This window comes from Canis lupus, chromosome 9, assembly GCF_011100685.1.
Source record: "Canis lupus familiaris isolate Mischka breed German Shepherd chromosome 9, alternate assembly UU_Cfam_GSD_1.0, whole genome shotgun sequence".
In the NCBI taxonomy this organism is placed as follows: domain Eukaryota; kingdom Metazoa; phylum Chordata; class Mammalia; order Carnivora; family Canidae; genus Canis; species Canis lupus.
The window spans coordinates 44342638-44448761 of NC_049230.1; the positions used below are offsets into that span (position 1 = coordinate 44342638).

The 106124-nt window shown below is 37.8% G+C and overlaps 1 protein-coding gene across 1 annotated transcript; it reads left to right on the forward strand.

Moving 5' to 3' along the window:
* Nucleotides 1–15705: 15705 nt before the first annotated feature.
* Nucleotides 15706–97617, forward strand: CPD (carboxypeptidase D). The gene is made up of 21 exons (XM_038548411.1): nt 15706–16533; nt 23095–23342; nt 49902–50044; nt 50627–50796; nt 52026–52375; nt 52827–53018; nt 55383–55550; nt 63383–63492; nt 72062–72164; nt 72653–72795; nt 74211–74380; nt 78943–79266; nt 81059–81254; nt 83753–83888; nt 84763–84894; nt 85880–85975; nt 86078–86142; nt 90206–90337; nt 91070–91255; nt 91542–91641; nt 93202–97617. Exons 1-21 carry the CDS (start codon nt 15785–15787, stop codon nt 93426–93428), a joined length of 4140 nt encoding a protein of 1379 aa, XP_038404339.1. The 5' UTR covers nt 15706–15784; the 3' UTR covers nt 93429–97617.
* Nucleotides 97618–106124: the final 8507 nt, after the last annotated feature.

Sequence of the window (106124 nt, forward strand, 5' to 3'; positions counted from 1 at the left end):
TATGTCCTTCTTACATTTCCTTTTTTTTTTTTTTTTAAGATTTGTTTATTCATGAAAGACAGAGAGAGGGACAGAGACGTAGGCAGAGGGAGAAGCAGGCTCCTCACAGGGAGCCCGAAGCAGGACTCGATCCCGGATCCCAGGATCAGGCCCTGAGCCGAGGGCAGGGGCCAAACCACTGAGCCACCCAGGAGTCCCAATCTTCTTACATTTCTTAACTGCAAAAATGTACCTCCTTTTAGGAAATGCAGGTGGTAATAGATGGCAGATTGTTGCTCATCAGTATGCTTACTTGGCAAAGCAAAAAGTAGACAACCTCATGTCAATCCCTGGGTAGGTAGTCTTTATTCTTTCCTTTTCTTTCTTTCTTTCTTTCTTTCTTTCTTTCTTTCTTTCTTTCTTTCTTTCTTTCTTTCTTTCTTTCTTTCTTTCTTTTTCTTTCTTTTTTTTTTAAAGATTTATTTATTTATTCATGAGAGACACACAGAGAGGCAGAGACATAAGCAGAGGGAGAAGCAGGCTCCCTATGGGGAGCCCGACATGAGACTCAATCTCAGGACCCCTGGATCATGACCTGAGCCAAAGGCAGACATTCAACCACAGAGCCACACAGGTGCCCCTAGTCTTTTTTCAATATGCTTTTTTTTTAAATGGTGGCAAAATACACATGACTTAAAATTCACTATCTTGACAATTTTTAAATATACAGTTCAGTGATATTAAAGGCATTCACATAGTTGTGCAGCCTTCACCACAGTACATCTTCAGAATTCTTTTTATTTTGCAAACTGAAATTTTGTCCCCATTAAATATTAACTCCTCATTTCCTCCTCCCCTCAGCCTTGGTAATCATCATTCTGCTTCCTGTCTCTTTGCCTTTGACTCTAGGTACCTCATATAAGTAGAAGCATATAGTGTTTGTTCTTTTGTGACTGGCTTGTTTAACTCCGTGTGATGTCCTCCAGGTTCATCCATGTTGTAGCACATGTCAGAATTCCTTTCCCTTTTAGGGCTAGATAATCTTCCATTTTATGTATCTGCCATATATTGTTTATCTGTCATTGGACACTTGGATTGCTTTCACCTTCTGGCTACTGTGAGTAATGCTGCTGTGTGAACAAGAGTATACAAATATTCTTTTTAAAAAAACTTTGATGAGTTTCGAAAAATACATTGATTAATGTAACTGCCACCCTAATCAAAATATGGAATATTTCTATTACCTCAGAAAGTTTCCTTGGGCCTCCTTGCAATCTCTCCTTCCAAACAGGCACTGTTCTGACTTTTATCACTATAAATTAGTTTTGCCTACTCTAGAACTTAAAATAACTGAAATTATACAGTATGTACTCCTTTGCGCCTAGCTTCTTTTGCTCAGTAAAATGTTTTGAAATTTAGGCGCATTGTAATTCATTCTCCTCTATTCCTAAGTGTTATGCCATTGTATGAATATATGCAGTTTGTTTATTCATTCTCATTTGGGTTGTTTCCAATTTGGGGCTAATCATAGAGCTGCTGTGAATTATCTTGTATATCTTTTTGTGGACATATATTTTCCATTTCTCTTGGATACATACCTAGAAGTAGATCAGCTCTCATCAGAGACGTCTATTATAACTTTATTAGAAAATGTCTAACAAAAGTGTTTTATTTCATTTATTTTTGCCATTTTACCTTGTACTTCCCAGTAATGTAGAAGAGTCCCAGTTTCTCTGCAGTTTTGCCTTTGGTCTTGTCAGTTTTAAAAAGTTTTAAACTGTCTAGTGAATGTGTGATGGTACTTATGCAACTTTTTATAAATTCCCCAGGTAATCAATTTCAGGGAATGTTTCAGATTAGCTTTGCTAGGATAGGACTCTTTGGATAAAAGTTAAAGAACACAACTTAAACTAGTCGAAATGGAAAACAGGGCAGCCTGGGTGGCTTAGCGGTTTAGTGCCACCTTTGGCTCAGGGCATGATCCTGGAGACCCGGGATCAAGTCCCACATCGGGCTTCCTGCATGGAGCCTGCTTCTCCTTCTCCCTGTGTCTCTGACTCTCTTTTTGTGTCTCTCATGAATAAATAAATAAAAATCTTAAAAGAAAAAAAAAAAAGGAAAACAGTCTTTATTGCCTCCTCAACCTATTCATGGAGGACAGAGATGAAGCGGCCCTCAGGAATTACTCTCAGATCACTCCTGTATAACCTGTTTGCTCTGCCTCTATTCACATGTTGGCTTCATTCTCAAAATTCATTTGTCCCTGGTAAATTGGAACTTTTTCTTCAGGCAAGTCTAGACTTTCATCCACATGGTCTTCTAACTGAACGGAGAAGAAATCACCTTTCTCGTTAGTTCCACTTAGAAACTGATCTTTGGGGGAGCCTGGGTGGCTCAGTCTGTTAAGTGTCTGACTTTTGCTCGGGTCATGATCTCAGAGTCCTGGGATGGAGCCCTGTGTCGGGCTCCGTGATCAGCAGGGAGACTGCTTCTCTTTCTAACCTCTTCTTCTGTGCTCTCTCTTGCTCTCACTCTCTCTCAAATAAATAAATAAGTAAAATATTTAAAAAAAGAAATTGATCATTCTAGCTTGGGGTACACATCATCCCTGAATCAATCACCATATTTATCGCAGAGACCAGCCTCGGTTGTATGCCAGGCCTGTAGTGGAGAATGGAGAAACTATGATTGGACTGCCCTACCATAACTGTGTTTGGAATGGGGAAGAAAATTTTCTTTTCTTTTTTTTTAAGATTTTTATTTATTTATCCATGAGAGACACAGAGAGAGGCAGAGACACAGGCAGAGGGAGAAGCAGGCTCCACGCAGGGAGCCAGACGTGGGACTCAATCCTGTGTCCCCAGGACCACACCCTGGGCTGAAGGCGGTGCTAAACTGCTGAGCCACCCGGGCTGCCCCGGGAAGAACAGTTTCTAAAGAAGTAGAGTACTCTTTGAGGCAGGTAAAACAATACACGTCTATATATTCATCTTAATTTTTAAGAATGTTTATATTGCTAGACGCCTGGGTGGCTCAGTCAGTTAAGCATCTGCCTTCTGCTCAAGTCATGATCTCAAGGATCCTGCCCTGCGATGGGCTCCCTGCTCAGCGGGGAGTCTGCTTCTCCCTCTCCCTCTGCTCCTTCCCCTGCTTGTGTGCACAGGCTGTCTCAAAAAGAAAAAAAAAAGTTTATATTTCCATGAGATCCAAAAGTCCTGGAACCCTTGTTCTTCACTTGACAACCACAAGTCAGATATCTTAGACACTTCTAATCTCACTTAACTGGTACATCTTTCAGCTCTGAGTTTTTCTGATCATGCATGGACAAATTCCTGTATGACCTCTCAGGCTTACTGAGGAACTGGGAGGGGACTTCCATTTGAACAACATTCTGTTGGGTCCAGTAGCCAAAATGCCATCTAGGTCTCTTAACAACCTACCCCACCTTGCTAACATGTCAACATTCTCTTCCTATATTTTTCTTTGGCTACTTCATCTTGCCTTTGGAGCCAACTCTCGTCAGTAAATCATTGACTTTTATTTCCTCTCCCATTGTCCAGCTTTTAGCATTGGAAACTTTCTTTTTCTGCAATTCCCAGGCTCCAAATCTAATTATTTTAGCTCTTAGAAGCTACCTCAGGAACTCTCTTTTCCTTCCTGGCCTTGACCCATTCCTATACTACTTTTTGCTGGGCCTGCTATCTACCAAGTTCTGCTTGGTTTAACATTATCCCCAAGCATTAGTCTCTGGGCTGCACTGGTGCCTGTGTTCAGCTTCAAGAAGTAACCTGTATTTCTAGCGCTCAAGGCTATGGTAAAGAAGGCCACATTTGCTGAAGCCATATCTTTATGATTGGGGTCATATAACCTTCCAGTTTCTATATTTCTAGATAGCGGTAAAAGTACAAAATGATTTAGAAGATGGAAGCCATTCTGTCTCCCTAATATGTTGTTGTTCTCAAAACCTCCTCCACACCTTGAAGTAACAACCACCAAAAGTTCGTTCAGCATCCTGATATGAGAGACAATGATTTTGTGGGATTTTGTCAACAAGCAGACTGGTTCTTTTTCCAGAATACCAATTCCTCCCTTGTTGCCATCCCCCTCTTCCTTTCACTCATTAACAACCATGATGACTACCAGAAATTGGGAACGAGAAAAGTAGTTGTAGCAGCCAGAAAAGCAAGAGGCGTCCTCCCATGAGTATTTATTTATTTATTTATTTATAAAGATTTTATTCATTTATTCATGAGAACACAGAGAGAGGGATTAGAGACATAGGCAGAGGGAAAAGCAGGCTCCCTCCAGGGAGCCTGATGCCTGACTCCATCCCAGGACCCCAGGATCATGACCTGAGTCAAGAAAGACGCTCAACTACTGAGCCATCCAGGTGCCCCCTCCCATGAGCTTTTAAAGGGCAGAGACAGGGCAGCCCGGGTGGCTCAGTGGTTTAGCATCACCTTCAGCCCAGGGCCTGATCCTGGAAACCCGGGATTGAGTCCCATGTCCGGCTCCCTGCGTGGAGCCTGCTTCTCCTTCTGCCTGTGTCTCTGCCTCTCTCTCTTTCTGTGTGTCTCTCATGAATAAATAAATAAAATCTTAAAAAAAAAAAAATAAAGGGAAGAGACAATGTCCAAAGCTGGGACCCCTTAAGACACCAGTGGGGGTAGGAACACCAAAGTGAAAGCAAGACAAATATCCATCTTTAATTAATGTAACCAGAATTTTGTAATCCTTAAATCTAGAAAGAAGCTTTTAATTTGAGCACATATGTAAGGTTTGTGGCATTCTGAAAAATAAAATTTTATTGTGAATTGTCTTTTGGGAAGGAGAAACCATAATCTCTTCGGCACTTAAGACCTCTGATGGTTTTCTTAATCTGGTTTTAACTGTGTTTTCTTCACTTCTGTATATCCAGAGCCTTGACTGAGTCTGGCAATAGAGACCGTGCTTAGTCAAGATATGTTAGATGAACTAATAAATGGATGGAATACCTGCAGAACACAACGAAGTACTGGAAGGAGGCAAAGATGAGAGTGAGAGGTGGGGTGGTGTTGGGAAGCAACATTTGAGAACCCGATGGGAGCATCTGCTCTGGTGCCCTTAGAGTTTTGCTATAATTTCCACTCATTCTGTTTTATCTTTGACTGCATCAGTTCACTCTTTTTTTATCTGTCTTCATTGTCTGGTCTTTCTTTGGGTGCTGTGAAAAGTGTTTCCCTTCTTTAGTAAGCAAATGAGCTAGTAATTACTTCTTACAAGGGTCATTTTGCAAACCCACTGCCTTGTTCTGTGTCCCTGGCACTCAGGCTATCCTGGGAGCTTTGGCTCCTTGTGTGGGCTTGCAGCATTTCAGTAGCTGCTTTCTCCTTATAGCTCCTATATTCCCTTGTACTATTTCCACCCAGACCTATAACGGAAAGATGACTGCAGATTGTTCCCATAAATAGCATCAATCTCTTCACCTTCTGGAGCTTTATCATGTACTCTTGAGATGGAGTCCAGCTGGCTGGGTGTGAATGTGCGTTGCTTATGCCAATTCAGTCTCGGCAAGTATTTTCATCAAAATTAGAGGCTGAAATTGCTGGCTGCCAGAGCACCCCTGGTAACTAAACTAATCTGGTTAGGGGGTGTGAATTGTACTCTGAGGTCTTTATGCAAGAGTGCACAATCTCAGTTACTTGCTCTTTTTTTGGAGAATGTCTTTGAATCTGGGCATTCCTTACCACATCTGGGCAAGAGAGCACTTGGTCCCATATGAATATGTGGCTGGAATCAAGGGCCAGCCTTGGGCAAACCTGTAAAATAGGTATAAGGTATAACCCAAATAAAACTAGGCTACCTTTGGTTCTGTCTCAGCACAGAATTGCATCAAAAAAAAAAAAAATCCAAATCCAACTCCCATAAAAGTCTTGAAAAGTTAAGTACTGTTAACTTTATATTTTGCTTTAGGATTTAACTTTCCATTATAGAACACACTTTCTCCTAAAGTCTCGCTTTTTAAGAGCTTCCTCCAATTTTCCTTTTTTCTCTGAGATTCTCCACCCTCATACATGCCCTTTATTACCCTCTCCCCTCTTAAGGGATGCAGAGTGCTAGTATCTTTTTAAAATTTTAACTGAGGCACAATTCATATAATCTAAAACTCACCATTTAGTTTATTTCTTTTTAAGTAGGCTCCCCGCCCAGCATAGAGCCCAATACAGGGCCTGAACTCACGACACTGAGATCAAGACCTGAGCTGAGATCAATAGTCGGATGCTTAATAGACTAAGCCACTAAAAAAAAAAAAAAAAAAATAGACTAAGCCATGCAGATGCCCCTAAAATTGATCATTTTAAAGTGCACAATTCTTTTTTTTTTTTTAAGATTTTATTTATTTGCTTGAGAGAGAAAGAAAGAACATGAGCAGAGAGAGGGGAAAGGAGAGGGAGAGGAGAAGGAAGAGCAAACTCCCTAATGAGTAGGGAGCTTGATGGGCCAATCCCAGGGCACTGAGGGCATGACCTGAGGTGAAATCAGAGGCTTAACTGACTGAGTCACCCAGGTCCCCTAAAGTGCACAATTCAATGCCATTTAGTACATTCGCAATGTTTGTGCTACCATCAGCTTTATCTAAGTCCACCATATTTTCATCACCCCAAAAAGAAACCCTGTCCCTGGCAAGCAGCCATTCCCCTTGCATTTGTGTTTTGTAAAAGTTCCCTCTGGGATTCTCAAGGGTAACCAGAGTTGAGAACCACGAGCATAGAACAATTCTGTCTTTCCTGGGGCTTCCTTTGCTGACATCTCCACTCTTTACCCTGGCAGACTAAGCAGCCAGCCAAGCCAAAGATCCTCTATAGAAATATGGGGGCAAAGTCTGTTTTTGGCTCCAGTCACATGGCAACCCTATTCTTTTTTGAGGATTTTTCTCGTTCTCCTGTTCCACCCACTTATATCCTACTCTCATGAGCCCAGCTCTCAAGCAGCTGTTAGTTAAGTCCTAAGAATCCCCACCATTCCCGCCCCATCCCTGGTCTCAGCTAAGATCACAAGATCCCTGACATGCATGCCTTTGAATTGAGGAAAAAATCCTTTAAGACTCTGAGGAACTCCTCTCTTAAAGGCATATTTCAGGCACTAGACATATGGGGGAAAGGGAAGGACTATTTGGGGAATGAAGGAGTCTTTCCCAGTTTCTCTCATTACCTATGAATGAGGCTTGTACTGAACAAACTAGCTGGAAGATAGGGTGATCCTCAGCACCAGTTACTGAACCTCTCAGAGCCTGTATTTTCACCCGAAAAATAAGGATGATAAAACTGACCCCAGGGCACCTGGGTGGCTCAATTGGCTAAGCATCTGCCTTGGGCTCAGGTCATGACCTCAAGGTCCCGAGATTGAGCCCCACATCATCAGGGTCTTTGCTCAGCGAGGAGCCTGCCTCTCCCTCTCCCTTTGCTCCTCCTCACTATTCATGCTGTCACTCTCTCAAATAAATACATAAAATATTAAAAAAAAAAAAAAAAAAACTGACCTCAAGGGCTGTATATCAGAAAGTTGCAGCCACACAAACAGATTCTGGTTTAAGATGAGTTTATTAAAAGGATATTGGTTGGTTCACGGAATTGTTAGGAGGACTGGAAAATCCAAGATGCTACCTGGAGAGTAACAATGCCCTAAGGCAAGTGGCAGAATTTAGGACATTGTTCCTACTGTCACCAAGTACCATCTGCAGCAGCTTATCCTGCCACTACCACTGGTGCTCAGAGTGGGGTGTCCTGTTTGCTCTGTCACATGGAAACTATAGGTTGTTACCACTCACACTCCACTACAATCAAAATGAATTTCCAACAGTCTCTGCCTCTTTGTGTCACAATTCAAAGTTGCTCTCAGGTCCATCTGCTTGGCCAAACCCAGGCTGTGTGCCCATGACCCGGGAAAGCAAGCACCTGGCATTTTTAGCCTGTATCGTGGGAGAAAGTCTCACATCCCACCAAGACTCATAAGGTGGAAGATTCCCTAAAAGAAGGGAGGGGGTCTGGATACTGGACAGTCAGAAATGTGGACAATTGTTTCTCTTCAAGTTGTGAGGAAGAGCAAGACAAACTGTATAAAGAGCATACTGTAAGCTCTAATGCCCACATGGGTGTTAGTTACCAGCACTGTGTACATACTTATTCACGTATTTCTTACTTATTCCTCTCTGTTCTTATTTCACTGCATTGCAGGACTTCCGCTTCCTTCTTCTTTTCTTCTTCCTTTTGTCTCATTCAAGGTTAGGTAACTCCCAGACCCCGGTACGGGGCACATGGATATATACCTTACAAATGTTGAATGGATAAAATGTTCTGTTGTTAGTATGGTGACACAGGTTGATATAGATTGGTTGTCTTCCCAGCTTCCATTCTCCACTTACTTTTTGCTAGAGGCTCTGACTTCCATCTGGGGATCCATGTAGTTCCTGGGATCAGATTCCATCCCGAGCCAAAGCCATGGAGTTCATAGTCTACACTAAGCCAATCAGTAGACTCCATCTCTCCAGCAGTGACTGGTTCAGGGGTGAGTATGTGACCTAAGCTGATCCAATCTAAGTGAAACTCAGCAATATTAATAGGACAAGGACATCCTTTGTTTCTTGCTGAGAATAAATGAGAAAGCATGTGGTTTTGGGAGCTTCAGGCAGCCCCCTTGGGACCTCAAAGGGAGACAAACTTAGAATAAAGTGAACATTACAGAAGACAGGTGCTTGGTGACCATTTAGTCATAAGGTAAAGCTATGCCTGAATCCAGGCTTCTCCTTTGGACTTCTTAGTTTTATGAGCCAACAAATTCCATTTATTATTCAAGTTAAACGAGTCAGGTTTTCTGATATGTATAACTGAAAGTATTTGATACTTGCTTACCTCCCTCTCTGCCTTGTGAGAATAGAACTGCTGTCCATTTGGTGCTGGTTGATAGGGAATTTTTTGGAAACGCAGATCAAAATCACTGTCAGCGGCACTGTGGTTGGGCAACAGTATATATATGCCCTAGAAACAGGCCTAACTAACTAAAATTTAAAGAACAGTCCTGCTTAACCAAGGGTAAATTTTGAAAGAGATTTCAATCAACATCTTTCATTTCTCTTTGCCCTGGAAAGAAACAGACTCCAAGAAAGTAAGAGCAAACTCTATAAAGACAAAAACAAAAAACAAACAACAACAAAAACATAAAACAAAATGTATCCTATCTAACCCATAGAGAGAAGTACTGTGGAGTTACACCCTATCTGGCTGTCTTAAAGCAGGTTTTCTAGAAGCACAGTCTGAGACATTCTTGGATGAATGATTCATTGAGGAAGTGCCCTCAGGAGAAACCTGTAAGGGATTAAAGGAAGCAAGATAGGGGAAGAAGCTAAGTAAAGATGAAAGGACTCTTACTTCAGCCTGATTCCACAGAAAGCTTTGGATCATAAATTGCTGCAAAGTTTGTCCCATCCAGAGGCAAGGGACCCTGCATCTGTCATGACCCTGGTTGGGGAGTGGAGTGAGGAGCAGGGAGGCACATACAGGCAGTGTGTGCAACTTGGCAGGGATTTCTGGATAAAGCATCTCCTGTCAGATAAGGAGAACCTTCCAGAAAAGGGTGTAGGTATAGCAGCTGTTAGGGGATGGGTAGGCTGGTTTGGTAAAGAGGATCTGGGCAAGGATCCAACAGCACCTACAAGATGTGGTCAGATCTTCTCTGGAAAATTTCCTTACTTCACCCATCTTGAGGCTTCATTTTATATTTAAGAATTCCTCTTCAGAAATCAAACTGTTTTTGTGTTGTGTTGCTTGGAACACATCAGCAAACTTATGAAAATTCTAATTGAATATTGCTTCATGTTTTCATCATTCTCATCTCCTATACACAACTTTTTGTCAGTTTCTCTAATTCTTCTTTAAGTTTCTATGGCCTTCAGTTTATTCTTCATTTTCTTTTCTTTTTTTTTTTTTTTTAAGATTTTATTTATTTATTCATGAGAGACACACAGAGAGAGACAGACACAGGCAGAGGGTGAAGCAGGCTCCATGCAGAGAGCCTGATGTGGGGGGGATTTGATCCTGGGACTCCAGGATCATGCCCTGGGCCGAAGGGAGGCACTAAACCTCTGAGCCACCCAGGCATCCCTACTCTTCAGTTTCTTCCTCTACAGGCACTAACCATGTGTCTGGTCACCTGAAAAAGCATTTCATTTCTTTGTTAACCCCTTAAAATTATTTCCATATTCTTTAAGGGGTGTTCACCAACATACACTTCTACTTCTGTTTTAGGCTTGGTTGCTTATTTCTTTCAGTCTTTTTCATTGCAAGTTAGATGTGCACACCATGTACTGACAGCTCAGTGTGAGTTAAGTGCAATGAGCCTCAGGGTGTGAGGGCAGGAGCTCTGGAAAGATTTTGCAGATTGGGCTGGAGTTCCCAGCTCTGCTGTGTGTCTAGCTACAGAACTTGTCTGAGCTGTTTAGTAGCAGCTGAAAACTAGAAACTTTTTAGGCTGCCCTGCTACCCATCAGAGTTGTTGTGAACATGAATAACATACATAAAAGCACATTATGTTATTAGTATGCAAACTGCATTGACATGATACCTTTCTTTCAAATCTCAAATTTGCTTTCAGATGGTTGCTTTTGGTCAGAATGAGATGATTTCATCTCTTACTAGTGTTTCCTGGGCTGCAAGCTGCTAGTATTTGACATTCTTTTGCAGAGGTAACCAAGAGCATGTGGTCACTTATCTGAGTGAGTCAACACTAGGGGGACCTGGGCATGGAGCAAAATTAAAGTGAAATGGAGAATTTAACTGTGATCCAACCTTTCCCTTGTCTATGTTTATCTTCTCAGGAGCCCTCCATCCCCTCAAGCTGGCTTTTCAGAACCCAATTCTTTGAACTCTAACTACACTTTTCAGGCTCCCAGATGATCTCATCAATCAATCAATCAAACAAACAAACAAACAGACCCTCTGTTCCATGTCACATTAGCTTTCAGGTATAAAGGACGTGATAAAAAAACAGCCAGTCCCTATTAAGTATCAATGATTGGAAACTATTATTATCCTCCATTTCTCCCTCCCAGTCTTTGAGATGATTATTTCACACCTTTCTTTTCTCAAACTTCTGACACCCACTATAGCATCCTTAGTCTCAGCTGATGGCCTTATTTTCCATTTCATTAAGAAAACAGAAGCAATCAGAGAATATCCACCAGCTCTCATCACCTTATCTACCCACTTACTTGTGCCTACGCCCATATATTCTGTGTTACTACAGATAAAGTGTCTGGCTCCTACCTAAGCCCTTCCACTGATGGATTAGATCCAATGGCTCCAGCAATTCTCCACCCTCTCTAATGCATTATCAGATTTTCCCTCTTTACTAGATCATTCCCATCAATACACAACCTATTATTTCTCCCATCTTAAAAACAAAAAACAAACCCAAACCCAAAAAACTCGTTGGCCTTGCACCCAACTCGTTTAGTCCCAATTTTCTACTCTTCTTCTTTTTTTTTTTTTTCTACTCTTCTTTATAACAGGACTCTTCAAAAGAATTATTTCACCAACTCCACTTCATTGTCTTCTAGTATCTCTTGAACCCAGTCCATCCCGGTTTTTCCTGCACAACTCTGCCATGACTGCTCTTACAAAGGTCACCAGGAACCTCTGCGCTGCTAAATCGAATGGTCAATTCAATTTAGTCCTCATCTCGAAGAGTTTGTCTTCTGCCTTCCTTGTCTTGGATAATGGCAAGGCTATCTATCTGGTCACTCTCACCAGCTTGTGAAGTCATCCCTCTCTTCTTCTTCCCTCTTACCCAAGCCGTTGGGAAATCTCACCAATCCAACAATCCAAACATCTTTCTAATTTATCTTCTCCTTTATGCCCTTGCAATGCTTGCCAGACAGCTTCTGTCTGGATGGTAACTGCTCTTTAGTGTACCCCACACTGTCCCTGCAATTCTCTTGCTAGAACAAAGATGTAATCCATACCACTCCATTCATAAGCAACTCCCTAAGTTTCCTATTTGCTGTGCAATTAAGCAAAACCCCCTCAACATAGTACTGAAGTCCTTTTACCATCCGGCACCATCCTGCCTTCACAGCTATGACTCCTGCTTCTGTCAACACATCTTATATTCTATCCACCATTCACAACCTGCCTCTGTCCTTTTATCCTTGCTGGTCCCACTGCCTGGAGTGCCTCTTCCTCCATTTTTTTTCCTGTTTGAGAATTATTATTATTATTTAAAAAAATGATTTCTGAAAGCTTGTAATATGCAAAGTATGACACAAATATTATACATGTATTATTTCATTTAATCATCAGAAAACTGAAATAACTTTCTCAAGTTAATACAGCTAGGAAATGGTTGATCTAGGATTTGAACTCTGTTCATGATCTGACAGCATTGGTAAAAATTTCTCTGACTCGTCACAATTAGTTGCCTTTTCCTGTGTTCCAGTAGCAGGTTTGTTGTTGTTGTTGTTGTTTTTAATTGACTACACAAAAGCAGTTTTGTTACAGATATTAAACAAATAGACTCTGAAGCTAAACTCCCTGGGTTTGAGTGCTAGATCTGTGGCTTGCCAGTTCTGAGATCTTGTGCCTCAGTCTTTTTATTTTTGAAATAGGAATGATAATAGTACCTACTTCAGGATGGTTGTGAGAATTAAATGCAGCAGCCAACAGAAAGGGTTTAGCACAGTGCCTTTGCATAGCTCTGGCCCTAGACACACCATGTCCTGTCTATGCTCTATCTCCCTCATTAGACTCTGGCCTCCTGGGAGGGGAGACTTTCCTATTCATCTTCCAGTTCTCCTGCCCCCAGCAAGGTAGGCCTTTCACTAGAGTGGGTGCTCCATAAACATTTATCAAACTGAATTTGTAAGTGTATGGGTGTTCATGCCAGACAATGTGACATTTACAAGTTCATGGTCTATGCTGTGCTTTAATTACCTTCAAGTCCTTTAAAGAAAGTGGTTACCAAAGTCAACAAGACCATCCAACAGCTCTGACTTGTTTTTGAAAGTCCAGGTCATTACTGTTCTGCTTCTGTGAACAGGAAGCCTTTTCACCTTCAAGTTTTTCCTGAGTTCCCTCATTTGTGAGAACAACACTCTCCTTATGGGGGAGAAGGAAAGGGATACCTGTCACAGGGTTCAAGACTTCTCTGGGACAGCTAGAGGTATATAGCTGGAGGTTTCCCCTCCAGTGAGCAGTAACCAGGGTCAGATTTCACTTCTAACCACTGGCGCAGTGTGCTTAGACCTGAAAGAGGTCAGAGGATTCCTGGGAGGGCCCTGGCTCAAGTTACATCACATTGTTTAACTGCCTTCAAGCTTGTTTATTTACATTTCAAGGATGCCTCACTAGGTGAGGTTGCAGGAGTGAGGTGGCAGGAAGAGGTTTCAAAGGAGTGTGAAAATAGTAGAAAAGGAAATATTTGATTAGAGGTTAACATGTCCCCTGGGGCTTCTTTGATTTGAATGATTAAGCACTCTCCAAGAGGAAGTGGTCTCTGTACAGAGTGGGGGCTTCTGTTCCCGATGAGTTGCAGCTGTGGTGTATGATGTGCACTAAACTAAGTGGGCCATGAAAGAGAAAGAGGCATTTACAGGACCAGCACAGTGACTGCTATACTCATCATCTTCACCTGAGCCTATGTTTTCTTCTGTCCTGTATCTCAGTGAACACCTGCAAGTTGGTTAGGCTGTAACTTGGGAGTCAGCCTATAATCCTCTTTCTCTGTCACCAGATTCTGTATACTTTCTCCCTTGAAAGTCTTTCAAACCCATTTCCTTCTCTCTGCTTCCACTGGCACCACCTTTGAAGGTTAAGAACTTCATCATGTCTTCTTGGATTGTATCTTCCTTATGGCTTTCTTGGTCTCAAATCTTAGACCTTCTGCTCTATTCTCTGTTACTGTCAAGGGAATTTTTCTTTTCTTTTTTAAAGATTCTATTTATTTATTCATGAGAGAGAGGCAGAGACATAGGCATAGGGAGAAGCAGGCTCCCTGTGGGGAGTCTGATGTAGGACTCGATTCCAGGACCCCAGAATCATGATGTGAGCGAAAAGCAGCTGCTCAACCACTGAGCCATCCAGGTGCTCCATATCAAGGGGATTTTTCAAATTTAAAATCCATCAGTGGCTCTCCATGGTCTTCTGTATTAAATGCTCCCCAGAGCCTAGTTTGTGAGGCTTTTCAGGTTCTGGTCTTGCTTCGCTGGCTTGTGTCCTATCAGGTCACCTCCAAACCTGTGAGTGTCTTCACATCAGTAATCTTGACCTGCATGCAGTCCTCAGTGCCTGCATTATTTGCTCTCAAGCCTTGCAGCTTTCTGTGTTTGCTCCTCCTTCTGCCCAGAATTCCTCTTTTCTCCTTCAGCTTCTCTTGTCCTTTTTTCCCCTTCAGGTTGACTGTCTCTATCATAGACTGTATCTGATCTCTATTTTGTCAGCATCTAGCTCTGGCAGACAGTAGTTGCTCAATAAATATTCGACAGAGAAATGAATTAACTCTGTACTAGTCATAGTAGGGTTCAATCCATAGTTCAGAGAAAGGGCCTTGAAATATCTGGCTCTGAAAGAAGGAAATATCACAGTTACTGCAATTATGTTATTAGATGGGTAAAATTTCACACTTGATAAAAGAATTCTGAGGTTTTGTGTTTCTTCAAGCTAAAGTGACTGAAGATTATTTTAAAAACCATTTTAAAAGGCCTCTTCTCTAGACGATGAAAACCTTATTTGCCAGCTTTGACAAAACATGGAGGAGTTCAGGAATTACAGTCACCAAGCAAGTGTTTCCAGAAATGTCATACCTGCTGCTTTAAGAATGCCGTTCTAGGGCCAAAGTTAAACAAATCTTTCAAGAGAGTTGTGAGAGGTGAGAAAGCGAACTATGAAATGAAATCTGCCTACATTGGGCTGAAGCCAGCACACACAAGAATTGGTGACAGTTAAATAACCTGGAGTGACATCAAAAGACAATATACATCATACATGATTCTACTAATGTATACACAAAGGGGATCTACTACACAGCACATTTCTGCTAAACATAAAGGAGACACCTTCTTTCAACACAGAAACTAAACTCTGGAATGGACTGCCTTGTGAGGTGAGCTTGAAGCGTCCCACTGTCTTCAATGGCTTGCACGGCGCTGGGCTCAAGCCAAGGCAGGGCGGCTCCAGGGGAAAGGGCTCAGGGTGGAAAGGGCTAAGGCATCCTTTGGCTCCTTAAACGTAGATTCTTTGGAACCTTTTGTTTTGTTTTGTTTTGTTTGTTTTGTTTTGTTTTTAGTCCTTTGATTCTTTGGAACCTTTGATTCTTCCGATTGATTGTCGGTTCTAAGCGTTAAAGCGCAGTGGGGAAAACTGCAACAAAGATGGGAAGGGAGCTAGTAAGAGTACTCAGAGAAAAGTGGGTGGGACTTTAACGAGTAAGCCATAACAGAGAGATTGGGCGAGTAGAGGACAAGCGGAGCAAACGCAGAAGAGGAAACGGGGAGGAGGGAAAAGAGCGCGAGAGGAAACTTAGCGAAGGAAGGAAGGAAGGAAGAGAGTGACCCAACTCGTCCGGGACAGGAGAAAGGCACGCCCAGAGGGACCTGCTTCTTTAAGGGAAAGCCCCGCCCCCCCACGTGACGCCTCAGCAGGCTCGTCCACGATTGGCTGCGGCTGGAGGGCGGGAGGGGGGTTGCTAGGCGCGGAGGGGATCCGGCGGGCCCCCGCCTCGCCGAGCACCGAGCACCGAGCCGCAGGAGCCCAGCTGGGTAGAGCCGAGCTGCTGGAACATGGCGAGAGGCTGGGACGCGGGGCCGCCCCGGCGGCCCGGGCGCCTCCCGCCTCTGCTGTTCCTGCTGCTGCTGCTGCTGCTGCTGCTGCTGCAGAACCCGGCCCGGGCAGCGCACATCAAGAAGGCGGAGGCGACGACAACGACGACGAGCGCAGGCGCCGAGGCGGACGAAGGCCAGTTCAGTCGCTACTACCACGAAGAGGAGCTGGGCTCGGCGCTGAGGGAGGCGGCGGCAGCTGGGCCCCCGGGCCTGGCCCGCCTCTTCAGCATCGGCAGCTCGGTGGAGGGCCGGCCGCTGTGGGTGCTGCGCCTCACGGCCGGCCTGGGGCCGCCGCCTCCTGACGGCAACGCGGGGCCCGACGCGGCGGGGCCGCTGCTGCCCGGCCGGCCGCAGGTGAAACTGGTGGGCAACATGCACGGCGACGAGACCGTGTCGCGCCAGGTGCTGATCTACCTGGCCCGCGAGCTGGCGGCTGGCTACCGCCGCGGGGACCCGCGCCTCGTCCGCCTGCTCAACACCACCGACGTGTACGTGCTGCCGAGCCTCAACCCCGACGGCTTTGAGCGCGCCCGAGAGGGCGACTGCGGCCTCAGCGATAGTGGCCCCCCCGGGGCCAGTGGTCGCGACAACAGCCGCGGCCGTGACCTCAACCGCAGCTTCCCCGACCAGTTCAGCACCGGCGAGCCCCCGGCCCTGGACGAGGTGCCCGAGGTGCGCGCCCTCATGGACTGGATCCGCAGGAACAAGTGAGTGTGGTAAACCTCCCCGCGCCGTGCCCATCCACGTGGGCCTGCAAGGGCAGAGGCTGGGTCGGGCACTCCGTAGGCATTCGGACTGTGCTTGCGGGCCTGAGGGGCGGGGTCGTGAAGGTGGAAGGCGACACCCCGCAACCGGGACAGGGCCCAGGCCGCTTAGCCTCCTGTCCCGCTAATAGTCCGGGAAGCGCTGCCTAGAGGCTGTCCTTTTTGTTCTACGGGTGCGAAGAGCTGTTGAGCTAGAAGGTAGACTCCTTTCCGGCATTCTGGTCCCTGTTGTCACAGGACCGTAGAATATGAGCAGTAGAAGAGAACTTAAGGATGACTTAGGTCAGCTCACTCATTTTATAGATAAGCTATCAATATTGCTCTTATTACCATAGGCAACGTGCTAAGGAAGCTCTTTCCCTGGACCGCGTGATCTCACTTTATGTTGGCCGCAACCTCATGAAATACACATCATTAATATCCCTGTTTTGCATATATGGGAAACGGAGGGTCAGATTGGTTAAATAATTTACACAGTAGGGAGTGTAGGTGGGATTTAGATTCAGGCAATCTGACTCTGTCCGTGCTCTTAGCCATAGAGGGAGACTGTAACCCATTAATGATCAATGATAAGTGACACTCCCTGGGTCCTCTTGGTTATTTGACAGACACTGGTTCACTCCCAGTCTTTACTTCTGACTCCGCTAGGGAAATATATGGCTATGGCTGGAGAACTTGCACAGAGCTGGTACTATCATCTGTGAGCTGCTTCATTTTTGATTCTCCAGAAGGTTTCTGATGCCATTTGTGCACTTTATTAGTGGGCTGAATGCCCAATTATCACATTTAACACACACCTTAAGTGTCATTAAGCATTATGTGGAATGTAAAAATTAAAAGCAATAGGACCTCAAGAAATTGTCATATAACAAGAGAATATTATAAATATCTATGAGGTGTGTTTATGTATCCAGTTAAACTTTACAGGAATTGTTCCTACTGGCAAAATGTGTGTGGGCTGCAATAATATGGATCATCTCTGTGCAAGAGGTGAACTTGAACCATGTCTCAAGAGATGTGTCTCAGGAGATGAATAGGATTTTCAGCAAAAAGGAGGAGGAGAGGAATAAAAGAACTTACTCCAAATGGAATAATGTCTGAAGTGAGCGTGTACTTCTACCCTTTTCAAGTATAAGCTTCGCTAGCATATCCCCAATTTTTGTGTTTCATAAGGCTTGCGAGGCAATAGTTAATCTTGCCATCTCAATTTGAAGATTTCTGAGTGACAGATACTATAAAAGTAATAATGAACAGAAAAGTTTCTCTATGAGACTTGGGATCATCTCTTTTGTAATATTTAAATACATAGAGCAGATCTAGAAAATTCGTAGGCATTATGACAACCCTAGATTTTTTTTTAATATTCTACCTTTCACTTTACTCCTCCTTTTGAGATCCCTTGTAGGTATTTAATTTCACATGCATCTCCTGGAGAAGATTTTTTTTTTTTCTTTTAAAGATAACCATGTCACGATCTCTGAACATTTGCCTAAGAAACATGACTTTAATGTGTATCTTGCTGTTAGAAGCTGTGATGGCCAGGGCTTTTCTGAGATGATATATCGAATGTACTGTTTGCATTGCTTAAATGAAAATGCCCTGTTGTGACCCTTGCAGAGATATAAATTCCATGACTAGATTTTTCTCTTCAGTATTAGTTTTGCGGTGAAAATGAAAATGAGCTTTGCCTTGGTGCAAGTCACCTTGAGGCTGTACCAAAAGCTTTAAATTTTAAATGTGGATCAAAAATTTGCTCTCTGGTTAACTTTTTCATATCACAGTATTTAAATAACATAAGTTTTGATTTGGGGCAGTTAGTTCAATGATAGGAGCTTGTACGAATTTAAAAGTTAATCTGTGTTTGCTGGCATCAGACAGAAAGTCATTTTGTTCCATAGCTATGGACCACCCGATGGTAACCAACTATGTTTCACACATGTAACTCTAATAAGAAGGGAAAGTGTGTGATTAGGGTGAAAAGTACATCCATCTATCCTCAGTTTTCACAAATTAACTTCACAATTTACCTCAAAATGGATAATCTTTTTTAAGATTTTATTTATTTATTCATGAGAGACACAGAGAGAAGGCAGAGACATAGGCAGAGGGAGAAGCAGACTCCTTGCAGGAGCCTGATGTCGGACTTGATCCCAGAACTCCAGGGTCACGCCCTGAGCCAGAGGCAGATGCTCAACCATTGAGCCACCCAGGCATCCCAAAATGGATAATCTTTAATGATAAATTAATAACAAAAGACACTGATATGTGAATAAAATTAAAAACACAAGCATACATGCAATTTGAGATTGATGCCTAGAGTGAGCTCTATGAATAGGAAATTTAAGAACTGAATGTATTAGTCTGTATGGGAAAATTATCTTTTTCAATGTATTTTCTGAAATCATTTGAATAATTTCTTGATATAGTATTTACCCAGCTATATTAGAAATAGATTTTTGTTGCTATTTCGGGTATGTAAGAATTTAAGACTTACTTCCTTCTGCTTCGGATAGTGAATTTTATTTTCTTTGTTTCACTTTATACATAATCCAATGGGTGTTTTTGTATTACTGATAATTGACACATGCACTTAGGAAAATATACAAGATTTTAACCCCATCATTAAAATAAAGATTTTATAGTTTTCTTGACCCCCATTTCTGGCACACTAGGCTTCTTTAATTAAATATACCTGTTTAGACTTTAATAGGAGATTGGCATGTAAATGATTTTTTGGTATGCTATTGAAAAGCATTATCATATTGCTGGGGGTGGGTATTTTTGAGGGGCTTGTGTTTTAACTATAGTGTCTTGAATCTTTAGAATTTAGTTTATCAGATTCAAGTTCTCATAATTTTTATTTATTTTTTATTTATTTTAAAATTTAGAGAGAGAGAGCATGGGAGGGGAGGGGCAGAGGGAGGGAAGAGAGAATCTCAGGCAGACTCTGTGCTGAGCTGAATGTGGGGCTCGATCCCCTATCCCTGAGATCATGACCTGAGCTGAAATCAAGAGTCCAACACTTAACTGACTGAGCAACCCAGATGCCACTCCAGTTCTCATAATTTTTAAAAGTTATTTGTAGGGTTATCCAAGACATAATAATGTTAACCTAGAGATTAACTTTTTAATATCTATAGAGTCTTGCTTACATACATTTATATTTAGCAGGTACTTTAAATCTTATGTAAGGAATAATATATGATACTGAAGTCAAGTATGAGGAACACTTCAAAGAATTGATTTGAATGGAAACCATAAAATATCTTTCAAATAAAATTGGATTGACATGCAAAGTTGGTTTGATAAAGACTAAAAGTGATAAGCTTCTAGCTACTGTAATAGGTATCCCTTTGTCTTGAAATCCTTATGAGTGGCATTCATACTTTTAAGACTACATAAGTAAAGGGAGGAAAATCTAACAATTGGATTTTATTACCTATATAGATTGCGTGTATTTTGTTGTTCTAAAAGCATTTGGTTAGGCCATTTTAATATTTCAGGAAAGCATTGCAAGAATTGCCATACAGGGGCACCTGAGTGGCTCAGTCGGGTAAGGGTCTGCCTTGGCTCAGGTCATAATCCCAGGATCCTGGGTTAGAGCCCTCCATCGGGCTCCCTGCTCAGCGGGGAGTCTGCTTCTCCCTCTCCCATTGCCTCTCCCCCTGGCTTGTGCTTTCTCACTCTCAAATAAATAAAATCTTTTAAAAAATGCCAAAGTGAAAACAGCATTTAGTAGGGATTCCTGGGTGACTCAGTGGTTGAGCATCTGCCTTCAGCTCACAGTGTGATCCGGGAGTCCTTGGATTGAGGTCCCCTCCATCCCCCTTCATCATGTCCCCGCATTGGGCTCTCCGTAGGGAGTCTGCTTCTCCCTCTGCCTGAGTCTCTGTCTCTCATGAATAAATAAAAATCTGTTTTTTTTAAAAACCACAGCATTTAGTAGAGAATCTCAGACTTTAATGTTTTATTTTTATTTTTTTTTTTTTTAATTTTTTTTTTAATTTTTATTTATTTATGATAGTCACAGAGAGAGAGAGGCAGAGACACAGGCAGAGGGAGAAGCAGGCTCCATGCACCGGGAGCCCGACGTGGGATTCGATCCCGGGTCTCCAGGATCATGCCCTGGGCCAAAGGCAGGCGCCAAACCACTGCGCCACCCAGGGATCCCAGACTTTAATGTTTTAATCGAAAATATACAATTAAAGTAGTATGCTTCACTTACTTAGAATATGCAGTTATCCATTTTATTTTTCTAGAATATGAGTGCCATGAGGGCATTTTTAATGTTTTTTTCCTGACATATTCCCTAGTGCCCAGAATGTTGACTCTTAAGAACATTTGTTGCTGAATGGATTACCTGAACTGGCCTAGCTTTCTTTAAACTTTCCCAAAATCAGAAGGGGAGAGAAAAGTACTCAAATTACTTTAGATATACAAATCAGAAGTAAATTGACAATACCTTAGCAGTATTAAAATGCCATTTTTTAGATAGGTAGAATGGAGTTAGAATGTTAGAACATACACTTAGGTTTTGTTTCTGTATCATTCTGTCACCCAAATGCTAGCACTGGTAGTGGGGAATAGAATGAAAGTCTGAAGGCAGTGATTCCCTAAGTAGGATGCTAGATATCTCCAAAGGAGTGAACATTAGTTGAGCAGAGGCTATAAAGCAGTTGTTATGCTAGAAGGTGTTTACGTGTATTAATTCTTAAAACAACCCTGGGAAGCAGGTAGCGTTAATCCTCATTTTACAAAAAAAAAAAAAATACAAAAAAAAATCCTCATTTTACAGATGAGAAAGAAACTGGGGTTCAATGAATTTAAAGGCAGTAACTTCTTTCTGATCATATTTTATTACTGGTGAGTGACAGCTCTGGGAGACTGAATGTTCTTCCCCATATTTGCGTGGCTCCAAAGCCCATGTTATTGCTGTTCTGCCAAATGGCATCCTCTGGTGTCTGGAATATTGCTAATTACAGTTATATATATATATATATATATATATATATATATTAGTTTTTAACTAGTCTCTTTTCATAGTCTATTCTAGTCTATAATCATTGTTTTTATTGATTAAATTCTGTCTTCTGATGAATATTCTGTGTTATATTTTCACTTTTTGATATTTTCTGGGATAACATTGATCATACTTAAAATAACCTTCCAAATTAGACATACTATAGGCCTAAGGTTCTTTGAAGCATATAGAAAGAAATGTTCTATATAACTCCCTTTAGAATTTCTGTAGGTCAGTTCATTTCAGCCACAGAGAGGTAGAAGCAAGAAAATCCAATTTAGAGTGCAAAGAGCAAAGTGTTCAATCTGTAGTCACAGCATTAGTTTGAACTGTTCCATGAGGGAAGGATGTATAAATAGGGCTTCAGCATGTTTTTGCCTTTAGCTTTCACCATAAAAGGAGTTCTTCAGTATTTCTGTATCTATAAATTTCACCAAATTATAAATTGGTTCACTTAGAAGTAGAAACATTAAAAAAAATGTTTCTTTTATGGGAGCAGCCTTGTCTCCATGTCAGTTTATTTTTTAATGGGCCAATCAGAAGTCTTGGGCTTAGAAAGAGAGCTGCTTCTATGGTGATGCACTGAAGGACTAATCTTCTCTGTGCTATATTGTTTTTCTCAGAAAGCAGCTCACTGTATCAGGTTCTCCCCACCCCCAGTCTTCTCAACTGTAGCTTCTCTCTTGACAATGTGAATTTACTATATTGTGAAACTGTATTTGTGGGGCAGAACACATCCTGTTTTAAATTAGACTCTGTGCCTTAAACATTTTGGGATAGTAAATATAAAAAATCATGAAAGTCATTAACCTAACTCACATGTTCAACAAATATTTAAACAAACCATGTTTTCTACAATGTTAACATGTTATGAAATACAAGTATCAGATTGAACTATATGAAACTGTCACTTTTGTAGATCAAAAAGTGACTGAACCCTGGCAGGTTCATATGACTCAACCTGATACATGCATTTGAATTCCCTGAATAAGATGTCTCCTAAAACGTTAACTTGTACTGTTTTTCAGCTATTTTTTCAATGATGGGGAAATTCTTTAAAGTTGCTTAAGGTTGGGGGGGAATCCCTGGGTAGCTCAGCAGTTTAGTGCCTGCCTTTGGCCCAGGGCGTGATTCTGGAGTTCCCGGATTGACTCCCACATTGGGCTCCCTGCATGGAGCCTGCTTCTCTCTCTGCCTGTCTCTGCCTCTTTCTCTGTGTATCTTTTATGAATAAATAAATAAAATCTTTTTAAATTATTAAAGTTGCTTAAGGTTAACTTAAATTGCAAAAACTGTTTGCCTGAGATTTGTTGAACTGATGAGACTTTCTTTCCTTTTCTTTTGTTGTTCTGCTTCCAATAGCTGATAGAGTTGTTTTCTAGGTCTCTAAGAGATACCTGAATTCATTTATGAAAGAGGATTTTTAAATACATGACATTTTCTGTGCCTTTTTTTACTGATACATGCTTTGGTTGTTTTCAAAGGTTCGTGCTTTCTGGAAATCTGCATGGTGGCTCAGTGGTAGCAAGCTATCCTTTTGATGACTCTCCAGAACATAAGGCCACTGGAATCTATAGCAAAACCTCAGATGATGAAGTCTTTAAATACTTGGCAAAAGCCTATGCATCAAACCATCCCATAATGAAAACGGGTGCCCCTCATTGTCCAGGAGATGAAGATGAGACTTTCAAAGATGGGATCACAAACGGCGCACATTGGTATGATGTGGAAGGTATGGAAAGTTATGAATTTGCTATGTTTTCCCCCTTGTTCATTTGGCCTTCCTTCCTTCCTTGCTTGCTTCCTTTCTTCTTTCCTTCCTTCCTATCCCCCTCCATCCCTTCTTTTCTTTTCTTTTCTTTTCTTTTCTTTTCTTTTCTTCTTTTCTTTTCTTTCTCTTTTTTTCTTTTCTTCTTTTCTTTGCTTTCATTAAGTAAGCTCTATGCCCAACATGGGGCTTGAACTCCCGATCCCCTGAAATCAAGATCACATGCTCTACTTGACTGAGTCAGCCCAGTTGCCCTCATTTAGCTTTCTTATGTATACTCTAAGTGGAAAAGAGGAAATTTTGAGGAATTCTAATTTTTAAAAAGCATTTCTTTTTTAAATTTTGAAAATTTCAGACCCACAGTACAATTGAAAGACTATATGAAGGCCTATATTATCCTTTATTTAAATTCACCAATATTAGGCAGCCCGGGTGGCTCAGCGGTTTGGCGCCACCTTCAGCCCAGGGCGGGATCCTGGGGTCCCGGGATCGAGTCCCGCATCGGGCTCCCTGCATGGAGCCTGCTTCTCCCTCTGCCTGTGTCTCTGCCTCTGTCTCTCATGAATAAATAAATAACAATTTAAAAAATAAAAATAAATAAATAAATTCACCACTATTATCTTACCCTGAATGCTACACCTCTCCTGTCCCTTCCCCTCACACATTCTCTTTTGCCAAACCATCCAAAAGTAGGTTGCAGTTTCCTTAATATTTCACCTGTAAGTACCTCAGCATGTATTTTCCAAGTATAAGAACATTTTTATGTACAACTATATACCATTATGTAACTGAGAGATCAACTGTAATTCAGTACTACCATCCTGTATTCAGTCCATAAGTCAAATTTCTTTATTATTCCTCAGTTCTCCTTTATAGCTCCTTTTCTTCCAGATCAGATCCAATCAAGGTTCGAGCATTTTATTTGGTTCTTGTGCTTTTGTAGTTTCCCCAATATAGAACCATCATATCAGTACTCTCTTTTCTTAATTGTGGTGAATCCTTTGAAGAGTTCAGGTCACTTGTCCTACAGAACATCCCATATTCTAAATCCTAGTCAAATTTTCCAGCAAGACTTACATAGATTACATCATACTACATCAGGACACACATAAAGTACATGTGCCATGTGGCCATGGAGGACATCTTAGTTAATGTGATGCTTACCAGTTCTTTCCCTTTTATATAAGGGCACATTTTCCTTTTATATTTTAATCTGTCGGGTTCATGTAATTTTTTAAAATTGTGGTTGAACACACACAGACATATAACATAAAACTTATTTTAACTATTTTTAAGTATAGAATTAAATGACATTAATTACATTCACAGTGTTGTACACCCATATCCCCACTGCCTACTTACAAACATTTTTCAACACTCCAAACAAACTTGGTAACCATTAAGCGATGATTCTCCATTCCCTTCTACTCTACTCTCTATCTCTGGATTTCCCTATTCTAGATATTTCATGTAACTGGAATCATGTGTTTGACCTGCATCTGGCTTATTTCTCTTAGCATGGTGTTTTCAAGGTTCATACATTCAGCACTTAATTGTTTTTTATGATGGAGAAATATTCCATTGTATGTATATACTCCATTTTGTTTATCTGTTCCCCTACTGACGGGCACTGGATTGTTTTCACCTTTTGGTTGTTGTGAGTAATGCTGCTATGAACATTGGTATATAAATATCTGTTTAAGTCCTGGTTTGGGGAGCATCTGGGTAGCATGTCGGTTAGCCTGCAACTCTTGGTTTGGCTCAGGTGGTGAGATTGAGCTCCCTGTCAGGCTCTGTGCTCAGTGTAGTCGGCCTGGGACTCTCTCTTCCTTTCCCTCTTTTCCTCCTGCTCATGCTCTCTTTCTCTCTCCCTAAAATAAATAAATCTTAAAAAAAAAAAAAAAAAAGTTCTTGCTTACAGATAGATCTTTTGGATATGTACTCAGGACTGGCATTGTTGGGTCATATGGTAATTTTCTGTTTAGTTTTAAGGAACCACCAAATTGTTTACCACAGTGGCTGTATACCATTTTACATTCTTATCAGTAATATACAAGGATTTTTCACTTTTCATGGAATATTGTTTTTAAAAAAGTTGTTAAATTAAGTTTTTTTACCTTTTCTTTTTAAGTGTTACATAGACCAGCTGTTGTGCTTTTTAAACTTTTGATGTCCTTTGAATAATAACCTATTTTTTAATGCAGTCTTAGACTATTAAGACTAAACAGAAGGAAAAAGGTAATTCATGGAAATGTCCTCTGTATAAACTTTTTCTCCTGGAATCTGCCCATGGTGAAATATCTTACCTCGTCCTTACTTTTTTTTTTTTATTGGCAGTTACATTATAAAGTGTCTTATTACTTTCTCTTTAATGTGCCTCTATTTAAACCTTTGAATTATTCTTTGACTTTATATGTGTGAAGCATTGTTTACCCAAACTGGATCCTAAATTTGAGGACTTGATAATTTTGAGTTTTTGATTCCCCTGTATTTCTACCAATATTTTTTGTATATAGCAAACATCCATAAGAGGTTTAAAATAATTAGAAGCCATTTCTGCCCGTAACAACTAGAAGTGATTTGAAAATCATTTAATTTTTTTATAGATAAGGGACAGACTTTGATGTTTAATCCCATTTCAATCTTCAGCAAACATACTTAATCAAATCTGACTTTATGAACTAATGGTTTTGTGATATAGTCAAGTTGCTTCATAATAATTAAAGATATTATTTAAAATAATGTGTTAACAATAATTTACTTTTCTTTTTTGGAGAAAATTGTAACCAGAAAGTAATTTCTGGTTGATGATTAAGGAAGGTAAATCTATGTTATATTATTAAAAAAAAGAGGGTGTTGCCTTCACAGTAAGATTATTCAGTTAAACCGGGATCCCTGGGTGGCGCAGCGGTTTGGCGCCTACCTTTGGCCCAGGGCGCGATCCTGGAGACCCGGGATCGAATCCCACATCGGGCTCCCGGTGCATGGAGCCTGCTTCTCCCTCTGCCTGTGTCTCTGCGCCTCTCTCTCTCTCTGTGACTATCATAAATAAATAAAAATTACAAAAAAAAAAAATATTTAAAAAAAAAAAAAGATTATTCAGTTAAACCAGATATCAGATTTTTCTGATTCTTCAAACATAGCTAAATTTTGCTGCTGCCATTATTATTGTTTTAATGAATGTCAACTTTTCTCCTTTCCTAGCTGGGTGGCCATTTACTGTTATTTCTACAACTAGCTTTTATCTCTTCCTGCCCCAGCAATATTGAGCAGTTTTAAGAGTTTCAACAGGGCAAATTCACTTTGTTTATCTTATGCAGGACTGCAGTGAGTAAGATATTGTGAAACCTGTGACTCGGCATGTATTCAGACCCGGATGTCCTGGAGTAATCTGACTGATGCCTTATGTGATGTATTTAGAAATTCTAGCTCAGGGGATCTCTGGGTGGCTCAGCAGTTTAGCGCCTGCCTTTGACCCAGGGCGTGGTCCTGGAGTCCCAGGATTGAGTCCCAGGATCGAGTCCCAGGATTGAGTCCCAGAGTGGAGTCCCACATCCAGCTCCCTGTATGGAGTCTGCTTCTCCCGCTGCCTGTGCCTCTCTCTCATTCTGTATCTCTCATGAATAAATAAATAAAATCTTAAAAAAAAAGAAAGAAAGAAATTCTAGCTCAAAGAAGTATATACTTTTAGAGCTAAAAGTGAATATATTTATCTACTCTAACTCTTTTTCTTTATAAGAAATCAAGACCCGGGATCCCTGGGTGGCGCAGCGGTTTAGCGCCTGCCTTTGGCCCAGGGCGCGATCCTGGAGATCGGGCTCTCGGTGCATGGAGCCTGCTTCTCCCTCTGCCTGTGTCTCTGCCTCTCTCTCTCTGTGTGTGACTATCATAAATAAATGAAAAAAAAAATAAAAAAAAAAAAAAGAAATCAAGACCCAAGAAAGGAAATAACTTGTACAGTATCATTTATTACTTTAGCAAATATTTACTGAGCCTCTGCCACATCCCATATACTGTATTAGGTGATGGGAGCAAAGCAGTAGGAGCAAAATAGGAACAATTCCTGCTGCCAAGGATCAGGAAGGATATTAGAAGCATGGGATATGGGGTCATCTGGCCTCACCATGTTCACGCTCGTTGCCAGGATTGACTCAGCATATCCAGCCTGCCTATGAGGGTGGGCCTTGCTTCTCTCAACATGTGTCTCAAACCTGCAGGATCCCTCTAGGGAGTAACTATCCTAATAAGGCCTCTGAATGAATAGTCATGCTCTGCTACTAAAGCCTCCTTATTGTAAGAACCTAAGCTGAACTTATTCATGGAGCAGACTCTTTTTTTTTTTCACCACAATGTGCTGATTTGTATGACTTTTGTCTATCATTCTTTTTTTCTTTCTTCACAGTTAAGAAGACCTAAAAATCATTTGATGGTTTATTCTAAACCAAATTTAATGAAACTGAACTGTAGTTTTAGGTCAACTTTAAAAAATTGCTTTCTTTCAACTTACAAAATTTTACAAAATGGCAAGTAATCCTAGACCACCTATAATTGAAATTATATGATCAAAAGTCACAATTAGATATGATTTTTAGAAGTTTACTTGGGCAAATGCTGTTATATTTCATTTCCTTGCAGGTAAAAGAACTTTGGAAGGCAGTGTAGTATAGGCAGTGTAGTATAGGGGCTAAGGACAGAGCTTTGAAATCTGACTGGCTTGAGTTTGAATCCCAGCTCTGCCACTGACTACCTGTGTGTGTGTGTGTGTGTGTGTGTGTGTGTGTGTGTGTGTATGAGAGAGAGGGAGAGAGAGAGAAAGTGAAAGAGATATCTTGGGCAAGTTAAGGAATTTCTCTGAGACTCATTTCCCACATATATAAAAGGATGACAAATACTATCTACCTTATAGGATTACGAGGCCCAAGTGAGAATGGATGTAAAACACTTAGCTTCGTTGCTGACTATGATTAGGTCAACTGCCATAGGCTTTATACTTATGTCTTTTTAAACCACTGCTAACTTTTCAAACTGGTAATTATGAATTTTTTTTTCCCCTTTTCCCCTTTGGAAGAAGAAAATGTTCTGTGGATTTATCAAACTTTATTCCCTCTCCTTTTATACTTTATTTCAACCTTTTCCCCCTTCACCTTTTATTGGGCAGAGAGTTATGAAATGTGACCAGATAGCATCTAATGTAACTAACTCAGTTTTTTGTGAGTATAAGCTTTTTGATCACGTGGGCAGCTATTCTCTGCATAAAGTGGAGGTCAGACTGAGCAGCACTAATGTGCTCTAAATTTTGAGGTATATTTGGCTTTAAATAGATTGCTGACAGAAAGGGAAAAACATGGGGGAGAATAATTACCAAATTGTTTTGAACAGCATGAAAGGTTATATTTGGTCCAAAAAGCAACTGAAAAGCTTATTCTGAAGTAGCATTTTCTGTGTCATTAAGCAGGATATTATGACGAGGATGTGCAGAAAAAGGAAGCCTGGTACACTATTGATGGGAATGTAAATTGGCATAGCCATTGTGGAAAACAGTATGGAGATTCCTCAAAAAATAGAAATACCATATGATCCAGTAATTCCATTATTAGATATTTACCCAAAGAAAATAAAAACACTAATTTGGAAAGATATATTCATCCCTATGTTTATTGCAGTATTATCATAGCCAAAAGATAGAAACAACCTAAGAGCCATCAGTAGACGAATGGACAGGGCACCTGGTGGCTCAATCAGTTAGTCATCTGCCTTCAGCTCAAGTCATGATCCCAGGGTCCTGGGATCAAGCCCTGGTTGGGCTCCCTGCTTCTCCTTTGCCTCTGCCCTTCCTCCTTGCTTTGTTCTCTCTCTCAAATAAATTAATAAAATCTTTTTAAAAAATAGACTAGTCTATAAGGAAGTGATGTATATATGTACACACACGTATATGCGCATATATACATATATATAAACACAATGGAATATTATACAGCCATAAAAAGAATTCAGTTGTGTCATTTGAAGCAACATGGATAGACCTAGAGGGTATTATACTCAGTGAAATAAGTCAGACTGAAAAAGAAAATACCATATGGTTTTATTCATAAGTAGATTCAAAACAAACAAACAAATGAATAAAAAAACAACCAAATCAAACCTATAGAGAACAAACTGATGTTTGCCATAGGGGTGGAGTGGAGGCTTGGGCAAAGTAGAGTGAAGGGGAGTAGGCTGTACAGGCTTCAAGTTATGGAATTAATGAGTCAGGAATAAAATGCACAGCATAAGGATTACAGTTGATATAATAGTGATGTATTGAGATAGGTGATGACTACACTTGCAGTGAACATAGCACAATGTATAAACTTGTTGAATTTTTACTATGTTGTACACCTGAAACTAGGTTAACATTGTATGTCAGCTATACTCAAATAAACAAAAAGCAAAAACAAAACAAAGCCCAGGACATTATGGATTAATCATAAGATGCCAGACAATTGGAATCTATTTAAAACAGACCAAAAATGAATCAAATAGTGTAGAATTGAAAAAATACAATATCTGATAGTAAGAATAGACCAATCCATTAATACAATAGATTTTAATTAAATATTTTATTTATTTATTTATTTATTTGACACAGAGAGAGCGCACAAGCAGGGGCAGTGGCAGACAGAGGGAGAGGGAGAAGCAGTGGGACTCAATCCCAGGATCCTAGAGTCATAACCCGAGCCGAAGGCAGATGCTTAACCGACTGAGCCACCCAGGCGCCCCAGTAGGAGATTTTGAACATGTCTCAGTATTTGTTAGATCACAAAGACAAAAATATCAATAAAGACACAGTAGATTTAAATAACATAAATAAACCAACCTGCCTTAATGAACATGAAGAGAATACTGTCATATCTAATTTTCCTGCAATCTTTACTAATCTGAAGTATAGAGGAAAGGTAATTTACCACTAGTTACACTTACAGAAGATGTGTCTGGTTCTCTTAGTGCTTATATTACTTTGTTTTTAAAATTATGTTATAAGCAAAGTAGCAAACCTACAAAAACCTAAAGCATTCTTATATCTTAGCTTGTTTCACATTTTAACGGGATCAGGTCCTAACTTACTAGCAGGACACTAAAGGTCCCAGACTCAAGCCTACATTTCTGGTCTTCTCTCTTACTTCTTCCCTGTCGTTGAACTGCTTGTCCTTTCCTCAAAACATGTACCTTGGCTATTTTCTGGAATGTTTTTCCCCAGTTCCATTCTAGTGGAACCTCTAGTGTAGTAGCTGTCACTCTTTTGCCTTCCTGGAGCTTTTTGTTGATACCATCAATACAACGCTTACCCATTTCTGTTGTTAGTAGCTTTTTGTGTCTCCTGCTAGGACAATGTGGTACTATTTGTTTAAAGTTATCTTTACACAAAATGTATTGGTGGGGAAAGAGTGCTAGAGTAGGAGGCACTAGGGAGGTGTTTACAGCTATTTGGAGCAAGGTCTTTTTTGGAAATAAGGGCTTTATCTAGAGGGATGCTGTGGGGATGAAGAGGGTGTGTGAAATATAAGAAATTGTGCAGAAAAAACTGTGGGATTGACTATCCGTTGTTAGATGGTAGAACAGAGTGTCAAAAAGAAGGACCCAAAGATATAATCGGAGGTTTTGAGCTTGGAAAAGTGAGAATGATAATGGAAATAGGAAAACTCATGGGAGGAGTGCTCATGTGTTCCTATTCTCTTCGGGTGAGAGAAGAGTGAAGATCAGGATGGTACTTGATGTTTTAGTTACAAGTATCCAATGGGCAGTTGGGAAATAGGCCCTGGAGATTGGGAGAGAAGTCAAGATGATAAAGAGATTTAGGAGTTTTGAGATGTGAAAGTGTATGGCAGCGTATATGATTTTGAAAATTAAATTGATATTGTTTCCTGGCATAATTTAATTGGCTAGAGCTAGAGCCAGAAATTCAACTAGAATATATTATATATATATATATATATATGTTATATATATTATTGTATATTATATATGTAATATATTCTATTTATGTAATATATATACACACATACACACAAACTATATATATATATATATATATATATATATATATATATAAGTAATACAAATACAAATAAACAGATGGCTGGTTTTTTGTTTTTGTTTTGTTTTTTACCTCTAAAGTGAATGTACTTTTGGCATTTTGCCCTGGGATGTTTTTTTTTTTTTAAGGAATGCTGGAAGTTCAGATATTAATTCTCAGTCCATTGTTCATGTTTTAAGATAAGCAAATGAGCATTAGTAAAGTGCTTTTGGTCTTCTCTGATTTGTTCATTAGGGAGGTGATTGGACCTCTTTCTTTTTTCTTTATTTTAATCTGAGTGCTGCCTAATTTGAAAGTAAAGCAAAAAGGTAAAACAGTTCTCAGAGTACTTGCTTCTACTTGAGTCATGAATTTGCTTTAGGAAACTGAAGTATAGCCTGATATTTTAAAATCTGACCTTTAGGAGCGGCACAGTTGTGTATTTTGTAATGTGATAATAGACTTATGTGACGGTTGAGAACCAAACATTAATTACTACTTTAGGATTGGTCCCTAAATCTTCAGATCTGATGTCTAGAAATTAGATGTGCTTTTTCTTTTTTTGTTTTTTTCTATTTAACTCAGGTGATAGAGAATTGGGATTCTACTTTAAAAAAAGGAAAATGCAGTTCAAAGACCTGTGTGAGAGATCATGTTGACCAAACTTAAACAGAACTGAAAACAGATGCAGAACTGTGTAATTTAGTTTAACTTTGTACAACCACATCATTAACAAATATATATTCAGTGGGAGTGGTGAGGGAAATAGATTTTTAAGATAAAGTTGCTGAGAATACAACGACCAAGTTAAGATTTGCTCAAAATGAACTTGAATTTAGAGACCAGGAATATGGGGATTTTTTTTCAAGGGCAACCTCTTTTTTTTTCCCCCATTCATTTTATCCAGATGTCCCACTTAAAATTTTTTATGAACACCATCCTCATTAGCTTTTAAAAATATCTCAGGGAGTGTAAAATTATCACTTTATATCTCATTCATTATCAGTAAAGAAATTATTCACATATGTCAAAATTGTGAGAACTTTTCATTATCCTTTGAAGTAGTTTTATTAAAGAAATAACAGTAAGCTCAAAATTTGAATATAGGATGGAAATTGCCAATCTATATTCAAGCACTCCGAAATGTTTTTCCTAATGAAATTTCTTTTTTTTTTCCTAATGAAATTTCTTAATACATTTGCAGTTTTTTTCTGTAAATGATTTATAGGATTCTTGTATAATACAGTTTCATACTTTATAATTTGGCCTACAAAGGCAAGTTAAAACAAACTTGCTATGTTCAAGTCTTAACACTGAAGAATTGATTATATTTTTTTCTATTGACTTTCTGCTTGAGGCAGAAGAGTGGGTCATTCCTTAGTTCTCTATTTTTGAATGAAGGGTTAAATTTATTAAAGTACTTCTCCCCCAACAAAGCTAGATCTCTCTGTAGTGAAAACAGTAATAAGGACTGGTTCCATCATAAAGATGAATTGAGTGTATTAAAGCATATGAAAATGTGTTATTAGACAAATGAAAGAGTTTAATGGATATGAATAGATTCTTTGATCAGAAGATTTAGCCACCCATTACAATTACTGTTGATCACAATTTGTTGTACTACTGGACAGATTTCTAATGGTTACACTTTCAGTCTTGTTTTTTGATACTAGAAAAGGAATTAAAGCATTATAGGTTTCATAGTATGTTACATCAGTTTTTTCTGAACATAGAAAACTTCGGATTGCTAGGTAGGTTTTGTTTGTTTTTTTTAAAGTTTTTTTTAATATATTTTTTTAAATTTTTATTTATTTATGATAGTCACAGAGAGAGAGAGAGAGAGGCAGAGACACAGGCAGAGGGAGAAGCAGGCTCCATGCACCGGGAGCCCGATGTGGGATTCGATCCTGGGTCTCCAGGATCGCGCCCTGGGCCAAAGGCAGGCGCCAAACCGCTGCACCACCCAGGGATCCCCCCCCCCCTTTTTTTTTTTAATATAAGTAATCTCTACACCCAACGTGGGGCTTGAACTCATGACCCAGAGATTAAGAGTTGCACACTCTTCTGACTGAGCCAGTGAGACACCCAGATAGGTAGGCTTCAAAACAAAATTCATACCTTTTTTCTTTCTTTGTTAATTCTCCTTGTGAGTAGAGGAAATAATCTAAATCACTGGTTTTCAAACTGAGGTATGTGTGGGGAGAAGGAAGAGACCTGTTAGTTTCAATAACTTTAAGAAAATAAATTTCCAGGGATCCCTGGGTGGCGCAGCGGTTTGGCGCCTGCCTTTGGCCAAGGGCGCGATCCTGGAGGCCGGGAATCGAATCCCACATTGGGCTCCCGGTGCATGGAGTCTGCTTCTCCCTCTGCCTATGTCTCTGCCTCTCTCTCTCTCTCTCTCTCTCTCTCTGTGACTATCATAAATAAATAAAAAAATTTAAAAAAAGAAAAGAAATTTCCAGATCTTCCATACCTACTCTTTCCTAAAATTGGTTTGCCTGAGAGAGGTGCTTACTGCGAAGATTCAATCACATGTCCTCTTTGACCACTTGACTGAATATAGGCATAGTTTTCTACACACCTGAAGCTCACTCTGGTATATTGACTCAGTTTTACAAACTCTCGGGGCAAAACAAAAGGGACAATTTGGTGATTACTTTAATGGTATCCTAAAAGCATCACGCCAAACTTCTCATTAAAAGATATTTTTGGAGTGCCTGGGTGGCTCAGTCAGTTGAGTGAGGGGCTCTTGATTCTGGCTGAGGTCATGATCTCAGAGTCCTGAGATCAAGCCCCACTTTGGTTCCATGCTCAGTGGGGAGTCTGGTATTCTCTCTTTCTCCCTCTGCCCCTCCCCTCTAAATAAATAAATACATCTTTAAAAAAAATATTTTCAAGAATTATTACCTGTTTATTGTTTATTAAAATTTATAATTTTGCCTTTCTGATAAATTTTATGCCAGTTGTTATTATAATAATTCAATCTGGAAGACAAAAATTAGTACTTAGGGCATTAAGGTAACTGAAAATTAAGGAAAATTTAAGTATATACACATACATATTATAGTTTAAAGTGTTATAGGATGATCAGTGAAAGACTTGGAACCGTACAAATATGTCACACTCAAATAACAATCTGTGGGGGCGCCTGGTGGCTCAGCCAGTTAAGCGTCTGCCTTTAGCTCAGGTCGTGATCCCAGCGTCCTAGGTTTAAGCCCTGCATCCGGCTCCCTGCTCAGAGGGGAGCCTGCTTCTCCCTTCTTTCTGCTCCTCCCCTCTGCTCATGCTCTCTCAAATAAATAAATATTAAAAAAAAATCTGTGGATGAAGCAGAACAGAAATATAAGTTCAAGTAGAAAAAGGGAAGATATAAAATTCTTATTGTTAAAGAAGAGTATATGTTCATACAAGTTTTAAATAGATGATTCCAGGAATTAAACCTCAATTTTTACTTATTTGGGGACATCTAAAATAATAATGTAAAAGTTTTATTTAAAAGTATAAAAATTTGTGCAGTCCCAGTGGCCCAGTGGTGTAGTGCCACCTTCAGCCCAGGGCGTGATCCTGGAGACCGGAGATCGAGTCCCACGTTGGGCTCCCTGCAAGGAGCCTGCTTCTCCCTCTGCCTATGTCTCTGCCTCTCTCTGTGTGTCTCTCATGAATAAATAAAACCTTTAAAAAATACAAATTAAATAAAAATATGTAAGCATTGCATAATTTTTCAAAATTATTTTAATATGAATAAACAAGTTTGAAGGTCATTGGTTTAGATAGCCCCCTGAGAGAGACTAATGGGTAATAGAGGCTTGCTTATTTATAATTGTTAATAAGTTAGATAAATAACAGATCATTTATGCTATTAGTAAAGTGCTTTATTGCTTTGAGGCATGCCTGTAATGAATGTTCCACTTCCCAAATTAAAATTTTCTTTGACTGGATAAATCTATAGTTCTGAAGTCTGATATTTAATCTTTTAGCCTGTGTTGAGCTGCATGACATCACCTTAAAAAAAGCAAATGTGTTAACTGAATCTGGAAGTAGGTGCAGCTGTCAGTAACATCAGACTTATCTACAGATTAATGGCTATTATCTGCTACAGGGAACTCTTTGTATAGGGAGGGTTTTTTGTTGTTGTTGAGGGAAAAATCAAGACAACAAGATCTAAATCAGTTACTTACTCAGAGTCTTTGACATTTAGTATTGGGAAAATAAATGTTAAGTTTAACACAGATAACAAATAATGCCTATTTGTAGCATCTCACAAAAAAAAATCCCAAGTTATTCATAATACTCAATTAACATCTTCATTTGCTTCCAGTTTTTTTTTAGATGATTTTAAAAATGTAATTTCTAAACTGAAGCGAAGTTGGTGAATAAAAATTTTGTGACATTCTAAACTTAGGGTAGCTTTATCTTTTTTTGTGTTGCAAATAAAGGTTAGTTTGCTACTATTCACATTGGTGGGTTCCTATGAGTTTAGAAATAGGTAGATTGGGTAGACACCACAACTTAACAGTTGCTTTCTGAGAATAGTTTATTATTATAGGCTTAGAGGAAATATGCTTTACTTTTATGAGATTTCATTAAGAAAAGGATATCCTGGGACGCCTGGGTGGTTCAGTGGTTGAGCGCTTGCCTTTGGCTCAGGTCATGATCCTATGGTCCTGGGACAGAGTTCTACTTCCAGCTCCCCGTGGGGAGCCTGTGTCTCCCTCTGCCTGTGTCTCTGCCTTTCTCTGTGTGTCTCTCATGAATAAATAAATAAAATCTTAAAAAAAAAAAAAAAAGGATTCTTGGGCACCTGGGTGGCTCAGTTGGTTGAGCGGCTGCCTTCAGCTCCTATCTTGATCCCGGGGATCTTGGGATTGAGTCCCACATTGGGCTTCCTGCTCAAGGAGGAGTCTGCTTCTCCTTCTCCCTTTGCCTGCCTGCCACTCCCCATGCTTGTGCACGGTCTCTCTCTCTCTCTCTCTCTCTCAAATAAATTTTTAAAAAGGATATCCTATATGTAGCCCTCTAATACTAATTTCTGTGTAATTCCATCATATCAAAGAATATACCTTGTATGATTTCAGTTCTTTTACATTTGTTAAGTCTGTTTTATAACCCAGGATATTGTCTGTCTTGATGAATATTACATTTATACTTGAAAAAGAATGTGTATGCTACTGTTGTTGGGTGGGATGTGCTATAAATGTCATTTAGATCTAGTTGATGGTGGAGTTGAATTGTAATGTTTTCTTGGTCAATTGATCCTTTTATCATTATGTAATATCCTCTTTATCTCTGGCACTGTTCCTTGTTCTGAAATCTACTTTAGCTGATACTACTATACTACTATAGCCCCTCCATTTTCCTTTTGTTCTATGTTTGCGTAGTATGTCTTTTTCCATTCTTTTACTTTTAACTTACCTATGCCATTACATTTTAAGTGAGTTTCTTATAGACAACATGGAATTGGCTCTTGTGGGGTTTTTTTGTGTGTGTTTTTAAAAAATATTTTATTTATTTTAATTTTTTAAAAAGATTTTATTTATTTATTCATGAGAGGCACAGAGAGAGGAAGAGACACAGGCAGAGGGAGAAGCAGGCTACCTGCAGGGAGCCCCATGCAGAACTTGATCCCAGGACTCCCGATTATGACCTGAGCTGAAGGCTGATGCTCAACCACTGAGTCACCCAGGTGTCCCTGGCTCTTGTTTTTAAATTCATTTGACAATTTGTCTTTTAGTCGGTATGTTTATACCATTTACACTGGATATAATTATTGATATGTTTGGATTTAAGTCTACTTTTTAAATTATTTTCCTCTTTATTCCCTCTGGTGTTTATTCTGCGGCTTCCTCTTTCTTGTCTTCTACAGGATTGTTTAAATGTTTCCTATTTTATCTCTGTGTTTTTTACTATATCTCCTTTGTATAGTTTATTTTGGTGGTTGCTCTAGGAGTTACAATTTACACACTTAACTTTTTTTCTTTTCCATTTGTTTTTATTGAAGTTCGATTTGCCAACATATAATATAAAATCCAGTGCTCTCCCATCAAGTGCCCTCCTCAGTGCCTGTCACCCAGTTACCCCAACCCCTCCGCCCACCTCCCCTTCCACAACCTTTGTTTGTTTCCCAGAGTTAGGAGTCTCTCATGGTTTGTTTCCTTCTCTAATTTTTCTCACTCAGTTCCCCTCCTTTCCCTTATAATCCCTTTCACTATTTCTTATATTCCCCATATGACTGAAACCATATGATGATTGTCCTTCTCTGACTTATTTCACTCAGCTAATACCCTCCAGTTCCATCCATGTCTATGTAAATGGTAGGTATTTATCCTTTCTGATGGCTAAGTAATATTCCAGTGTGTGTGTGTGTGTGTGTGTGTATCTATACACCGGTATATATACCGCATCTTCTTTATCCATTCATTTGTGGAAGGACATTGTGGCTCCTTCCATAGTTTGGTTATTGAGGATGTTGCTGCTATGAACATTGGGGTGCAGATGCCCCGGCGTTTCACTACATCTGTATCTTTGGGGTAAATACCCATTAGTGCAATTGCTGGGTCACACTTAACTTTTCATAGTTCTACATAGGGTTGATATTTTACGACTTCAGGAGGAATGCACAAATCTTAACCACCACATTGTACCCTCCACCACTTTATTTGGTTATGTGTATATTCATTGAAAACCTCACCAATGTTAGGATTTTTGTTTTCAATTGTCATACATATTTTAAAGAACTTAAGAGGAAAAAAATAGTTTATTATATTTACCTAGATATTTACCATTTCTGTTGTTCTTTCATTCTAGAGGTTCCAAGTTTCTCTCTGGTATCATTTCTTTTTTACCTGAATAAGTTTCTTTAGCATTTCTTTTTTTTTTTTTTTTTTTTTTTATTATTATTTTTTTTATTGGTGTTCAATTTACTAACATACAGAATAACACCCAGTGCCCGTCACCCATTCACTCCCACCCCCCGCCCTCCTCCCCTTCTACCACCCCTAGTTTGTTTCCCAGAGTTAGCAGTCTTTACGTTCTGTCTCCCTTTCTGATATTTCCCACACATTTCTTCCCCCTTCCCTTCTTTTCCCTTTCACTATTATTTATATTCCCCAAATGAATGAGAACATATAATGTTTGTCCTTCTCCGACTGACTTATTTCACTCAGCATAATACCCTCCAGTTCCATCCACGTTGAAGCAAATGGTGGGTATTTGTCATTTCTAATAGCTGAGTAATATTCCATTGTATACATAAACCACATCTTCTTTATCCATTCATCTTTCGTTGGACACCGAGGCTCCTTCCACAGTTTGGCTATCGTGGCCATTGCTGCTAGAAACATCGGGGTGCAGGTGTCCCGGCGTTTCATTGCATTTGTATCTTTGGGGTAAATCCCCAACAGTGCAATTGCTGGGTCGTAGGGCAGGTCTATTTTTAACTGTTTGAGGAACCTCCACACAGTTTTCCAGAGTGGCTGCACCAGTTCACATTCCCACCAACAGTGTAAGAGGGTTCCCTTTTCTCCGCATCCTCTCCAACATTTGTTGTTTCCTGCCTTGTTAATTTTCCCCATTCTCACTGGTGTGAGGTGGTATCTCATTGTAGTTTTGATTTGCATTTCCCTGATAGCAAGTGATGCAGAGCATTTTCTCATATGCATGTTGGCCATGTCTATGTCTTCCTCTGTGAGATTTCTGTTCATGTCTTTTGCCCATTTCATGATTGGATTGTTTGTTTCTTTGGTGTTGAGTTTAATAAGTTCTTTATAGATCTTGGAAACTAGCCCTTTATCTGATATGTCATTTGCCAATATCTTCTCCCATTCTGTAGGTTGTCTTTGAGTTTTGTTGACTGTATCCTTTGCTGTGCAAAAGCTTCTTATCTTGATGAAGTCCCAATAGTTCATTTTTGCTTTTGTTTCTTTTGCCTTCGTGGATGTATCTTGCAAGAAGTTACTATGGCCGAGTTCAAAAAGGGTGTTGCCTGTGTTCTTCTCTAGGATTTTGATGGAATCTTGTCTCACATTTAGATCTTTCATCCATTTTGAGTTTATCTTTGTGTATGGTGAAAGAGAGTGGTCTAGTTTCATTCTTCTGCATGTGGATGTCCAATTTTCCCAGCACTCTTTAGCATTTCTTTTAAAGCAAGTTGGTTTGTGATGGATTCTTTAGTTTTTCTTCACTGAGAATGTCCATTTTTGCCTTTTTCACTGGTTATAAAACTCTAGGTATTGGGTTGACAGGTTTTTTTCCTTTTAAATGTTCTGTGCTCTTGCCTTCGGGCCTCCATGGCTTTCAATGAAGAAATTCAGTCATTTGGACTGTTGTTCCCCATATGAGCATATCATTTTCCTCTTACTGCTTTCAAGACTTTTTCCTTTGTCTTTGGTTTTTAGAAGTTTGGTTATGAAGTATCTAGGCTTTCTTTTTTTTTCTTTTTTTTTTTTTTAATTTATCCTGTTTGGGATTTACTGAGTTTCTTGAAATCGAAGTTTATGTCTTTTGCCAAATTTGGGGAGTTAATAGCCATCATTACTACTACTACTACTACTTCTTCTTTCTCCTCCTCCTCCTCCTCCTCCTCTTCTTCTTCTTCTTCTTCCTCTTCTTCTTCTTCTCCTCCTCCTCCTCCTCCTTCTTCTTCCATTGTGCCCTTTTTCTGCCCTCAGATTCCAGTGACAAGAATGTCAGACCCATGGGTAGACCTTTGTCCCTAAAATTATTCTTTTTCTTCTCTGTTGTTCACATTAGGTAATTTCTACCTGTCTGTCTATAACTTAACTCATTCTTTCCCTTTGTCGATTCCATTCTTCTGTTGAATTCATCCAGTAAATTTTAAATTTTTGGTCATTATATTTTTCAGTTCTGAAATTTCCTCTTTGTTCTTCTTTATATCTTCTGTTTTTTATTTCAAGAATGGTTCATCCTACTTCCTTGTAGTACGGCTAAAATAACTGCTTTAAGGTTAGTGTGATAATTCCAACATCTAGGTCACCTTGGAGTTGGTATCTCATCATTATTTTTTCCTTTCAAGTGTTTGACATTTTCCTGGTTCTTTGAATGTAAAATAATGTTGAGTTATAGACTGGAAATTTTAGATCTTATGAGATCTGAGTCTTGTTTAAATTCTATAAAGATGATAATTTCTTTTTTTGTTTTAGCAATGAATGACCCAGTTAGGCTCCATTTTAAGTTTTGACTTGCCTCCTGTGGGCTGTGATTGCAATATCAATTTTCAAAACTTTTGTGATTCTGTTCAGATCTGTTCTATGTACTCATCTCCTAAGGACCAGTCTGGGAGCTAGGCGGTGATCTGTTTTGTAATTCAGTTCTCCGTGCTTTTGGTATGTTGTTTAGGATCATACCCACACATGTGCAGTTCAAGATTGAACCCAGGAGTTCATAGACAACTTTATGGGATCCCTTTCTTAAGGTCCTTCCTCTCTAAGATATCACCAATAGTCCCTAGTCTCCAAGGTCTCCTAATATAGATGATAAATAAAGACATGAAGGGATGTGCAGTATTATCTGTGGTCAGGGAAATACAAATTAAAACTACAGTGAGACCCCACTACACACCTACTAGAATACTTCCAGTTAAAAAGTCCGAACAGTTGCTTGAGCAGTTTGTTAGGTGAGGATGCAGGGCAACTGGGACATTCATGTACTGCTGGTAGGAATGTGAAATGGTAAGCCACTTTGGAAAGCAGTTTGACAGTTTCTTATAAAGTTAAACTTTTACTGTATGACTCAGCCATGCCACTCCTAGATATTTATCCAAAAAAAACCATGAAAATATATACCCACACTAAGATCTCTGTGCAGCTCTATTTATAATCACCAAACTGAAAACAACTCAAATACCCATCGAATGTGAATGGATAAATAAATTGTACTATATCCATGCGAGGGGATACATAGTAATAAAAAGTACAACTTAGGACAGCCCCAGTGGCTCAGCGTTTTAGCTCCGCCTTCAGCCCAGGGCGTGTCGGGTCCCATGTCAGGCTCCTTGCATGGAGCCTGCTTCTGCCTCTGCCTGTGTCTCTGCCTGTCTCCCCCCCGCCCCCCTGTGTCTGTCACGAATAAATAAATAAAATCTTTAAAAAAAAAAGTAGAATTTATATATGCAACAATATGAATGAACCTCAAAAGCATTGTGCTGAATGAAAGTAGCCTCATACAAAAGGCTTCACACTACATGATTTCATTTATATGACATTCTGGAGAAGGCAAAAATATAGGCAAAGAAATTAGATTAGTGGTTGCCCAGAGCCTGGGAGCTGGGGGGAAGGGAACTTCCTGGGATGTTATAAATGTTATGCATCTTGATTGTGGTGGGGCTTATATGAATGTACACATTGCACTATGTACTTAAAAGGGATGACTTTTACAGTATATAAACTATATGACTCAATAAACCTGATTAAAAAAAACACTATATAGCAGTATGTTGATTAGAGAGATTGTCAAAATTGTTTTGATTGATCAGTTAACTCATACTTGAGTATAGGGGAGTATTGTTTTGAGGATAATTTGAGTATAGTTTTTGAGAAACTGTATGTTTCAAAGAAGAATAAAATTTAAGTATCATGAAATAAGATTTATCTTTATATGCTGTTTTGTAATCTTGTTTGTTATATGGTAAATACCATGCCCATAAATATATGTCCACAACACCTTAAATAGTTGCATAGTAGCTTATTTTATATAATAATTTATATACTGACCCACCATTTTTGGACATTCAGGTTGTTTCCAGTTTTATTCTCTTTCAATTTAAACACTATAATTCTCATCCTTGTAGCTATTATCTTGGAATAAATTCCTGAAAAAGAAATTTCTATGTTAGGGTCATACCTGTTTTGAAGATTTCATACACATAGTTTTTGAATTATTACTCAGGAATGTTCTAAATTCCCTTATTTTATGAGGTTTTTTTTGTCTCTTTTTTAAAACTATTTTTAAGATTGTTTTTTGATTAACCAATATTTTGCAATTGTTACCAGTTAAATCCATCATTTTTTTCCTTTTATGCTTTTGTACTATTTTGTTGTCATACTCGGAAAGGTTCTCATCCTGAGACTATGAAAATATTTCTGTTGGCTTCCAGTTTTGTTTACGATCCCATTGTTACATCATTCCATATGGATTTAAGCACTTATTTGGTATGATATGAAATAAACCTCCCCTCTATTTTTTGTCACATGGTTAACCAGTTGTTCATGTAATAATTACTGACTAATTCATTACCCATCGGTTTTAAATGTATCTTTAATCATTTTGTTATTGCAAATGTTTTTGTTACTGTGCTTTCTGCTTTGTTCTATTGGTCTGTTTATTTTGATCTTAACTGTACTGCCTTAGTAAGTACAGTTTTAAGACATTTTAATATGTAGCAATGCAAGTCCCTATTGTCATTCTTATTTTTTAATGTTGTCTTGGATATTCTCATCCATTTGTTTTTCTAAATTTTAGATCATTTTGTCCACTTGGAATAAAAATCTATTTTTCTGTGTAGTATTTATAAATTAATTTCAAGGAAATTTGATATTTTTATAAGCCTCCTATCTAGAAGCATGAAATCTACATCCCTCATTAAAATTTTATGTTACTTAGTATTATACATTTTATTATATTTATTTTTATTTTATTTTATTTTATTTTATTTTATTTTATTTTATTTTATTTTATTTTATTTTATTTATTTTTTTTTTTTTTATGATAGTCACAGAGAGAGAGAGAGGCAGAGACACAGGCAGAGGGAGAAGCAGGCTCCATGCACCGGGAGCCCGATATGGGATTCGATCCCGGGTCTCCAGGATCGCGCCCTGGGCCAAAGGCAGGCGCCAAACCGCTGTGCCACCCAGGGATCCCCATTTTATTATATTTAATCTTATGTGTGTTGTGGGTTTTGTTGCTGAGATCTTTTTTTCTGTTATGCTTTCTGATTATTGCTGAAATATGGGAAAGGAATTAGTTTTTGTATTGTTTCTATGTAGTGTGATCATCCTTTTATTTCCAATATTTACATGGCTTTCTGTTAAATAGGGTCTTATCACAGGAAAACTTGGAGAGCGTATGCCAAGATTCAATTAATATTTTGTATTTCTCCTAGATTCTATACTGTGAGGCTACAATTGATTCCACAAAGATGTGTTACAGTTAGGTACACTATTCACTGTAATACTTCCTCAAATCTATAGGACCTACGAAAAGAGTTTTGTCTCCATGAATCTGACATTTAGTTTTAGATTGTCTGTAGTTATATGATAAAAAAAAAATTGCAACACTATGTGATCTATGGGACTAGAGGCCACTAAATGTAACTTCTCTCTTGGTCTTTTTAAAAATATTTTATTTATTTATTTGAGAGAGAAAGCATAAGCAGGGGGGAGGAGTAAAAGGAGAAGAAGAAGCAGACTTCCTGATGAGCAGGGAGCCTGATGTGGGGCTGGATCCCAGGACTCTGAGATCATGACCTGAGCTGAAGGCAGACCCTTCACCAATCGTGCCACCCAGGTGCCCCTGTAATTTCTTCTCTTGAAGTCTTCTTTTTCAAAGACTTCTATTCTTCCTCTCCACTCTTACCCTGGGAATATATTTCTGTGTGTCATTAATTGGCACTGACTAGTTACAGTACTATTAAAGCTAAGTCTAAAAAGCTGATTAGATAATACTTCAACATATTACTGTAAACTTGGTCTTCTTGTTGCTCTTGGCTAGCGTTTCTTAAATTGCTACTGAAGACAATTAAGGGACAGACAAAAGATGCCAAGACTCAAGCCAGGTGATTATAGTGTTGTAAGTAGTCTACTTCACTGCCTTCGGCATAATTAAAATATGAGTTGGCCATGTTTGCAATTTAAAACAGCTATTACATTTTACATATGCAAAAAACATATTAATCCACACTCGCATTGCTCTGAAATTGTAATTTTTATGTATTCTGTGTTCTGCTTCCTCACCAAAACTAGACTATGAGTGAAGGTATGTCTCTTATTTATAAATCTTATAATCTTAGTATAATATCTTAAACATAATGACCATTGTATTATGACCAATATAGTACAAAATTGGAAAAAGTTAATAAATATGTATGGGGTGTCTGGGTGGCTCTGTTGGTTAAGCATCTGCCTTCAACTCAGGTCATAATCTTAGGGTCCTGAGATGGAGCCCCACATCAGGCTCCCTGCTCATCAGGGAGTTGGCTTCTCCCTCTGTCCCTCCCCCTTACTCATGCTCTCTCTTTCTCCTTCCCTTTCTCAAATAAATAAAATCTTTAAAAGAAATAAAATATTATATATGATAACTACTATGTGTATTTCACATGTGTACATACAAGTGAGAGTTAACCAAAGATGATCATAGATACCAGACCCAAAGTGAGTGCCAAGATGCTGGACAATAAGAGAAAGCCAAAAGATGGATACCTTGCCTTCAAAAAAAAGGCTTAAGACCAAGTTACTGGGCTTGTAATGGTTATAAACTTGCATATATTCTGGAAGACAACCTCTATTTGACATCCTTACATAGATGTTCAAGGGGCATCTCAAATTTAATACATTCAAAACAAATTTTAATTGCCTAGTTTTTTTTTTTATTTGTTTTTTAAATTTATGATAGTCACACACACAGAGAGAGAGAGAGAGGCAGAGACACAGGCAGAGGGAGAAGCAGGCTCCATACACCGGGAGCCCGACATGGGACTCGATCCTGGGTCTCCAGGATTGCGCCCTGGGCCAAAGGCAGGCGCCAAACCGCTGTGCCACCCAGGGATCCCCTAATTGCCTAGTTTTATTCCTTCATCAAATATTTACTGAAGGACTACTGTGTGCCAGATACTGCTCTAGTGCTTGGAATATCCATCAGTGGGTGCAACAAATATTTCTGCTCTGTGTTGCTTATAATCTAGTAGAGAGAAATAGGCAGTAAATAATAAACTTAATAGGTAAATTGTTAAGTACTGTAGAAAAAAGAAAAAGTACAGAACGGTGAGCAGAATTATGAGTGTTGGTGGGATGGGCTTGGGGACAGTGCTGAGGAGAGGAGCAACTTAAATGGGGGAAGTCAAGTTGAAATTGGAACAAAAAGCTAGAGGTGAGGGAATGAATCAAGCAGGGATATCTGGAAGAAGAGCATACCAGGCAAAGGGAATAGCTAGAGCAAAGACCCAAAGTCAGGAGATAGCTAGTATATCCAGTGAACTGCAGGGAAGTCGTTGTGGCAGATGCAGAGCCAGTGATGGGAGAGTATGAAAGGACGTTAAAGGGCAAAGGAAAATGGTAGAAGACAAGTCATGTAAGGCCTTTGACGACTATAAAAACTGGCTTTTAGTCAGAATGAAAAAGGGAGTCATTGTACAGAAAAGTAACATCTGACTTACATTTTAACAGAATTAATCTGACATCTCTGTTGATAGAAGGGCTAGGGCAGGTACAGGGAGACCCATAAAGAGTGATTGAAGAAATCCAGGCAGAGAGGATGGTCGCTTGTACAAGGGCAGCAGCCATGGAGGTGAGCAGAAATCTTTGGTTTCTGGATTTTGAATTTAGAGCTAGAATGATTTTCTAATGCTTTAGATTGGAATGTGACTCCAAAGGCTTTTGGCCTGAGCAACTGGAGGGATGGAAGTGCCATTAGCCCTGATAGGAGAGACTGCAGGTAGAGCAGGTTTAGAGACGATGAATATATGTTAAGATTGTGATATCCAAGTAGAGATGTTGAATAGGCAATTGGTTGTACAAGTCTGGAGTCTGGGAAAGAGATATAGGCTAGAGATAGAAATTTGAGAGTTGTCAGCCTATAGATAATATTTAAACCATGGGACTACATGAGACATGAAGGGAATAAGTAAGAGAAGAGGACCAAGGACAGAGCTTAGAGATGTCATAGCTTTTTCCTTTGTTCTTATCCTTTCAGATAGTTATGGCACCACTATCTCCCTAGTTTCCTCTCACCAAAAATCTAGGAGTCATCCTTGATTCTGTATAAACAAGTCCTTTCTATATCCAAATCTGTCTGCTTCATGTCTACTACCAACCTAGTTACCATCCTTTTCTTCTCTAATTCTTCACTCTGCTTCCCCTTTGCTCCCTGACCCCAGTCATTTTCCACACAGCAGTCAAAATGATCTTTTTAAAAAGCAATTCATGGGGCACTTGAGTGGCTCAGTTGGTCGTGTCCAACTCTTGATCTCAGCTTAGGTCTTGATCCTCAGGGTCATGAGTTCAAGCCCTGCATTAGGCTCCACACTGAGTGGAGAGCCTACTTCAAAAAAAAAAAAAAGTGGCTTAGATCATATCATATCCCTGTTCAAAACCCTCCAATGTCCTGTGCAGCAAGGAAAGCGATCAACAGTATAAGAAAAAGCAGCCTATGGAAAATATTTGAGAACCATATATCTGATAATGGTTTAATATTTAGAATATATAAAGAACTGCAATTCAAAAAAGAAAACCCACAAATAATCTGATTAAAGAATGGGCAAAGGATATGAATAGGCATTTCTTCAAAGAAAATATACAAATGGCCAATAAGCATATGAAAAGATGCTCATTATCACTAATTGGGAAAAGCAGATCATAACCTCAATGACTCATCACCTTACACTCCTTTGAGATGGTCATTATAAAAAATAAATACCAAAAAAACAAAATAGTAAAGATGTGGAGAATTTGGAACCCTTTGCATGGTTGGCGGGAATATAAAAATAGTGCAGCCACTATAGAAAACAGTATGGAACTTCCTCAAAAAGTTAGAAATAGAATTATCGTATGATTCAGTAATCCTGCTTCTGAGTACCTATACAAAAAAATTGAAGCAGGATCTTGAAAAGATATTTGCACATCCATCTTCACTGCAGTATTATTTAACAATTGCCAAGAGACAACTTAAAGGTCCATTGACATTTGGATAAAGAAAACATGGTATACACATACAATGGAATATTATTCTGCCCCCAAAGGGAAGAAACCACATCTGATAAAGGACTGTTATCTAAAATACATGAAGAATTCTTAAAACTCAACAATAAGAAAAAAAAACTTGATTAAAAAGTGGGCAAAAAACAGACACCTTACCAAAGAAGTTAGATAGGTGGCAAGGATGCCTGGGTGTCTCAGTTAACTGTCTGACTTTTGATTTGGGCACACATCTTGATCTAAGAGTTGTGGGACTGAGCCCTGCATTGGGCTCTGTGCTCAGCACAGAGTCTACTTGTCCCTCTCCCTCTGCTTCTCCCCCTACCTGCTTGCTCGCTTATTCTATTTCTCTCAAATTAATAAAATCTTTAAATAAAAAGAGTTATACAGGTGGCAAATAAACATGAAAGGATGTGGGCGCTGTGATGGCTCAGTCAGTTAAGCAGCTGCCTTTGGCTCAGGTCATGATCCAGTGTCCTGTACTGAGCCCTGCAAAGGGCTCCCTACTCAGTGGGGAGTCTGCTATCCCTCTCCCTTTGCCTTTCCCCCTGCTCATGCACTCTCTCTCTCTTTTTCTCTCTTTGTCTCTCAATAAATAAAATCTTTAAAAAAAAACATGAAAAGATGGGGCATCTGGGTGGCTCAGTGGTTGTGTCTGCCTTTGGCTCAGATTGTGATCCCCAGGTCCTGGAATCAAGTCCTGCATTGGGCTCCCCTTGGCGAGCTTGCTTCTCCCTCTGCCCATGTCTCTGCCTCTCTCTGTGCGTCTCATATGAATAAATAAATAAAATCTTAAAAAACCAAAACATGAAAGATGTCCCATATTTCATGTCATCAGGAAAATGCAAATTAAAGCAACAAGTTACTACTACACTCGTACCAGAATGGCCAAAATCCAGAACACTGACAACAAATGCTGATGAAGATGTGAAGCAATAGAAACTCTTTCATTGGTGGTAGTGGAATGCAAAATGCTACAAACCACTTTGGAAAACAGTTTGGTGTTTTCTTTTTTCTTTTTTTTTTTTTTTACAGTTTGGTGTTTTCTAAAAAAACTGAACATATTCTTACTATATGATCTAGCAACTATGCTCGTTGGTGTTTACTCAAAGGAGTTGAAAACTTACGTTCACACAAAAATCTGCAAACGGATGTTTATGGTGACTTAATTCATAATTGTCAAAATTTGGAAGCAACCAACACATCCTTCAGTAGGTGAATGGGTAAAATAAACTGGTACATCCAGACAATGGCATATCATTTAGCACTAAAAAGAAAACTATCAAGTCATGAAAAGACATAGAGGAACTTTAAATACCTATTACTAAATGAAAGAAACCAATCTGAAAAGGTTATATACTGTATGATTCCAACTAAATGACATTCTGGAAAAGGCAAAGCCATATGGAAATAGTAAAAAGATAAATGGTTACCAAAGGTTAGGGAGTAGGAGGGGGTTAATAGGTGGGGCACAATGGATTTTTAGGGCAGTAAAACTACTCTAGATGATACAGTAATGGTAGAAACATGTCATTATACATGTGTCAAAACCCATAGAATATATAATAATAAGAGTGAATCCTAATGTAATTTATGAACTTTGGGTGGTAAGGATATGTCAACAATGTAGGATCATCAGTTTTAATAAATGTACCACTCTGTTGCAAATGTTGATGAGGTAGCTCATGCTTGTATAGGGGCAGGGGGTAAAGGAAAATCTTTGTACCTTCTGCTCAGTTTTGCTGTGAACCTAAAATTGCCCTAAAAAATAAAGTCTATTAAAAAAAATCAAGTGACAGAAACGATAAGGTTATAATAAACTTTCTACATAATGAGTGTGTAGGCTTCTATGTGTATAGAAGTGGTGAAGGTAGTTGGCTGTAGATATTCTTACTCCCCCTTTTACTTCTCTCTTCCACTGAACACATTTTGAAAGGATTTGTTGTGTTTTTCCACCTCCCTCCCTGATTTATGTAGCTGCATCACCCTAGATTTGGCCTTTCTTTTTTTCTTGCCACCTTCTTGATAAAGGGGAATACAGTTAGAAAAGTAGGCACTTAATAGTGCTTTGGCGTGAACATTCTTCACAACTTTAAGATCATGTGTACTTTTCATGCATGCTGTTAAAAATCTTAACCTCTCTGTATCCTACATCTTACATTTGTAAAATGGGTGAAATAATAATACCTACCTTATACACTTGTAAAGATTAAATGTTAATACTCTTAAAGCTCATAGAACAGGTCTGGCATATGGTAAACACCCAAATGTAGAGCTGTTATCATTATTACTGTTGTTATTAATTGATATGTTTGTGCTCTTCATAACTGTTCATCCTGTCAGTCAAATTTATTTCCTTTATGTATATTCCTTTTCAGTGTATATTCTTTTAACCTTCCTTAGTGTCCTCTATAATCTAAGAATATTCCCCAACTTCAAACAATTTTATGAAAAGAAAATTTATAGATGTAGAGGTGGCTGATTTAATTTTTTTGGTCTTTTTGAGGGTAGAATTCTGAGAGTAAACTTATTTTTTCCTTTATGTTACAGGTGGTATGCAAGATTACAATTATGTATGGGCCAACTGTTTTGAGATTACATTAGAACTGTCTTGTTGCAAGTACCCACCTGCTTCACAGCTTCGACAAGAATGGGAGAACAATCGTGAGTCTTTGATCACATTGATTGAAAAGGTAAAAGTAGCAGACTGGAAGGTTGGGGTATAGAAATAATGAATGACATAAGGGAGAAATTTATTTGCATATGAGTAGCAATCTTTAACAGTTCTTTTCCTCTGGAGGGCTTTCTCTGATTATCTTAGAACGCATTTATAGGCTAAAATAATTAGCCAAACCTTTACTGTCAGGTTCTTACAATGTCGTGTGATCATATTTGCTAGAGAGCCTTTACTACTATATCAGTCATGGACATCAGTTTAATTTAAATATTGAGCAGGGTAATATATTATTGAATATACCAGAAATTATTACTTAATGAAAAACTATTCCTTGTTGAAAAAATTAGAAGCCTACGTTGGAGGAGAAGGAATTTCAAAAGCATATTACTGGCCTAGATGTCAGACACATATGACTTAAATTTAAGAATTTCATATTGTCTATATTTTATTTTCACTTGGAGGCATTGAAAAATATTTCAGAGAAATAGAAAAGTAACCTTATTTTTTAAAGAAATTCTAGCATCAGTGCAGAGAGGTTGTTTTCTCTTGCCTTCCAAATTGTCTTTGAGCAGCCTACTTTGATTCTTGTTTTTTTTAGGTCCATATTGGAGTTAAAGGATTTGTTAAAGATTCAGTGACGGGATCTGGCTTAGAGAACGCAACCATCTCAGTGGCTGGTATTAATCATAATATCACAACAGGTAGATTTGGTGATTTCCACAGATTACTTGTTCCTGGAACTTACAACATTACAGCTGTTTTAACTGGGTAAGAATTTAGACTTTAAAAATATCAAGCTTCTGTTTATAGCTAAGAGAGAAATACAGTCTAAGAAATGTTATTTACTGTATCTGGCTTTTATTTTTCCTTGTTTTCTGATTTTTCCCTCCTTTATAGTGAGAAAATAGTATTGTGGAGTCTTTTGTCACATACTCTAACAGTATAACTGGATATGAAGCATAATTGTAAAAGTGTCAGGAAGGATAGTTTTAAAAGCTTAAAAAGACAATCAGCTGTGTAAAGCATTACCTTAAAGCTAATTGAGTACCAGAGTAGAAGAAACTTGGAGCTCTGGGAAAGACATTTTATTTTATTTATTTCATATTTTTAAAAATTTTATTTATTCACAAGAGACACAGAGAGAGAGAGGCAGAGACATAGGCAGAGGGAGAAGTGGGCTCCCAGGAGGGAGTCCAATGCAGGACTTAATCCCGGGACGGACTCCGGTATTACACCCCCTCAGCCGAAGGCAGACACTCATCCACTGAGCCACACAGGTGTCCCAGGGAAAGACATTTTAAGATCTTATTTATTCATGAGAGATACACACACACACACAGATGCAGAGACACAGGTAGAGGGAGAAGCAGACTCCATGCAGGGAGCTTGATGTGAGACTCCATCCTGGGTCTCCAGGATCACGCCCTGTGCTGAAGACGGCACTAAACCGCTGAGCCACCCGGGCTGCCCTGGGAAAGACATTTTAAAGAGCTGTATTATCATCAGCTTTCTAATATATGAAATGAATGGTTTCTTACCTCCCCTGGACACTTTTCTGGAAGCTCAGTTTGCTAAGGATTTAATTGAAAATGTTTCATTTAGTTTGAACTTTACTATTTGGGAAACTAGTTGGAATGTCAGTTTGATAAGGTATTGCAAAGAATTGGATGATTTATCCCTTCTTTGAGTAATGTAGTAATGGTTACAGTCTTTCATATTATTCTCTCCTTTGCATGTAATTTTTGGTAAGCATTCTAATGTGTGGAATTGAGAAGAGGGTAAGAGAAATAGTTCTTTAAAGACTTATTAACCTGGGATTCTCTGAGATCATATTCTAAAAGACTTGAATTTACCCATTTACCTTTTTTCAGTTTGAGTTTTGATAGACCACTAAGTATAAGAGAATGAAAAACCTGTTGTGCTTTTATAATGTTAAAGCATTGTGTGTTTGAATTTAACTCCAAGCCACCTACTTTTACAAAAAAAATTTTTTTCAGGTATATGCCACTGACTATTAATAATATAATAGTGAAAGAAGGACCAGCCACAAAGGTGAATTTTTCCCTTCGGCCGACTGTGGCTTCGGTAATCCCTGACACAACTGAGATGGTAGTAACTGCTAGCACAGTTGCTCTGCTTAGTAATCTTCCTGGAACACAACCCTTCCAACAACCAATTCAACCAAAGGACTTTCACCACCACCATTTCCCTGATATGGAAATATTCTTGAGAAGGTTTGCCAATGAATATCCCAACATCACCCGGCTTTATTCACTGGGAAAATCAGTAGAGTCAAGAGAACTTTATGTAATGGAGATATCTGATAATCCAGGTGTCCATGAACCAGGTAATTGGTGTGGTCTTATACATAATTTCAGTAATGCCTCTCAGAGCTATGTACCATAGTTCTGTGTTTCATCTAGAAGGATAACTTATAGTAGGTATAACTGGAACAAAGAAAATGTAACCAATCTTTTGCAAGAAAAGGAAAAAATCCATTTCATAATCCATATCTGGCACAGTATTTAATATACTGGATAGATTATATTTTTTTCTGCTGATAATATTTTTATTTTCATATTATATGGCATGTGCATGTGTGTATATGCTTTGAGCCTGCTCAGATGTATATCTTAGTAAGGAAGCTGCTTTATAAGATACTTTTTCCTGCTTCTTTTGCCAAAGTATGTCTTTTCTAAAATTTTTGGTTCAGGGCCTTACATATTTTGGGGAAAAAAATAGAGTCTGTGATAAAATAAAAAGGAAAAAACTCTTCTATGTAATTATCTTATTTTCAGGTGAACCAGAATTTAAGTACATTGGAAATATGCATGGAAATGAAGTGGTTGGACGAGAACTATTATTGAACCTCATTGAATACCTTTGTAAGAATTTTGGAACAGACCCTGAAGTAACAGATTTGGTTCGCAGCACTAGAATTCACCTTATGCCATCCATGAATCCTGATGGATATGAAAAGGCCCAGGAAGGTAAAGAATAGCTGTCTATTAATGCTTAACTTTTTTGATTATCATAAGGATTTTTTGGGAGTAGAATTTGAACTAGTTATTTCCTTGGAATTTCTTCTTATTTTGTCTTATAATTTATTTTGTTCTGGCTTTTGTATTCTTTTTTTTTTTTTTTTTAAGATTTTACTTATTTATTCATGATAGTCACACAGAGAGAGACAGAGAGGCAGAGACACAGGCAGAGGGAGAAGCAGGCTCCATGAACCGGGAGCCCGATGTGGGACTCGATCCCGGGTCTCCAGGTTCGTGCCCCGGGCCAAAGGCAGGCGCCAAACCGCTGCGCCACCCAGGGATCCCCGCTTTTGTATTCTTTTAAGATAGGCTAGTTCATTCAACAATTATGATATCAATTTTATATTTAATGGAGTTCTTCACTGTGGTAATGGCTCTTATTGCCTAAAATATAATACAAATTTTTGATACATTTTTCCATTTTAAGAATAATTATAGGGACGCCTGGGTGGCTCAGCGGTTGAGCGTCTGCCTTCGGCTTAGGGCATGATCCTGGAGTCCCAGTATTGAGTCCTGCATTGGGCTCCCTGCATGGAGCCTGCTTCTCCCTCTGCCTATGACTCTGCCCCTCTCTCTCTCTGTGTCTGTCATGAATAATTAAATAAAATCTTTTTTTAAAAAATGGAATAATTTTAGGTAACTTAATTCTTTGATTAATAATAACTTAATAAAATAAATTTATTTAATTATTTTTAAAAATTACAGTGTAACATAATTTTTGTATATGTGCTGCCGAAGCGAGCACTATAACATAATTTTTGTTAAATTATTGTATTGAGGGATCCCTGGGTGGCGCAGCGGTTTGGCGCCTGCCTTTGGCCCAGGGCGTGATCCTGGAGACCCGGGATCGAATCCCACGTCGGGCTCCCCGTGCATGGAGCCTGTTTCTCCCTCTGCCTGTGTCTCTGCCTCTCTCTCTCTCTCTCTGTGTGTGACTATCATAAAAAATAATAATAATTTAAAAAATAAAGGAACCTGGATCTTTAAAAAAAAAAAATTATTGTATTGGGAACACTATCCCATAGGTGAAAACTCAAACCAAATCTCTTTTGAAGCCAGTGACTCTATTTTGACTCCCAGTTGTATTCCCCATGCATATTCTAAACCTGCTGAGTTACTGACTTTCCATTCCTCTGGCTCATCTCTCCTGGGCGGTATAGTCAGAGCAGGGTGCATGGCCACTTGCTTACTGGGGCTACTTTATGCTTAACACTAGGAGTGTGAGAATCTCTCTTCCCAACCTGTGGTTCCTTCCAGGCAATCATACCAGTGAGTAGAGTAGGTACCAACCATGTGAACATGCAGCCACATGACTCTCACTGACTGAACACTGAGAAAACCAACCAATGAATGACCAGGTTAATCCATTTTTTTAATTCAGTTCATTTCGCTAAGGACTTTATTCTTTGTCAACCTCACAAATCCCTCCATATTCCTCTTTTGAGACCTTTCTGAGAGATAAAACTGTTCTAATAGTGAACCCTCCAGTAGATGTTTCTCATTCACTTGCAAATTTTTCTCATCATAGTGATATAATAGGATTCACATTACTTATTAAAAGGGAGTAAATTTAAATTCAACCCTTTCTTCTCCTTCAGGTTAAACTTCCAACCATGTCCTTGACTACCTTTTTGTGATTACTTTAATGTAAGCATGTCACAATTTTCTTCTTTTCATTTGGTCTATCTCTTTACAATATTTTAATTAACATGTATACCAGTTCAATAGAACCTCCCTCTGATCAGTCATGTCCACTGAACATAGTAATCACATCATTGTATATGAATTATTGACAATTGAGCAATACTTTTGTTTTGAGCAATGTTTTAGTATAATTTATGTAGTTGGATTTTTTTCCCCTCAAAGTCTGAACAGAGGACAGAAATGAAAGAATAATGGTTTTACCTTTCTGTTCAAAAGATCTGGAAGAGAAACACTTCTTTAATGTACAATACCAAAAAATGCATTTTTTTTAAAGATTTTATTTATTCATGAGAGACACACACACACAGAGAGAGAGAGAGAGAGAGAGAGAGAGAGAGGCAGAGACACAAGCAGAGGGAGAAGCAAGCTCAATGCAAGGAGCCCGACATGGGACTCGATCCCAGGCCTCCAGGATCAGGCCCTGGGCTGAAGGTGGTGCTAAACTGCCAAGCCACCCGGGCTGCCCCCAAAAATGTATGTTTTAATCATAGTGTGATAATTAATCATAGTGAAGACTGATGTGTTCACATTTACCTTTGAGTTAAGAGCAGTGTGTTTGATTAAAATGTAAGTGAAATATGGCTTAAATTTGAATACTTTCTCATACAGGAGATTCAGTGAGTGTAATTGGCAGAAACAACAGCAACAACTTTGACCTGAACCGAAATTTCCCAGACCAGTTCTTTCAGATCACAGATCCTACCCAACCAGAAACTATTGCTGTAATGAGCTGGATGAAGTCCTATCCATTTGTACTGTCAGCAAACCTGCATGGAGGTAATAGCAACTTGATATTCCAGAATTAATTCCTGTTGAGAGCATTTGAAAATCTTGGTGGAATGTTACCTGTTTATAGTCTTAGGTATTTTAAAACAGGTATCTATTACCGCTTTTAGGGCAGAAAATAATAAAGATCTTTTCTCATTGCTTTTTAAGCCAATTTCCTGGCTATTTCCCCCTTTTCTCTCCCACTCTTCCCCTCCCCCATACTCCTTCCCCACTGTCTTCTCTCTCCCTCCTCCCTATCTCTCTCTCCCCTTGTCCCTCTCGCCCTCCTCTCTCCTCTGCCTTCACTTAGTTCTTCAAGTGTTTTATATTTATCTCTCACATGTGTTTTATATTTATCCCTCTCACTGGGAGTTTGGTAACATACTCTTTGTCATTCAGAAAAATTAAACACTAACGAACTGGAAATTTTTAGTCCTGTTCTTCCCTAAAATTAAATAAACTCTTTCATGTACGTTTATAAGACATTCTCTTATCTTTTCCTTGCTATGTATTTAGCTGCAGCACAATAGCCTCATTCTCCTATAGTGTTTGGGCTTACACACCTTCATATAATTTAGCAGGAATTGATCAGATGAATAGGATGAGAGGTCAAGATTAAAAATAATCACAATGTCCAACTAGGGCAATGTGAGTAAGAGTGAAAGTGTAAATACCAAAAAGAACTGAAAACATATGTCTACGTGTAAACTTGTACATGAATATTCATAGTAGCATTATTCATAATAACTTAAAAATAGAAACAACCCAAATATCCATCGACTGATGATTGGATAAATAAAATGTAGTATACCCATACAATTGAATATTATTCAACATGAAAAGCAGTGAAGTCCTGATGAGTTTTACAACATAAATGAAACTTGGAAATATGCTAAGTAATAGAAGCCAGTCACCCAAAACCCTATTTTATGAAATGTTCAGAATATGTAAATTCATAGAAATAGATGATAGGTTAGTGGTTGGGGGGAAATGGAAGTGACTGCTAATGGGTACAAGGTTTTTTTTTGGCATGATGAAATTGTCTATAATTAGATAGTAATGATGGTTGTACAACCCTGTGAATGTATTAAATAACAGTGAATTATATACTTCAAATGGATGGGTTGTATGTTATGTAAATTACAGTTGACCCCTGAACAACATGACGGTTAGGGGGGCCAGCATCTGTGCAGTTGAAAATCCATGTATAACTTCTGACTCCCCCTAGACTTAACTACAAACAGCCCACTGTTAGCCAGAAGCCTTACCAATAACATCAATAGTTGATTAACACATATTTTGTATGCTGTATGTATTATATACTGTATTCTTAGAATAAAGTAAGCTTGGAAAAAATTTTATGTTATTAAGAAAATCATTTGTAGAAATACCTTTCTACAAAATCACTAAGAAATAAGTTTGTAGTACTGTATCGATAAAAATCTGCATGTAATGGATCCACACAATTCAAGTGCCTGTTGTGTGGGGGTCAACTGTTCATCTCAGTAAAGCTATTAAAAAAAAAAAAAAAAAAGAGTGAAGTTATTAGCACCAGGGGTAATAGGGAAGTAATCTAGTGTCAATGTATGTCAGGATATCTACTGAAGTTATCACAGTTGAGATTTAATGGCATATAGATTAACCTGCTATTTTATTTTTATTTTATTTTATTTTATTTTATTTTATTTTATTTTATTTTATTTTATTTTATTTTATTTTATTTTATTCTATTCTATTCTATTCTATTCTATTTATTTTAAATTTATTTTTAACCTGCCATTTTAGAACAGTACATACTTATGTTTATATTTAAAAAGTAAGTTGAAATTCTCCAAAAGTTGCTTTGAAAGCTTGCCAGAAGTAGGAAAAAAAATATTTTTACATTTGGTAATCATGAACAACTCTTAAAGACCCAAACAGGAATTATGAAGCCACAACCTGGTTGGCAAAATAATTTTTAATATATTTTATACCATGTTTGATAGAAAACAGTTTTTTGAGTTATAAAAAATATTCTCAGAATATATCACACATCGTGTTGGCTAAATCTGAAAACTTAATACTTATATTCCAATGAAAATAATTTACAGATTTACAAATGTATCAAGACCTTGTCACAGTAGGAGATACATCTCCAGTCATCTAGACTAGTTTCTTTCAGGACATATCTTGGTATAAACTTCCCTCTTAAAACCATTGTTGCTACGTTCTGAAGGTTTTAAATTATTGTATTTTCATTTTTATTTGTTTCAGTGTACTTTTTTATTTCTTCTTTTATTTTCTGATTGATCTATTAATTGTTTAGTAGCATGCTATTTAACCTTCAAGTATTTGTGTACTTTCTGGATTTTTTTTTGTGGTTAACTTCTAGTTTTATAGCATTATGGTCAGAAAAGATGTAGAGTGTGACTTTGATTTTTTTAAAATTTGTTGAGGCTTGCTTTGTGGCCCAAAATGTGATCTGTTCTGGAGAATGTAACATGTGCACTTGAAAAGAGTGTATATTTTGCTGTTTTAGGATGAATATATCTGTTAAATCTATCTGGTCCAGTATGTCATTCAAAGCCAGTGTTTCCTTATTGATTTTCTGTTTAGATGATCTGTTCATTGATGTAAATAGGGTGTTAAAGTCCCCTGTTATTGTATTATTATCTGTTAATTCCTTTATGTTTATTATTAATTGTTTTATGTATTTGAGTGTACATAAATATTGGGTACATAAATATTTACAATTGTTCTATCTTCTTGTTGGATTGTCCCCTTTATTACTATATAGTGTCTGTCTTTATCTCTTGTTACAATCTTTGTTTTAAAGTCTATTTTGTCCAATAAAAATATTGCTACTCTGGCTTTCTTTTGACACCCATTTGCATGATAGATATTTCACCATTCCCTCACTTTCAAACTGCAGCTGTCTTTAGGTTTCTTTTTTTTTTTTTTTTTTTTTTTTAAATTTTTTTTTTTTTTTTTTTTTTATTTATTTGTGACAGTCACAGAGAGAGAGAGAGAATGAGGCAGAGACACAGGCAGAGGGAGAAGCAGGCTCCATGCACCGGGAGCCTGACGTGGGATTCGATCCCGGGTCCCCAGGATCGCGCCCTGGGCCAAAGGCAGGCGCCAAACCGCTGCGCCACCCAGGGATCCCTGTCTTTAGGTTTCAAATGAGTCTCTTGTAAGCAGCATATTAGATGGGTCTTATTTTTTTATCCATTCTGTCATTCTGTGTCTTTTGATTAGAGTATTTAGTCCATTTATATGTAGAATAATTATTGATAGATATGTGTTTATTGCCATTTTATTACTTGTTTTGTGGTTGTTTCTAAGGATTTTCGCTCCTTTTCTCTCTTCCATGGTTTGCCTGGTTTCTTTAGTGATATATTCAGATTTCATTCTCTTTATTCTTGGCATATTTATTAGTGGTTTTTGATTTGTGATTACCATTAGGTTTGTATATAACATCTTCTGCATATAGCAGTCTATATTAAGTTGATGGTTGTTAAAAAATTTGAACCCATTTACTCCTCTCCTCCCTATGTTTTAGGCATATGGTGTCACATTTTACATCTTTTTATTTCATGAGTTCCTTGACAGATTTTTTTGCAGGAATATTTATTTTTACTGCTTTTATGTTAACTGCCTTCATACTGTCACTTTAATCTCTCCTTTTTTTTTACTCAAAGAGTCCCCTTTCATATTTCTTATAGGGCTGCTTTACTGGTCATGAACATTTTTAGTTTTTGTTAGTGTGGGAAACTCTTTATTTCTCCTATTCTGAATAATAGCTTTGCTGGGTAGAGTATTCTTGGCTGCAGGTTTTTCCCATTTAGCACTTTAAGTATCATGTCACTCCTTTCTAACTTGGAAGGTTCTGCTGGAAAATCTGCTGATAGCTTTATGAGGTTTCCTTTGTATATAACTGTCTTTTATCTTGTGGCCTTTAATATTTTTTTTCTTTATCAGTGTATTTTGCCACCTTAATTATAATATGTCTTGGTGTGGATCTGCTTTTGTTGATTTTGTTGGGGGTTTCCTGTGCCACCTAGATCTGGATATCTGTTTCCTTCCCCAGATTAGAACAGTTCTTAACTATTATTTCTTCAAATAAATTATCTCCCTCCCCCCCACCTTTCTCCCTTTTCTTGCTCTGGGAATCCTCTAATATAAATGTTATTATTTTTGATGGATTCACAGAGTTCCCTAAGTCTAGTCTCATTTTGCATAATTCTTTTTTCTCTCTTTTGTTCAGCTTTATTACTTTCCATTACTCTGTCTTCTAGATCTGTTCATTCCATCAAACATGTTCTCATTTCATTTATTGACCCCTTTAACTCGGCTGTTATTCCTTATCTCTATGTTAATGGTCCCACTGATGTCCTGCACTCTTTTCTCAAGTCCAGTGAGTATCCTTATGGTCATTGCTTTGAATTCTCTATCAGGCATGTTATTTATAGTTGTTTTACTTAGATCTCCAGCCATAGCCTTGTCCTGTTCTTTCATTTGGGACAGATTTCTCTGTCTTCTCATTTTGTCTAAGTTTCTGTGCCTGTTTTTCTGTGTTAGGAAAGTAAGCTGCATCTCCTATCTTGCGGATAATGGCCTTATGAGGAGGTCCTATATTGCCCTGCTCTCTCTGCAGCATCCCTTCTTCCCCTAGAAGCCTGGTATTCTAGGATTATCTTCAATGTGTGCTGTGTATGCTCTGCTGTTTTGTCCTGGCTGCTTTATCCTTCAGGCAAATTGCCTGCAGAGGCTCTTTGCCTATTGTGGGTAGTGTTGGGTCCCTAGCCTGAATGTGGTGAGTTTTAACTAGATATGTTCTGGTTTGCTTGTGAAATGAGACCTGTTGCCACCACTACCAGAACTGAGGCCCTGCAGAACTCCCAGTTCAGGAAACACACTGTGGGCAGGAGCTTGGGTCAATCTTCTGGGGCCCACTGGGTTGGAACTTAAGCAAGTGAGACTGGGAAAGGTGGTTCTTCCAGAGCATGGAGGTGGGAAAGTGTGGGATGTGGACGGATGGAGCTTGATATAAGCAAGTTAAGTAGTGAGTGTCAGCACGGCACTAGTTTCCACTGTTGGCCCTATGCTTATGCTGAGGGGTAGGAGAGGGAGATGGCTCTGGCCAGTTTCTTTGTTCCTAGAGGAGTATCTCCTTGAATGCTACTTCTCTGGGACACACTCTAAGATGAGCAAATAACCTCCTCACTGTGTGCCCCAGGTACTCTTCAGATTGCTGCTTCTACACTGTGTGTCCACTGGCTGTTCACTCTGCCTTCTCTTCAAGAGTAACCCCAATATCCTCCAAGCTCTCCCAGAGCCAAGCATGCTAACCTTTAAAACTCCAGGCTTTAAGCCCCTTTGGTTGCAAGGACTCACAAAATTCAGGCCTTTTCGCTTGCCAAAACAATTGCTCTGGGGATTCATTTTCCCCTGTGCATCCCTGTTTGTGTGCTAGTCTGTCTCTTGCCCTTCTCTGCAACCATGGTTCCCTCTCCACTACAAGGACCATGATCCATTTCTTTCCTAAACCGTGTCTCCACACTTCCTAGCTTCTTCCATGTGGCCTCTTCTCTATGTTTTATGGAGTTTGTTCTGCAGTCTTCAGATTGATTTCTGGGGTATTTAGGATGATTTGATAGTTACCTACCTGTATTCGTGGGATGTGGGTCCTTCTACTCCACTGCCATCTAACCCTTCCTCTCTATGACATTTTGTTTTCTCATCATAAAATCTTTAAATGGGTTTTGAAATCTTAGCAAAGAAATTTAAAAGAGGATTTCTTTGGTGTCAACAATTCAGAAGGATTTTGAAAGAAAAGTAAGATTCCTCTTTGTAAATTTTGATACTAATTTTTAAAGTTGAAATTAATAAAACATAAAATTAATCACGTTCAGGTGAACAATACAGTAACATTTAGTGCATTCACAATGTTGCACAACCACCATCTCTATTTAGCTCCAAAGCATTTTCATCTCCCCAAAAGGAAATTTCTTACTCATTGAGCAGTTGCTCCCTATTTTCCCCTCACCTCAAGCCCTGGTAACAACCAGTCTCTGTTATCTCTGTGGACTTGCCTGTTTTGTATATTTCTTTTTTTTTTCTTTTTTGTATATTTCATAGAATGGAACCAGAAATGGAGTCATGCAATATGTGATCTTTTGTGTCTTTCTTTTTTCGCTTAGCATAATGTTTTCAAGTTCATTCATATTGTGACATTTATTAGTACTTCATTCCTTTTTATGGCCAAATAATATTTCATTGTATGTATATATCACAATTTATCCATTTTTCCACTGAAGTATATCTGGGTTGTTTCTACTTGTTCACTCTGATAAATAATATTGCTGTAAATAATGATATACAATATCTGAGTCCCTGACTTCAATTTATTTGAGTAATTCCATGTTTTGTGCTTTTTTTATAAAAATTTAATTCCAGTGTAATTAACATACAGTGTTATATTAATTTCAGATGCACAATATAGTGATTCAACAATTCTGTACATTATTCAGTGCTTATCATGATAAGTGTACTCTTCATCCTCATCACCTATTTCCTCCATCTCTCCACTTCTCCCCTCACCTTACCCTCAGTTTGTTCTCTGTAGAGTCTATTTTTTGTCTGTCTCTTTTCTTTGTTCATTTGTTTTGTTTCTTCAATTCCACATATGAATGAAATCATATGGTATTTGTCTTTGACTGACTTATTTCATTTAGCCATGTTTAGCTTTTTGATGGAAATATCACCATATGATTATTGCATATTTAGCTTTCTAAGGAACTGCCAAACTGATTTCCACAGTAGTCATACAGTTTTACATTCCCAGCAACATATGAGGATTCCAGTTTTTCTACATCCTCATCAACACTTGTTATTTTCTGTTTTATATTATAGCCATTTTAGTGGGTAAAAAGTGGTATTTCCTTGTAGTTTTGATTTGCATTTCTCTGATGACTAGTAACAAGCATCTTTTCTTGTACTTGGCCGTTTGTGTATCTGCTTTGGAAAAATATCTGTTCAAGTCTTTTGCCAATTAAAATTTTTTTTTGTCTTTTTGTTGAGCTGTGGGAGGTCTTTATATAGTCTGGATACTAGGCCCTTATCAGATTGCTGATTTTGATATATTTTCTCCTGTTCTCTGTTCTATAGGTTGTATTTTAACTTTTTAAAAATATTTTAACTTTATTAATAAAGTCCTTGACACACAAGTTTTTAATCTTGATGAAGTCAAATATATCTATTTTTTTTCCTTTACTGATCCTGCTTTTTAGGTTGATACTAATTTTTTTAAAATAGACCATTTCATAGAAATAAGTCTTTTATGACTTTTTTTCTGTCCTTAGAAAATTAGCTGTACGAAAACAGTATTGAGTAGAAGTTGATGTTGGCTTTTTTCTGTTCTAATTTTTAGATATGGAGGTCATAATTCTGGGATGAAATGAACATTTTTTGGGACATTAAATTTGTCTAAGCAGTATTGAACTGGACTTTTTCTTCTTAGAACTATTTTGGGGCATAGAATGAGCATAGTTCTTCATACTTGCTTCATAAAAATTTTTTTTGCTCTATACAAATGTTGGCTGGTATTTGTTACTACAGGATTACCTCATCTGAATTCAAGTTGAATATGTTCTTTCACTTCCATTCCCATGAAGTGGCATGATAAAAAAGGCAAAGATATGTGGGTTAGTAGAGATAGAATACATGAACAGGTGAACAAATGAAAATTGTGGAAATTGTATTGGTTTCCAGTCTCTAAGCAGTATTATGAAAGTGCAATTTATGTTGATAATCCATCTTGAAGGAGATAACATGATACATTTTCCTCTTTTCCCTTGCAGGTTCTTTAGTAGTGAACTATCCTTTTGATGATGATGAACAAGGGCTTGCCACATATAGTAAATCACCAGATGATGCTGTGTTTCAACAAATAGCACTTTCTTATTCCAAGGTAGGCTTGTGTTTAAACATAAAATGCTATAAAGTTCTTTAATTAAGCAATGCATTAAAACAAAGTCCAGTAAGAATCTGGTCAGGTACCTTCTTCTTGGTTACGCTTTCTGTGATTCCTTTGCATGATTCCTTTCATGCTGTCTTACCATTTTTTCTCCTGTTTTCTACCTCACTTTGAATATATTGTGTATTTCCCCACTAACCTTTAAGCTCAAATAATGTCTTTTTGCCTGCAGTTTTTAGCATAGTACCTGAATCGTAATAAACTAATCATAATAAATATAAACTAGTGTGCTAGTTTATTTCATTTGACTAGTATTTTAATTATAAACCTACCTTTAGTCTGAGGTAGAGGTTGACAAGCTACAGCTTGAGAGCCAAATCCAGCCTACTGGATTTAGAGTTGAGTAGTTGCAACAGACACTTTCAAGCCTGTAAAGCTTAGAATTTTTGCTGTCTGGTCCTTTATAGAAGAAAATTGCCAACCACTAGTCTAAGCTATCAAAGAGCCTATATTAACATATACCAAGGGAAAACAGGTAGAAATTTATGTGTTTTCTAAACTTCTTGTAATGAACATACATTAGTTTTATAGTCAGAAATGGTATTTGTATGTATGTGTGTTTGTGTGAAATTTTAATGGAAAAATTATTCTTAGATAATGTGTTAAAAGTTGGGGCTTGGCAACCAGGCCTGTTAGTTTCAATTTTTGGTCTTATTACATACTCAGTCTGTGATTTTATTGGTTATAGGTAGAGAATATTAAGACTGCAACTCTGTGGTCTCTAATCACAGCCTTCTGTTATTTCATGTTGCCCATACCTTCATTCTGCACAAGTGGACCTTGTGAGTTTGTTGAGAGTTTCTAATGGGAATATGTCTATTTTAACTTTAAAGAATAGTTGTCTTCTGTTTGGGCACACCATTTTTGAGGGATGTTTGTGGCATATGAGAATATTATACCCTCTGAATAATCAAAATAAGTGATCAGATTTTGCTCATATCCCCATCACATTTGGTGCTACTTTTTACCTTCATTGTGACATTGAGTTCCTTGGCCTCTTTTTGTTTTCTTTGACCTTTAGTTCTTTTGATTTTACTTTCTACCCAGCTTAGACCCACAAGCATCCCTTTCAGTGATACTCTTACTCACACTTTGGGATACCCTTCTGACATACCTGCCTTGCCAATGTCCAATCTGCAGTATTTGTCACCACTGTCTCTCTTATACATCCCAGAAAAGCCACACAGTTGTGGAAATTGACCACACTCCGTCTATGCTCTCTAACCTCAACAGAGCCATCGGTTCTACTTGGCAATGCTTCATGTTTTGCTGCTTGACTCTTTGGCGTGTTTCCCACTTAGATGATTCTAAACCTTTATCCTCTACCTGAACCTCCTAATCCCAACTTTACTCCCCTTATTCTCAGTAGATCACTTTGCCTTGACTAAGTAGAACTTTGAATAATCTGATGTGAGTTCATTCAGATTCTGTCTTCTCCATTGTTATCAATTTGTGTCTTTCCCATGTTTTACTCCATTTCTTGATCTCACCACATCCTGCCTCCTCTGGAAGCTTATTCCTTTATTTCTTCTGTCGTAAATGGGAAAGATAATAATTAAAATCCTCAGTCTTTACTCATAGCCTCCTTTCTCTTAGCCGTGATCTATCGTGATCTATCATATATCCAAATCCCCCATGCTCTACAATAGCTTCATGGTGAAGAAAAGCAGACCAAGACAATCTGTGAAGACAGAAGTAGGGGACTAATGAAGGGCAGACCTGAAGGTGATGGAATGACTACCAAATATTAAGTGCACCCTAAATCTGAAATCTAAATAAAAAGGTAATTGGGCAGGTGAGAGCACTGGAATATTGGAAAGAAATTTCAAAGTATATACAACTTATAAGTCTGGTGCAATTTAAAGGGACAGACACAATTTAAAAGGATAGGTGGATTTAAAGGGAAATCTTCCAAACTTTTAACTTCTGGGGCAGAAAAAAAGGCAAAAAGAAATGAAGAAGAAGAGCCCTTTGGTAATTGGATAGTGAAGAGGAAAAGAAGAAAAGAGGGGAAATGTAGGATTGTACAAGACAGAAGAGAACCATAAATCCAGAGGACTCACAGCTCCACCCTTATTTCAAGACAAATAAAACAAAAACACACTAAAGTACTTTGCTAAACTGACAGAAAAGGGCACCATTAAATAAGAATCGTATATAACAGCCCAGTATCATAAAAATGAACAAGAGATAGGTTCATCCAGGACGCCTGGGTGGTTCAGCAGTTGAGCATCTGCCTTCTGCTCAGGGTGTGATCCTGGGGTCCTGGGATCGAGTCCCGTATCAGGTTTCCCTGAGCAGCCTGCTTCTCCCTCTGTCTATATCTCTGCCTCTCTCTGTATCTCTCATGAGTAAATAAATAAAATCTTTAAAAAAAAAAAAAAAGAGAGAGAGAGAGATAAGTAAAATCCAAGAAGAACTATTTGAGAAAATCAGGAAATGAAGTTTTACACATATTGCTTGAGGAAACCTTACTACCACCAAAAAATAATCAAGAAGCAGAAGAAAACTTTAAGTCAAATATTTAAAAAGTGAAAACAGAGAACAAAAAAGATAAGAAATGAAGGACAGTTGATAAAACTCAGGAAATACATGGAAGAAAAAGACAAAATTATCTCTAAAACAAAAAAATAAATTACAAGAGCTAAAGACCTCATACTTCCCAATTTCAAACTTACTGCAAAACTATAGTATACAGGACACCTGGGTGGCTCAGTGATTGGGTGCCTGCCTTCTGCTCAGGTCGTGATCCCGGGATCCAGGACCGAGTCCCGCATCGGACTCCCTGCAAGGAGACTGCTTCTCCCTCTGCCTGTGTCTCTGCCACTCTCTTTTTCTCTGTGTGTGTCTCCCATGAATGAATAGAAAAATCTTAAAAAACAAAAACAAGAACAAAAAAAAACTATAGTATACGACACTGAGATACTAACATAATAAGGATGGACATATAGATCAATGAATTAGAATTGAGTACAGAAATATGTACTTACATGTATGGTCAATTGATCTTTTGACAAGGGCACCAAGACAGCTTAAGGGAGAAAGAATAATCTTTCCAACAAATGGTGATAGGAAAACTGGATATGCACATGCAAAAGAATGAATTTGGGCCCCTTCCTCTACCATACCCCCAGAATTATCTCAAAATAAATCATAGTCCTAAATGTAGGAGCTAAAACTATAAAACTTTTAGGAAAAATATAGGAATAAATCTTTGTGACATTGAGTTAGACACTGATTTCCTAAACGTGATATCAAAAGCACAAAGTGACCCAAAAAGATACAGTGGGTATCATCAAAATTAAAACCTTTTTTTGCTACAAAGGATACTGTATTAGTTTCTTACAGCTTCTGTAATGAAGTTTCATAAATTGGGTAGCCTAAAACAGCAGATACTTCTTTTCTCATGGTTCTAGAGTCTAGAAGTCCAAAATGAAGGTCTTGGCAAGGCCAAGCTCTTTCTGGAGCCTGTAGGGGAATCTTTCCTTGTCTCTTCCTAGCTTCTGGTGTTTTGCTGGCAGTCTGTGGCATTCATTGGCTTCTAGGTGGATTAATTCAGTCCTTTGTCTTCACATGGCATCCTCCCTGTCTATATACAAATTTTCCCTTTTTATAAAGATATCAGACATATCGAATTAGGGCCTAGTCTAATTACCTCATTTTAACTTGATTACCTCTATAATCAAATACAGTCATATTCTGAGGTCTTTAGGGGTTCGGACTTCAACATATCTTTTTTAGGGGACCGAATTCAACACATAACAAAGTATCAAGGAAGTATAAAGGCAGTCTACAAAATAGGAGAAAATTACATATCTGATAAGAATCTTATATTTAGAATATACAAAGAACTCTTACTAAACTAACTCAACTAAATAATCAAAAGACAACCTAATTGAAAAATGAGTAAAGGATTTGAATATACATTTCTCCAAAAAGATATACAAATTACCAAGAAGTACACAAAAGATAATAACCTTAGCCATCAGGGAAATGCAAATCAAAACCACAGTGAGATACCATTTTGTACCCACTAGGACTGGCTATAGTAAAAAAATGGAAAACAAGTATTGGTAAAAATAGAGAAATTGGAACCCTGTGTATTGCTGGTAGGAATGTAAAATGGTGCAACTGTTTTGGAAAGCAGTTTTGCAGTTCCTAAGAATGTTAAGTATAGAATTATCATGTGATCTGACAATTCCACTCCTAGGTATATGCCCAAAATAAATGAAAACACATATCTACACAAAAGCTTATACAGTAGACACTTGAACCACAGGGGTTTTAACTGCATGGGTCCACTTGTATGTGGATTTTTTTCTATAAATATAGTCCCACAAATGTCTTTTCCTTATGAGTTTCTTTTTTCTTTTTTTAAAGATTTATTTATTTATTCATTCAGAGAGAGCGAGAGAGAGGCAGAGACACAGGCAGAGGGAGAAGCAGGCTCCATGCAGGAAGCCCGATGTGGGACTCGATCTCGGGTCCCCAGGATCACACTCCGGGCTGCAGGCGGCACTAAACCGCTGCGCCATCGGGGCTGCCCTCCTTATGAGTTTCTTAATAATGTTTCCTTTTCTCTAGCTTATTTTATTGTAAGAATACAGTATATAATATACAAAGCATGTGTTAACTCACTGTTTATGTTATTGGTTAACATTTCTGGTCAGAAAAAAAAGACTTCTGGTCAACAGTAGACTGTTAGTAGTTAGGTTTTGGGGGAGTCAAAAATTACACCTGGATTTTTTACTGTGTGGGGGCATTGGCACCACTAACCCCCATTTTGTTCAAGGGTCAACCAAACACAAATGATAGCAGCATTATCAGTAATAGCCAAAAATGAAAACAATACAAATGTCCATCAAATAATAAATGGATAAACAAAATATGATACATTCACACAGTGAGTATTATTCAGCCATAAAAAGGAATAGAGCACAACAAATTACAACTTGAATATCTCTTGAAAACATTATGCTAAGTGGAAGAAGTCAGTCACAAAAGACTATGTAATGTATGATTCCATTTATATGAAGTGTCCAGAACAGGCAAATCCATGGAGACAGAAAATAGATTGGTGGCTTCCTAGGGCTGAGGAAGCAAGGGGAGGCCAGGAGAAGGTTGGAAGAGAATGAAGAGTGCTAATGGGTGTGGATTTCTTCTGGGAAGATAAAACGGTCCTAAAATTTACTGTGGTGATTATCACACAACTCAGCGAATACACCAAAAACCATTGAGATGTGCACTTTAAACGGGTAAGCCGTGTTATATGTGAATTACATCTCAGTGAAGCAGATTTTGTGAACCTTGAGAAGACTAAGGGGTGGGGTACCCATTCCCATCCATCCCAGTTTGTGCAGAGGCCAAAAAGAGCTTAAAAGTTACATACCAAAATATTAAGTAATCTTTGGCTTACAATTTTCTTCTTTTTGTGCTTTTGCATTTTCTGATCTTTCTATAATAACTTTTATTATATTTTAAGTATAATGAAATTCAATGAATTCAATTAAGTGAAAGTAAAGAAACAGCTTTCTGCTATATGACGTGACAGACACCAAGTGACAAGAAAGTTTCAGGAAGGTATTAGTGGAAAAACTAGTGATTTCTGAGTAAAAATTAGTTTATTTTAGTTAACAGTATGACATCAGTGTTAATTTCCTTTTTTTGATAATTGTGCTTTGGTTACATAAGATGCTGACCTTAGGGAAAGCTGGCTCAAAGATATATAAAACCCTCTGTACCATTTTTACAACTTTTCTGCAAGTCTAAAATTAGTTCAGGAGGAATCAAAAGAAAAGAAAAAAACTAAGTAGTCTCTTGTGTCCACTTCCTTATTGTTGTTCTCTCATCTCAGTTTCTTTTTTTTTTTTTAAGATTTTATTTATTTATTCATGATAGTCACAGAGAGAGAGAGAGAGAGAGAGGCAGAGACACAGGCAGAGGGAGAAGCAGGCTCCATGCAGGGAGCCCGACATGGGATTCGATCCTGGGTCTCCAGGATCGCGCCCTGGGCCAAAGGCAGGCGCCAAACCGCTGCGCCACCCAGGGATCCCTCATCTCAGTTTCTTATCATCTTCTGCCTACATTGTTTTACCTGCAAGTGCCCCTTCAAAGATTACTAGAAATTTGTTGTTTTTCTTAATTTTCTTGACCTCTGACATCTGATACTGTTGTCTTCTCCACATGATCTCTTGCATTGTATAATAGAAAGCTCTGGTTTTTTTTCTTTTATTGGCTGGACATTGTCTTTTACTTTCTTTTTTTCCTCCATCTTCTATCCTCAACCATTTTTACCATCTTGTCACCAAGATGTCACCACTATGTCACCACTATGTAAGTGCCTCTTTAAAAAACTGTTTCATAGAATGGAAGTTACTGTAAAAAAAGATTAAAAGATCCAGGCAAGCAAACAAGAAGAAAATAAACCTAGTGAGCCCTCATCATTTAGTATCTTGGTATGTAACTTTTAGACTGTGTGTGGACTGAGACTGGCCGTCCTCACCCTCAGTCTTCTTTAAGTTGTCAAACTGCATGAAAAAATTTAATTAGGTTTTAAAAATTATCAGAGTAGCGAGAATTAAAGGAGATGGTAAATGCACACGGTAAAATCAAAAGCCACAACCTCCCGGCGTGGGGGGGGGCCACATGATGTTACATTTGGATTATTTCAGTAGTACTCTGATGGCTTTGGTTTATTTTTCATGTTATTAGGATAAACTTACCTAGAGCCATGAATATTTCACATATCACCCTTTCTTCAGAGATTTTTAGTGGCTCTTTATTGCTCTGAGATAAAGTTGAAATGTTAATAGCTACTTCCTAGAACTATGGTGTCTAGAGTAAGGTTTATACTAGATGATCTGTTAAGATGTAAGAAGAATATATTAGAAATTCTATTTATATTTAAAACAAAATTTTAAAGATATTTATTTATTTATTTATTTATTTATTTATTTATTTATTTATTTATCAGACCAGAGAGTACAAGCAGGGGGAGGAGCAGAGGGAGAAGGAGAAGCAGGCTCCCCACTGAGCCCATGGGGTTCAATCCCAGGACCCTGAGATCATGACCTGAGCCAAAGGCAGGTGCTTAAGCAACTGAGCCACCCACCTGCCCCTTGTTTATATTTTTTTTTCCTTGTTTATATTTTTAAATTTATTCCTAAAAAACTTTTATTTTTATGCAGATTTATATTATGTCTATTGTATTAGTATAGTAATACATCTGTATAACTTATAATTGAATGGATAGATACTGATGGAAATGGAGAGAGAGACATAAAGGTGTGTGCACATCTTCAATAGAAAAATCAGAAAGCAAAAGAGCATGTACATAATTATTACAGTAATCCAAAATAATTTTTGTTTGATATGAAAGCAGTGGGATCATAAACTTGTAATTGGTATGTTAAGTTTATGAAAGGGGGTTGTTATATATATATTTTAAATTTTAAATCAAGGGAAGTTGTTTTCATATATATATATACATATATATATATATATATACACACACATACACACACACACACGTTCATGTGTGTATGTGCATACACTTTTTTTTTTTTTTAAGTAGGCTCTATGCCTAACATGGGGCTTAAATTCATGACCCCAAGATCAGGAATCACATGCTTTACTGACTGAGTCAGCTAGGTGCCCTGCTTATATATTTTAAAGTTAAATGGTTAATTCTCAGTAGTGGGAAAATAGAGAATTGTTATTTTTCTCTTCGTGCTTTTTGTACAACTTGTTTTCTATTTCCACAAGAAAGAAATGAAGTTTTGACTATCTTTCAAAGCTTAGTTTCTTTGGGAAACCTCCACTGCTGCTCTGGTCAGTAATCTTTCTCTTCTCTGAATTCCAATAGCACTTACTTTTGTCTCCATGGCAGTTTGTTTCATTCTTCATTGGGCAAGCTATTGCACATGCACTATGCTAGATGCTGATAGATGCTGAGGACACAAAGACACAAATTGTTTCAGGGAACAGTGTCTTGTTTTTAGGGAAGAAAAAGGTACAACCAATTGTAACAGGGTACAGAATGCAGTCAAAGCACAGAGGGACCATCTAGAAGTAAGAGAAAGCTGCTTACTCCACATCGTATGTGAATTATCTTTCTGGGACTTCCAAGCTTCTTGAAAACATGAACAGTTTTTTGTGGGATTTTTTTGGAAGTGGATTGGGTTGGGTTTTATATTACTTGTAACTGCAAGTAATAAAGTATGTTTTTTTACAGAGCACATTTAATTTTGATTTTTAAGTGCTCGCTTCAGCAGCACATATACTAAAATTTTGATTTTTAAAAGTAGGTAATAAGTTCATATAGTAAATAGTCAAAATGGCATAGAAAGTTATATATGAAAAGTCTCAGTGCTTCCCATGACTCTGCTCACCCCATTCATTCCCACCCCCCCAACATACCCTATTGGTAACCACTTTTATTATTTTTCCTTATCTTTCCTGCAATGCAACCAAATGTAAGTAAAGATTCTTAATTTTTTTTCAGGAAAATTCCCAGATGTTTCAAGGTAGACCTTGCAAGAATATGTACCCTAATGAATATTTTCCTCATGGAATAACAAATGGAGCTAGTTGGTATAATGTCCCAGGTAAACATTATTTAATATCAAGGCCATATAACTTGATGGATTTTCTTCCCATTGGATGGTGCTGCTTCTTACTGATTTTTTTAATTTTGAGAAAATATCATTCTTTTAAAAATATTATTTAAATAATTTAAAATATTCAGATAACCTTTTCAATTATCTTTTAATTTGGTACATTTGGAGTTTCAGTAAAGATAGTGTACTAAAACTTTATGAAAGTGTTATATTTTACCTCTGGCTGTGACAAAAAACCTTTGGTGTGCTAATAAAAAGAGGGTAAGCTATACTTGATTTCTTCTTGGACATGAAACTATAGGTATCTTACCTATGCCATCCACATCAGGGAACTCTCAAATGAACATACTATTGTTTTTCAGCCAATGCTGAGAAAAGATGGATTTGGCTTTTTTACTAGGAGTGTTGCTTACTTTTTGGGATCTGATCTAGTTCTACTTCTTCAGAGTTACTGATTTTAATTTATTATCCTTTAGGTGGTATGCAGGACTGGAACTATTTACAAACAAATTGCTTTGAAGTGACTATTGAGCTAGGTTGTGTGAAATACCCATTTGAGAAAGATCTGCCAAAATTTTGGGAACAGAATCGAAGATCTCTAATCCAGTTTATGAAACAGGTAACTATTCAGGAGTGAAGTATGAAATTTCTCCTAAGAGCAAGAATACTTTTATGTGTACATGTAGTTTTCACACAGTGATTTTCAAATACACCCTTCTGAATTCAGCCTATTCATGTTTTGGTGTGTTTATCTAGAAAATTCATGGATGAAAATGAGTTCACTTGTATGCAGGAGGAGGAATTGAAAATGATTAAACAAGGTGGTGGTGGTGATTTGCCTTTTTTTTTTTTTTTTTTTTAAGATTTTATTTACTTATTCATGAAAGACACAGAGACAGAAGCAGAGGGAGAAGCAGACTCCCTGTAGGGAGCCGAATGGGAGACTTGATCCCAGGACTCCAGGATCATGACCTGAGCCAAAGGCAGACGCTCAACCACTGAGCCACCTAGGCGCACTGATTTGCGTTTTTTTTTTTTTTTTTTTAAAGATTTTATTTATTTATTTGAGAGAGAAAGCACATGCACAAGCAGGGGGAGGGGCAGAGGGACAAGCAGACTCACTGCTGAGCACAGAGCCTGATGCAGGGCTCTATGTCGGGCTCCATCCCAGGACCCTGAGATCATGATCTGAGCTGAAGACTGACACTTAATGGACTGAGCCACCTAGACGCCCCTGGAATGGATGTTTTAGAATAAGAATATTCTCCTATATGACATTTTCAAGTGCCATTATCTCACAAAAGAAAATTAATAGTATTCTCTAATATTACCTAGTACATAGTCCACATTCAAATTTCCCTCTCTTTTACCCCCAAATGTCTTTTCATAGCTATATTTTAGAGCTAGGATCTAGCCAAGGTTTATGTATTGCATTTGATTATTACATCTCTTTACTCACTTTAATCTAGAACAGTCCTTCTATTCCACCCCCTTTTTAAAAAAGATTTATCTATTTTTTTGAGAGAAAGGGAGTGAGCAAGTGGAGGGGACAGAAGGAAAGACTCCCTGTTCAGTGTAGAGCCCCAACATGGAGCTTGAAATGGAGCTTGACATGGAGCTTGATGCAGGGTTCAGTCTCTTGACTCTGAGATCATGACCTGAGCCAAAATCAAGAGTTGGAGGCTCAACTGACTGAACCACCCAGGCACCCCTGACATTTCCCTTTTAAAGAGGACTGGACAGTTTTCTTGTAGAATGTCCTATATGCTGAAATTGTCAGATGTGCTAAAGTTTAAACAGTGCTGTTTATATTCTTCGTGATAAAGACAAACCTAAGGCTATGAAAAATTAGCCCTTCAGAAATTAAAATACTTTGCTTAAATGGGTGTTTACGTTTAGCTTTGCTCTCAACTCCTAAATTCCTATTTGTTCCACATGTTACTTTATCAATCTATTATTTTGGATATGAGTTCCCCAAATAATTAGATGATGATCTTTACCATTCATATCTGGGTGTCCTTGTACTTTATCCAGGTTCATCAAGGTGTCAAAGGATTTGTCCTAGATGCCACAGATGGCAGGGGTATATTAAATGCCACCATTAGTGTTGCTGAAATTAATCATCCAGTGACTACCTACAAAACTGGAGATTACTGGCGTCTCTTGGTTCCAGGAACTTATAAAATCACAGCATCTGCTCGAGGGTGAGTGACTAAATACTTTGATATTAAGTGCTTGAGGAAAGACAAACATGATTCTGTCCTAGAAGATTATTGTCAGAAAGCCTTGGAGAAGTCAAGCAACCTTGAGTTTAATGCTGGAAAGTTTAGAGCTGGTTACACATTTGATCCTCCTCTAGTGATAAATGAGTACATAAGCTATCAGATTTAAGAAATCTATGAAATTCTGGACTTTAAACAGTAGACTCCTCCTCTCAGGTCCCCAGCCCCCTGTCCAGATGTAAGGCTATGGTGAATGATTCCTTCACTATTGGTAACAATTCTGGGAAATACCTGTTAGTTGGGAAAAAAGGGCTCCTGTTCTTTTTTTTTTTAAGATTTTTATTTATTTACTCATGAGAGAGGCAGAAACACAGGCAGAGGGAGAAGCAGACTTCCTGTAGGGAGTCCGATGTGGGGCTCAATCCCAGGACCCAGGGATCACCCCCTGAGCCAAAGGCAGATGCTCAACCACTGAGCCATCCAAGTGCCCCAAGGACTTCTGCTACATACATGTTTTCCAATAAATACCACCACTTTACATTTGTTTTCTTTTTAAAGCTCTTTCACGCTCTCTTTTTCTATCCTCACCTAAACCATTCTTTTATTTATTTATTTTTTTTTTTAGTTTGAGTATAGTTGACACACAATGTTAGTTTCAGAAGTACAACATAATGATTTAACAAGTCTATAGTTATGGTCTGCTCATCACAAGTACAGCTACCTTTGGTCACTGTACAACACTGTTAACACTGTTACAATACCATTGACTGCATTCCCTGTTCCGTACCTTTCATCCCTGTGACTTATGCATTCTGTAACTGGAAGTCTGTATCTCCCACTCCTCTTCACCCATTCTGCCCACCTGTCCCCTGCAACCATCAGACTGTTCTCTGTATTTATGAGCCTGTTTCTGCTTTTTTGTTTATTTGTTCATGCATTTGTTTTCTGAGATGCCATATCTGAGTGAAATCATATAGTATTTGCCTTTCTCAGCCTGATTTATTTCACTGAGTATAATACCCTCTAGGTCTATGGATGTTGTTGCAGGTGGCACAATCTCATTTTTTTTGGTTGCATAATATTCCATATATACCACATCTTCTCTTTTTAAAAAAAGGTTTTATTTATATATTCATGAGAGACACCGAGAGAGAGGCAGAGACATAGACAGCAGGAGAAGCAGGCTCCATGCAGGAAGCCTGCTGTGGGATTTTATCCAGGACTCCAGGATCATGCCCTGAGCCGAAGGCAGACGCTCTACCACTGAGCCACCCAGGCATCCCTATATACCTCATCTTCCTTATCCACTGGTCTATTGATGGATGCTTGGGTTGTTTCCATATCTTGGCCATTGTAAATAATGCTGCAATAAACATAGGGGTACATGTATCTTTTTTATTTATTGTTTTTGTTTCCTTTGGGTAAATACCCAATAATGGAATTATTAGATCATAGGGTATTTTTTAAAAATCTTTTGAGGAACTTCATACAGTTTTTCACAGTGGTTGTGCCCATTTACATCCCCATCAGCAGTGTAAAAGGGTTCCTTTTTCTCCACATCCTTGCCAACACTTGTTATTTCTTGTCTTCTTGATTTTAGCTATTCTGACAGGTTCGAGGTGGTATCTCATTGTGGTTTTGATTTACATTTCCCTGATGATTAGTGATGTTGAACATCGTTTCATGTGCCTGTTGACCTTCTGTATATCCTCTCTAGAAAAATGTCTATTCAGGTCCTATGGCAATTTTTAATTGGATTGATGGTTTTTTTGGTGTTAACTTATATAAGTTCTTTATATATTTGGGTATTAAACCCTTACTGGATATATCATTTTCAAATATCTTCTCTCATTCGATAGGTTGCCTTTTTGGTTTGTTGATGATTTCCTTCACTGTGCAAAAAGCATTTTACTTTGATGTAGTCCCAATAGTTTATTTTTGCTTTTATTTCCCTTGCCTTAGGAAATATAGCTAGAAAAATATTTCTATGGCCAATATAAGACAAATTACTACCTCTCTTCTAGGAATTTTTATGGTTTCAGGTCTCACATTTAGGTCTTTAATCCATTTTGAGTTTATTTATGTGTGTGGTGTTAGAAAGTAGTCCAGTTTCATTCATTTACATGTAGCTGTCCAGTTTTCCCAGCACCATTTATTGAAGAGACCACCTTTTCCTTATTGTATATTCTTGCCTTGTTTGTTATAGATTAATTGACAATGTATGTATGGATTTATTTCTAGGCTTTCTATTCTGTTCCATTGATCTATGTGTCTGCTTTCCGTGACCACCTTACTGTTTTAATTACTACAGCTTTGCAGTATACCTTGAAATCTAAGCTTGTGATACCTCAGGTTTATTTTTCTTTTTCAAGATTGCTTTGGCTATTTGAGGTCTTTTGTGGTTCCATACAAATTTCAATACTTTTTGTTCTAGTTCTATGAAAAATGCTGTTGGTGTTTTGACAGGGATTTCATTGAATTTGTAGATTGCTTTAGGTAGTATGGACATTTTAGCAATATTAATTATTCCAATCCATGAGCATGGAATATCTTTCCATTTGTTTGTATTATCTTCAATACCTTTCATCAGTGTTTTATAGTTCTAGGGTTATAGGTCTTTCACCTCTGGTTAAGTTTATTTCTAGGATTTTATTATTTTTAGTGCAATTGTAAATGGAATTGTTTTCTTAATTCCTCTTTCTACCTCTTTGTTATTAGTGTATAGAAATACTACTGATTTCTGGGTATTTTGTATCCTGCAACTTTACTGAATTTATTACTTCTAGTAGATTTTTGGGTAGCCTTTAGGATTTTCTATGTACAATATCATGTCATCTGCAAATAGTGACAGCTTAACTTCTTTACCAATATGAATGCCTCTTATTTCTTTTGTTTGATTACTGTGGCTAGGAATTCCAGTACCAGTGGCAAGAGTGGACATCGTTTTCTTATTCCTGATTTTAGAGGAAAAGTTCTCAGCTTTTCACCATTGAGTATGATGTTAGCTGTAAATTTTTCATATGTGGCCTTTATTATGTTGAAGTATTACTTTGGTGAATTTTTCTTATTTCCAATTCTCTAAGAAAGGCAATTTTCATCTTTTTTATAAGTTTTATTTTTACAAAGATATATTTACTTAAGAAAATGAGCTTGTGACTTTTTTCTTTGGAAAAAACTTAATTTTCTTTATCTTCCTCATCCTTTTTTTTTTTTTCTATTTATGATAGTCACAGAGAGAGAAAGAGAGAGAGGCAGAGACATAGGCAGAGGGAGAAGCAGGCTCCATGCACCAGAAGCCCGATGTGGGATTCGATCCCAGGTCTCCAGGATCACGCCCTGGGCCAAAGGCAGGCGCCAAACCGCTGCGCCACCCAGGGATCCCTATCTTCCTCATCCTTTATAAACAGCTTAGAATCGGAACTACTTGACTGTTTAATCTGAAACATCGTTTTTACTTTCTTAGTTTTCTTTTTTGTGTTTTAATAAGCGTAGGTATTACCAGTAGATATTTTTCTCTCCCCTTACTGGCTGTCTTATTTATGAAGAGTTAGTTTGAACATTACACTGAAGTAAGGATAAGTACATGAAAACATTTATAGTTACTGCTACCTTTTTTTAAAAAAGATTTTAAAAATCTAGTGGTTTGTAAAATGGATGGATTAGAACTTCACACTGATGAGAAATGAGATCTTTTCAGTTTTTCTTCCATTTTAGCATAGTATTAGAAAAACGAAAACAGCAAGATATCTGAAAAATAGGGCAGGAATGATGCAGTTGATAGAAAATGTCCTAATTAGTACCTCTCAAATTTTTCCAAACATATACCCTGATGACAGACAAGTGAACTCAGATTCCAGGAGACATGGGGTATTTATAACTTTCTTTTGACGTCATATGTTGTTTTTTTAAAATATTTTTATTTATTTATTCATAGAGAGAGAGAGAGAGAGGCAGAAGCACAGGCAGAGAGAGAAGCAGGCTCCACGCAAGGAGCCCGACGTAGGACTCGATCCAGTGTCCCCAGTATCACACCTCGGGCCGCAGGTGGCGCTAAACCGCTGCGCCACCGGGACTGCCCTGACGTCATATGTTTTTTTTCTTTTTTTAATATTTTTTAAAAATATTTATCTATTTATTTATTTATTCATTTATTTATTTATGATAGTCACAGAGAGAGAGAGAGAGAGGCAGAGACACAGGCAGAGGGAGAAGCAGGCTCCATGCACCGGGAGCCCGACGTGGGATTCGATTCCGGGTCTCCAGGATCGCGCCCTGGGCCAAAGGCAGGCGTCAAACCGCTGCGCCACCCGGGGATCCCTGACGTCATATGTTTAATCAAAAAACTCATTCACATTTTACAGCCTATCCATGACTCTTCTGTATTAATTAATATTTAAAACAAATAATAAATTATCACAAAGTTAAATATTTGACTCTTACAGGATTTATCTCAAGGATTCATGTCTCCTCTGAAGACTTCTATTTCCCTTAAAACTGGGTATTCCCACTGCAGAAGCATGGCTCTGATGTCTCCTTTATTCTAGGTATAATCCAGTTACCAAGAACGTGACGGTCAAGAGCGAAGGTGCTATTCAGGTCAACTTCACACTTGTCAGATCTTCAGCAGATTCAAACAACGAATCAAAGAAAGGAAAGGGGGATAGCACCAACACTGATGATGTCAGTGATCCAACTACTAAAGAGTTTGAGACTTTAATTAAAGACCTTTCAGCTGAGAACGGTTTAGAAGGCCTCATGTTACGATCTTCCTCAATTCTGGCTCTTTATCGATACCATTCATACAAAGACTTATCAGAGTTTCTGAGAGGACTAGTAATGAACTACCCACACATCACAAATCTCACCAAGTAAGTGCCACTCTCTTACTGCTTTTCTTTCTTTCCTTTTTTTAAAGAAGTTACATTCAACATAAGCCATGTTGAATGGTTCTTGTAATTTATTTGGGAGCCGCATATAGAGAGAATTGAAGTTTACTTATTTTGAAACAGATATTGCTTAGAGATCTTTCTAACACTGAAACTGGAAATTTTTGTGAGGAACATTGGAGGAGAATTACTTTTTAGATTAGCAATGGATGATCTGTGCCTCCTGGACATGTAAAATTACTCTTCCTAATGATTACTTTGACTGAATTAAAAACGTTCTCCACTTCTCAGCTATAGATTCATGTCCTGGCTGTAATTTAGTTTATTTTGGGGGGGGACAAGGGACAGATTTGGAGCTATGAGCTCGCCCATTAGGGATCATTCTTTTTTTTTTTTCCAAATAGAAAATTAAGCCTGGTTGCTGTCATTTTCTCTAGTCTTTATTTTTTTTTTTTTTTCTAGTCTTTATTAACAGTTGCTATTCCCTGAAAACTTAGGGACAATAGGTGATTGAGGGTCTTGGAAAAATATTCAATACTGGCTTAAGTAAAACTGATGCTGAGCCAGCCTTTAGCTTCACTTTCTGTGTCTTCTCTGCCTCACTTTCACTGTTTCATTATAAATTTTTTTTAGGTCTTGTTATAGCTACTCGAATATTTTCTTGATTTGTTGATACCTATCATTTGCCCATTGAGAGCTGTACTCTGCATTTTTCCCTGAGCTTATAGTTCTCTACTACATACCTAAGGAACATTCTCTAGCCTTTTACGTTTTTACTTTGTTTTTCTTTATTTGTCCTTCTAATTTTACCTAGACATTTAGCTTCTCAAATACTGGTTTATAATATTCCTAGATGCAAAGATTGTTATTTACATTGGCAATACCAATTACCTCTCTTCCTCAACTGATTCATAAATATTTCTGCCCAATTCAGGTTTTAATATTGTCCATTTTAGTGCCATTTAGAGCTTGTAGACTTTCTTATTTTAAAATAAACGAAAAATTTGACATAATTTTTTGTTCTTTTCATTTAAGTTCTAGTTCATTTAAGTTCTTTTTAACCTTCCAATTCAAGATGCACTTTTCAGTTAAATATTTTCCCCTGAATATGCAATACCTGCCAATGGTAAGACACAAGACAGTTTTAGGTGGTCCACCAATGGGCACTAAGCATCATTGAATAGAATTGTGGGAAACCAGTAATTTTTCTTTTCTATTAATCCTTCTCAATTTAATACTGATATTTTTTCCCTACATAACTCTTGTAAATCTCCCTTTGTATCAAAGAAACCAGGCCTTAAGTTCAGAGCTCTTGGGCAATCATAGCACTTTAAATGATTTTTCTTGCAATACTAGTATTGCATTTATAGTAAAGTATAAAGTGTCTTATTTATATAAATTAATTTACATTCAGAAGTAAGGTTCTGTACATTTGTATATATGTAAATTTTTTCATAAAAAATGTGAGTTAATTTAAAAAACATGTTAGCTAAATAGTAGTACAGTACTACAGTACAGTAGTACAGTATAGGAGGCAGGGTAAATACTGTGAAGATGGCATGAGAATGACTGAATTCCTAAATTTGATAATATCTTACTTGTATTTGATTTTCTTCGGTCAAGGAAAACTAATTTTCTTAGGGTTTTCTGATATAATGATTCATTCTTTAAAGATTTAAAGGCTTTTCATGTTTGTTTTCATGACTTTTTAAAATATCTGTATGTCAACATTAACATAATACCTGATTACTTCTGACTTTTTGATTTTTGAAAGTTTGGGACAGAGCTCTGAATATCGTCACATTTGGTCCCTTGAAATCTCCAATAAACCCAACATATCTGAGCCTGAAGAACCAAAGATTCGTTTTGTTGCTGGTATCCATGGAAATGCTCCAGTTGGAACTGAACTACTTTTGGCTTTGGCAGAATTTCTCTGCCTAAACTACAAAAAGAATCCAGCTGTTACTCAAGTAAGAGAATAACCTGTTTTGACATGCTTCAGAAGGGGAAAAACAGAGTCATGCATTGAGATTAAGGCACCATTAAAAATTTTTTAGGAGCACCTATCTGGCTTAGTTGGTAGATACCTGTGACTCTTGATCTCAGGGTTGTGAGTTCAAGCCCCACATTGGGCCTAGAACTTACTTAAAAAAATTTTTTTTTAATTTCCTGTTGAATTTTACACAGAGGCACTTTTAGTGTATTATAAATTTTTTTTAAATGGACCATCTTTGGGCAGCCCAGGTGGCTCAGCGGTTTAGTGCTGCATTGAGACCAGGGCATGATCCTGGAGTCCCAGGATCAAGTCCCACGTCAGGCTCCCTGCATGGAGCCTGCTTCTCCCTCTGTCTCTGTCTCTCTCTCTGTCTCTCTCCCTCTCTCTGTCTTTCATGAATAAATAAATTAAAAAAAAAAAGAAAAAAAAAACTATAAAAAAAAAGGACCATCTTTGTCTATACTCATTGTTAATAGTGTCTTTCTGTTATATTTCTTTGTGTGTAATTAAGAAGCATAGAAGAAAAAATGCTAAAGATTTACATTCAGTCCTTCACTCCTTTAATAGTCAAATTGCCCTTCTTTACTCACCATTCTGTACATTCTAACTTGAGAGACTTCCATTGCTAGGAATACAAGGAGGAAAAACAAATAGTTTTTCTTTTCATGTAAGAAGTTCAAAATTATTGGACATCTTGGCTACTAAGAGATTTTAGAAAAAGCAATATGGCTTTTTCTAAATATGGTTTTGTCTACTTTAGCCACCCGTGACTACAGAAAAGAACTTTGATCCAGAGAATTGGTCATATATGATTAAGGAACCTAATTCTGTGTTGTCTTAGAGACAGGAAGTGTGCTCCCTCTAGAGCACCCACTAACTGGCACTGCCTATACAGACTTTAGGAAAGGGGAAAGGAACTAATACTTGTTTAGTACCTGCATGTGTCAGGTGCTTACACCAAGTACTTTCCATGTATCATAATTTAATCCTCGATTTACGTTATCTCCATTTTATAGATGTGAAAACTGAGACAGAGATAGTTGATAACTTACACAGCTAGTATGTGGTAAAACTGGGATTTAAACCCAACTGTGTCTCACTCTAAAGTCTGTGCTGTTCCGTTTTACCATACTGCCTCCCCTAAAAGAAATTTGGGGAAAATTTATGTCATGGTTAGGACCAGAAAGTACCTATGGGATTAGGTGAGATGAACTTAAATCAGACTTGACCAAAAATTATTTTACCATTTTCAGCAAATTGTATTGATTTTTTAATGTGAGTTGTAAAGAGTATCCAAGGACATTTTTTTTTTGTTCTTTTCTTAAAAAATGGGAGAGTAGGATACTGGTTCTCAAGCCTGGCTACACATTAGAAACATTTGGGAAGTTTTTAAAAATACCAGTACCTGGGCCCCATCCCCGAGGACATCATTATTTCTTTAAAAGCTCCTTAAGTTATTCTAATGTATGGCCACATTGCTACCTATTGATACTGTGGTTATAAGACACTATATGTCCTAGGTAAAACACCTACCAGGAATTTCAAAACTTCTAATTTATGAGAATTTGCCTCACTGCTCTAATTAGGCTTGAACTACTAATCTTACTCTAGAGATTTGTTTTGAGATGAGGATCAGAATTATTTGGCAAGTTTAAGGAAATATACACATACCTCGAAACCTGTAATATCAGAGAAAAAAATATCTCTGCCAGGGGAGAAAGTTAAGAACCAATGAATTTAGGGTCTCCAATATTTTCAATCTATAGATTATTTTAACAGAATAAATAAGTCAGAGATCACTTATTCTGATTTACTATCATAAACATACAGGATAAAGTATATAACAAGTTAGTTCATGCCACATATGTAGATATTGATGCCTATGGACTATCTGGAGGAGAAATTATTATGAGTAAGACAAATATTCTACTCCACTTTGCTATGCTGATTTCAACTCTCCTGTCTCATTGTTTCCAGACATAGACTGCTGTTTGTTAGATTATGCATTCCAGTTTTTAATTTGGAAAATGTAGTCTAACTATTATTATTGGTTTCAGCCAGTGGTTGGCAAACGTTTTCTATAAAGGGACATATAGTATATAATTTAGGCTTTGTGGGACTGTTGTTCTGTGTTACAACTATTCAATTCTGCCATTGCAGCACAAAAATAGTCATATGAATGGGCATGGCTGTGTGCCAATAAAACTTTATTTACTATAGCAAGCAGCCAGCTGGATTTAGCCTGCAGACAGTGGTTTCGGACCCCTTTGTAAGTCACCAGGAGGTCTCTGGGAATATTTGTTATGCAGTAGTTCTTCATTTCTTTTTAAATTTATTTGGAACAAGAGCGAATTTTCTATTTGTTTTCCTACCTTTTAAGTCTGTTTAAAACAATAAAGACTTTCTGTTTGAGGCATGGGAGGGTATCTTATGATTCTACATAGGGCTAACTGATTTTTGTTTCTGTTTTAGCTGGTTGACAGGACTAGAATTGTGATTGTCCCTTCTCTAAATCCAGATGGGCGAGAGAGGGCACAAGAGAAAGACTGTACTTCAAAGAGAGGACAAACAAATGCTCATGGCAAAGACTTGGATACAGACTTCACAAGTAAGCCTAATTTGCAGCTAACTTTATTTTTCTTTACTAGGAGATTGGTAGATTGTGTAGATGAGTAATTGGTTTACTTTTACGTAATATGTATAACATATAAATGACAAGCTAGAAACTTGTCCAGTTTTTCTCCTTTATCATTTACAAAAGTAATTCAAGTTTTTTCTTAGAAATTCTATCAATAATATTGGAGGGGTTCCATTACTAGTCATATGGATATTTATATTTTCTCTCCCCCCCCATATATGTGTACACACACACACACGGTGTGTGTGTGTGTATTGATTTGAAGGAGCCTTTCTTACTGACTTAAATAGGATCATCAATTATACATATTATTCTGTGACATTTTTCATTGAGTACATCACTGATATCTTTCCATTTCCAATATTTATAGATCACTAACATATTCTTATTAATGGCATCTTAGTATGCTGTTAATATATGGCAATACTCTAGGTTCCTCAACAATTTTCCTACTAATGGACATTTAGTTTCTTTTTAATTTTTTGCTCTTGCAAACAGCACTACAGAAAACATTCTGATTTCGAAAAATTTTATTTTCTTTCAAAGACAATTATTTTTTAAAAGAGGTTATATCCATCCCTTTTTGTTTCCAGTAATAACATTCTTAGATTTGCTTAGATCATTAACCTTACACATCATCTGAAATATGTAAAACTCAAAATAATCTATCTTCTAGAGTGTATCCTTTGTGCTATTGAGATAATGGCTTATGGAATAATAAAGTGTTTATATACAGATTTTTTAAGTTAGCCTCTGATTGTGTTCTTGTAGAGAATATTTTCTTAGCTATTCATACTAAAATTTTAAAACTTAATATTTTATATTCAACTTTTGTATTTTTTAGATAATGCCTCCCAGCCTGAAACTAAAGCCATCATTGAAAATTTGATTCAAAAACAAGACTTCAGTCTTTCTGTTGCTTTAGATGGTGGTTCAGTGCTGGTCACATACCCATATGACAAACCAGTACAAACAGGTATGTAGAATGTTAGTTTATGTATATACTATTCAAGCTTAGGTAGGAAATTCCAATTAGGTAATGTCCCTTCTAAATTTTTTTTTTAAGATTTTATTTATTTATTCATGAGAGACACAGAGAGAGAGAGAGGCAGAGACACAGGCAGAGGGAGAAGCAGGCTCCATGCAGGAAGCCCTGTGGGACTTGATCCTGGGACTCCAGGATCACACCCTAAGCCAAAGGCAGATGCTCAATCACTGAGCCACCCAGGCATCCCCTAAATTTTTTAAAAATAGTGAGCATTTGAGCACACTCCATGAGCAAATAACCAACCTAGGAAGATTGTACATATAACTGAGTTACTTGGAGGGGAGAGGTCAGATCTAATGATAGGCTAGTTTTATTGAGTGTAGCCATCTTATCACATTTGTTCATTTTAGTTCAAAAACATTTTTTTGAACAACTATTATGTCTGTAGACATTGGGAATATGAAAATGAATAAGATACATTGCCTGCCTCAAGAAACTCATTATTATATGTAACCAAATATTAATAAAATAGAATTGCCCTCCCCTGGTTTAACCCTGACTGCCTAACTGGTTGCACTTAAGAGGAGATTAACAATTTCTTGTTGAATCTCTCTGGGACCATTGTATATGGAGGTAGTTTGTGTTGTTTTCAATGTAGCTTATAAAAATCTTGTTATTAGACCACAGTTGCCCTAAAATGTAGTAAAACATACCAAAACAAGTTTGTATTTTACTGAGGTAGCCTCTTGTATAAACTAAACATTTATACCTTTTAATATAAGGAAGATGCATGTCTTCTTTGTCTGATTATCTTGGGCTAAACAGAACCATGTGGTTAATTATAATAACTCCTTGATAAACCTCAGTGAGGCACAAGATTTACTAGGAGAGAAAGATGCCTTTGTATCCATGAAGTTGAGCTTAGAGTAAAATCTTATAGACTTCTCCAACTTCTGAATTTTTCTTTTTATAGTGGAAAACAAAGAAACTCTGAAGCATTTGGCATCTCTTTATGCAAATAACCATCCATCCATGCACATGGGGCAGCCCAGTTGCCCAAACAAATCAGGTGGGTATTTTCTGTGTCCTTTGTTATTGTTGCTGCTTTCTGGGATAGAGAGTGTCTGACCTTAAGGTCTTGCTGATCTTCTATCTCTCAATACTTTTATAGATGAAAATATTCCAGGAGGCGTAATGCGTGGAGCAGAATGGCATAGTCACCTGGGCAGCATGAAGGTATGCTCTGTAGAATACAGTGAAAATAGAACTATAATTATTGACCATTGAGTGACAGAATAGGCGACTTTTCTGATATAATTCAAGTGAATGGCATCTGTTTCATGGCTTTCTTGACAAGACAGCCCTCAACCTCTGACAGCATTTGTTTTTTGCCATTGTAATCATTTTTAATTGTACAGTTCAGTGACATTAATTACACTTCAGTGCTGTGCAACCATCACCATTCTAAACCATCTATTTCCAAAGCTTCTTTATCACCCCAAACAGAAATTCCACATCCACTAAGCAATTATTCCTGATTCCACTGGTAACCCCCAACTCCTGGTAACCTCTCTACTTTCTATCTCTATGTTTTTGCCTATTCTAGATACTTCTTGTAAGTGGAATCATACAATATTTAATATTTGTCCTTTTGTGCCTGGCTTCTTCACTTAGCATAATGTTTCCAGGGTTCATCTATTTTGTTAGCCTGTGCCAGTACTCCATTTCTTTTAAGGCTAAATAATGTTCTGTTGTATGTATAAACATTTTGTTTATCAGTTCATCTGTTGCTGGACACTGAAGTTGTTTCTACCCTTGGCTATTGAGAATAACATGCAATGAACATTTGTGTACAACTGTAAGTTTGAACCCTTGTTTTCAATTCTCTGGGATATGTATCTGGCTGTGGAATTGCTGGTCATGTCCTAATTCTGTTTAACTTTTTGAGGAAGCGCCAAACTGTTTTTCACAGCAGCTTAACTGCTTTACATTCACACCAACAATGTATGAGGGTTCCAATTTCGCCACATCTTCATCAACACTTGTTATTTTCCTTTTTCTAAAAAAAATTATTAGCTATCCGAGCAGGTGTGAAGTGGTACTTCATTGTAGTTTTGATTTGCGTTTCCCTGAACTAATAGGGTTGAGCATCTTTTCATATGCTTATTGACCATTTGTGTATGTTCTTTGGAGAAATGTCTGTTTCTCCATTGCCTGTTTTGTTATTTTTTTATTCCATTGCCTATTTTTATTTTTTATTTTTTAAAAAAGATTTTATTTATTTATTTATTTGAGAGAGAGAATGAACAGGGAGAGTGGCAAAGAGAGGAAGAAGCAGACTCCCAACTGAGCAGGAAGCCCAATGTGGGGCTTGATCCCAGGACACTGGGATCATGACCTGATCTGAAGGCAGTTGCTTAACCCACTGAGCCATCCAGACATCCTCTGTTGCCTATTTTTAAATTGGGTTGCTTGTCTTTTTGTTGTTGCTGGGTTATAAGAATTCTTTATATATTTTAGGTGCTATACTTGTCATTTACATATTTGGATCAAACACTTATCATTTTGTTTGATTTGCCAGTAGTTTCTCCCATTATGTAGGGTTGTCATTTCAGTTTCTTAGTGATGCCCTTTGATGCACAAAAGGTTTTAATTTTGATGAAGTCGGATTTATCTGTTTTTTCTTTTGCTGCTCATGCTCTTGTTGTCATATCTAAGGATTCATAGCCAAATTTAAGGTCATGATGATTTATCGCTATGTTTTCTTCTATGAGTTTTATGGATTTAGCTCTTGTATATAGGTCATTGATACATCTTAAGTTGATTTTTGTATGTAATGGGAAGTAGGAGTTCAACTTCATTTTTTTGCATATAGAAATCTAACTGTCCAAGTACCGTGTATTGAAAAGACTATTCTTTCCCCCATTGAATGGTCTTGGCACCCTTGTCAGAAATCAATTGATGTATGGGTTTATTTTTAGACTCTCATTCTATTTCATTGGCCTTTATGTCTATTCTTCTCCTAGCTTTTCTCACTGTTTTGATTGCTGCGGCTTTGTAGTAAATTTTGAAATTAGTAAATGTGATTACTCCAACCTTTTTATTTTTCAAGGATGTTTTTGTCTATTCAAGACTCCTTGCAATTCCATTTGAATTGAGGATTGGCTGGCTTGCTTGCTTGCTTTCTCTTCAAAAAATACTATTGGAATTTTGTTACGGGTTGTGTTAAGTGTGTAGATCACTTTGGGTTATATAGACATCTCATTAGTATTGTTTTCCTATTCATGAACACAGTTACATCTTTCTATTTACTTAGATCTTCTTTAAATTCTTTCTGATGTTATTTTAATTGGTTGTCCATACACTTCAAATTAGTAAGAAGTTGTTAGCAGGTAGGTGGTTGCTAATCATTTCATTAACATGTGCAACTAGAAATTTGGCCTCATCCTCATCTCTGCCTGCTTTCCGTCCTTTTTTTTTTTACTAAGAAGTTGCTATGTGTAAGGTACTTTGCTATGCTGTTGATAAATGAAACATATTTCCTATCCTATTGTACAAATAACTGTTACAGAATTAACTGATTTGATCTCAGAGAGAGCAACTCTCAGGTGCCATAAGAAATTAAAGACATAGACCTGCCCTACGACCCAGCAATTGCACTGCTGGGGATTTACCCCAAAGATGCAGATGCAATGAAACGCTGGGACACCTGCACCCCGATGTTTCTAGCAGCAATGTCCACAATAGCCAAACTGTGGAAGGAGCCTCGGTGTTCATCGAAAGATGAATGGATAAAGAAGATGTGGTTTATGTATACAATGGAATATTAGCCATTAGAAACGACAAATACCCACCATTTGCTTTCCACGTCGGTGGATGGAACTGGAGGTTATTATGCGGAGTGAACTAAGTCAATCGGAGAAGGACAAACATTATATGGTCTCATTCATTTGAGGAATATAAATAATAGTGAAAAGGAATAGAAGGGAAGGGAGAAGAAATGGGTAGGAAATATCAGAAAGGGAGACAGAACATGAAGACTCCTAACTCTGGGAAACGAACTAGGGGTGGTGGAATGGGAGGAGGGCGGGGGGTGGGTTTAAATGGGTGACGGGCACTGAGGGGGGCACTTGGCGGGGTGAGCACTGGGTGTTATTCTGTATGTTGGCAAATTGAACACCAGTAAAAAATAAATTTATTATTAAAAAAAAAAAAGAAAGTAAAGATTACACCTAGTCAGAGATGTGGTCTTCTCTTCATAGAATAAATGGTATTTGGGATGCAGAGATGGTGAAGCAGAACATTCCAGAAAGAGGAAGCAGTATGGACAGAGGTCAATAAGCAGTCTAGTTTAGTTAGAACAGGAGGTGTAATGGAGAGCAGCAGAAGACAAGAATGGAAAGAGAGTTTGAATCTCTGAACACTTTGTTTTAGTAAGGAATGGGAAGCCATTGAGAGTTTTGAGCAGGTATATAGTAACATGATAGGAACTGTGCTATGGAAACATTAATCTCTCGGCAATAGGAGATTATTTGGAGGGAGAGACCATGGCACAGGGACACTGGTGTAGAGTAGCCTAGACAATAAATAGTGAGGGCCTGGGCTAGGATGGTGACAGTGGGAGCAGAATCAACGGATGAAGTTTCAGAAATATTTGCAGATGTGGAATTGATAGGATTTAGCAAATTATGGATGATAGTGAGAAACTCAAGTCAAAAACAACAGATTTCATGTCTGCATGAGAACATGAGTTAATACCATTAACTGAATAAGGAAAAAGAACAGATTTGAGGGGGGAAAGGTGGTAAGTTCAGTTTTGGAACCTTTCCACACAAGCAGTTCCTGTGCTTGGAGAATTGCTTTATGGTAAGCAGTGGCTGCTGTCACCAGCAGGGTGAAGGTATCCGAGGGCAAGTACTTGTGCTTCTGCCTGCAGGCTCCAACAACAGCTGTGAAGTTATGGAGTTAAGAAGGAAGCTGGCCGTCTCCATGCACTTATTTATTCACTTCATTCAACAAACCCTAACAAGCCCCCTCTACCTTCCAGGTGCCATGGCAAGCACTGGAGATGCAGAAATGAATTAGACCTAGTCCCTAGTCTCAAGGACTCTATTCACAACAGCTATGGTTTTGACTGATTATAGTACTGAGTGGTTTATTCAGATTTGCTATTAAATGCTTTACAGACTCTTTGTTTATACCACCTAGGTTTTCTTTCTTTTCTGTTGGATCACAAAACCTCATTCTTACATTTATTTATTAATTTTTCTATATTTGTTTTTGAATTTTTATATTCTAGGATTATAGTGTTACCTATGGTCACTGTCCGGAAATCACAGTATACACAAGCTGCTGCTACTTCCCCAGTGCAGCACAACTGCCTTCCTTGTGGGCAGAAAACAAGAAGTCTCTTCTTAGCATGTTGGTTGAGGTGAGCCTTTTCCTTTTAGCTAAAAGCAGATTTCACTCCCAGGAATATGTTCAATAAAAAGCTTTATCAAAGCATTTTCTTAATGGTTTACTAATAACTTATTTATTTAATTTTTTTTAATTTTTTTTTATTTATGATAGTCACACAGAGAGAGAGAGAGAGAGAGAGAGAGGCAGAGACACAGGCAGAGGGAGAAGCAGGCTCCATGCACCGGGAGCCCGATGTGAGATTCGATCCCGGGTCTCCAGGATTGCACCCTGGGCCAAAGGCAGGCGCCAAACTGCTGCGCCACCCAGGGATCCCTATTTTAAACATATATAGAGAAAGAGTTTTGTTGAATTTATATCATCTAATAGGTGCCATGATTTCACATATCTGAAATCTGCTGTAATTGAGGTCATTTAACCCTGTGAGATGTTGCATATTTTTTCATTTGAATATCATGCAGAGATAGTGTACTGTGGTGGAAAGTAAATCTTCAGGACATTAGAAGTAGGTCCTAACACTTGAGGCTTTGACTGTGTCAGAGTTCTCTTTTCCCTATTTCATCTCTATGCTCTAAAGTAGGGAAGGAGTAGTGAATAAGGCCAGAGTCAGTGGGGAAGAACCCACAAGCCAGTTTTGTGGGGAGTTTTGTTGTTGCTCTGTTTGTGTATTGTTTTTGTTGTGCCACCAGCTATTGCCTTGAGGATATCTGGGAACATAAATTTATATTTTGAATATTTTTTTCAGGTTCACAAGGGAGTCCATGGTTTTGTTAAAGATAAGACTGGAAAACCGATTTCTAAAGCAGTCATTGTACTCAATGAAGGAATAAAGGTGCACACAAAAGAAGGAGGCTATTTCCACGTGCTGTTGGCCCCAGGCGTCCATAACATCAATGCCATTGCTGATGGGTATCAGCAACAACATTCCCAGGTCAGAAACTCAGATTTAGTAGTACCATATGAATTCTCATTCTTAATAGCACTTCTATTTTGAAACTTGTGAGGAAAAAAGAAATAAAATGTGTAACTAACTCTTGATTATGATACTTTTGTTATCATAATCTTCAGCAAGAACAGGGAAATTTTTACAGCATTTTGTATACTTCCAAGGACAGTGACTCATCTCCTTGGTGTGGTAGAAAGGCTTTAGGAATATTCCTGGGATATAATATACCTTAAGTAAACTTTGTCATAATTCTTGCACTTTATCTCTCTAGGTCTTTGTGCATCATGATGCAGCTAGTTCTGTGGTAATAGTCTTTGACACGGATAACCGGATATTTGGGTTGCCAAGGGAGCTTGTAGTAACTGTATCAGGTAAAGAAATTTAATTTTTTAGTAGTTGAAGCTAAAACCGGTTCTGTTCCTGAAACCAATATTATACTATATGTTAACTGACTAGAATTTAAAGAAAATTTTGAAAAAATAAACCAGTTCTGACATTTCTGACATTTGAGAGTAGATTGCCTCCCCAATCACCTGAAGCTAATCACTTTTCTTCTAATATCTCCTTATCTAAACACTTTTTGGATTTTCCTGGAACACTGGTCTCCCATACATTCTCATGGCTTGCTCCTTCATATTTTCAAGTCTGTACTCAAAATGTCATCTCCACAGAGAGGCTTTTCCTGATCACCCTAAGTAAAATAGCACCCCAGTCACTCCACTCCACTTTTTTTATTATAGCACTTATTATACCACTTGACATTGTATTATATATTTAGTCATTTACCTGTCTATATTTGATCTTTCCCACTAAAATATAAACACCCTGAGAGAACAGGGAGTTTATCTACATCTCTAGCATCTAGGACTATGGCTGGCATGTAGTGGGTCTTAATGAAGAGTTGTTGATTGAATGAATCATTTGCTTTACATTAAGATCATAAATCCTTTGGATTTCGACTTGTATTCTATTTTTTTAAGATCATGGAGGAAGTATTTGTTTTCTCCAGGATTAATATGTGCCATAGCTTGAATTACTGAAAGAAAGGAAAAAAGAAGTGTGGTAAAATAATAAATACTCTGCTGTGTGTATATATATATATATATATATATATATATATATATATATATATATTTTTTTTTTTTTTTTTTTTTTTTTTTTTGACAGAGAACCTTGGTTCCTTTCTAAGTGCAATTTAGACTTGACACAAAATAACCAAGTTTTACTATACGGTCTGTGGGGGAGGGATTTTCAGTTAATAAACAGTGGTGTATTGGAACTACGGTCAAATCATAGAGTCTATTGTGGAGCGTTTAAAGTAAAGAGTTATCAGCTTGAACTAGATAAAATGTGAATAACTTAGTCGTTAGAAGCATAGGAGCTAGGAGTCAGCAGTGGTTTAAGTCTGGCTTCCCATCTATTTGCTTCAATGAACTTAATTTTTATTATGAATTTATTACTATTTTCTTATATTAAGACTCTTATTTCAATAACCCATGTATAAATATGTTAAATAAATGAGGGGTTTGGGATGAGGTAAAATTTACTGGAAAAGATCAGTAGAAGTCAACTGATACAGAACCAGTGTAGAACAGTAGACAGTTTGATTTCATTGTGGTAAAAGAAAAATATGCATATACATACACTAAGAAAGCTCTGGAAAAATATTCATGAGAGCTATGAAAAATGATCTCTGGTTAATAGAGATATGATACGGAATTTTGGTTTGGGGTTTTAGTATTTTTGCTTATCTGTATTTTTCTAATTTTGCATAGTATGCATGTACTGCCTGTGTAATAATAAAATGTTGCTTCTAAGTGCATGAAATGAAGACAAAATAAATAAAAGGCATACATAAAAGGTGTCATTGTAAGCAGCGTATTCATATTCTGAAAGCGGGACACCACTTATATGGTGATTTTGTTTGGCAGGTGCCACCATGTCAGCATTGATACTAACAGCTTGCATTATTTGGTGCATCTGCTCAATCAAGTCTAACAGACACAAGGATGGCTTTCATCGGCTCAGGCAGCACCATGATGAGTATGAAGATGAAATTCGCATGATGTCAACAGGCTCCAAGAAGTCCCTCTTAAGCCATGAGTTCCAGGATGAAACGGACACTGAAGAGGAAACGTTATATTCTAGCAAACATTGAAACACAGACTTCACATATCTCCCAGCATAAATACCAAGCAAAATTACAGTTCCTTTTGGGAGACACACTGCATTAAGAAGAGACTCTCTTGCTTCTTCAAAGAGCTTTGGGAAGTTAACTTGCTAAATTTGTATTCTCTGTGAATTTGGCTGGCAGTTTTGAACTTCCCCTCCTTTAAGTACTCTTACCTTTAAAAAAAAAAAAAAAAAAAAAAAAAAGGTCTGCTTTCTATTTATGCAGCGATGGGACAGCCACTTTGTTTTTCTTTTTAATTTAAGATGAGCTGTTTGGAGCTTATGTTATAACTGCATAAAGCCAACTAGTGGATGTTATATATTGCACATCAAGTGTTTACTAGTGGCTTTAGTTTTTTTTTTCTTCTTCTTCTTTATTTTAAATGGCCAAAAGAATCCAGAAACATTTAGGCAGGGACAGCAGTCAGAATCTGACATAAAGCTTTAAAAACTCAAGGCTTTCTCAGCCTACTGAAAAGTACTTTTCTCTAGTTATTAAATAGCTGGAGTTTCTCTTATTATTCAGGTTTAATGAAGGCTGAATTAATTTTTAAATATATATAACATTAGGAAATGAATAAATGGGCTTCCGCATTTGGCTTTCTACTTTTTCCAAGGTTAGACCAGAACTGGTGGGCTATGCTCTAAGCAGGATTTCACTACCTCTCTTGTAAGGTTTAGCAGAGTTCTAAATACCCTCATTTTAAGGGAGAACTTGTTGACTTTGTTGTAAAAGATCTAAATGTCCATTTGAATAGAACTGAGAGGGAGATCTACCAAAAGCTAAAACTTGTGTCGCATATCTTTCAACTTGGTAAAATCCCACAGGTGCTGCTGCTTTTAATCTGTGAAGCACTAGTTTATTCTAGAATACCTAATTCTTTAATACTTTCTAAATTTGAACCTTTTTCTGTATTGTACACTTATGGCTCTCAGATGATCCAGCAATGTACAAGATCTGAATTCTACTGAAAATATCTGGAAGTGTGGAAGAGACCTACTTGCACATTCTTTAACTGACATTTGAACACAAAATATCTACAGTTCATGTTCCAGTTCAAGCCTATGGATATCCTACTGTTATTCAAATAGCTTGGCCAGTCTTACTCATATATAAGCCTCTGCAAGTGATTGGGTTCTTTGTCCTAATGTTTCATTTGACAGTCTCTTTTTGATCAACCAGTTTTTTTTTTAAAGTTCAATTGAAAGCATTTAAATATGGCTCCCTCCATTAACAAAAAAGTAAACTATGGACTGCCGTGTACTATAACACTGTAGTGAGAAAGTATCATCTTCACTGCCACTCAGGTTATTGCAAAGACCTGAAAGATTTGCATTTTACTGTGTCTATCATATCATGCTATTCAATGAAATTGATGCTTTTTTAAAGTCTGAGTCTTACCAATGATCTAATGGTTTAATACCTTTGAATGTTTTTAATGGCTAAGTTGCTGCTGAATTTGTACTAAATCAGGGGATCAAAAAATTGCTCTCATCTTTTCGAATTGTATTCTATACCCATTAATGTATCAATCATCCCAAAGCCTTCATATGGAGTGGTTTACCATCCATATAGGTCATTCCAAGTTTCCAAAGTGGCTTTATATAAAGAGATTTGGTTTGGCAGGAATAATGAGGTCATGACATTTGTTAGTGAGTATCTGTGATAAATTTGGGTGGTTCAAGGTTAAGCCATTCTGATATTAATCCTATTGTTAACAACTAAATTTTTAGCCCTTGCCACCCATTCTCACCCCACCACATACACATCTAATACTTAATGAAATATTTATTTGTCTTCTAATAATACTTTATATTTTCTTTAGGGGGGTGATGTGGTGGCATTGCTCTTTTTAGCTTTACTTTCAAGAGTGTAAAGTCAAAACTAACAAAGGGCCAATGAGTGGCTTGCCCTGCTTGGGACATTGCAGGTAGAAATGAAACAAAATTGATGTGACAGCCTTTACTTTATTAGCATTGGTCTTCACTAGAGGGTGCCTTTTAAATTCATTTCTCCTTTGAATTAAACATGTCTTAAACTGTTCATCACAGTGGCTGGAGTCCATGCCTTTTAAGCATGTATAAAATTTCTTTAGAAATGAACATACAAATAGTTCTTTTAGTAATTTTTCCTGAAAATAAGACCAAATTCTGCTATGAATCTTGAATCTTTAATGAATTTCTGAATAATGCATTGCTCTGGAAAATAAGATCTTCTCAGCCTGTGTTAGCTATGAACATGAATGTATAGGATCATGACTACTAAGATTGTGTTATCAGCCCTGCTTTGTCTTTTATTTGTGGATCTAATCTTAGACCACATTAACTGCTTAAGGCATTGAAGCCATATGGAATGGGGAATGCATTTCTTCAGTGTTTCTCCTAGAGACTTTTCATTTCCTTGGAGTCATGGAGGCAAGTAAGTATCACAGTATTAAGAAATTTGCCCAAATCTGAGTTGTGCCTTTCTTTACTCACAAGGCATGTTTTTTGTCCTGGTGATCAGTTTGTAAGCCTTTTTCCCTCCCAGCTCCTTAATAAAAGCAAAGTGATCGAGTAGGTAATTTTCAAAGTGTCTGCCTGTGTAAATGTACTTGTACTGTTTATGCAGTTCAGTAAGATAAACCCAATTTAATTTCAGATGGAGAGCCTTTTGGTTTTGATGTATTTTGCTGAACACTTGCATAGTGTTAGGGATCCCGTCCAGTTGAGGAATGCTTGCAATTCTTATTGGAGGGAATTTGTTTTGGGACTTTGTCATCCTCCAGAAAGGAAACATAATGTATATTTGGCCCAGTGTGATTGATTGGTTAATCTTTGGTAACTTTCACCTGAATAGGATTTGCTGAATTAATGAATATTGAACTTAAAAATAATTACAAATTGACAAATAAATAAAAGGTAGTCCTTATGCCTGAGCTTATTGTGTTTCTGAGCTAATACCAGGTTACTCAGTAACCATGATCTGCTCTTCCATTTCAGCTTATTCTCAATAGTAAATAGTTTTCTCTTCTTGTTGCCAGAAATGCACCTATGCCAGGTTTTGTCCCTGCTGTATTAAAGCTTCTTGGCTATGAATGCTGTAATGATGCCCCACCCATGGTTCTCTGGTAGAATTGTTTTTAACAATAACAACTTTATTGTTACTACAAAAAATTCTACTGTGGTTGATGTTCAGTGACTTTCTACCTAGCAACTTTTTGGTAACTCTTTTGAGTTTCTGATTTAACTACAGCAGATTCTTTGGGGTGATTAGGGCCCTTGATTAATGTCAACTAAACTTGGATTTCCAGTTTATAAAGAAATATCTCCCAACACCCATTTCTCCAACCTTTAGCAATAATTAATTTTCCACTTGATTTTCAGAATATTGTCCTAGTTGATTTTGATTAGATAGAACATATTATGAAATTTGAAAATAGGCTACCATTTTAAGGCAATTGGATATAAATTATGTAAATATGTATGATTATAGCTTTTATAAATGGCATCACATAAATGTACTAGTGACATTCTATGCTAGCCATACTGCAGATTTTCTGGAGGTATGACCCAATGGTATTTTTTTATGCTCAGAATAAAAATCAACTTTACACCTCTCCATTTTTTCAGAGTGACATTCCAGGCTCCAGAACAAGTCTATAGCTATTTATATGAGGTGCCCAACACTCATTCATCTCAAGTGCTTCAGTCTTTCGTTTATTTCATGCACTGTGCCTTCAAAATGAAATTTTAAAAGGGACTTTAAATGAAGTTGAATAGTAGTTTTAAAAAGTCAATCTGTGTAATTTATGTGAAATCTAATTGTAATGAGGTCCTTTCTGTTTTTTATATGTAAACAGATCTAATCCTGTATAAAAGTTATTTTATGCTGTTTGTCTTTCTTTGTGTTTTGTCTCATAATCTTTTTTCAAAAGCAATGGACCAGAAAAAATTATTGTCCGATTAGAAAGTTATGTATTTGGTTTTTCTACCTATACTAGAAAGAAAATAGTACCCAGCTAGGAATATACAGTATCACCTGTAGAGTGTTTTTGTCTTCATGAATTGACTCAAAGCTGTTTCTGAAATAATCGCATCATATAGCAGCCACAGTCCTTTTGTTTGTGGCTCAGCTAGATTGATGTATGTCCAATCACTCCACAATAAACACCATAAAACTGGCCATTGAAAAATTTATGTATGCATTTCAAACTGGTTTGTTAAAAATTTTGTCCTTTTTCCAAATAAGCCACATTCTATAATGTGTTCTGCCACTTTAGGCACAGTAGTGATGAATTCACCAACCCCTTTCATTTAGCAATGATTTGTTGATACTGGTGGCTCAATAGGAATAGGGAAATCGAAATTACATAAAAAGATGGGCTCTGCTGACAGGGAACTCATAGTCCAGACCAGAGAAATAGAAATGAGAATAACCGGACACCTGGGTGGCTCAGTGGTTGAGCGTCTGCCTTCAGCTCAGGGCATAATCCTGGAGTCCTGGGATCGAGTCCCAGATCGGGCTCCCTGCATGGAGCCTGCTTCTCCCTCTGCCTATGTCTCTGTGTGTCTCTCATGAATACATAAATAAAAATCTTAAAAAAAAAAAAAAAGAATAGGCCATATTTCCACAGTGACTGGTTCCTCTAAAAAGAAAATTTCTGCTATAGGGGAAGTATAACATAGAGATTTGAACATGGACATTGTATTGTATTGACATACTATTTGACTCAGAATTGAATGCCCATGATAAACAGCATCATTTTCCTTCATTTGCTGTTTTCTGATTTTTTGAAGCCAGAAAGAAAGGTGTCAAATATATGAACAAAGATCTGTGTACAGGTGGTCATTTTAATTTAGAAGAAATCCCTACACATGAATACTAAAAACGAGAGTATGAAATTTTCTATTATGTAGTTCCATAGATTGTCTATAGCATGGCAGTGAAGTTTTTAAAATTGTGCCAAATGCTTCATATTTGTTTTTAAATTAGATTGTATTTATGTTTATTCAGTGAAAAGAGCCTTACTTGCCTGCTGTAAGAAGTCTGAATAGAATGGGGTTTTCCCCTCACTGTTTGAAATATTTTCCTAAATTTTTGTCAGGAGTTTCTCATAACTGATCAAGAACCTTTTGGTTTGTATCATAAACAGTAAGCTATCAATTATATTTCATTTTTCAGGTTTCTAGAAGCTAATTATTCTTGGCAGTTAAGCATGATACGCAGTGCTAACGCTATTCAGTTATGAATAAATGCCATTGTGTTAGGTCTTCATCTTATTCTCACTTGCAGCTAGAATGCCAGTTGATTGTATAGTGTTTATAGCAGACCTCAGATAAATATCTCAATTATTACCCACAATTTAAAATAAATTGTGCAATTTACGGATTCAATTAGAAGTAATATAAAGAGGCTGTGATGCAATCAATGCTGTAGGTGGAAAATAGTAGCAGCAGGTGGAGAAATTTAAGATGGAACATGTAGAAAGAGATTGTAGAATAAATAGAAATTGCTATAACATGCGATTGTCACCGAGCTTGAGCCAAAGCAAAGGGGTCATGGGGAGAGATCTAGATTGTTAGATCTGAACCACTACTGTTTTTTAGTATTTGAAGTCATTCCAATATTTATAATTATTATTGTCACCTAAATAGGTATTGTTTGATTCTAGTAGAGTTGTTCAAGATCAAACAGGCTCTGATTTAGTGTTTGAAAGATTTGAGGCACCCATAAGAATTGATCCTGAAGATAGGGAATGGGATAGGTGGCGAGTGGGCTGATTATGATAATGGCTCAGTTGGACAACTCTTGGATTTTTTTTTAATTTTTTTTTTTTTAATTTATGATAGTCACAGAGAGAGAGAGAGGCAGAGACACAGGCAGAGGGAGAAGCAGGCTCCATGCACCGGGAGCCCGACGTGGGATTCGATCCCGGGTCTCCAGGATCGCGCCCTGGGCCAAAGGCAGGCGCTAAACCGCTGCGCCACCCAGGGATCCCGGATTTTTTTTTTTTAGAAAATAATTTTATAATAGTTTTAGATTTACAGAAAAGCTAAAATCTTTAGTCTGAAACTAAGAAAATCCAGAGTTGGCTATTGGGTTTTTATTTGGAAGATGTGGGTGTTGGGAGGGCAGCAGAGGAAGGATTGTATACATGGTTTTCTATTCAGCAGGACTTGAATGGAACACATTTGAAAGGGACTGAGCACCGCAAATATTTTGTCTAGAATCTAGCCACGTACGCATAGCCTAGGTGGTCCAGGTGTCAAGCCATGTGGTACTACCTCTAGGTAACTGAGTTAAACTCAGTTCTTCTCTGGTGGAAGGTATTTCCATCCTGGATTTGGAGGAGACCTCATGATTTTGCAATGACCAAACATAGGCAAAGATAACTAAGCATGTAAAGAAATAAGAAACCACCAGTAAGAAAGAAAAAGTCCTATACTGGTTTCAGATGTTGAAATTATCAGACACTTGTAAAACAAATACACTTAACTGTTTTCAAAGAATAGAAGATAAGCCTGAGGCTATCACAGGAAACTATAAAATAATAGAACTTCCAGAAGTGACAGCACGGAACTTAAAATGCAGTTAAAATGGCAGATTGGACACAGAGAATCAGTGAATTACAAATAGACCCACAGAAACTCTCTCTTATGTATTGCAGAAACCAAAAGGTAGAAAATACAGAGAGGGTAAAAGTGTGGCTTTAACATAATAACACATGTTTGATCATCAGAGTTCTAGAAGAGGAAGAATGGAGTATAAGAAACTATTTTGAAACAATGACATAGAGTTTTCCAAAATTGATAAATGGTATCTATAGATTAAAGAAACAATCCAAGCAAGAAAAAATAAACATGCACATCTAGACACATCAGTGAAGCTTCAGAGCACCAAAGACAAAGAGGGAAAAAAAGCAGAGAGAAAATAACTTAAAAAAAATTAGCAGTTAGAGGTGCCTGGGTGGCTTAGCGGTTAAGCATCTGCCTTTGGCTCAGGTCATGATCCTGGGGTCCTGGGATGGAGTCCCACATCGGACTCCCTGTGGTGGGCCTGCTTCTCCCTCTGCCTATGTCTCTGCTTCTTTCTGTGTCTCTCAAAATCTTTTTTAAAAAAGATTAGCGGGGATCCCTGGGTGGCTCAGCGGTTTAGCGCCTGCCATTGGCCCAGGGCGCGATCCTGGAGTCCCGGGATCGAGTCCCACATCAGGCTCCCGGCATGGAGCCTGCTTCTCCCTCTGCCTGTGTCTCTGCCTCTCTTTCTCTCTGTGTCTATCATAAATAAATAAATAAAATCTTAAAAAATAAAAGATTAGCTGTTAGACTAAAAGACTCATTTCCAACCATGGAAACCAGAGTATAGTAAAATTATACTTTGGAAATGCTTGGTAAAACGTTAAATAGCTTCCAACATAGAATTTTATATTGAATATACCGTTCAGGAATAAAAAGGAACTTCCAGGTAGCTGAAGACATTGGTGGCAACCTAAGCTACCTGTTTCCCAATATGTCATTGCAGAATAATGAAAAGAAAAAAAAAAAAACCACAAGAAGGACAAAGTAAATCTACATAAAAGTCACACTTTAAGCACCACTTGGAGTCAGAGAATTTTGAAATGTCAAACTACCTGAATAAAATGAGAAAAATCAAATTTCAGCATGGAATCTTATATGCCTGCCCCAGCACCACCCCAGTGCAAGGTTTTGTGGAGTCACGGCAGATGGAGATCAGCTGCAATATGAGAGGAGGATGCCCGTGCAAGGGCATTGCAAACATTAGTCTGAAACTACTGCCAGAAAGACCAAGTCCATCTTCAGTCTGAGTCTAAAAACACATCCAAGTAGATCAGAGCACAAACTATAGGGAAGGAGCTTCAAAGGGAGCAGGCATGATTTAAAGGGACAGCATTGAAACATAGCTTCTGGTGAAGGAAAAAAGTGAAAAAGAAAGGAGAAGCACCCTTTGACAATTAGGTGATGAGAAAGAAAAGAAGCAAAGAGGAAAATTTAAGCCTTGCAAGATAAATGAGTATTGCAAAATTGAGCACTTTTAACTCCTCCCTCTCACCAAAGCAAACCCACAAAAACCCCCACTAAACTGCCTGGTACTTTAGTACCTACTAAAGTTGCTAGATTAATGGGAGACACCTCAGCCATGAAGCATGAAAATATAAATAACAGATATGGATATTGACAAGGAAAACGCAAATGTATCATCACTTGCATATTTGTGCATGTGAAAAGTACAAAATAATCTATAGGTAAATTGGAAATAATAATTCAGTTCTGCTTCCAGCTGTGGGTGAATTGGCCTGAAACAAAAAGACCTTCCCATCAAGAACAATTAGAAAAGCTGGATTTAAAAGCAAAACAAAACTCTTGCTTGAAGGACCGAAGAACTACTAAGGTAACAAGGACTTATGGGGTCCAGATCCTAGAGCAAGGGGAATTCAGGGGTGAACAGGATAGTAAAGTTTCACCTTGAGGCATTTGTTGATTCATAACTAGTGACTGAGAGAGATACCTAGTAGCAGAGAGGTAAGTCAAGAGGCAGAGAACTCAAGCAGAAGCTGTAGGCAGTATCGTTGGTCAGGGAAAATACAAATTTAGCCTCCATCAAGACACTGCTCAACAGTCTTTTTTTTTTTTAAGTGTTTTTATTTATTTATTCATGAGAGACAGAGAGAGAGAGAAGCAGAGACATAGGCAGAGGGAGAAGCAGGCTCCCTGCGGGGAGCCTGAGGGAGGACTCAATCCCAGGATCCTGAGATCACTCCCTGAGTCAAAGGCAAGACGCTCAACTGCTGAACCACCCAGGCATCCCTCAACAGGCTTTCAGTTAGGACACCTGAGTGGCTACATATTAGAAGTACAGGCTAATCAGAAACAAATTTTTACAAACCCAGATTCCTACTTGGTATTAGTTCCACTCCATGCTGGAGTAAGCTGACGTGCCACTACCTGAACTGCTTGCATGAAGCAGGAGTAAACTGTCTCTGGAGGGAGATATTATCTAAAGCCTCAGATGATCACTACAAATTTTAATTTATAATATACAACATCTAATGGAAAGTTAATTTTATTGTCAAGACAATATCAAAAGATGAAAGATCAGGGATCCCTGGGTGGCGCAGTGGTTTGGCGCCTGCCTTTGGCCCAGGGCACGATCCTGGAGACCCGGGATCAAATCCCACATCGGGCTCCCGGTGCATGGAGCCTGCTTCTTCCTCTGCCTATGTCTCTGCCTCTCTCTGTCTCTCTCTTTCTGTGACTATCATAAATTAAAAAAAAAAAAAAAAAAAGATGAAAGATCAAGAGAAAAAAAAAAAAGAAACAGTCCCATAGGAGTTACAGACTTTTCATTTATCAGAAACTTTAAAATAATAGCAATGATAAATTCAAAAAGAAAAGATGGAGAATTTTAGCAAAGATTTTTTTTTTAATTTTTATTTATTTATGATAGTCACACAGAGAGAGAGAGGGGCAGAGACACAGGCAGAGGGAGAAACAGGCTCCATGCACCGGGAGCCTGATGTGGGATTCGATCCCGGGTCTCCAGGATCCCGCCCTGGGCCAAAGGCAGGCGCCAAACCGCTGCGCCACCCAGGGATCCCAGCAAAGATTTTTTTTAAGATTTTATTTATTCATGAGAGACACAGAGAGAGACAGAGACACAGGGAGAAGCAGGTTTCATGCAGGGAACCCGACGCGGGACTCGATCCCCAGTCTCCAGGATCACGCCCAGGGCCGAAGGCAGTGCTAAACCGCTGAGCCACCCGGGCTGCCCTTAGCAAAGATTTTTAATCTTTATTTTGATCTGCAAAGATTTTGGCGAAGATTTAAAAATCTATTTAAAAAAAAATAAATAAAAATAAAAATAAAAATCTATTTAAAAATGGAGGCTTTTGATTCCAGACAAAATGGAATAGATCTATTTCTCTTCTATTCCTCCCAGTAAACAGAGCAAAAAACCTCATGTATTGTATACAAAACAAATAAGACTGAGTAAGATGGAGAGAAGAAGGCAGACCAGTTAGGGACTTCAGAATCCAAGGAATGGTATGCAGTGAATTCCTTGGGTTTTCTTTCTGCTCACATATCCTATAGTGGGTGTTGCATTATACATCCCAGGCAGGGATATATATCCCATAATGGAGAAGTTGGCAATCCAGAGATGCCAAAGGGTGCAGACACAAAAAGCCCAGAAGAAAATACTTCTGTCGCCAAAGGACACAAAAAGGGGCAGGCTACCAAGATGGAATTGTTTTAGACAATAATTGCACTACTCCAGCCAAATGCTACCAAGAAAACAGGCCCATCTCTACTCTTTACAGCAATGGCTGACCTGGCAGCTACACTCCACCCTCACCTGACTATAAAGAAGCCAGGGTAGTGGGTGGTGTCAAAAAAGGCCCAGGTTAGGGCGCCTGGGTGGCTCAGTCTGTTGAGCATCAGATTCTTGGTTTCCCCTCAGGTCATGATCTTCAACTTGGGAGATGGGAGATTGAATCCACTTCAGGTTCCACACTCAGGGAGAGAAGCTTCCCCTCTTACTCTCCTTTTCTTTCTGCCCCTCACCACCCCCCACACTCCGAAATAAATAAATATTAACAAAGAAGGCCCATATAGAGAGCTAGGACCTCCACCACAGCAGAGTGGTTATGAGGCCCCGCATATGCCATCAGTGGAGGCCATCCAGAGAAGCCCACCCAGAGAAGAGCAGTTAGGCACCCCAACCCACCACCTGGGTTATCATCAGAGGCCATGGGAGAACCTGAACTTCTCTACTTCAACATTGTAGTGACAAGGCAAGTTCCCTACCACCCCCACCAGCACAATGTCAGAGGACGCCTGCTTAAACAGAAGATTTAAATAAGATCCTTAAAATATCCAGGATTACAACTTAAAAATAATTCATTATACCAAGAACCCAGAAAATTTAAACTTGAAGGAAAAAAAGATAATTAACAGGTGCCAATATCAAGATGACAAGATGTTGGAATTATCTGACAAGGACCTGATAAAAATATTTTAATGAGCAATTACAAATAAACTTAAATGATAAGAAAGACTCTTAGGAAAGAAATAGAAGATATGAGGAACCAAATGGAAATTTTAGATCTGGGGGCACCAGGGTGGCTCAGTGGTTGAGAGTTTGCCTTTGCTCAAGTCATGATCCCGGGATCCTGGGATGGAGTTCCACATCCGGCTCTGTGCAGGGAGCCTGCTTCTCCCTCTCCCTATGTCTCTGCCTCTCTCTCTCTTTCTCATGAATAAATAAAATCTTTAAGAAAAAAATAAATTTTATATCTGAAAAATACAATAATTGAAATTAAACATCTCAGTGAATGGCCTCAATAGCAGAATGGATGGGAGAGAGGAAAGATATGCCTGTCAGTGAAACTGAAGACAAAAATAGAAATTACCGGGGATCCCTGGGTGGTTCAGCGGTTTAGCGCCACCTTTGGCCCAGGGCGTGATCCTGGAGACCCGGGATCGAGTCCTGCATTGGGCTCCCTGCATAGAGCTGGCTTCTCCCTCTGCCTGTGTCTCTGCCTCTCTCTCTCACTCTGTGTCTGTCATGAATAAATAAATAAAATCTGCCTCTGCTTCTCTCTCTGTCTCTCACGAATAAGTAAATTTTAAAAATATTTTTTTAAAAAATAGAAATTACCCAATTTGAACAACAGAAAACAGACTGAAAAAAAAAATTAGTAGAGCCTCAGGGATATGTACGACTCTAACAAAAGATCTAGCATTCATGTCATCAGAATCCCAGAGGGAGAGGAAAAAGAGTAAGGGACAGAAAAAGTTTTAGAAGAAACAATGGCTGAAAATTCCCCAAATTTGGCAAATGACATAAACCTAAGAGTCAAGAAGCTGAGCAAATCCCAAACCGGATAAAACCAAAGAAATCCACATTAAGACACATCTTAATCAACTTTCCGGAAAGTAAAGAAAAAATCTGGAAAGCAGTACTTAGCTATAGTAGAAAAACAATTCAAAAAACAGCCAATTTCTCATCAGAACCGTGGAGGCCAGGAGGAATTGGGCACGTTTTTCAAGTGCTAAAGGAAAAAAAAAAATTGTGAACCTCAGATTCTACATCTGGCAACGGTATCTTTCAGGAATTAAGGGGAAATCAAGACATTATCAGATGAAGGAAAACGAGTCGAATTTGTCTCCAGCTGACCTACTCTTTAGAAACGGCTAAAGGAAGTTGTTGAAACAGAAGGGCAATGATACAAGAAGGAATCCTGGAACATCGGGAGGCAAGAAAGAAAAATGTTAAGAGTAAAGTATGGATAAATGCAGTCCACTTTCCTTCTGCTTTTGAGTTCTATAAATCATGTTTGGCAGTTGAAGCAAAAATTGTAACGTTATGTGGTGTGGTTCTCAATGAATGTAGAGGAAATCTTAAAGAGTCGTAAGTGGGAGTGGGTGAAGGGACAGGTGTGATTTAAACACCTCTGTGGGACGTAACTTTTCTACATTTCACTAGAACTGGTAAAATGCGGACACAAGCCAACTGCGATGATTTGTGTGTCTTTCGGGGCGGCTTTGGACGGCTGATTCCGACAGGTTGAGGGGGCCGGACGAGGTACACGGACGCAGTCGGCCGGGTAGGCCGCACACCTGCCAGAGCCCGAGGGATGCTGGAGCACCCGCGGAGGAGGCCGGAAGAAAGGGCTCGTCT

Coding starts and splice junctions, on each gene's coding strand:
- CPD (XM_038548411.1), top strand. CDS start 15,785: ATGGCGAGAGGCTGGGACGCGGGGCCGCCCCGGCGGCCCGGGCGCCTC. Junction 72,796..74,210: donor TAATCCAGTTTATGAAACAG/GTAACTATTCAG, acceptor TACTTTATCCAG/GTTCATCAAGGTGTCAAAGG. Junction 83,889..84,762: donor CTTGGATACAGACTTCACAA/GTAAGCCTAATT, acceptor TGTATTTTTTAG/ATAATGCCTCCCAGCCTGAA.